The sequence below is a fragment of the Macaca nemestrina genome, chromosome 10 (assembly GCF_043159975.1).
Source record: "Macaca nemestrina isolate mMacNem1 chromosome 10, mMacNem.hap1, whole genome shotgun sequence".
NCBI classification, from domain to species: domain Eukaryota; kingdom Metazoa; phylum Chordata; class Mammalia; order Primates; family Cercopithecidae; genus Macaca; species Macaca nemestrina.
Window position 1 is genome coordinate 11,088,963 of NC_092134.1, and position 143,313 is coordinate 11,232,275.

A 143,313-nucleotide genomic window follows, 5' to 3' on the forward strand; every position below is an offset into this window, starting at 1 on the left:
TACCCTGTGCCAATAACGCTTTACTTGCACCATCTCTTCTCATCCACACTACCACCGCAGGAGTTGCTCTGGGAGGAAACTGAGGTCTAGGAGCTTAGCCACACCCAAGGCACACAGGTGGCTAGAAAGTTGCAGAAGCTGAACAGAAGCGTGGCAAGTCCATGTGCTCCCAGCGCAGACACTGTGCGGGCGAGGCCCTCACCTGCAGGTGGGACCGGGGCTCTGGAGCAGAGAGCTGGCACTGGGGAGGCTCTTGGCGGTTCCAGATTCAGAACTCACAAACCGCGATGTGAGAGTCAGCCGGCCACGGGCCCCACGTGAAACACACGGGAATCTTTCTGCAAAGGAGCATCACAGTGTTTTTGTGTTCAGCGTTTAGTCCCTAAGTGTGAAGCACGGGCGAGCTCCATGATGCTCTCTTCTTTGCTCTCCCTGTTGTCGCTGCCTTGCCACCCCTACTGCCGGGAGCCTGAGTTCTCTGCACTGCGCCCTCTTTCCTACTGATGGAACCGGGCCGCTGGGGCCTCCCTTTTCTCATCTGTGCGGCCACCAGGCTGGGCCTGCCCTGATGGGAGGTGAAGAGGCCCTCCTGGAGCTGAAAAGGGCACTTGACTGTGCCCTGCCTTTGTCAGGGAAGTCAGGAGACAACAAAATGCAAGCACCTTCGCCACAGTGGTGGAATCACGCCTGTAATCCCAGCACTTTGGGAGGCTGAGGCAGGTGGATCACCTGAGGTCAGGAGTTCGAGACCAGCTTGGCCAACATGGTGAAATCCCATCTCTACTAAAAATACAAAAATTAGCCGGGATGGTGGTGCATGCCTGTAATACCAGCTGTATCCTGAGAGGCTGAGGCAGGAGAATCACTTGAATCCAGGAGATGGAGATTGCAGTGGAGCCGAGATTGCACCACTGCACTCCAGCCTGGGCGACAGAGCGAGACTTGGTCTCAAAAAAAAAAAAAAAGAAAAAGAAAAAAAATAGCCGGGTGTGGTGGCTGGTGGCACATGCCTGTAATCCCAACTACTCGGGAGGCTGAGGCACAAGAATCACTTGAGCCCAGGAGGCGGAGGTTGCAGTGAGCCAAGATCGCACCACTGCACTCCAGCCTGGGTGACAGAGTAAGACTCCATCTCAAAAACAAAAAACCAAAAAACCCACAAACACCTGCAGAAAGAGGTCCCCAGGTAAGAAGGGTCCCCCGGCCAGGCTGGGCTGGGTGTGGGGTGGGAATGCCATTCATGCCAATCCTGCTGTCCATGGTGATCTTGGTCTCCTCAGTGAACACAACCCTAACCACAATCCATAACCAGGACCTCCACCTCCCCGCTCTCTGACTCCAAAGGAGATGCTGAGGCTGGATGGACAGAGAAAGAGAGCATCTGGCTGCGCTAGGCAGTGTCCCAGCTTAATGAACCCGCCATAGTGGGTCCAACTAACCACAGGTCGGTTCTGCTCAAGACAATTCCAATACAAGCCATCAATCAGAACCAAATCAGAGGGCGCCAGACTCAATGAACGAAGCCCCTGGTTGGTGTGAGACAGTATCCAATTCTGAGTTATTTTTTGAAGAGAACAAGTCATTTCAGAGTTTCTTGTTCCCTCAAATGTCCCCAGGAACTTTTTAACTGGCTTGATACTAGATCTCCTAAGCCCTCAGCAGCTGCAAAATTGATTCATAAAGCTTGTTTTTCTTTTCATGTTTTTTAAAAAGAACAAAATGTAAATTAGGTTGCAAAGCCCTGGTGACATGATCTGACAAGCTGGCGCCAGCAGAACCTTGGCCCGTGCTGTCTGCCCCAAGGTCACAGTGACACAGCCTGGTTTGGGGTAGACAGTTCCCTTCCATGTTCCAAGGCGTTCCAAAGACCATGCCAGATTTCCAGCTGGACCCCATGTAGTGGAGGGGGCTTCGTGCATGAGTAAGGATGTGGTTGTTATTCTGTTTCTCTGCCACAGAATGTTCCTTCAGAGAAAGGCACTTTAAGTGGATCAGAAATGTTATCTCAGATGCTAGTTTCTCTGGGGAAGAAGCTGCTCTGGGGGGTGTGTTGGACGGAGTGTGTTGGAGAATGACATCTGGCACCTTTGCCTGAATGAGGCCTCAGAACGGATGACAAAACTCTAAAGTCATACCAACTCTCATCTGTTCGCACTACAATGCTATGCGATTTTCAAGGCCAAAATACTGCTATAATACTTAGTAACGTCCCCTAAATGTCCCAGAACTGGGGAACCGGCCCCTATTTTTGCCTACTACATGTTTTGCGGCCCAGCGGAGTGTGAGGCAGCCAAGCCACCACGCTGGTGAGTGTGGGTGCGAGGGAGGCCCCGGCCTCTGCTGGGCGGGGCTGCTCTGTGGTTTCTGGCCCAGGTGCAGTGTGAACGGGCTCGGGGGGGCGGGGGGGCCTCAGAGGGGCTGCTGCATTCTCCCGGCAGCTGGCAGCAGGGTTAAGCATGGTCAGTGATGCTCTTTGTAACGGCCACACACCACCACTTGGGTGTGCTGCTGATAAGAAGCCACAATCTGGGACTCTCAGAAGCCCGGTGCACCCGGCACCCCAACCCCAGCCCCACAACAGGCAGAGGTGATCCACACTGGGCCACACCGGGCGGAGGGTCCAGGCGGCCCTGCAGGGAAAGGGGATGAGGCCATGGACCATTATTTCCCTGGACCATACGTGTCTCGAGGAAGGCCTGCTGCTGGCTGAGGACCTCTCTGCTCCCCAAGACCACGCCCCCTCTGCATCTCGTGCAAACTCCATCCAGGCAGCATCGCCAGAGACCCAGAGATCCAGCCACCGCGTACATCCAGCTGCCAGGGTTTTTCTCGCCTCCGCCTACTTTTCTATTTCAGAAACAGTGGAATGTCCAACTTTGTGAATTCCATTGCTCACCAGAAATTTGCTTTAATGTCTAAATGTTCTAAAGATGAGAGGGGGGAGGGAAATGCATAAAAAGCAGTGCCTCATGGAAAACACACGCACGTGCATGCACACACACCCAAAGTCCTTTGTGATTTAAACACTCCTGGTAATTTCACTGACCATCCTGGCCAGAATCTTCTGAAATGGTTAAGCCAAGAATTTCAGTCGCGAATATTTCTGCAGTGATTTCGTCTGGAAGTTCTTCTTCAAGGCAAATTTCTGAGCCTAGCCAAAACAAGAACAGAACACCAAATGCCTTCACGATGATTATGTTTCTTTCTTTTTTGGGTGGGGGGAGGGTTTGAGACAGGGCCTTGCTGTGTTGCCCAGGCTGGAGAGCAGTGACATGATCATAGCTCACTGCAGCCTTGAACTCCTGGGGTCAAGCAATCCTCCCACCTCAGCCTCCCGAGTAGCTGGGACCACAGGCACACGCCACCATGCCCAGTTCATTAAAAAAAATTTTTCCTAGAGATGGGGTCTCACTGTATTGCCCAGGCTGGTCTCAAACTGCTGGCTTCAAGTGATCCTCCCACCTCAGACTCCCAAAGCGCTGGGATTACAGCAACTGCACCCCGCCTCAATGATTATGTTTCTAACTCAGAAGGATTTTCCAAAAACACAAGGAAATGCTACTAAACAAAAACAAGAGGGGCTTTGTGCTGTGATTTGGCTTTGATTCCTTGAAAAACTCTGGGTGGAAATTGCTTAAAAATCTCTCCTTTACAGAACAGAACACTGTTAACCAAATCTCTGCAAACCTTACTGGAAAGCCTTAACCACATGGTATGATTGATTAAACACAGCAGAAATATGTAACAATCGGGAAAGGTACATTGAGATCCGAAGTACATAAAGGAATGGGGTAGGGAGAACTTGCAGGTTGGGAATAACCTGTTAGCTACTAGATTCTGGAATGAGTTCAGGGACTTTAATTTGACGTGGGGAATGGACAATAAAAGGAGAGGGAAAAGGGGAATGGGTGAGGGGTCTTTGTACCCTCCTCAGTCTTGGTAATGGTGGTGGGATCTGACCACCCCCGGGCTTGTCAGCAGAGTTGCTCCTGCACCAGCGAGCCTAGAAGAGCCGTTTAGATTGGTTCCTCCTGAGCTGAAGGTCACAGCCCTAACTTCAGGTCCAGTGCACGAAAAGAAGGTGAAAACTACTTAGGCTATAGCAGGAAGGGACATGATGATGATCTTTAAAAACTTGAAAGTTTTGGCAGCTTGCAGCTAGGCTTGTGCTGCCCAAGTTGATGCTCTCTCCTTCTCCAAATCTTTCTCTCTCTCTCTCTCTCTTTTTTAATTGAGACAAGCTGTCACTCTGTTGCCCAGGCTGGAGTACAGTGGCACGATCCTAACTTACCACAGCCGTGAACACCTGGGCCCGTCATCCTCCCACTTAAGCCTCCTGAGTAGCTGGGACAAAAAGCACGCACCACTATGGCCAGCTAATTGTTTTGTTTTGCTTTAATTAATTAATTTATTTATTTAGAGACAGAGTTTTGCTCCTGTCACCCAGGCTAGAGTGCAGTGGTGTGGTCTCGGCTCACTGCAACCTCTACCTCCTGGATTCAAGTGATTCTCCTGCCTCAGCCTCCCAAGTAGCTGGGATTACAGGTGTGTGCCACCACACCTGGCTAATTTTTGTATTTTTAGAAGAGACGGGGTTTCACCATGTTCGTCAGGCTGGTCTCAAACTCCTGACCTCAAGTGATCCACCCTCCTCAGCCTCCCAAAGTGTTGGGATTACAGGTGTGAGCCACTACACCCAGCCTGTTTTATTTTTTATAGACATGGGATCTCGCTATGTTGCCCAGGCCGGTCTCAAATTCTGGACCTCAAGCGATTCTCCTGCCTTGGCCTCCCAAAGTACTGGGATAACAGGCATGAGCCATGGTGCCTGGCCCCCAAGTCTCTCTTGACATACCTCTTCTTCTGAAACAGCTGTCAAACTGGATCCTCTACTGGTGGCCAATATTCACCCACCCAAGCTGGCAAGATGACAGGTCAGTGGAACAAAGGGAAAATAAGCCCAGAAGAAACAAAAGGACGGACAGAGTGTGGGAACAAAAGCCATCACTCACTGTTCTTTTCATAACTTATTCATGTGGGATTCCCAACAGACTTACTTTGTTATGTGCAGTCTTAGGGAGAGTGGCTTGCACCAATCAGGAGAAATAAATGTACTTAAGTCTACAACAAATTAGTGAACCATGCCCAGACAAAGCCAGCCAGGGTACCTTTGACAGAGGAGGTTGCAGGCTCGGATTTCCATCCCTCGGGATTCAGGCCAAACAGTGAAGCAAAGCAATCCAACATCTCCTCCTCTGTCATGTGTTCACCTGTATATCAAAGAGTAAGAAGGTGGTTGTTTAGCTCTTGAGGCTAAGCATACTGTCAGGGCTTAGGGTGATTATTCAGAGGTCTTAAAGAGAATTATCTCACTATTTTTTTTTCTTTTACTCAATTAAAAAAAAAAGTTTAGGCTGGGTGTGGTGGCTGATGCCTGTAATCCCAGCACTTGCAGAGGCCAAGGTGGGCGTATCACTTGAGGTCAGGAGTTTGAGACCAACCTGGCCAACATGGTGAAACCCCATCTCTACTAAAGATACAAAAATTAGCCGGGTGTGGTAGCGCATGCCTGTAATCCCAGCTACTTGGGAGGTTGATACAGGAGAATTGCTTGAACCCTGGAGGCAGAGGTCACAGTGAGCTGAGATCACACCACTGCAGTTCAGCCTGGGCGACAAAGCGAGACTCCGTCTCAAAAAAAAAAACAAAAAAAAAAACCAACAAAAACAACAAGAACTTTTCTGGTGGAGATGAAGTCTTGCTACATTGGGCCAGGCTGGTCTCGAAGTCCTGGGCTCAAGTGATCTTCCTGCCTCAGCCTCTGAAACTGCTGGGATTACAGGTGTGAGCCACTGCGCCCAGCCCCTTTTCTTTAGACACAGAAATGATCTAGAGTCCCATGATACTGTCACATATGTTTCCTAATGGTGTTAAACAGGGTCCTCCAGGCAGGGAACATACGTGGGGCGGGCGTAGAGAAACAGGGCAGCATGCTGCAGGGACCAGGCTCTGCTTCATTTCAAATTCCCTCTTTTCAGAACCACCCACTTGGACTAAGATGAAACTGTCATCCTGAGAGTTTACTTGACATCCTCATGTACAATAATGATAAACATAGTAAGTAAAAATTAAAAAGTTTACTTTGGTGTGGTTGTGTTTCACAAATGCAATCCAAATTATTTTTTTTCTTTTTTTTTTTTTTTGACAGTCTCCCTCTGTCACCCAGGCTGAACTGCAGTAGCACAATCTTGGCTCACTGCAACCTCCACCTCCCAGGTTCAAGCAATTCTCCTGCCTCAGCCTCCCAAATAGCTGGGATTACAGGCACATGCCACCATACCCGGCTAATTTTTGTATTTTTAGTAGAGACGGGGTTTCACCACATTGGCCAGACTGGTCTTGAACTTCTGACCTCAAGCGATCCGCCCTCCTCGGCCTCCCGAAGTGCTGGGATTATAGGCATTAGCCACTGCACCCGGCCCCAACACAAATCTTATGACAGCCCAGGGAGATGGATCAGCTGGCGTTTTTATTCCCATTTTACAAGTGAGGATGACAAGTTTTGCTGAGGCTCAGGTAGCTGCATCACAAATCACATTCTTCTGCTTTCTAGCTCCAGGTCCCTCCCATTACCTCGTACTTGCCAGGGATGCAGGTGGGTCAGCCAGACCCCTCATGGCTCCAATCCGGTCAAATCACCTCTTTCATGAAAGTTGGAGCTTTCACAAGGGCTGGCTCCCCAAACACAGTTCTCCACACTGGGAATGGCCCCAGCATGTTACCAGACATCCTGATGTATGTGCTTACCTTTAGTAACGAGCAGTCTCAGGAAGTCCTCTCTTCGAATGGCCTTTTTCCCTTTGGAGTTGGTATAACCGAGCACCTCAAAACTTTTGTGGATGCCACTCATGGTGTTACCAAAAGGTGGCTTGTGGTTAAGGTACACTTTGAGGAAATCTGGCAAGTTGATCTTGTCAATTAGCTTTCCAGTGTCCACATATTCACCAAATTTGATTTCGTTAAATATATCATCAATCTAGGGGAAAGATGGTTAAAAAAAAAAAAAAAAAAAAAAAAAAAAAAAAAAAACAACCATGATAAATAGAAAAGGCACTGGGATAGATTTCTAAAAATTGGAAAGTAGGGCTGGTGCGGTGGCTCATGCCTATAATCCTAGCACTTTGGGAGGCCGTGGCTGAAGGATCACTTGAGGCCAGGAGTTTGAGACCAGCCTGGCCAACATGGTGAAACCCCATCTCTACTAAAAATACAAAAATTAGTTGGGTGTGGTGGATCACTTGTGGTCAGGAGTTCAAGACCAGCCTGGCCAACATGGTGAAACCCCATCTCTACTAAAAATACAAAAATTAGCCTGGCACGGTACGAGAATCACTTGAACCCTGGAGATTGAGGTTACAGTGAGCCAAGAACATGCCACTGCACTCCAGCCAGGGCAACAGAGTGAGACTCTGTCTCGGGGGGGAAAAAAAAAAGAAGAATACTAATTTTCCATAAACTGCACAAAAATAGAGGAAAAAGGAATACTTTCTAATTCATTCCACAAGGCCAGTATCATCCTGAGACCAAAATCAGACAAATATATCACAAGAAAAGGACACTACAGACCGAGATCTCTTATTATTTTAGATGTAAAAATCCTCCAGAAAATACAAGAAATTGAATCCAAGAGCATACAAAAGGATTGTGCACCATGATCAAGTGGGATTTATCCCAAAAATGCAAGGTTGGTTTAACATGTGAATCTCAATTAATATAATACAATATTATTAACAGAATAAAGGACAGAAACCACATGATCATCTAAACAGACACAGAACTAAAGCATTTAACAAAATCTAACAACTTTACATGATAAAAACACTCAACAAACTGGGAATAGAAGGAAGCTTCTTCGACCCAATAACGGCATGTGTGAAAAACCCACAGCTAACATCATACTTAATGATGAAGGACTAAATGCTTTCTCCTTCTAAGATCAGAAAAAAAGACAAGAATGTCTACTCTTACCACTTCCCCCCCCTCTTTTTTTTTTGATACAGGGTCTCACTCTATCACCCAGGCTGGAGTGCAGTGAGGCAATCTCAGCTCACTGTAGCCTTGACCTCTCAGGCTCAGGTGATCCTCTCACCTCAGCCTCCAGAGTACCTGGGACTACAGGCATGCTTGACCATGCCTGGCTAATTTTTGTTTTTTTTTTTGTTTTTTTAGAGATGGGGTTTCACCATGTTGCCCAGACTGGTCTCAAACTCCTGGGCTCAAGCAATCTGCCCATCTTGGTCTCTCAACGTGCTGGTATTACAGGCATAAGCCACCCGGCACCATTTCCATTCCACACTGTACTGGAGGTTCTAGCCAGGGAAACTAGGCAGGAAAAGAAGATAAAAGGCACCCAGAATTGAATGGGAGAAGCAAAACTATCTCTATTTGCAGATAACACAATCTTATAAAAAAAAAAAAAAAACACTAAAGAAAACATAAGTAAATGGAAAGACGTTCCATATTCAGGGGTTGGAAGACTTAAATTTTTTTTCTTTAAGAGACAGAATCTTGCTCTGTCACCCAGGCTGCAGCACAGCTGCCTCCCAAAGTGTAGGGATGCAGGAGGGAGCCATCATTTTTTTTTTTTTTTTTTTTTTTTTTGAGAGATGGTGGCCAGGAGCAATGGCTCACACCTTGACATCTCAGCACTTTGGGAGGCTGAGGCAGGATAATTGCTTGAACCTAGGAACTAGAGACCAGCCTGGGCAACCTGGTGAAACTCTGTCTCTACAAAAAATACGAAAATGAGCCGGGTGTTGTGGCGTGCGCCTTTGCATTCACGCATGTGCTGTAGCCTCGTGCCATCTCACTACCTCCTCACCCCATGTACCCGCTACTGATTTTTCCATTTGCACCACCTCACTGCTCTATGTGGTTCATCACATGCGCATGGATCCCTAACACACATGCTTCCTTTTACTTTAAAGATGCCTTTAAAAGGAGATCATCTTAAACCCAGTCACTTGTTGCTCTCAAGTTGTCACCCGCAGGTTACAGATACTGGCTCAGGGCATTTCATTCCCTTTCAGACTTTAGTTGCTTCGATTTGTGCATCTGGATGAATCAAAAAGAAAATGTGACAACTTGTCACTGCAAGAACTTAAAAACACTCTCCAGGGGGCTGCACCAGGCCACCTCACCTTAGAGCGTGCACAGCCTCTCATCAGAGATAAGAGCTATGACTCCAGGCTCCTAAACACCTTTTTGATAAGGGCTTTCCTTTTGGCCACCAGCAGATGATTGGGTGATTGTGTTATTACCGCCAACTCCTAGAGAACCCAGGCCCATGAGATCTTTCAGATGTTCATTCTTTGCAGCTTTAAAAAATAATAATTTAAAAAAATTTCCCCTTGTTATTTGGAAAGTCATTCTTTGTGTATTTTCTAATTTTTCTCGAATGAGAAAAGGGTGCTGACATGCCTAGGTTTAAGTGGAAACGCGGGGCCAGTTAACACAGGACTCCTCACAGGACACCTTATGTCACTGGCAAAACATGAGGAAGAGAGAAATGTAATAATTAAAGAAACAAACAAAACTGTTCTTCACTGCCATCAGCCTCTCCCTGTGCAGTATTTTTGTACCGTGAATGTAGCAGTCAGCTGAAATGCAAAAACCCCAATTATACCAGTGAAAGGGTTAGGAATTAGTAACTTATTTTAGCATTTACATTTTAAACTAAGACATTTCTCAATAAACTGTGGGGTTTGGAATTTTACAAAGAAAGAATAAGAGCAATAGAGAAGTGGGAAATAATTTGCTTCCTCTCCCCACTGCTCCTGCCAAAGAGCAGGTATTCTACTTTGGTCTGTAGGAATGAACCAGGAAGTTAATCTATATTTGTACACATTACTTATCAATCGGTAACCAGTTTCTCCCTGTCCCACTTAAAAATGTGGAACAAAAATTCAGAGGACACCAGTTTGCAGCACTGCCAAGCTACCAACCTGTCTCAAGTACCCTTCACCCTCACATCTTGGTCTGGCCTCAAGTATCAAGGAAAAAATAAAAATCTCTTGTAATCCAACCATCCAATCACAATTTCTGTGAAAGATTTGGGGCACTTCCTTCCTATTTTTTCTATGCATATAAAATACACGCACATATTTTTAACAAAACTGGTATCATATGTATAATTTTACATCCTGCTTTTTTCTTTTAACCCTGTATCTAAGTAATCACCTAGTATTTTCAGAGATGCCACATATTCTCAATGCAACATTCCAGGTCAGTTGTGATGGCTCATGCCTGTAATCCGAGCACTTTGGGAGGTCAGGGTGGGAGGATGGCTTGAGCTCAGGAGTTTGAGACCAGCCTGGGCAGCATGATGAGACCTCATCTCTACTAAAATCTAAAAAATTAAACAGGTGCGGTGGCAGTCCTAGCTACTACGGGCTCATGCAGGAGGATGGCTTGAGCCAGAAAGCCAAGGCTGCAGTGAGCCATGATTGTGCCACTGCACTCCAGCCTGGGCCACAGAGGGAGACCCTGTCTCAAAAAAAAGGCACCATTCCAGGAATGGCCTTTTGAGATAACATTATTGGTTACAGATACAAATTAACTATATTTGATATATAATTGATATTATAAAAGTAGCTGTAAATGGTAATACTGTTTCGTATACAGCATTTTACTGAGTTTATACTATGTACAATTGCCTGTTAAATCATGTATAATTTTATGTAGGAAGAAAACACTATCCAGTAGCAATTATTTGCATATTGTACTATATAACTTTGACAGTACTACTATATGCTAATACCATTATTTACCATGAGGCAGTGGAGGCAGGGGGCTAAAAGAGCAATCTTTGATGATAGACCTAGGTTCAAACTCTGGCTCTGCCATTTTCTGTCTATATGACCTTGAGTGAGTTACTCACATTCCTTCTCAGTTTCCTCATCTTGAGAAAACAGGGAATACAGTAATACGTATGCACTGGGCTTTTTTGAAGCTTATTGAGACTATGTATGTAAAGTGCTTAACATAATGCCTAACACATAGCAAGCATTCAACAGACAGTAATTATTCTTGTGATTATTATACTTTTCTATGCACTTGCTAATTAGAATATATGTAATCATAACATAAGACAAATTATAATTTGGCTGGGTGGGGTGGCTCACACCTGTAATCCCAGCACTTTAGGAGGCTGGGGTGGGTAGATCGCTTTAGGAGTTTCAGACAGCCTGGGCAACATGGTGAAACCCTGTCTCTACAAAAAAGACAACAAATTAGCTTGGCATGGTGGCACATGTGCTTGTAGTCCCAGCTACTTGGGAGGCTGAAATGGGAGGATCACTTGAGCCTGAGAGGTGGAGGCTGCAGTGAGCCATGATTGTGCCACTGCACTCCAGCCTGGGCAACAGGAGTGAGGAGTAAGACCCTGTCTCAAAAAGAAAAAAAAAATAATAATAAAATAAATAATATATATAAATTACTGATGTAATATATGATTTAACTCAGTTCAGAAACAGGAGACTAAGATGACAAAAGGAATTCGTAAGTAAGTTACTCATACCCAGAGAGTTCCAAAGAGCTCCGCAAACATTCACAGCACAAGCCACTCAGCATGTGATTCACCTCTTTCTCTTCCCGTGTGACGGATCAAGAATCACTACTCAACAAGCACAGAGTTGGCCGCTTCGGTATCACTGACATTTCCTTCCTGAGCCGACTTCGCTAGTGTTCGTTGAAAAGGCAGGTTCTGCTACATGTCTGAACGAAGTTCATGCTTGGGAGAGGAACCTCGGAGCCGGAAATAGAACGCGGAGCTCGTTCTGAACACCCCCGTGTGAAGATGACTCGAGAGAAGCAGGAGTCCTGGCTGAGCGGCCCAGACACTCTGGTGGTTGTCAGTCAGCCTGGCCTTTGATAGGCATTCTCACGCCTGCTAAGGCGCGGCTTCATGCCATTCACCTGGAGCGCTTCAACAGTTCTGAGGCCCAGATCCTATTCCCTGAGAACCTGATTTTTTTTTTTTTTTTTTTTTTTAAGATGGGAGTCTCACTGTCGCCCAGGCTAGAGTGCAGTGGCGAGATCTCGGATCACTGCAACCTCCACCCCCTAAGTCCAACTAATTCTCCTGCCTCAGCCTCCCAAGTAACTGGGACTACAGGCACGCGCCACCACACCTGGCTAATTTTTGTATTTTTAGTAGCAACAGGATTGCTACTGTTGGCCAGGCTGGTCTCAAACTCCTAACTTCAAGTGATCTGCCTGCCTCGGCCTCCCAAAGTACTGGGATTACAGGAATGAGCCACCACAACTAGCTGAGAGCCTGATTTAATTGGTCTGGGGACCAAATTTTTGGAAGTTCCTCATTTGAATGATTTGAATGTGTAGCCAAGCTTGAGAAAAATGGCTGGAAGGCAAAGGCTGGCAAACATCATCAGGCATCACAATGATCAGGAGGTCTTGTTCCAACAGACTGCTGGTCCCACCTGCGGGGTTTCTGAGTCTGGGGTAGGGTCTGACCGTTTGCATTTCTTGTAAGTCTCTAGGTCACGTGACGTCAATCCTGTTGGTCTGGGGGCCTCACTTTGAGTACTGCTGCTCTTAGACCACAGGGGTTCATGAGGTGATACTGGTGCCAAAATGAATCAGCCCCAGGCTTGGGACTTTCAGTAGAGAGTAATAATGGGTGGCAGCTGCGGTGCACGCTCTAATTCTTTGGGCTCACATCTGTTTTCCCCATTAAGCTGTAGCCAGAGCTTTCATCTCTATTTCCCCGGCAGCTTAGTTCAGAGCCTGGCACATTATGGAGGCTCAGAGAAATGTTTACTGAATGGATAGATAGATGGATGAATGAATGAATGAATGATGAAGTAAATAACGTGGACACAAGTGAGGCCACAAAAAGAATTCTCTTGAAACTCACAAGAGGCTTAGAATAATCATTTAGTGCCCTAGTTAATTTCACTCGATTTACTAGTAGTTACTGAGCATTTGGTTTAGTGCAAAGCCAGTGAAATGCAAGTCACTCAATTATTACTAGAACAGTTCTGCATTCTGGTTTTTGATCTCAGTTGTTGGGGTCAGCAAATATTTATTCAGCGTCTATTGAGGTCTGGGCCATGAGAAGAGACGCTCAAGAGACAATATACACAAGGAAAGCGAACTAACCAAACAGGCTCCATTGCCGAGGTCCTCAGCCCTGGCTGCCTGGGGCTTTAAAAACTGTCCATGCTTAGGCTCCACTCCTAGGTTCTGTTGCACAAGACTGGGCTCCAGTTGTAAAAATCAGGTGTAAAAATACTGATGTATTTTTTTTAAGTGCCCTCAAGTGATTTTAAAAGATTGGCTACGGTGGCTGTAAAAGATTCTGTGCCAAGATGCAGGAGAACATCATCAAAGGCTGCAGGAGCTCTCAGCCAGGTGGGCCTGGGAAGGCTTCCTGGAAGAGGTGAGCCTACTGCAGAGCCACGAAGGGTTTGGCCAGGAGGAGGTCAGAGGAAGGCACTCTGTGCTGGGAAACAAGCGTGAGGAGGAGGGTGCAGAGGAGGTGCCCACCCCGAGCCCATGCATCCAATTCTAGACCACACTCTGGGTACCTGTACCCGAGGCTTCTCTCCCCCACATAACCTAAGCCCACTTCTGGGGCCCATGGGGATCTCACCCTCCTGAGGGCAACCTGTGCCCCTGGTATTGCTCACCCATAGGTCTGAAGGGTGACCCGGGGCTGCTGTTTGGAGGGTATAGAGAAAGGTCCACCTCCTGAATGCCATGCACACAGTGGCCAGCGATGGAGCCAGGGCTGGGGGGACACGTGGGGCAGGCCCAGCCTGGCCCTGCATGCTGCCCATTCGTGTATGAACTTTGAATCAGCTCATGTTGAAGGTTGAACTGTCAAGGGGGGACATTTATTTAGCAGCTTGTTGCTTGATTGGTAACTTTTAAACATTTAGACATACAGCATCTGGGCCTCTGTTGCCCCGACTGCTCCAGGCCCCAAGACATGAGGGTGGCCTCTTGGTGGTGGGCTGGAGTCCCCTCACCCGAGAGCATCTTATTTCTGCCTCTGTCATTGATGACGCATGTCTTTGGGTCTGTGATCCCTAATGTCAGCCTCAGGAAGCCATTGATGTCCTTAGAATTATGTTCTATAATTAAGTTTTATAACCTCCCTATTAAGCGGAGAGGAATACGATACATTTGAACTGGGGCCATTCCTTGTTTTTATATGCAGGCTCCTGGTGGGGGCAGGTTTGTTTCTTTAATGGTTTCATGGACCAGTATAGGGCTGGGGGCACTCACCCTCTTCCCCACACCCTCCTCCCAACACACAATACCCTCTAGAAGATCCTCAACTGATGGGGCACAGTGTCTTGTCCCCGCTCATCATCCTTACTCACACCCTGTCCTGGTCACCCCCTGCATCTCCCCGCTAACCCGGGGCAGGGAGTAGTGGGCTGAGGAGGGGGCATCAGGGCTGGGCAGCGTCACTGCATGGCCACATCTGGAGACCCCTGTGAGCCCCCTCTGCGATTCATGCAACACTGTGACCCCAACTGCTCCATACCTCCCTCCAGGAACTAGATCTGGATGGCAACTCCCTCTTTTTCCAGGAGTGGGGCACGCACGCAGTTCTGCCCTCTGGATGCAGTCTCAGGTCACAGCAGTCAAGGCCTGGCCTGGTGCTCTTGCCCACTGTCTTCTACTCCATGTGAACAACACCCATCCACAGGGCCCTTAGAGCGACTGTCACCCTGCCCCGCATCAGAGCCCAGGCCTCAAACACCCCCAGGGACTCTTCCCTTCCCAGTTAATGTTTTTAAAGGTCTGAAAGAGACAGTCCTAGCTGAATGACAAGTCTTGCACCTTGTACCAAACCCACAATCAAGGATTTGCTAGTTCTGTGTCCACAGCTTTCCAAAATCCTGATCCTGCCTCATGCACCCTAAAGCCCCAGATGGATCCTAGCTCAAGTGAAGAAGTGATGTGGGCCAGGCACTGTGGCTCACACCTGGGATCCCAGCACTTTGGGAGGCCAAGGCAGGTGGATCATTTGAAGTCAGGAGTTCAAGACCATCTTGGCCAACATGGTGAAACCCCATCTCCACTAAAAATACAAAAATTAGCCAGGCATGGGGGCGGGCACCTATAGTCCCAGGTACTCGGGAGGCTGAGACAGGAGAATTGCTTGAATCCAGGAGGTGAAGGTTGCAGTGAGCCGAGATCGTGCCATTGCCCAGCAGCCTGGGCAACACAGAAATACTCTGTCTCAAAAAAAAAAAAACTTGTAGAGACAGGGTCTCACTATGTTGCTCAGGCTCGTCTTGAACTCCCAAGGACAAGCAATCCTCCCACTTTGGCCCCCCAAAGTGCTGGGAATACAGGTGAAGAGCCACAGCACCAGGCCAATCTCACTTCTTAATGGCTACTTAGTGTAAGGTATGCCTTATTTTATCAGTCTCATCTTCTATCAATGGATATCAGTGTTGTTTTGGTTTTCAACACAATAGACTATGTGGCAACAATTGTCCCTTCAGGTCAGGTACGGGTGTGGAGGGCCTGTGGTCCCAGCAACTAGGAAGGCTAATGCAGGAGGCTTGCCTAAGCCCAGGAGTTTGAGACCAGCCTGGGCAACGTAGTGAGACCCCATCTCAATATTTATATATATTATATATTTAAAATTATCCCTTCCATACATACATCATTATAAACTTGGGTGAGTTTTTCTGTAGGATACACTCCCTTTTTTTTTTGAGACGGAGTCTTGCTCTGTCACCCAGACTGGAGAGTATGGTGGCACCATTTCAGCTCACTGCAACCTCCGCCTCCTGGGTTCAAACAATTCTCCTGCCTCAGCCTCTGGAGTTGCTGGGATTACAGGCTCGCGCCACCACGCCCAGCTAATTTTTGTATTTTTAGTAGAGATGGGGTTTGGCCATGTTGGCCAGGCTGGTCTCAAACTCCTGACCTCAGGTGATCCTCCCACCTCGGTCTCCCAAAGTGCTGGGATTACAGGCTTGAGTCTCCACACCCAGCCAGAATACACTCTTAAAAGTACATTTGTTGAGCCAAAAGATACATACATTTTTAAAGTTAAGCAAAAAATAAATAGCAAATAAAATAAAAAGTTAAGTGACTGTTTAATTCCTTTCTAAATGCTCCTAAGCTATGCCAAAGCTCCTTAATATATCAAACACATTAGGGTTACTGAGAATTACGCTGAGATCAAATAATAATGTCAAGGGTTCTGTCGTCCTCACCGACTCTGCTGTCGAATACGACCAATGAGCATTATTGATTCTTTCACTCATTCCATCAACATTTGCCAAGCATCTACCATGCAGGCACTTGCTGGGCACATATGTCTCTAGAGGATTAGCCTTAAGTTTACAGAACTAGGTGTTTGCACCAATGTTTATTCCGTGCCCAAACCTGTCAAGATTATACAACACTCTGCAAGCTAAAGAGAAGTGAAGTTGCAAGTAAGCAGGAAATGAATGATATGCTGGGCCCTATTCCAACGTGACAGTCCAACATCCTGGAAGAAAAGACACATGTATAAAGATAGAGGGTGGAACTGCCTTGCACGTGAACTCATCTGTAAAAACGATGACACCTAAGCTATGGTTCCTTTGATAACATTATGCATGCTGCAGATCTTTCATTTAAAAATGATTTCTAGGCTGGGCACGGCGGCTCACACCTTGTAATCCCAGCACTTTGGGAGGCTGAGGCAGGCAGATCAAGAGGTCAGGAGATCGAGACCATCCTGGCTAACACGGTGAAACCCCGTTTCTACTGAAAAATATAAAAAATTAGATGGGCATGTGGCATGCACTTGTAGTCTCAGCTACTCGAGAGGCTGAGGCAGGAGAATCGCTTGAACCCGGGAGGCAGAGGTTGCAGTGAGTGCAGTGAGCTGAGATTGAGCCACTGCACTTCAACCTGGGTGACAGACTTGGTCTCAAAAACAAAAATAACTAAATAAAATAAAATAAATAAATACATAATGATTTCTAGGAGTAGCCCACCCTGACCACTTCGGCTGTGTTTTGCTCCCGAGCACAGCTTTCTGTGAAAGAAGGGAATGGCCAGGAATTATTTGGGGAGGGTTGTATTCTTGTATCATTTGGCTTCAGTGTACCACACTGACTAGCTTCAAATCCCCAAGACAGTTGTAATGACGTAAGCAAAATATCAACAATGATATTTTGATACTTTGGGGTGCTGGTTTAAACCCTGCATCTGGGTCTTTTCTGTAACCAAGTATGAACACACTCCAATAGCGAGGCGTAAACTCCATGCAACTTTCTGAAGGAGGGGGAGCAGCTACATCTCAATAGGAAATGTTTCATTAACCACCGTAAAGCCTGGGTTAGTTTCAAAGCCCTGAAAATATTTCTTTTAATCACTATAAATCTGACTTGAAAACAAAAGATCAGCAACTTCTCCCGGTGCACCTTCAGATATAAACTAACTCATCAGCCAATCAAGTCTGCACACTGATGTGGGGCACATCTGGGGCCTTCAGAAAACATCTCCAAAGAGGAAACTTTTTTTTTTTTAAAGTAGACTAAAAACCCTGGAGTCCAAGGGTGAGTGGGGCCCTCACTGAGTGCGGCACCAAAACTCTCCTTTTGGGAAGTGGTGGCATCAGGCAGGAGAACATATACAACATCCAATGCAAACCTTACAACCGCCATTTTTATTTCTGTCTTTAAGTGATTGTCAATGTTTGTTACTTTATAACATTTGTTACCAACTAACATTTTTTCCGGATACCTTTTCTTCATCAGCAAGATTTTGATAAGTTGTTTAAGCTTTATTATTTTTTGCCAATGATAGAATAAATGAGTACATCTTTAATAATTAGACTTCCTTACCTTTTTTTGTTGTTTTTTTTTTTTTTGAGACGGAGTCTCGCTCTGTCACCCAGGCTGGAGTGCAGTGGCTGGATCTCAGCTCACTGCAAGCTCCGCCTCCCGGGTTTATGCCATTCTCCTGCCTCAGCCTCCCAAATAGCTGGGGCTACAGGCGTCCGCCACCTCTCGCCCGGCTAGTTTTTTGTATTTTTTAGTAGAGACGGGGTTTCACCGTGTTAGCCAGGATGGTCTCGATCTCCTGACCTCGTGATCTGCCTGTCTCGGCCTCCCAAAGTGCTGGGATTACAGGCTTGAGCCACCGCGCCCGGCCTTTTTTTTTTTTTGGAGAGCTATGGTGCCCAGGCTGGAGGACAGTCGCTATTCACAGGCATGATCATAGCATGCTGCAGCCTCCAGCTCCTGGGATCAAGCAATCCTCCTGCCTCAGCCTCTACGGTAGCTGCGACTCCAGTTGCCCACCACCATCCCCGACTAATTTTCTTTTTTTTCTTTTTGAGACAGGGCCTCACTCTGCTGTCCTGTCTGGAGTGCATGGCACAATCACGGCTCACTACAGCCTTGACCTCCTGTGCTCAAGCGATCCTTCGATCCTTCCCACCTCAGTCCTCCAAGTAGCTGGGACTACAGGTGCACGCCACCACACCCAGCTAATTGTTTATTAGCAGAGACGGGTCTCCTTATGTTGCCCAGGCTGGTCTTGAACTCCTAGGCTCAAGCGATCCTTCTGCCTTGGCCTCCCAAAATGCTGGGATTGTGAGCCACCATGCCTGGCCCACTTTTTTTAGGTTTTTAAGAGACAGAGGTCTCGCTATGTTGCCTAGGTTGGTCTGGAACTCTTGGCCTCAAGTGATCCTCCTGCCTCAGCCTCTCAAGCAGCTGGGACTCCAGGCATATGCAGGACTTCCTGATTTCTACAGGAAGCAGAGACAAGTGGGTTGCTCTCTGCCTACCCCCTTTCTCAAGCACTTTGTGCGACAGGTGGGCACTGGTCGCCAGGGCTAAACACCTCACCAACAAAGCAGGACAGCCCAAGGATTAAAATCAAGAATCCTGGCGGGGCACAGTGGCTCACACCTATAATCCCAGCACTTTGGGAGGCCAGGGCGGGTGGATCACCTGAAGTCGAGAGTTCGAGACCAGCCTGACCAACATGGAGAAACCCCATCTCTACTGAAAATGCAAAATTAGCCAGGCGTGATGGCGTGTGCCTGTCATCCTAGCTACTGAGGAGGCTGAGGCAGGAGAATTGCTTGAACCTGAGAGGCGGAGGTGCGGTGAGCTGAGATGGCGCCATTGCACTCCAGCCTGGGCAACAAGAGTGAAACTCCGTCTCAAAAAAGAAAAAAAAAAAAATCAAGAATCCTGAATGATGTGGTGATGTGCGCCTATAGTATGTGCTACTAGAGAGGCTGGGGCAGAGGAATCACTTGAGCCCAGGAAGTTGAGGCTGCAGGGAGCTGTGATCGCACCACTGCACTCCAGCCTGGGCGACAGAGTGAGACCCTGCCTCTAAAAAAAAAAATCCCGAACAAGCGAGAAGACTGCCATCAATCTGATGACGTTTGGACATTTATGTAAAGTATCTTTACCAGAAAATCAAGAAAATATAAACTTTTAGATTTTGGAAAGTGTCTTGTGCACAAAGCAGCACGAGGTCAGAGAAACATTCCCATAAAGGGCTTCTGGAATCATGGATCCAGAGACGGGGATGCCATGACAAAGACAAAAACATTGGATGACATTTTATTTTATTTATTTTTATTTTTTTTTATTTTTTGAGATGGAGTCTTGCTCTGTCGCCCAGGCTGGAGTGCAGTGGCGCGATCTCGGCTCACTGCAAGCTCTGCCTCCTGGGTTCACACCATTCTCCTGCCTCAGCCTCCCCAGTAGCTGGGACTACAGGCGCCCGCTGCCATGCCCGGCTATTTTTTTTGCATTTTTAGTAGAGACGGGGTTTCACCGTGTTAGCCAGGATGGTCTCGACCTCCTGACCTCATAATCCGCCCGCCTCGGCCTCCCAAAGTGCTGGGATTACAGGCGTGAGCCACCGCGCCCGGCCCTGGATGACATTTTAAAACACTTAACATGTGCCATGTACTGTACGAAATGGATACTCAGTTAATCTTCACAGTAATTCTGGAGGTGGGTACTACTATTATTTTGTAGATGAGGAAACTGAGGCATGGAGAGGTTCCGAAACTCAACCAAATCGTAACTGGCACGTGGCCACAGTCAGGATTCAAACCCAGAGCTGCCTGACCTGGGAGCCTCCACAGGGTGGCCTCCATGGTTATCACTGACCTGCAGGCATCAGAGAGCCACCAGAATACTCCTCACCCACAGGAACAGCCAGAGGCATGGCCCACGATGGCGTTTTGGTGAATTTCATAGAAGTGTGAACCTCAGGCGCCCGCAGGCCTTGTGAGGGAGGCCCTCTCCCTGGCTGAGGAAGGGGCGCCTGGGTTTGAAAGGCCTCCTTGTGAGGTGAGGGTGCCTGGAACTTGCTTCAGAATAACCCATGGGGCGGGAGCAGGTCAGTGGGTCTGAACCAAACAGGAGCTGAGAACTGCTGAAGCTGAAGTTGACTGATGGGTATGCAGGAGTGGTGTGTGGTGTGTGTGTGTGTGTGTGTGTGTGTGTGTGTGTGTGTGTGTGTGTGTGTGTGTGGTGTGTGTGGTGTGTGTGTGTGTGTGTGTGGTGTGTGTGTGTGGTGTGTGTGTGTGTGTGTGTGTGTGTGTGGTGTGTGTGTGTGGTGTGTGTGTGTGTGGTGTGTGTGTGTGTGTGGTGTGTGTGTGTGTGGTGTGTGTGGTGTGTGTGTGTGTGTGGTGTGTGTGTGTGTGTGTGGTGTGTGTGTGTGTGGTGTGTGTGTGTGTGGTGTGTGTGTGGTGTGTGTGTGTGGTGTGTGTGTGTGGTGTGTGTGGTGTGTGTGTGTGTGGTGTGTGTGTGGTGTGTGTGTGTGGTGTGTGTGTGGTGTGTGTGTGTGTGGTGTGTGTGTGTGGTGTGTGTGTGTGGTGTGTGTGTGTGGTGTGTGTGTGTGGTGTGTGTGTGTGTGGTGTGTGTGTGTGTGTGTGGTGTGTGTGGTGTGTGTGTGTGTGTGGTGTGTGTGTGTGTATGTGTGGTGTGTGTGTGTGGTGTGTGTGTGTGTGGTGTGTGTGTGTGGTGTGTGTGTGGTGTGTGTGTGTGTGGGGTGTGTGTGTGGTGTGTGTGTATGTGTGTGTGGTGTGTGTGGTGTGTGTGTGTGTGTGGTGTGTGTGTGTGTGTGTGGTGTGTGTGTGTGGTGTGTGTGTGTGGTGTGTGTGTGTGTGTGGTGTGTGTGGTGTGTGTGTGTGTGTGGTGTGTGTGTGTGTGTGTGGTGTGTGTGTGGTGTGTGTGTGTGGTGTGTGTGTGTGGTGTGTGTGTGTGTGTGGTGTGTGTGTGTGGTGTGTGTGTGGTGTGTGTGTGGTGTGTGTGTGTGGGGGGTGTGTGTGTGGTGTGTGTGTGTGGTGTGTGTGTGTGGGGTGTGTGTGTGTGGTGTGTGTGTGGTGTGTGTGTGTGTGTGGTGTGTGTGTGTGTGGGGTGTGTGTGTGGGGTGTGTGTGTGGGGTGTGTGTGTGTGTGTGTGTGTGGTGTGTGTGTGGTGTGTGTGGGGTGTGTGTGTGTGGGGTGTGTGTGTGTGTGGTGTGTGTGTGTGTGTGGTGTGTGTGTGGTGTGTGTGTGGTGTGTGTGTGTGTGTGGTGTGTGTGTGGTGTGTGTGTGGTGTGTGTGTGTGTGGGGTGTGTGTGGGGTGTGTGTGGGGTGTGTGTGTGTGTGGTGTGTGTGTGTGTGTGGTGTGTGTGTGGTGTGTGTGTGTGTGTGTGGTGTGTGTGTGGTGTGTGTGTGGTGTGTGTGTGTGTGTGTGTGTGAGAGAGAGAGACAGGGTTTCACTCTGTTGCCCAGGCTGGAGCGCAGTGGCATGATCACAGCTCACTGCATCCTTGACCTCACAGGCCCAAGCAATCCTCCCACCTCAGTCTCCCGAGTGGCTGGGACCATAGGCACACGCCACTACATGTGGTTATTTTTTTTTTTTATTTTTTTGTAGAGACAGGGTCTCCCTATATTGCCTAGGTTGGTCTCGAACTCCTGGGCTTACTAAAGCAATCCTCCCGCCTCAGTCTCCCAAAGGGCTAGGATGACAGGTGTGAGCCGCCATGACTGGCCAAGAGTTCATTTTATTCTTTTCTGTGTTTTTGTGTTTGCTTGGAATTTTACAAATTAAAATTTAAAATAAGAAAATGAGGGGTGATCCCATCAGCCTCTTAAGAGGAACACACTGATTTAACAGGAAATACTGAGGGAAGAGCACCCCACAGAGTAAGCACCTCTGTGTGCTGGGCACTGCATAGACCCTCGCTTGTTAGTCCTCACGACACCCCTATGAGAGAGCAGCCCGCTCCAGCCTCATCTACAGAGAGGACTCTGGCATTCAGACCACTGCTGGGATGGCTCGCCAAGGAGGCTGGGCACTGCAGCCAGGCCGGCTGGTTTTCACCAACATGTGCTTCTTCCCTTTCTTCATCTTGAAGTACCAGGTGTTAGGCCAACCAATCAGCCAGAGGAGGTGGGTATTTGGTTAAATGCTGGGCTAAAAACAGAAGAAGCAAAACCACAGAGCCATGCAGATGAAGTGCAGTGGCCGTGGGAACAGGGAGACATCTGAGGCAACATTTCTAATGTAAAATGAGAAGGAAAGGAGGTCCGGGAGCGGTGGCTTACGCCTAGAATCCCGCACTATGGGAGGCTAAGGAGGGTGGATGGCTTGAGCTCAGGAGTTTGAGACCAGCCTGGCCAACATGGAGAAACCCAATCTCTACCAAAATTTAAAAATTAGCCGAGCATGGTGGCACATCCTGTAGTCTCAGTTACTTGGAGGGCTGAGGCTGGAGGACCAGGTGACACAGTGAGACCCTGTCTCCAAAAAAAAAAAGAAGAAAGTGAGAATGAAGAGGGGCCCGCTTTTTGCCCTGCTCAGAATTCCGTGGAAGCCATGCCACCTGCCCAGAGTGGTCCTGGGTGCGACTGTTGCACTCATTTTGTAGATGAGGAAGCTGAAGCATGAAGAGGCTGAGACACCTGCCCATGTCTTAGCTGTCACTTGGTCATAGTCCTCATGGTTAAAGGAGACTGAGCCCACTCCACACTCCAGGAACAGAGTGCCCAGGCCTAGCCAACCTGAGTGGCACATGCTCCGATGGCAGTGATGACAGTAACAATGTCTGCAGCTCTGGGAAGGAGACAGGCTCCTGCCTGTGGTGTTGAACCCCACTAGATGTGGGCTGGGGGCTGGACCCAGAGGAAGACAGTACAGCAGAAAGCCAGGCTTAAAGAGAGAGACCCTTCCCAGCGACATGGATGAGGGCCTGGCTTAGGTTACACTGCACATCACCACTCCCTTTGGACCTGGAATTCTGTGAACCAGAAAATGGGTCAACTTAGGTTTCTGTAACTTGTAACCAAAGAACAAGGCTGAGGCTGGGCATGGTGGCTCACGCCTGTATCCCAGCACTTTGAGAGGCTGAGGCAGGTGGATCACTTGAGGTCAGGAGTTCGAGACCAGCCTGGCCAACATGGTGAAATCCTGTCTCTACTAAAAAATACAAAAATTAGCCAGGCGTGGTGGTGCATGCTTGTAATCCCAGCTACTCAGGAGGCTGAGGCAGGAGAATCGCTTGAACCTGGGAGGCTGAGGTTGCAGTAAACTGAGATCACACCACTGCACTCCAGCCTAGGTGACAGACCAAGATGCTGCCTCAGAAAAAAAAAAAAGAGAGAAAAAAAGAAGAAAGCTGACTAATGATCCCGCTCAGTGTGTTGAGCCCCTATCTTCAAATATGGGCAGCTCCGCAGTGAGCACCCTCAGGAGATGTACAGACTCCGAGGCCTGTGCTTGGAGATTCCAGTTGGCTGAACCTGGGCAGGGCCCAGGAGCTGAATGTTCTTTTTTTTTTTTTTTTTTTTTTTTTTTTTGTTGAGATGGAGTCTCGCTCTGTCACCCAGGCTGGAGTGCAGTGGCGCATCTCAGCTCACTGCAAGCTCCGCCTCCCGGGTTTACGCCATTCTCCTGCCTCAGCCTCCCAAGTAGCTGGGACTACAGGCACCCGCTACCTCGCCCGGCTAGATTTTTGTATTTTTTTAGTAGAGACGGGGTTTCACTGTGTTAGCCAGGATGGTCTCGATCTCCTGACCTCGTGATCCACCCGTCTCGGCCTCCCAAAGTGCTGGGATTACAGGCTTGAGCCACTGCGCCCGGCCGAGCTGAATGTTCAGTAAATGCTCTGATGCAGCTTCCCACTTTGGGAAGCCACGTTCTAGGGAATACTCTTTGGAAAATGCCACTGTCAGGAACACTTTTATGTGGGCTGTACGAACTTTCTCAGAGTTGCTTATGTTTCTAGCAATGTGCTATTACAAAAGGCACATCAGCCAAAGACCTTTAGAGGAGCTAACAACAGTACCTGGTGATTTTACCATCCTCATTCATTCAAGACTCAGCAGGGGTTAAGGGGCATAACTAATTTCTCCAGAAATGAGTTTTGTGTACCTGGAGCACACAAAACAGGTGATTCTAAGTAGGCCACCGAAGCCGAGAGAAGGGACTGGGACCACAGCTTATATTGCTCAAGTGTTCTCAGCCAACATGAACATCGAGGCTTAGCTGGGTTTCAGGACTTGTGGATTCCTGAAGATGGGCACGTAAAATGCTACATTTATGGAAAGTAGGTTAGCAGTAGGTGCAATTTCATATTCTCTGACCCAGTAATTCTACTTCTTGCACTATGACCCAGGAAAATAATTAGAGAAGTGTGCAAAAACCATGCACAGAGATGCTCAACACAGCTGTGTCTCTGACACCAACTACTTCGACAACTTACATGCCTGTCAGCTGGGGAATGGTCCAATTAAGTTTGCAGCCTTTAAAAGCATGTTGCCAAGGAATTTTTACCATCTTGCTCACAAAACAAGTTACTGAGAATGTTGATACATATCTATATGCACACACATCCTCTGTATAATGTTGATATATATAGGTATATACATATATATACCATATAATCTCAATTCCTTGTTAAAAAATATAGATATATCTATGTCCATATATAAAATGATAGGATATCTACCAAAATAATAACAGTGATGATCTCTGAGTAATTTCTATTTTCTTCTTTATAATTCTATTTTCTAAATTAGAAATAGTTAAAAAATTAAAATATATCCTTTAAAAAGCAAGTTTTTGGACAATTTTTAATATAATGGAAAAAGCTTATGATATAAAATTAAGGGAAAATATAGGATACAAACACATATTCAGTGTGGTATCAATTAGTTTTTTGTTTGCTTGTTTGTTTTTTATTTTTTGAGAAAGAGTATTGCTCTGTTGCCGAGGCTAGAGTGCTATGGTGCGGTCAGCTCACTGCAACCTCCGTCTCTTGGGTTCAAGTGATTATCTTGCCTCAGCCCCCCAAGTGCTAGGACTACAGGTGTGTGCCACCATGCCCAGCTAAGTTTCGTATTTTTTAGTAGAGACAGGGCTTCACCATGTTAGTTTTTTGCACCAAGCCCAGTTAGTTTTTTAAAACTATATACATCTGGCTGCGTATGGTGGCTCACGCCTGTAATCCCAGCACTTTGGGAGGCCAAGGCAGGCGGGTCACGAGGTCAGGAGATCAAGACCATCCTGGCTAACACGGTGAAACCCTGTCTCTACTAAAAATACAAAAAAAATTAGCCCGGTGTGGCGGTGGGCGCCTGTATTCCCAGCTGCTGGGGAGGTTAAGGCAGGAGAATGGTGTGAACCCAGGACAAACAAAAAAAACTATATACATCTATACAGTCACACTGCACTTAACAGCGTTTCAATGACAGATCACATATAGGATGGTGGTTCCATAAGGTCATAATACTATATTTTTACTATACCTTTTCTTCGTTTACATAGGCTTAGATACACAAATACACACCACTGTGTTACAGCTGCCTACAGTATTCAGTACAGTCGCATGCTGTTCAGGTCTGGAGCCTGGGAGCCACAGGCTCTACCATACCGCCCAGGCGTGTAGTAGGCTCTGCCATCTGTGTTTGTGTAAGGACACTCTATGATGTTCACACAATAACGATGTCACTTAACGACACAGTTCTTAGAACATCTCCCAACATTAAGTGATGCATGATTGTATATATGATTATATAAATATATATACAAAACACCCAGGAAAATCTTAATAACTGTTCCATCTGCATAGTGGAATTGTAAGTCAGTATTTTCTTCATTCCACTTGCATATCCTTCCCAAACTTTATATAATGGGAACGCATTATATTTCTTTTTTTTTTTTTGAGACAGAGTCTCGCTCTGTTGCCCAGGCTGGAGTACAGTGGCGCGATCTCGGCTCACTGCAAGCTCTGCCTCCCGGGTTCATGCCATTCTCCTGCCTCGCCCCCCAAGCAGCTGGGACTACAGGCACCCGCCGCCACGCCCGGCTAATTTTTTGCATTTTTAGTAGAGACGGGGTTTCACCATGTTAGGCAGGATGGTCTCGATCTACTGACCTTGTGATCCACCCGCCTCAGCCTCCCAAAGTGCTGGGATTACAGGCGTGAGCCACTGCACTCGGCCTACATTTCAAGTCAGAAAAAACACAATCAATTGTACTTTATTTATTTGTTAATTTTTTTGAGACAGGGTCTCACTCTGCCTCCCAGGCTGGAGTGCAGTGGCACAATCATGGGCACTGAAGCCTCCACCTCCGGGGCTCAAGTGATCCTCCTGCCATGGCCTCCTGAGTAGCTGGAACCACAAGCACGGGCCACCACACCGAGCAATTGTTTTGGGGGGGATGGGGATAGAGATGGGATCTCCCTATGTTACCCTGGCTGCTCTCAAACTCCTGGGCTCAAGTGATCCTCCCGCCTTGGTATCCCAAAGTGTTTGGATTACAGGCGTGAGCTGCCACACCTGGCTTAACTGCACTTTAAACAATAGTTTACATGAGGAACATTTCCCTGAGATGCTTCTTGACGCTGCTTGGGGCTCCTTGCATCTGGGGGTGCTTTTGCGGCACGGTCATGAGGGATGACTGCACCCTTTGTGCTCCACAGCCCAGACAAGCACCCACCTCCCAAAGGTGCCCCATTAACACCTGCTAGGTTAAGAGCAACTAAACAGTGAGAACAACAATGATGATAATAACTCCCTCCCTTCCCTGAGCTCTTCCTGTGCACCCAGCACCATGCCCAGGGCTGCGTAGGCATCAATCCCCTCCTCAAATCCTATGAGGCTGGCGGGGCGCGGTCGCTCATGCCTGTAATCCCAGCACTTTGGGAGGTTGAGGCGGGGGGATCACTTGAGGTCAGGAGTTTGAGACCAGTCTAACCAATATGGTGAAACCCCGTCTCTACCAAAAATACAAAAATTAGCCGGGCATGGTGGTGAGTGCCTGTAATCCCAGCTACTCAGAAGTCTGAGCCAGGAGAATCACTTGAACCTAGGAGGTGGAGGTTGCAGTGAGCCAAGATTGTGTCACTGCAGTCCAACCTGGGCGACAAAGGAAGACTCCACCTCAAAAAAAGAGAAAAAAATCCTATGAGGCTGGTCCTCACTCAGCAAGGGGCAGGGCTGAGACGGCAGCCCTAGTCCGTCCAATTCAACACCATGGTTACAAGACCCATGCTCTAACCAACATTGAATTTCCATGAGGAGCGTGCTTTTTAGAAACAGCATATCTTGGCTGGGCACAGTGGCTCACACCTGTAATCCCAGCACTTTGGGGGGCCAAGGGGGGGATCATGAGGTCAGGAGATCGAGACCATCCTGGTTAACACAGTGAAACTCCATCTCTAATAAAAATACAAAAAAATTAGCTGGGCGTGGTGGCGGGTGCCTGTAGTCCCAGCTACTCAGGAGTTGAGGCAGGAGAATGGCATGAACCCGGGAGGCGGAGCTTGCAGTGAGCCAAGATCGCATCACTGCACCCCAGCCTGGGCGACAGAGCAAGACTCTGTCTTAAAAAAAAAAAAAAAAAAAAAAAAAACATATCTCTACCATAAGGCAGTTACTCAGGAGTGCATCTGAAATGCCCAGAACCGTCTTTCTGATCCATTTATGCAAGAAAAATGTGCAATTTTTGCTTTGACCTATAATGTTTGTTCCCAGAGGTTGTTTTTTATAAATAGCACATCCCGTTGCTGCTCTTGTTTTCATTCTCCCTACCTTCTCTTCAGATGGGTAAAAGCCAATTGCTCTCATGACAAAAGGAAGCTCCGACAGGCAAATGTATTCTGACACCTTTCTGGTCTCCATCGTGTCGATGCCTTGACTGCGGAGCTGAGAATAGTAGAAGTAGTCTTCTAGCTCCTACGTAGGAATAGAACGGAAACACAACACACGTTTAGGCTTAAGTCTGAAGGCATCCGTGAACACTTCAAATACATTTTCCAGAAAGTACATTTTAAGGCCGGGCGCGGTGGCTCAAGCCTGTAATCCCAGCACTTTGGGAGGCCGAGACGGGCGGATCACGAGGTCAGGAGATCGAGACCATCCTGGCTAACCTGGTGAAACCCCGTCTCTACTTAAAAAAAATACAAAAAAACTAGCTGGGCGAGGTGGCAGGCACCTGTAGTCCCAGCTACTCGGGAGGCTGAGGCAGGAGAATGGCGTAAACCCGGGAGGCGGAGCTTGCAGTGAGCTGAGATCCGGCCACTGCACTCCAGCCTGGGCGACAGAGCGAGACTCCGTCTCAAAAAAAAAAAAAAAAAAAAAAAAAAGAAAGTACATTTTAAGCTCAATGGGGGAACAAAGCATCGGAATAAAGCAAGAAGGTTAACCCCGGGCACATTTGCTTTACAAACTTAACTCGATGTTACCAGGAAGTGTTTACTCTAGGGACAATTACCCTGTAGAATTTTCCTTCCCGGCCACCAGACAGCAGACCATAGAATGGGGTCAAGTCTTCACCCCCAAGAGAAACCGCTGCCTCCAGGACACTGGAACAACAACAGAAATGTCCCTATTAGAAAGCGCTCAAGCGTGAGCATGGCTCAGAAGGTGGTCCGCACAGCACTGCGGCCCTCTGAAGGGTAACACGGCACAGATACAGTGAGGGTCTCTACACACTTGTTAAGAAAAAGTCCTTTAAAATGAAACCAAAACCAGAAAATTCCATTTCAAGCGTGGAACTCAGAGGTAGAGGGCACCCGCCTTAATTATGGTGATATTCTCTCGGTGATGACAGGGCAGGTGCTTGGCAATTTGTCTGTAATCTTTGGGGAACACGTGTCTCCTGGGGGTGGGGGAGGCATCTGTGTTCTGAAACCACAATCCTCCCAGACAGAGGAGCCTTACCCAGAACTTTAGATCCACAAACGATCAGAGTCAAAAGAATGGGATATTGTACAAGTGGACTGCCAACACTCATTGCTTCCATAAAAACTCAGGAGACCACAGGGACCCATGCCAGTCAGATAAAAATAACCCTCTGCTCTCTAACACAAGGTCAGATTTTCCAAAAATAGGCCCTTTCAATGGTAAGAAAACCTACTTTTGTATGAGACCAACTTTGCCTCCTACAAAAGGCTAATCATCAGAAATCATTCTAATAATCCACTAACTGGATTATTGCTAATCGGGCGATTAGCCTCTTTGCTGTGACATCAAACACACCTCATTTAGACCACAGTGGGGAAGTGGGGAAGTGTCCAGAGTGTGGAGTCACACGGACATGTGTGCAAGTCCCGGCTCTGCCCCTGGCAAGCTGTGTGACTCTGGGGAGGTGACTTAACCTCCCTGGCATCAGTGTCCTCCATTATAAAATGAGAAGATTCTGCCTCGCAGCACTGTTGTAAGAATTAATAAATGCATACCCGGTATACTAGTCTGTTATCATGCTGCTAATAAAAACATAACTGAGACTGGGCAATTTACAAAAGAAAGAGGTTTATTGGACTTACAGTTTCATATGGCCGGGGACGCCTCACAATTATGGCAAAAGGTGAAAGGCATGTCTCACATGGCGGTGGCAAGAGAGAGAATGAGAGCCCAAGTGAATCGGGTTTCCCCTTATCAAACCATCAGATCTCATGAGACTTATTCACTACCATGAGAACAGCATAGGGGAAACTGCCCCCATGATCCAACCATTTCCCACCAGGCCCCTCCCACAACATGCGGGAATTATAGTAGTGCAATTCAAGATGAGATTTGGGTGGAGGCACAGAGCCAAACCATATCATTCCACCCCGACCCCTCCCAAATCTCATGTCCTCATATTTCAAAACCAATCATGACTTCCCAACAGTCCCCCAAAGTCTTAACTCAATTCACATTCACTTAAAAGACCACAGTCCAAAGTCTCATCTGAGACAGGCAAGTCCCTTTCACCTGTAAAATCAAAAGCAAGTTAATTACTTCCTAGATAGAATGGAGATACAGGAATTGGGTAAATACAGCCATTCCAAATGGGAGGAATTGGCCAAAACAAAGGGGCTAGAGGCCCCATGCAAGTCCGAAATCCAGCAGGGCAGTCAAATCTTAAAGCTCCAAAATGATCTCCTTTGACTCCATGTCTTATATCCAGATCACGCTGAGGCAAGAGGTGGGTTCCCATGGTGTTGGGCAGTTCCATCCCTGTGGCTTTGCAGGGTACAGCCTCCCTCCTGGCTACTTTCATGGGCTGGCATTGGGTGTCTATGACTTTTCCAGGCAAACGGTGCAAGCTATCAGTGGATCTACCATTCTGAGGTCTGGAGGATGGTGGCCCTGTTCTCACAGCTCCACTAGGCAGTGCCCCAGTAGAGACTCTGTGTGGGGCCTCTGACCCCACATTTCCCTTCCGCACTGCCCTAGCAGAGGTTCTCCGTGAGGGCCCCAACAAACTTCTGCCTGGGCATCAAGGTGTTTCCATACATCTTCTGAAATCTAGGCAGAGGTTCCCAAACCCCAATTCTTGACTTCTGTGGACTTGCAGGCTCAGCACCACATGAAAGCTGCCAAGGCTTGGAGCTTGCACTCTCTGAAGCCACAGCCCGAGCTCTACATTGGCCCCTTTCAGCCATGACTGGAATAGCTGGGATGCAGGGCACCAAGTCCCTAAGCAGCACACAGCATGGGGACCCTGGGCTTGTCCCAATAAATCTGGTCAAAACAAAGGCCTCCAGGACTGTGATAGGAGGGGCTGCCATGAAGATGTCTGACATGCCCTGGAGACATTTTCCCCATTGTCTTGGGTATTAACATTTGGCTAGTGGTTACATATGCAAATTTCTGCAGCCGGCTTGGATTTCTCCTCAGAAAATGGGTTTTTCTTTTCTGTCATAGTCAAGCTGCAAATTTTCCTAATTTTTATGCTCTGCTTTCTTTATAAAACTGAATGCCTTTAACAGCACCCAAGTTACCTCCCGAATGCTTTGCTGCTTAGAAATTTCTTCCGCCAGAGGCCGAGAGTGGTGGCTCATGCCTGTAATCCCAGCACTTTGGGAGGCCAAGGCAGGTGGATCATGAGGTCGGTAGATTGAGACCACCCTGGCTAACACGGTGAAACCCTTTCTCTACTAAAAATACAAAAAATTAGCCAAGTGTGGTGGCACACACCTGTGGTCCCAGCTACTCAGGAGGCTGAGGCAGGAGAATCGCTTGAACCCAGGAGGCAGAGGTTGCAGTGAGTCAAAATTGTGCCATTGCACTCCAGCCTGGGTGACAGAGCGAGACTCCATCTCAAAAAAAAAAAAAAAAAAAAATTTCATCCACCAGATACCTTAAATCATCTCTCTCAAGTTCAAAGTTCCACAAATCTCTAGGGAAGGGGCAAAATGCCACCAGTCTCTCTGCTAAAACATAACAGAGTCACTTTTGCTCCAGTTCCCAACAAGTTCCTCATCTCCATCTGAGACCACCTCAACCTGGACCTTAGTCCATATCACTATCAGGCTTTTGGCTAACGCCATTCAACAACTCTAGGAAGTTCCAAACTTTCCCACATCTTCCTGTCTTCTTCTGAGCCCTCCAAACTGTTCCAACCTCTGCGTGTTACCCAGTTCCAAAGTCACTTCCACGTTTTCAGGTATCTTTTCAGCAGTGCCCCATTCTACTGGTACCAATGTGCTGTATTAGTCCATTTTCACGCTGCTGATAAAGACATACCTGAGACTGCACAGTTTACAAAAGAAAGAGGTTTATTTGACTCACAGTTTCACATAGCTGAGGAGGCCTCACAATCATGGTGGAAGGTGAAAGGCATGTCTCACATGGTGGTGGCAAGAGAGAATGAGAGCCAAGTGAAACAGGTTTCCCCTTATCGAACCATCAGATCTCATGAGACTTATTCACTACCACGAGAACAGCATGGGGGAACCACCCCCTAACCAGTCCAACTATCTCCCACCAGGTCCCTCCCACAACACATGGGAATTATCAGAGTACAATTCAAGATGAGATTTGGGTAGGAACACAGAGCCAAACCATATCACAAGGATTGGAGACAAAGTCCTTTATTTTCCTCCTGTAATGAATGTCTGTTAAGGTGTGGGGTGGACTTAGAAAGCCCTGGCTGTGAATCCCAGCCCCACTGCCTCCTCCATTGTTTGGAGTTAGCTTCTTGATATGTTTGATGGGGATAATAGTGGTGCCCTTTCCCAAGATGGCTGAGGATGAAATCAGATGATGCATGGAACTCACTCAGTGTAGGCCCTGGCCCTGAGAAAACTCAGCACAAGTGGTTGGGATTATTGCAGCCGTGGAAAATGGGTATCGGCCGCACCTACACCTTTCTTAGGAAGAGTTTGCTACGCACTGTCCTGGGTCCTCTCACCGAGGCATGCATAAGCCCATGGGTTGGCTTAAGGTCTGAGGAACCTGGGTATTCTCCAGGGGTGCCTGAGGGCCCCTCCAGAAGGGCTGTGTCTTCCCCACTTCTCAGCTCGAATATTAGGCCATGGAGGCAAGTGTCCAGCCGAGAGGGCTCCCTCTCTGTGGCCTCTAGGCCAGGCCCAGGCCCAATCCCGACAAGCTCCGTGAGTGGCAAGGCCACTTTTGCCATGTGACTCTGGAGCAGGGCCAGGTAAAGACCGGAAGTGACAGAGAGGAGCCTGTCCCCACCAGGAGCCCCTGAGGGGAAAGGCTGGCAAGAGCACCTGGTCCTCTGGGAACAGCCTGCGGCTCCCGCCCCGGTGTTCAGAGTTCCACTACATCCCCTGCCTCCTGGCCACCATCAACTGACCCCAGAGGGGACCGGGGGCTGCACTGGGATTTCTCCAACCCACACTGGGAAAGAGACGCCCTCTGTCTGTGGTGAGAGTTCTAATTTGTGAAATCTGGGAACTGTGGGCGGCCATCTTCCTGCTGAGTAAGGAAACCCAGTTCTGCAGAGAATGAAGCCAACAGCAGGGCCGAGAGGACAGCAAGTGCTGCGGGCACAAGTGTGCCGCTGTCCATGACCTTCCTGCGGTGTAGCTACATGTGATCCCAATGACCTTCTCATATGTTCCCTTTTGCCTAAATTGTGTTTCTAACACTTGCAACAGAAAAGAGGTCATTAGGGCAGAAAAGGGAAATGACACTTACTGAAAACCTGCTCTGTGCCCAGCAATCCACACAGTACTTCTGGGAAGGAGCTAGAGTTCTCAGCCCTGTGGCAAGCACACAGTAGGTGCTCTGTCAACGCTCCCTGCAGGAGGCGGAGGAGGAATGGTCTCAACTTGGTGGGAGGAGTCCCATTTAACAGCTGGAGGAACTGAGGCTCCAAGAAGTGAAGGGACTTGGCTGGTGTCATCCAGCAAGCAGGTAGTGACTAGCTAGGATTCAAATCAGGGTCTCTCTGCTCTTGGCTGAGCAGGGCAGCAGGATGACAGGAGGCAGGGAGGCTGAGCACAAAGAAGTAATGAGGGATTTTGAAACAGATGCCAGACAAGGAGAGGAGAAAGGGTGGCACGCTAGCATGGAGGGGCAGAAGAAGAGGAGTGCGGAATGAACCCTGAGAGAGGGGATGGAAGGGGCTCTCCTGGGGCAGAAGTGCCATAGACTGTGATGGTAGCAGTTGGGGCCAAGGGGGGCACTGACTGAAATGATCGAACGTGAGGGGATTTATCATTTTTATCTCCCCTACAACTCATCGTCAGTAACTCTAGTAGGAAATTTTGTTGGTTACTTGTTTAGGTTTTTACATTTCTTTCCGTTAGTGAAGTGCTGATCATATTAAGTCACCAGAAGCAGCAATGAAGTGCTAATTAGTTTATAATAATCCTTTGTCCCCATCACAGATTAAATTGAAATTCTCAGAAGCCTGGACTCTGGCCAGGCGAAAGCTATTGGAAAGCAGAGACCTTTTTTTCTTTTTCTTAAATTTCTACCATTCCAGATTCCAAGACGACTGAGAAGAAAACAAACATTTTAGAATGTTCTAGCCGGGTGCAGTGGCTCACATCTGTAATCCCAACACTTTGGGTGGCCAAGGCTTGAGCCCATGAGTTCAAGACCAGCCTAGGCTTGGTGAGACTATCAACAAAAAAATAATTTTTTAAAAGTTAGCCAGGCACAGTGGCATGTGCCTGTGGTCCCAGCTACTTAGGAGGCTGAGGCAGGAGAATCGTTTGAGCCCAGGAGTTCGAGGCTGCAGTGAGCCACGATCACTCCTCTGTACTACAGCTCGAGTGACCGAGTCAGACCCTGTCTCAACAACAACAACAAATAGAAAGGAAGGTTCTGCTTGTCCCCACAAGGTGTGCCTTGTCCCCATGGTTCCAGGCAACAAGCCAGGGAGCAAGGAACCAGGCAGCCATTCTGAGGCCATGATCCCTTTTCAAAGGGAGAGTTCACCTCCAGCTCCTAAATCCCCAAGTTCCCATGACCTGCTCTCTCAGGTGAAGGCGGGGTGGAAGTCAGAGCTGCAAGTGCAATCTCAAACACCGTGGTTCCAAAGCAGATTTAACTGGCTATTTTTGCTCATATTCAGGTTAAGAGTAGAAGCTTCAATATCCGCCATAAAAAGAAAGATGCGGCCGGGCGCGGTGGCTCAAGCCTGTAATCCCAGCACTTTGGGAGGCCGAGGCAGGTGGATCACGAGGTCAGGAGATCGAGACTATCCTGGCTAACATGGTGAAACCCCGTCTCTACTAAAAATACAAAAAACTAGCCGGGCGTGGTGGCGGGCGCCTGTAGTCTCAGCTACTTGGGAGGCTGAGGCCGGAGAATGGCGTGAACCCGGGAGGCGGAGCTTGCAGTGAGCCGAGATCACGCCACTGCACTCCAGCCTGGGAGACACAGCGAGACTCCGTCTCAAAAAAAAAAAAGAAAAAAAAAAAAAAAAAAGAAAGATGCACACTTGGCAGATGGCAGGGGGTACACTGTGCTGGCAGCCAGGAATCAGGTTTGTTCTGTGAGGAAGGAAGGTGCCTCTGAGCTGTTTTGGTCCTCAACGTCACACTGCCAGGAGAGAGGCCCAGGCGAGCCACAGGCAGCGCAGGGGTTTGGAGAAGTGGTCAGGAACAGGAACCGGCTGCCACGTGGTTGACTCTGCCCTGCGGCAGCACGCTGAATTTGGGTAGATGAGAGGACAGTGTGGGTGCTTGTCCCCTCTTTATTAGGGAAGATCCTGAGCTCATAAGCAAATGCCCTTACAGGAAGAAGAGAAGAAAGGAAATCATTCACTTGCTGAGTACTGCGCTCTGTGCTAGGCGCTTTTCCCATATTAAACTACCTGATCTTTACAGGGATCCTACAGAAGTCCCTATTATCACCCCACTTCGCAGGCAAGGACTCTAAAGATCAGGGACATTAAGAAGCTTGCCCTAGGCCCCATAGCCAGTAGAGAGTGGCCCCATATTCAAACTCATATTACCCCTTTCACCTCAAAGTCCACATACTCTCCAATGTTCAACTCTAGAATTCTCCAGCCTCGCCTCAGGCAGAGGTTCTCCGTTCAGAGCAGGGAGGGTGAGAGGAGGAGCCGAAAATACCCACGTCAAATGATCCTCTTACTATTTCCATAGTGCATGCTTTGGAGGGTCAGCCTAGATCTTTCTAGCAGGTGTGGCTATGCAGAGCAGAGGGAGAAGCATTTGAGGGAGCAGGGGTGACCCCAAGGTGCTGTCACATTGCCTGAACTGCAAACACCATTGGTCCATGGAACAGGACAGTAACCCCCGTCTGCAGAGTAATGTGAGCCATGCCACCGGGGAGCAACCTGAGGGCCAGGCCCTGTGACATCCTAGCACAGTACCTGGCACACAGTAGGGTTCAGTGTCTATCACTGTCGCTGAGTGAAACAGAGTTTACACTTGGTACCTTCCTTCTCGCCCCGTCGTGTACCTTAAGGTGATTTTCCACTGCACCACAGAGCGATCGTGCCCTCCTGCGGTGAAGGCGTAGCGGCCATCATAGGAAATGGCCATGCCAGCCACCCCGTTTGGGTGACAAACAATAGCAGATGTCTTATGTGGATTGCCGTCAACTGGTAAGATCTGAAGTCCAACCTAGAAAGGAACACATAATTGGATATTCAGACTCAGGTAGCTGGGCCCGAGAGGCCTGGCACATTCACATGTCACCTCCAGATCTGTGTGCCAGAAGGACCTGTGTGTCTGGACCCATCTCTGAGGGTGAGAGCCACATATAATGTAGCTGGGCATCCACACACACCAGCCCTGGTAGGGGCCCCTCACACAGCTCTAACAGATACACAGAAGGGAAGCTTTCCTCCCTGCCTTCATGGTCAGTTGTCCCGGGTTTTCCAGAATAAATCTCACAACCTATGACTTTACACTTTTTTTTTGAGACAGAGTCTGGCTTTGTCGCCCAGGCTGGAGTGCAGTGGTGCAATCTCGGTTCACTGCAAGCTCCGCCTCCCGGTTCACGCCATTCTCCTGCCTCAGCCTCCCGAGTAGCTGGGACTACAGGCGCCCGCCAACACGCCCGGCTAATTTTTTGTATTTTTAGTAGAGATGGGGTTTCACCGTGTTAGCCAGGATGGCCTTGATCTCCTGACCTCATGATCCACCCGCCTTGGCCTCCCGAAGTGCTGGAATTACAGGATTACACCGCGCCCGGCCCCACTTTACACTTTTCAGTGTAGATTATTCATTAAACGTACAACGAAGTGTAACTAATTTGCTTTTTTTTTTTTTTTTAGACGGAGTCTTGCTCTGTATTTTTAGTAGAGACGGGGTTTCACCGTGTTAGCCAGGATGGTCTTGATCTCCTGACCTCGTGATCCGCCCACCTCAGCCTCCCAAAGCACTGGAAGTGCTGGGATTACAGGTGTGAGCCACTGCGCCCAGCCAATTTGCATATTTTTATAAGAGTTTTTCCACATAAATAAATAAGAAGGAAAATCCTTTGGTGGCCCATGTATCTTCACTGGGAATATAGAAAATGCAGTAACTCTGCTCAGAAATGTCTCCCAAGAGTCTTCCTAACTCATCAACGGCAATTTTCAGTATCACAGCTGACCGGGGTGGAAGCAGTTGGGCTTGGCTGTAAACCCAGAACTCTCTGAGTCTCGTGATCTTCGGTAATGACTGCTGCTCATGACACACAGAGTCAACTCCCAGAGCTGGAGAAGAGAGTGCTGTTACCTTGTCTCTGTTAATAAACACCAAGTAGCGTTTCTGTAGCTCTGCCATGCTTCTCACTGGGAGGACTTGTGTTTGCTCAATAGGGGAACCATAAGCTGGCCCCATAAGCGTCTTTCTGAAGGCAAAAAGAGAAAGAGTTTTTTAAATTCCACAAATCTCAACATAGGTTTTAAGATTCTTTGGTCAGGCTGGGCGCAGTGGCTCACGCCTGTAATCCCAGCACTTTGGGAGGCCGAGGCAGGCAGATCACAAGATCAGGAGTTTGAGACCAGCCTGGCCAATATGGTGAAACTCCGTCTCTACTAAAAATACAAAAATTAGCTAGACATGGTGGCGGGCGCCTGCAATCCCAGCTACTCGGGAGGTTGAGACAGGAAAATCACTTGAACTCAGGAGGTGGAGGTTGCAGTGAGCCAAGATTGCGCCACTGTACTCCAGCTTAGGTGACAAAGTGAGACTCCGTCTCAAAAAAAAAAAAAAAGACTCTTTGGTCATGGATGGGGCATGGTGGCTCACGCCTGTAATCCCAGTACTTTGGGAGGCCAAGGCAGGCGGATCAACTGAGGTCAGGAGTTCAAGACAAGCCTGGCCAACATGGTGAAACACCGTCTCTACTAAAAAAAAAAAATCAGCCAGGTGTAGTGGTGCGCACCTGTAGTCCCAGCTACTCAGGAGGCTGAGGCATGAGAATCGCTTGAATCTGGGAGGTGGAGGTTGTAGTGAGGTGAAATCATGCTACTGCACTTCATCTTGGGCGACAGAGCAAGACTCCATCGAAAGGAAGAAGGAAAAGAAAAGAGAAAAGAGAAGCGAAGCGAAGAGAATAGTTGAGTTTTTAAAATTCCATAAATCTCAACATAGGTTTTAAGACTCTGGTCCTGGGCAGAACACAGTGGCTGATGCCCATAATCCCAGCACTGTGGGAGGCTAAGGTGGGAGGATTGCTTGGGGTTAGGAGTTTGAGTCCAGCCTGGGCAATACAGTAGTTTCCTGTCTCTACGAAAAATTAGCCTGGCTTGGTGGCCTGAGGCTGAGGTGGGAGCATTGTTTGAGCCTGGGAGGTCGAGGTTGCAGTGAGCCAGTGAGCCGAGATCATGCCACTGCACTCCAGCCTGGGCAACAGAGTGAGACCCTGCCTCAAAAAAAAAAAAAAAGAAGAAGAAGAAGAAGGAGAAAATCTATATCTCCACATTGCTGCACCCTATCCCAAGATAATCATGAGTAATAGTTTGGTGTATATGACTCAAGAATTTCTTTTGTAATTATAATTTTATATAAAAATAGAATTATGCTATTCATGTTTCATTGATAATTTGCTTTATCTCATATTACATCTTTGAGATATTTCCATGTCATTACACAGAGAGCTGTCTTACTCTTTCTCTTTTTTTCTTTTCTAAAAGCAGCATCGTGTTCCAGTGTACTGACAAGCCATCGTTTAACTAATCCCCTATTAATGGGCATTTGGATTGTTTCCATTTTAAAAAATATTTTCAAACAAGACATCCTTTTACTTATGTCTTGGCATACTGTGTGAGTACTTCTGTGGGCTACATTCCTAGAAGTCAGAAGATATGATAAAATTTAATAGAGGGTGACAAATTGCTTTCCCAAAAGGTTACACTGATTCACACCCGCCCCCAGCAGCGGATGAGAGTGCCCGTTTCCCTAGCCTCTTGCCAACGCTAAGCACTATCAATCATTTTTATCTTTGCTAATCTGATTGGTGAAAAAATGATATCTTGTTTTCATTTGCATCTTTGACATGCTAGTGAGCATCTGCTCATAGGTTTATTGGCCTTTTCCTGTGAACTGCCTTTTCATGTTCTTTCAAATATTTTTTAAATGCATTTTTAAATTCTTTTGGATTTATCATGAAAAGACAATTCCTTCCCAATTAAGCCACGGTTATGAGGCTTCCTTATTCCTACAGCTTAAAAGATGCTTTATTCAAGGGCTTTTATTCTAGAATGATGGAAATGCTCTGAAGCTAGAGTGGGGGTTACACAGCACTGTGAGTACTAAATGCCATGGAACTGTTTCTTTTTTTTTTTTTTTTTTTTTTAAGACAGAGTCTTGCTCTGTCACCCAGGCTGGAGTAAAGTGGTTGGTGCAATCCCGCCTCACTGCAAACTCCACCTCCCGGGTTCAAGTGATTCTCCTGCTTCAGCCTCCAGAGTAGCTGGGATTACAGGCCGCCCGCCACCATGCCCGGCTAATTTTGTATTTTTAGTAGAGATGAGGTTTCACCATGTTGGCCAGGCTGGTCTCGAACTCCTGACCTCAGGTGATCCACCCACCTCAGTCCCTCCCAAAGTGCTGGGATTACAGGCGTTCGCCACCGTGCTCAGCTGAACTGTTCACTTTCAAATGGTTCATTTTATGTTACGTGAGTATCACCTTGATAAATTTTTTAAGCTGCTTTATGCTAATTTCAGATTGATCAATAGGCAGAAGCTCCCGACTCTGTGTCTAAAAGCCCCTCCTGCCTCTCTCCTCCAGTGAATGGCCATCAGCAGGAACTTCAGGCCCGAGGTCTGCCAGCCCTCATTCTCCAGCTCTGCCAGTTCAGTGTCTTAGGACTGCGCATATCCGAGAGATATTCTTTGTCCAAAAAGTATGTGTTCATTAAAAACTATGCGCAATGACTCTGAAGTCTTTCTAACGCTCCTCTTTACACATGCTTTCGAGTGTTTTAATCGCTTAAGAAAATTGTCCTGGATTTCTCTCTCTACCATAAAACATGGCATTTCTCAGTCATTTTTTCTTGTGCCTTCTGGGAAAGAACTGTTTAAAACAACAACGACGACAACAAAACATCCCAGGTAGTCCTGGCCTTTTGAGGACCTGTCTTATCTGAGATACATTTCAAAACCATGATAGTCCTCAAGCCTGAGCCAGCTGCGGTCAGTTCCCTGACTTCCTTCTTCCGGTGGTGGTGGCAGTGGCAGTGGCAGTGGCAGTGGCAGTGGTGGTGGCTGTGGTGGATCACTGAAACATTCTCCCTTCCAACTTCTTCAGTGGGAGAATACTTAGCAGGGCTGTGGACGAGGGAACGGGATGACGGTGTTTGTTGTGACGGCTCACAGGAGCCGAAGCACAGGGGCCCACGGGCATGCGCAGGATGGTGTCAGGAGGGAGGAGACGCCGCTCTAGGATGCTGGGCGGTGGATGCCCTGCTCCCCGGATGCGGACGCCCTGCTCCACCGCTAGTGTCTTCCCCGTTTCATGCCTTCAACCATCCTGTGCTCCTGACTCCAGCCCAGCCTCTCCCAGGACCTCCACACTCCAGAGCCTGATTCGTGGATTCCGACCCGAATGCCAAGCAGGCATTTGTGAAGCTTGCCTTGTGCAGTCTGAGCCCCGGTGTATCTCGAAGCTCTCCTTCTGTTGCCCTCCTCATCTCTTTAAAGGCCCAGTCCATTCTAATGGCTTCGAGAGGTGTCTTCCCTCACACCTCCTTTTCCCTCCATTTTGTTTTGCCAGCAGGACACATCCAGAATCTGACCCTCCCTTCTGCCCTCAGGGCCAAGCCACCATCAGCTGTCACATCAGTTTCCCCAATCTTGCTTCTACCTTTGCGCCCCAGAGTCTGCTCTCTATACAGAAACCAGACATCATTGTAAAGAATCAATCAGAACATGTCATTCCTCTGCTCAAAACCCTCCACTAGCTCTCGTCTTACCTGGGAAAGAGCCGGAGTCTCCAGGGTGCCGTGTGCCAGGCACCAGCCCGCACCTCTGGCTTGCTCTCCCACACCCCATCTTTGCCCATTCCACTCTGGCCTCGCCAGCCTTCGCAGCATTTCCCAAACCCTAGACGCCCCCCACCTTCACTCATCGGCCCTTGCTGATCCACTGTTTTTCTTCCAACCGGGCGGCAGCCCCTCACTTTCTTCAAGTCTCTGTTCAGATGCTCAGATGTCCCCTGCTCTCCAAGGCCTTCCCTGCCTCCCCATCTTTTCATCCTGCCTTTTCCTTTTTTTTTTCTTTGCACAGACCTGATTACCACCTACCTACTACCTGGCTACTTGTTCACACTATTGCATCACCTGCCCCCCACCAACATGTAAACTACACAGTGATGGAAACCGTTTTGTTTTCATCCTTGTCTTCAGCACCTAAAACAGTACCTGGCTCACACAGGGTGTAAACAAAGGAGTGCTAGCAATTAAAGTTACAACTCCTTTGAGACCCAAGAGTAAGAAAAAATCAAACGATTGTTAGTAGCTGGGTAAAACTATGTTTTTCCTAACGAGAGGAGAACAGGAGACAGCATCAGCAACCTTCCCAGGGCCCCAGGTCTGTGTCCTTCCTGGATTCTGCACATCTCACCTCCATGCAGGGCCACATGACCTTGGTGAGAATTACTTACGTTATCTGTGCCTCAGTTTCCTCCTCTGCAAAGCGAAGAGGATGATGATAGTAGCCAAGCTGCTTGCAGGTCCCTGCATAGAGACTTGAAACAGGCTGGGGGCAGAGAACTCGATCCACACCCCCTGCAGTGGGAAGCTGCGGGTGCTTACCTGCACATTTTGGTGGTAGAATTAAAAAGCTTCACTTTGTAGCCACTGTTGCAAATAAGCAGGAAGAGTTCCCTGGTGAGTGGTGGGTACCAGACCATGCAGGTGGGATAGCAGCCCTGGTCTGTGTGGTGAATGTCCAGGACTTCCAGGCAGTCTTTGTAGCTCCTGAGAAGATCATACTCTATCTGCAGAGGAGCCCAGATGGACACACATGAGGACCGAGCCAAATTAAAGGCTCAGCTAAAGAGCCCCTAGCTCTTGGGTGACAGCCTTTATAATTATCAGCAACAGTGCTGTTCTCCAGGATATGGTATCAGGTCTCCTAACAGAAGACTTGCCTAGAACCGACACTAAGTCATCAGTACTGAGAATTCACTATCCGGAAGACAATGAGCTGAGTGCTCCAAAAACATCTGTCATGGCATCCTCAGAACTTCCCTGCAAAGCAGTACTGTTGTGCCCATTTTACAGATGAGAAAACAGATGTTCAAGGATGGTCAGAGTGGCTTATCCAAGGTCACATAGCTAAAAAGTGGCAAAGAAAAAATTCAAAAATTCACATTTAGATCCAGCTGACTCCCACACCTAACATCTTACAGTTCTGTTATACTGTGTCACTTATTATCTTAGGAACTAATTCATCTAAATCTCAGCCCAGCACTTGGCAATCGCAAATCAGCAGCCGCTGAACTGGGTCCATACAGGTATGTTTTCGTGGGCAGGGCAGAATAGATGGATGGATGGATGGTTGGATGGTTGGATGGATGGATGGATGGGTGGGTGGGTGGGTGGATGGACGGATGGATGGATGGACAGATGGATGGATGGACAGACGGATGAATGAATGGATAAACTGAATAAAGGAAGGAAGGCAAGAGACAGAAGGGAGGGGTGGGGGAGGGAGGGAAGAAGAAAGGGAGGGAAGGAAGGGAGGGAGGGAGAGATGGGGAGAGGAAAGGAGGGAGGGAGGAAGGAAGGAAAAACAGACAGATACACTGACTGGTTGATTTTGAATCCATTTCACCTGACCCTGTAATATCGCATTTGCCACTGTCCCTACCTTTTCCTCTTATCTCACAACGTCTCCTAGTTTTCATATTTAGGTAGCAGCCTGGCCCCAACTGCTGGACACGAAGACAGTGTTAGTGAGTGTCGGCCCTCCCCATGCACACTGGGAGGCGAGGGCGGCTGCTTTCCACGCTGTGGGGAACTCCCCGCCTTCTGACTTGTTGCTGCCCGGAGGCCTCCTTGTCCAGAACAGGAATCCCCAGGTGGTGTCCCAGGCACGTTAAGGCAAAATGCCAACCTGGAGAGGTTTGTGATCCTTCACTGTGCACTCGTTTTTCCAACAAACACACATACTGTGCGCCTGGCTCTATGCAATATGCCAGGGATGTCACAAGAGTGAGACACAGTCCTGGTGACCAGGTCAACGAAAAGTAAATAGCTCACCAAGAGCCTGTCTGCCCCAAGGCTCAGCAGTCTAGGCTCATTGCTGTCCAGGTAAACCCCAAACAGGAGACTTCGAATGCTTTTGCGATGAGAACGAAGTCTTGCTAAGTACTCCCAGACCCTCTGTCCGTTTCTGACCACTAGCATGTAAACAGCCACAGTAAAACTTCTATCCTGAAGATGAGCAAAAGAGAAGGAGTTATCCCATTTTACATTTAGTAAATTAAGAATCATCATTATGGGCCGGGTGTGGTGGCTCATGCCTGTAATCCTAGCACTTTGGGAGCCGAGGCAGGTGGATCACCTGAGGTCAGGAGTTCAAGACCAGCCTGGCCAGTATGGCAAAACCCCATCTCTACTAAAAATACAAAAATTAGCTGGGCGTGGTGGCACACACCTGTAATTCTAGCTACTTGGGAGGCTGACACAAGAATTGCTTGAACCTGGGAGGAGAAGTTTGCAGCGAGCCAAGATCGTAACACTGCACTTCAGCCTGGGCAACAGAACAAGACCCTATCAAAAAAAAATACTAAGAATATTTTCTTCAAAAAAATCTTAGTCTATTCAAGCAAATAGTAAAAGAATTTCCATTTTAGTTTTGTTTTTTTTTTTTTTTTAGACAAGAGTCTTGATCTGTTGCCCAGGCTGGAGTGCAGTGGCCTGATCACGGCTCACTGCAGTCTCAGTCTTCTGGGCTCAAAAGATCCTCCAGCCTCAGCCTCCTAAGTAGCTAGGACTACAGGCACACACCACCATACCTGGCTAGTTTTTTTTTTTTTTTTTTTTCATTATTTTTTGTAGAGATGGGGTCTCACCATGTTGCCCAGGCTGGTCTCGAACTCCTGCCTCAAGCAATCTGACTGCCTCGACCTCCCAAAGTGCTGGGATTACAGGTGTGAGCTACACCTGGCCTAATGCCCATTTTACAGACAAGAAAATTAAAGTTAAAAGCAGAAAACTGAAAAGGTAGTCAGGGAAAAAGTATGAAGGTGACACTATGGTCTTACACTCTTCCCTCGCTATCTGTGGAAAGGCAAAAGCCTGATTCTTTGTGCCTTTGTCCTCCCGTTTCTTTGTCCAGCTACATACAATAAAAAAGCCATGTGTTTTTGAAAGGTATGAAGGCTGCGAGTGAACCAGGTCAGAGTGGGAGCCTGGCCTGAGGGGACAGAGAGGCTGGACTGTGTGTGCCCACAGTGTGCTGAGATGGCTTTGTCTTCAGAAGCATTGTGTACACAAACCAGAGGAGTGGCCGCACCAGCGTGGAGACGGAGAGCGCTGGAAGGGACAGGAGTTTAGTGAAGACCACTGCTTTTCCCCTCCCAACATAAAGACAGACCAACATAACTGCCTTATAGCTCACTGTAACCTCAAACTCCTGGTCCCCAGGGGTCCTCCCGCCTCAGCCTCCTGGATAACTGGGGCTACAGATGTGTGCCACAAGGCCTGGCTAATTTTTAAAAAATGTTTTTGTAGCAATGGGGTCCTGCTATGTTTCCTAGGCTGGTCATGAACTCCTGTCCTCCAATGATCCTCCCACCTCAGCCTCCCAAATCATTGGGATTACAGGTGTTAGCCACTATGTCTGGCCTCTTTTGGTTTCAAATAAAATTGCTAAGCCACTGGATGCGTGTCCGTGAAAATACTTACAGCAGTTGCCATATACTGGGAGTCATGGGAGAAGCTTATATGAGTCACACTGGTTCTGGAATATTTGAAAGGCTCTGGGCTTTCATTTTCTAAAGACATTGCATCAAGAATGTAAACTGTCCCCTCTGTAAAACCAGCTCCAAGAAGGGCTCCTGAAATGACAAGCCAGAGAACAACGATGGAAAAGGATTACATTCATTCAAGAGATGTTGAGTCTGTGCCAGGCTTTGTTCTGGGTGTGGAGAAGACAGCAACTAACACAACAAAGCTCCTGTGCAGAGAAATGAACCGAAACGCATGATCTCCTGGGGTTAGCGCACAGAGATGCACAGAGAGCACTAGGCCCAGAACACCATGGGAGCCCCAGAGAGAAGGCGCCTCATCCAGCCTGCTGGGGATTGGAGTCGGGGAGACTTTCTGGAGCTATGCCAGCCCAGGTGCATCCATCCCTTTCGGGGCTGTCCATGTGGAACCGATGGTAGGCTGATAAGATGAAAATACCTTCCGGGTTGTAGGTCAGACTCTGGACTCCAAGCCCCTTCTCAAAAACCCTGCTGAAAAGATATTGTTTGTTTTCATAATTCCACACTTTGATCATCCCACAGATGCTCCCGATGGCAATGAGGGGTTGATAGGGGTGGCAGGAGATGGCACAAATGGCATCCTTGGGCTCTACAAATAACTTCTCAAGTTTGGTCCCATCTGTTGTTAAGTGGTACACCGCGGCATCAGATGTTCCAATGATAAAATTCCTGTTTGCCAAGGAGAGACCAAACAATATCAGTGTTTGCAGGGAATGGGGCATGCCAGCTATTCTGCTTCTAATTGCACATAAAACGCCTCTGTCGTCTGTAATTTAGTGACATTATTAACCCAACATTTCCAAAAATATACCACCAATACCCAACAGCCTCCATTTGCAAGTGAAAAAGCCCACTTTTCTCCATGTAAATTGAGTCATTAAGTATGCAGATGGACAGTCAGTTGTACAATTAGCTAATCTGCACATGCAAATATTCATTTGTGTATGCAAATATGGAGTTTGGTGCACACATACAGATGTGCCTGTAAATACTGCAAGGGTAATTAAGCAGACTCACAGATAATTCGGTCTTGAAATGTTATGGCTATTAATTATCCAGTGCCTTTAACCGCAGTGGCTAGGACAAGCTCAGCTTAGAGAAAAGAGACCAACCTGCAGCCAAAGACTCCAGACTCAACAGAGGTGAGAGCTCAGGGATCAGGACCTTCCAGCTTCCAGTTACTAAAGAGTCTTAATATTAAAGTCATGTTTCATTAATTTTTTAAATGATCCAATAGTTATCACAATCAGCCAGGGAGATATCCCAGGAACAACACGAACCTCCCACTGCATGCAAACTAAAGAAGACAGTGATCATTTTTCAACCATTCTAATGACTAGATTCATTAACAACTTACCTTACGACAAAAAGGTCACCTTTTAAAGTGCAGTCAGGAGGATAGTTTGATTTTTCGGTAGGAGGGGTTGCTGGGGTCTTTGAAAAGGACAGAGTTCTTATGGCGCCCAGTTTCAAGTGACTGTACCAGTTAACAATAGACAGGGTGTGATCATAGAACTTAATGTTACCCTTAATGTCACCTGTGACAATGTAGCTGAAATGGAGAATAACATCAGTTTTGCAAATAGCAATAATAACAAGTAGCATCTATATAATACCTAATTATATGTCAGGCTTTGGATTCTGGGGCATTGCAAAAACTTAATTTAATACTGCCCGATGAGAATGATTTTACTGTTATCCCAATTTACATCTAGGAAACTAACGCTCAGAGAGTTAAGAAATTTGCTCAGGGCATTGTGTTGCCAGATTTAGCAGATAACAATACAGATACCCAGTTACGTTTGAATATTTGTATAAAAAAATTTAGTGTAGCTGGACATGGTGGCTCATGTCTGTAATCCCAGCACTTTGGGAGGCCGAATTGGGTGGATCACCTGAGGTCAGGACTTTGAGACCAGTCTGGCCAACATGGTGAAATCCCGCCTCTACTAAAAATACAGAAATTAGTCAGGTGTGGTGGTGCGCACCTATGATCCCAGCTACTCGGGAGGCTGAGGCAGGAGAATTGCTTGAACACGGAAGGCAGAGGTTGCAGTGAGCCAATATTGCATCACTGCACTCCAGCCTGGGTGACAAGAGCAAAACTGCATCACAAAAAACAAAATAGACAGACAAACAAAAAATTTAGCATAAGTATATCCCAAATATTGCATGGGGCATATTTATACCTGGCAATTTTACCAGGGCCATGTAGCTTGACTATGCAGGGAACCCAGGTATGTCTAAAGCAAAGTCCATGCTCTCTGCTAGGTTCTTCCCTGCCCGCCAAGATCAGCCATACACAATGGCGGTGGACAAGGATTTACACTCCCCATATAACTACAGATGACCATGGAGAGAATCGCTCCACCAGTCCTCCAAAATCATGCAAGCTGGCAATGGGACACTAGCACTTTACAGGAAGGCACTACTGTTAGTGTGATCATAAAACCCTATCCAGTCATCACGGCAGAAGGCAGTGCCACGTGACAAAATGGCTTTCATTTCCAGTCCTCAGATCCATCCCAAATGGGCTTTTTAAAAAAGACTTTGACATAATTCTAATCACGGGGGGCAGACGAGGAGGATTTTCTCTTACATATGCAGAGTGGTTAAATGAGGTTTCTGATTAATAAGCAAGGCAGGTGGGCCGAGTAATTGGCTTGAACGTCTGCCACTGCCCTCTGCTGGACAGAAGCAGCAATACTGACCAAGTATTTTCAGAGACCTTTTCCTTCTTGGACTCACAGATCCTGACTGGGTTTCATTAACTTGGAGAACTCAGGCCTGGTCTTCACTGGATCCTAACCCCCAACCGAGTAAAGGTTGATTGCATCATGGCCAACTGCAGTTCTACTATCTTCTCACCCCACTGAGTGAGGGTGACAATTTGCATTTCTCTTTGTAAAACCATGTCAAGACCTCACTGTTCCCCTGCATCAAAAGGCAAATGGAAGCAAATGGGCGTTTTGAAAGCGGATGGCCCAGTGACTCTAACCATATGGGCAGGGTCCCTGTCACTAGGCAATTTTCTCCACACCTTCGAGAACTTCTCTCACACACTGATGATGGCTGCCATTTACCTAGGGTTCCCCTGCACCAAGCATGTGCAAAGAGTTTTACATCCCTATCTCGTGAAATCCTCATAAAACCACTCTGAGAGAAACAGTACCATTATGCCCATTTTACAGATGAAGAAATAGAGGCTCAGCAAGATTAAGTTCCTTTCTCAAAGTCACTCAGTAAGGAAGGGACCCAGCTGAAATAAGAACCCTGTCCTAATTGAGGACTTAATGACCATCTGTGAGTCCCCACAGCCACTCAAAATCAGAGTTAGTGAATTTTATTACGTTCTGATGCATTTGATCTTCTCACAATGGGTAAATATTATTTTTGTTTTGTTTTGAGATTGAGTCTCGCTCTGTCACCCAGACTGGAGTGCAGTGGTGAAATCTTGGCTCACTGCGACCTCTGCCTTCTGGGTTCAAGTGATTCTCATGCCTCAGCTTCCTGAGAAGCTGGGACTACAGCCGCATGCCGCCACACCTGGTTAATTTTTATATTTTTAGTAGAGACAGGGTTTCACCATGTTGGCTAGGCTGGTCTCAAACTCCTGAGACCACCCGCCTCGGCCTCCCAAAGTGCTGGGATTACAGGTATGAGCCACCGCTCCGAACTGTAAATGTTATTTTGTAATCAGACAAAAACAATATAGTTATTCAAATTATTTTCTTACATTTAATGCATGTAAAATGTTGCATGCAAAATCTATCCAAATAGCACAGAAGAAAAAAATCTAGTTCCTTTTTGTTTCACCAACACAAAGGGATTTTTTTAACATAATGCATGCTCATGATTTTTTAAAAAATCCAATTAGTATAAATGGAACTATAAAAAGAAGTAAATCCACCCCCATCCCTGATCTTAGTTCTCAGTTCTTTTCCTCAGAGGCAACCAATCTTCCCAGTTCATTATGACTCTCCCCAGAATACTCTATGCATATACATCCAAAAGAGGTTTTGTTTTGTTTTGTTTTGTTTTTCAAGACAGGAGAGTCTCGCTCTGACAAACTCCTGGGCTCAAGCAATCCTCCTATCTCTCTTTCTTTTTTGTTTTTTGGTAGAGATAGGGTCTCACTGTGTTGCCCAGGCTAGTCTCGAACTTCTGGCCTCATGTGATCCTCCCACCTCAGCCTCTCAAAGAACTGAAATTAGAGGTGTAAGCCACTATGCCCAACCTCCCATAACAATTTTTAAATATTTTTATAATCATCCATAGCTACCTTTTAATTAAGTTAAAATTACCTATCAATTGTAGTAAGCACAGTGATGCCCTCTTTCTGCAAATGAACCAATTTACAAGGCTTGATATAGGGAAAGCCCAAAAAGGTGGAGGCAGATGAGGGTGGGCGGTGTATGTCCCAGACCACCAGCTTCCCTTCCATTGTTGCTGAGAGTATTTGTGTTAAATTCAAGTGAAAGATGGACTGGCTAAACTTTCCCACAAGCTTGTTGAAGGTCTGTGTTTCAAAAGAAAGGTTATAGTTACTGTTGGTAATAAATATAAAACAAAGCATTTATCAACACGATATTTTATAATGTTATGCTGAAATATAGTGAGAAAAAGAGAAAGAAAAAGAAAACAATCACTAAAACCATCTCCCGTGGATTGCCATGGTCCAGGCAGTTCTGAACCTCTGGAGGTTTGCTAAGAGCAAGTGAAGGGTTATGTACTCTGTTCAATTACATTGTTTGTTTAAAGCAAATGAGAGAGTGGTTATTCACTGTTTATACCTGTTAAATTTCTCTTATGGAGGTTTCAGAGACTGGTGAAGAAACTAATGCCTGTTGTGAGTCAAAGCATGCTCTGGTTATAAAATAGCATAAAATAATTCTCCCAGTCTCCTTTGATCATAAGGTATTTTCCCATCAGTAGAAAATATTTAAGCACTATACACAGAAATGCCCTATTCTCTATGCTGCCCTATTCTCTCTGCTGCCCAATTCTCTAATAATACAGAGAAGATCCGAAGGTTTACCTCTTCTGATTTGAACACAAGAGGAATAGTAAATAATAATTAGTCAAACAAGAGCACCAAGTTCTTTCTAAGAGCAGCACTGTTTCAACACATTTTTATCATTTCAAATGGCTCATTATTTGTGGATTCTGTATTTGCAAATACACCTACTTGTAAGAATTGATTTGTAATCCAAAAATCAATACTTGCAGCACTCTCACGGTCATTTGCTGAAGTGCATGTGCAGTGTGACAAATAATTTTACTCACTCAACATGCACATTTCCAGTTGAGGGCAAGCAGGGCAATGCTCTGCCTTCTTGTCTCAGCTCTGACTATAAACAAGTGTCCTTTTCATGGTCTATTTAGTGCCATGTTGTTTGCATTTTTGGGTGCTTTTTCTTGGTGATTTTCGTATTTAAACTGACCCCCAAACATAGTGCTGAAGTGCTATCTAGTGTTCCTAAGCAAAAGAATGCTATGATGTGCCTTATGGAGAAAATACGTGGGTTAGATGAGTTTCGTTCAAGTCATGAGTTACAGTGCTGTTGGCCATGAGCTCAATGTTAATGAATCAATGTTATATATTAAATAAAATGTCTTTAAACATGAATACACATAAAACAAGGTTATGTATTGATCAGTTAGTTGGTGAAAATGTGACCAGAGGCTCAAAGAAACCTACCCTATATTTCCCTTAAGAGCAATAATTTAGTATCTGCTAATTTGGTGTTTGCAGAGACTTTATAGAACATAACTACCAACAACAATGAGAACTGACAGTATTTTTTAGTACTTTCATTTATGAAAAACAAGTCTGCAGACAGAATAATCTCCTTGTGCCCATTCGTCTCAACTTTTTATTTTCTGTTTTTGTCTTTTGGCATGCCCTCTTAAGAAATAAATTTCTACAAATCATACCAAGAGAGAAGCAAGTATGCAGGAAACTCATCATCAGGTGCTCCCTGAGCGCAGGTTACATGGGCAGCAAATGCAGAATATGCTACAGGAGACGACTCAAGTTCCACCTCAGACACAAGAGCTTGCAGTAAGCAAGCAAGATAAAATGTTTTCTCAACATCTGGTTCATATCCCTCTTATTGGCTCTTAAACATCTAAATACCTAATATCATGTATTATTCTGAAACTGAGCAGCTTTATAAGGGATCCACTCACATTCAAAAACTCTGCTTATTCTTTTTTTTTTTTTTTTTTTAATACAGGGTCTCGCTCTGTTGCCCAGGCTGGAATGCGGTGGCACAAACACAGCTCACTGAAGCCTCGATCACCTGGGCTCAAGGGCTCAAGTGATCCTCCCACCTCAGTCTCCTGAGTAGCTGAGACTACAGGCTCATACCACCCTGGCTGGTAATTTTTTTTTTTTTTTTAATTTTTTTTTAGTAGAAACAAAGTCTAGCCTGTGTTGCCCAGGCTGGTCTCAAACTCCTGAGCTCAAGTGATCCTCCCACCTCGGTCTGCCAAAGTGCTGGGATTACAGATGAGAGCCACTGCACCCCGCAACTTTCCTTCCTTGTCAATATGCACATACACATTCTAAAAGCCATCACTTTTTTATATTTTCTCATGGCAGTAACTCTTTTTATAACATTTTATTTTTAACAATACTTCCATTATTTTGAACCGACAATTCAATATGTATACGGGACCCAAGTAAAATTTTTCCAATTATTTCCCAGTAGCTTAATGTCAGGATGTACAAAGAGTAGCCCGAAGCAGCTAAGTTTGCACATAAATATTTATTCTCCACAAAATCTGAAGGACAAAAATACAACAGGCATACTCACTTTTTCTGTTAAAAGTGGGGCGCTGTGAGCCAGTGTATCCCTCTCTTCATACTGATAACAGGAAAAAATAATCACTACTCAAAAAGACCCAGTTTCCAAAGGAAGAACTATATTAATAATAAAACCAAAACAAATACATCTAAACAAGGTCAGAAATGTGCATTTTCTACAGGTGAGAGAACTTGCTGCCTTGGGAAATATCTAAAAACATTCTGAAAGAAAAGCAAATACATAAAAAATATAAAAAATACCACAAATGATTATGACTTTTATTTTTTTTTGAGATGGAGTTATACACTAAATAAGGTGTCTTTAAACAGAAACACATCTATCGCCCAGCCTGGAGTGCGGTGGCACGATCTCAGCTCACTGCAAACTCCGCTTCCCAGGTTCAAGCAATTCTCCTGCCTCAGCCTCCTGAGTAGCTGGGATTACAGGAGTGCACTACCGTGCCCAGATAATTTTTTTTTTTTTTTTTTAGTAGAGATGGGGTTTTGCCATGTTGGCCAGGCTGGTCTCGAACTCCTGACCTCAGGTGATCCGCCCTCCTCAGCCTCCCAAAGTGTTGGGATTACAGGCGTGAGCCACTGCGGCCGACCTTAAGGTATTTATTAAAGTTTTAAAGCCTTATTAATAGATAATTCGAATTTGTATTAAGTACTAAGTAAAGTCACAATTGGCTGGGCATGGTAGCTCACGCCTATCATCTCAGGACTTTGGGAGGCCAAGGTGGGTGGATCACTTGAGGTCAGGAGTTTGAGACCAGCCTGGCCAACACGGAGAAACCCCATCTCTACTAAAAATACAAAAATTAGCCAGGCGTGGTGGCAGGTTCCTGTAATCCCAGCTACTCGGGAGGCTGAGACAGGAGAATTGCTTGAACCTGAGAGGCCGAGGTTGCAGTGAGCTGAGATTGCACCACTGCACTGCAGCCTGGGTGACAGAGTGAGACCCTATCTCAAAAATAAAATAAAATAAAGATATAATAAATATCTTAAATAATGACTGTCACTGACAATCAGTAATTCAATGTGTTTTGGTTTTGCTTTACAATTTTTTATTGAGGTAAAATTCACTTAACATAAAATTAATCATACCCACGTTAAAGTGTCACTTAACATAAAATTAATCATAACGTGTACAATTAATCATAAAGTGTACAATTCAGTAGTGTTTCATACATTCACAATGCTGAGCAACCATCTAGATCCAAGACATTTTCATAACCCCAAAAGGAAATCTCCTACCCATTAAGCAGCTACTCCGTCTCTCCCCAGGACTTGAAAACCACCAGTTTCCTCTGTATCTGTGGACTTGCCTATGCTGGACATTCCATAGAAATGGCATCATACAACATGTGACTTTCATGTCTGGGGTCTTTCATTTAGCATCATGCCTTCAAGGCTGCTCCATGTCACAGCATGTATCAGTACTTCATACAATAACATTCCATTGTATGGACAGGCCACATTTTGTTTACCTAATCATCAGTAGATGAACATTTGGCTTGTTTCTACCTTTTGGTTATTACAAATAACCATATAGCGCTGCTGCTGCTGTGAACATTTGTGTAGAAGTATTTGTTCAAATGCTTCTTTTCAATTCTTTTACATCTTACCTTGGAATTGCTGAGTCACATAGTTATTCCATGTTTAACTTGGAACGTTTTTTGTTTTGTTGTGTTTTGTTTTGTTGAGACAGAGTCTCACTCTGTTGCCCAGGCTGGAGTGCAGTGGCACCATCACCATCACAGCTCACTGCAGCCTCAAACTCCTGGGCTCAAGCAATCCTTCAGCCTCAACCTCCTGAGCAGTTGGGACTACAGGCGTGCATCACCATGTGCTGTTAATTTTTTTAAATAATTTTTTGTAGGGATGAGGTCTTGTTATGTCGCCCAGGCTAGTCTTAAATTCCTGGCCTCAAGTGATCCTCCTGCCTTGGCCCCCCATGGTGCTGGAAATACAGTCACAAGCCATTGTGCTCAGCCTCAATGTTTTTTATTCTCATGATTTGGCCCTGTGTCAGTATATGTATCACTAATCTGTTTGCTAATTCCTTTCTAAAAAGGAAAAAAGACCAAGGTCTCAAAAAAATCTGTATTTTAGAGCCACGTATGGCTGGCTCACCCCTCTAATCCCAGTTACTTGAGAGGATAAAGTGGGAAGATCACTTGAGCCCAGGAGTCTGAGGCAGCCTGGGCAACACAGCAAGACCTTGTCTCCAAGAAAACCACAAAACTTGTATTTTAGTCTTGTTAAATAAATTCAAATAAACATTTGCCTCATTGCTTTAATAAAATTTAATAAATAAAATTGAATTATTTGCTTCTGATTTAATACGCTAATTTCAAATGGGATTAAACACTATAATTAAATAAAAACATTTTAATATATATTCATTGCTTCTTAAGTAGAGATACTATATTGTTACATTACTGAAACATTCGTACTCAAAGAATGAACACATATTTCTACCCACATTTAAGACAAATCAAAATATTTCTACTTACCCATGCATAATATATTGTCTGTGTTTTACTATTGCTCACCAATTCTTTATTATTTGTTGGGTTAAAAGTAAGGTAGTTCTGAAATATAAAGTATGAAAATACATTAATGATAAACTTTCTGTTTCTGGTTAAGCTGAATGTTAAAATTAAATAATAATTTAATTTATTATTTAATTAAATTATTAAATAATAATTGGTATTACAGGAGTAGTAATACCAATTATTACTTAATTGGTGGCTCACTCCTGTAATCCCAACACTTTGGGAGGTCGAGGCGGGCAGATCACCTGAGGTCAGGAGTTTGTGACCAGCCTGACCAACATGGAGAAATCCCATCTCTACTGAGAATACAAAATTAGCCAGGCATGGTGGCGCATGCCTGTAATCCCAGCTACTCGGGAGGCTGAGGCAGGAGAACTGCTTGAACCCACGAGGCGGAGGTTGTGGTGAGCAGAGGTCGCGCCATTGCACTCTAGCCTGAGCAACAAGAGCAAAACTCCATCTCAAAACACACACACACACACACACACACACACACACACACAAATGAGTAGGAATATAAAACAGAAAAGATACAGCATTTGGTAAAAAATAGGAATATCATTTAAATACTGGTGAGTAAAATAAACAGTGTCAAATGTGTTCCCCTTCCAGTCTGATCTATTATATTTCATCATCCATAAATTGGAACAAGCTTTTCTTTTTTTTTTTTTTTGAGCCAGAGTCTTGCTCTGTCGCCTAGATTGGAGTGTAGTGGTGCCATCTCAGCTCAATGCAGCCTCCGCCTCCTGGGTTCAAGTAATTCTCCTGCCTCAGCCTCCCGAGTAGTTGAGACTACAGGCATGTGCCACCATGCCCAGCTAATTTTTATATTTTTAGTAGAGACAGGGTTTCACCATGTTGCCCAGGTTGGTCTCGAACCCTACCTCAAGAGATCCACCCGCCTAAGCCTTCCAAAGTGCTGGGATTACAGGTGTGGGCCACTGCACCTGGCTGTAACAAGCTTTTCTGACAGTGATCAATTTAAAATAATAACAATAATAATAATAAAATAAATTGGAACAAGCAAAAGTAAACCGGTATTCACCAATAACCTTTATTCTGTATCCTTTTAAAGACTGCTGCATATACATTTCTAAAGTTGACAGGGCCACACAGTATCTTGGAATGAATGCAAGATATTGGAAGGGGATTCTAATTCCTGCCAAGATGGTGAATAGCATGGGCTGCTGGCTCCCTTCCCAAAAATCAACCCTGCAGAAACTATGGAAGTGAGGGAAACTTTAAACACACAAACCAAACAGTCACAGCAAGAACAACAAAGCAAGCTCTTCCTGGGGAGCCACGGGGTATGTGTTTGAAATGTGCGTGGGAGGTGGGTGGCTACAGCCTGGGGTGAAGGGCTACAGGAGACAGCACTGAGGGACAGGCTGGAGAAAAGCTTTTTAAGTTCCATTTCTACCATTTCCACCCCGTCTCCACGCCTATTCCTTACCTATCATTTTCCAAACATTTTATGAATGTTACATACCACAGGAGTGTAAACTGCCAAAGCCAGTGTTTGAGAATTCATATCAGAACAGCACAAAAGCCCGGGCAGGGTAAGGAATTGGCAAAAGCAAGTGCATGAAGCAGACTTCACAAAGCCTGAAAATCAGCCTCAAACCACCTCAAGCTCTGATTAAGCTGAACCACTCTGCTAAGTGCCTTTAAGAAGCAAAAGTCAGTCTTCTTTGGAGGAAGTCATCTCGAGCCTCAAATTTATTGCTACACTTTAAAAAACACAACATCAGGCATTCAGTAAAAAATAGCAAGGCATATTAAAGAGATGCATCCAGGCCAGGCACTGTGGTATATGCCTGGAATCCCAGCACTTTGCAAGGCTGAGGCAGGAGGATTGCTTGAGGCCAGGAGTTCAAGACCAGCCTGGGCAACAGAGCAAGACCCTATCTCAAAAAAGAAAAGAAAAGAAAAGAAAAGGCCGGGCGCGGTGGCTCAAGCCTGTAATCCCAGCACTTTGGGAGGCCGAGACGGGCGGATCACGAGGTCAGGAGATCGAGACCATCCTGGCTAACACGGTGAAACCCCGTCTCTACTAAAAAATACAAAAAACTAGCCGGGCGAGGTGGCGGGCGCCTGTAGTCCCAGCTACTCAGGAGGCTGAGACAGGAGAATGGCCCAAACCCGGGAGGCGGAGCTTGCAGTGAGCTGAGATCCGGCCACTGCACTCCAGCCTGGGCGACAGAGCGAGACTCCGTCTCAAAAAAAAAAAAAAAAAAAAAAAGAAAAGAAAAAAGACCCATCCAAATGACTGAAAACCAAGGGGAAAAAGCAATCGGCAGAAAGAAGCCACAGGAGATCCGAGTATTGGGGTTGTTAGACACAGACGTGACAATCACTGGATTAACATGCAGGAAAGTAGAGGACAAGATGGGGAATCTCAGCAGATAGCTCTACTTAAAAAAGGAATCAAATGGAAACTCTAGACCTGAAAAAATGATTTAAAATGCTCAATAGACAGTTTAACAAAAATTTAGATATAGCCAAAGAAAGAACGAGTCAGCAGGAAAGGAAGACAAATTATAGTAGAAAACATCCAGACTGAAGCAGAAACAGATGAAAGGATAGAAAATACAGAAAAGAAAATAAAAGACCAGTGGGACAAGACCAGAAAAGGTCTAACATATATGTAATTGGAGCTCCAGAAGGAGAAGAAAGAAAGAATGTGGCAGAAGAAATGTGTAAAGAGGTACTGGCTGAGAATTTTCCAAAACTGAGAAGAGATATAACATCCCAGGTTCAAGAAATCCTAAAGGATAAACTTTACAAAAATCAACAACAGGCCAGGCGCGGTGGCTCAAGCCTGTAATCCCAGCACTTTGGGAGGCCGAGACGGGCAGATCACGAGGTCAGGAGATCGAGACCATCCTGGCTAACACGGTGAAAACCCGTCTCTACTAAAAAACACAAAAAACTAGCCGGGCGAGGTGGCGGGCGCCTGTAGTCCCAGCTACTCAGGAGGCTGAGGCAGGAGAATGGAGTAAACCTGGGAGGCGGAGCTTGCAGTGAGCTGAGATCCGGCCACTGCACTCCAGCCTGGGCAACAGAGCGAGATTCCGTCTCAAAAAAAAAAAAAAAAAAAATCAACAACATATCCACATCCACATAGACACATCACTGAAAAGCTGCTGGGGTTGGTGCAGCAGTGGCTCACGCCTATAATCCCCGCACCTTGGGAGACTGAGGTGGGAAGGTCACTTGAGCCCAGGAGTTTGGGCAGCCTGGGCAACACAGCGAGACCCCATCTCTACAAAAAAAGAAAAAAAATTAGCCAGGTGTAGTGGTGCTACCTGGGAGGCTGAGGTGGGAGAATCACTTGAGCCTAAGAGGTCAAGGCTGCAATGAGTGGTGACTGTGCCACTGCACTTCAGCCTAGGTGATGGAGTGAGACCCTGTCTCAAAAACAGAACATAACAACAACAACAACAAAATCCTGCTGAAAACCAAGGGAAAAATCTGTAAAAGCAGCTGGGGGCCAAAGAGAGAGACACACAACATTCAAAACAGGAATTGACAGCTGACTTTTCAACAGAAACAGTAGAAACCAGAAGACAACAGAATCACATCCTTGAAGATATGAAGTGCTAAAAGAAAACACTACCACTCTAGAATTCTATACCAAAGGAAAATCTCCTTCAAAAATAAAAACTTGTCCATGAACATTCACAGCACCTTTATTTTTAATAGCCACAACCAGGAAACAACCCAATGTCCATGAACAGTGAATTAATAAGGTTACATACCTATTCAATGTGCTACTATTCAACAATAAAAAGGAATACACTACTGGTACGTGCAACAAAAAAACTGAGTGAAAGAAACCAAAGCTCTCTGTAAATGGAGTCCATTTATTATACATGAAATTCTAGGAAAAGCAAACTGATGAACAGTAATCAGGATGGTAGACATTAGGAGATGGATGGAGGAATCAGATCATACCTTGAAGGCCACATGTCATGGAATTTTAATGTTATTCTGAGGACAATGAGAAGTTACTGAAGGATTTTAAGTACAGGAGTGATGCAATATTTTAATTATTTAAAATAACTCTCTGGCTGGGCACAGTGGCTCACACCCGTAATCCCAGCACTTTGGGAGGCCAAGGCAGGCGGATCACAAGGTCAAGAGATCGAGACCATCATGGCTAACATGGTGAAACCCTATCTCTACTAAAAATAAAAAAAATTAACCGGGCATGGTGGCACGTGCCTGTAGTCCCAGCTACCCGAGAGGCTGAGGCAGGAGAATCGCTTGAACCCAGCAGCAGCAGGTGGAGGTTGTAGGAACCGAGATTGCACCACTGCACTCTAGCCTGGGTGACAGAGTGAGACTCCATCTTAAAAAAAAAAAGAAAATAAAGAAAATAAAACAAAACAAAAAACAGTCTGACTGCTGTGGGAAGATTGTTAGAGAGTGAAGAGAGAGTGAAAGCAGAAAGACCAGCAGGCCAGATGGTGCAGGTAGAGGTGACTGTGGCCTGGACTAGGACGGTGGCAACAGAGGTGGAGAGATGAGGGAAGATTTTAGGGTATGTCTCGGAAGTAAATAGCCTTGGGAATAGATGACAATACCCAAGAAGAAAGCATAGCAAGAAGAGGGCAGGGTGTGGTGGCTCACGCCTGTAATCCCAACACTTTGGGAGGCTGAGGTAGGTGGATGGCTTGAGCGTAGGAGTTGGAGACCACACTGGCCAACATGGCAAAACTCTGTCTCTGTAAAAAATTTAAAAAATTAGCTGGGCATGATAGTGTGCACCTGTAGTTCCAGCTACTCAGGAGGCTGAGGTAGGAGGACTGCTTGAGCTCAGGAGGCAGAGGCTGCAGTGAGCTGGGATTGCGCCACTATACTCCAGCCTGGACAACAGGGAGACCCTGTCTCAAAAAAGATTTTTTACGTTTTAATAATTTTAAATTTAAATCACCATGTGTACTCAGCAAGGTTGCAAGGTACAAAATCAACACACAAAAATCAGCTGTCTTTTTATACACTAGCAATGAACAATCTAAAAAAGGAAATTAAGAAAACAAATCCATTTAAAATAGCATCAAAAAAACACAAAATCCTTAGGAATAAATTTAACCAGGAGGTGAAGACTTGAGCTCTGGAAATTACAAAACATTCCTGAAAGAAATTAAAGAAGACATAAATAAATGGCGAGGTGTCCCATGCTCATGGATTAGAAGACAATGCTGTGAAAACGATGACACCACCCAAAGTGATCTACAGATTCAATGCAAAATCGCTATCAAAACCCCAATGGCGGCCGGGCGCGGTGGCTCAAGACTGTAAACCCAGCACTTTGGGAGGCCGAGACGGGTGGATCACGAGGTCAGGAGATCGAGACCATCCTGGCTAACACGGTGAAACCCCGTCTCTACTAAAAAAAAAAAACACAAAAAAACTAGCCGGGCGAGGTGGCGGGCGCCTGTAGTGCCAGCTACTCGGGAGGCTGAGGCAGGAGAATGGCGTGAACCCGGGAGGCGGAGCTTGCAGTGAGCTGAGATCCCGCCACTGCACTCCAGCCTGGGCGACAGAGAAAGACTCCGTCTCAAAAATAAAAAACAAAACAAAACAAAACCAAAAAAAAAACCCCAATGGCGTTTTTTGCAGCAATAGAAAAACTCATCCTAAATAGCCACATATGGTTGGTGGCTACTGTGTTAGCACAACCTTAAGGAGGAAGAAACATTTTTTTAGGGGCAAGAGGAATATTGGGGGGAAAGGAAAGAAGATGGACATATGGCTGCATAACCATATTTCCCTGGCTGAGTCTAGTCACCCAAACCCTCTGGGATTTAGATCCTGCAAGTCAGGCATGTACTTATCACAGTGCCTGGCACAGAACAGGTACTCGATAAATGTATGACAAATGAAGCATGCAAGGATGAATGAGACAAGTCACAACAGCAGGGAGCAGCGACCCAGGAAATAAGGAGACCTGATGGAAACTTACTGGGTGTCCTTGGCAAGTCACCTCATGTAAGTTGGGAGCAATAATAATAACTTCGCTATACTCCTCAGAGTTAGTTTTACAAGGTTCGAAGCAGTTAAAAGCACACTTATAGAATAAGAAAGACTGCCAGGTGGGTGATTTTAGACAAAGTATTTAATAATTAATGGTAGTATTCCACAGATATTAATATCTATTTTGCTAGCATGTTTGCATGGATTATGTGAGATAATGTAAGTAAAGAATTTAGCAGACTCTGGAACATAAGTGCTTGAAAAATATTAGCTATTATAGTCAAGTAAAATGAATCAGGAAATGAAAGGGTTTTTAAAGCTCTACTGAGGCCGGGTGCGGTGGCTCACGCCTGTAATCCCAACACTTTGGGAGGCCGAGGTGGGCGGATCACCTGAGGTTGAGAGTTCGAGACCAGCCTGACCAACATGGAGAAAACCCATGTCTACTAAAAAATTACAAAATTAGCCAGGCGTGCTGGTGCACGCCTGTAATCCCAGCTACTCGGGAGGCAGGAGAATCACTTGAACCTGGGAGGCAGAGGTTGTGTTGAGCCGAGATCATGCCACTGCACTCCAGACTCCAGCCTGGGCACCAAGAGCGAAACTCTGTCTCAAAAAAAAAAAAAACACTGTTATGCAGCATAACGCAACTCCCCTGAAACAAAAAGTAGGTTTTGGCCCAGCATCAGTGGAACTTTGTTTTTGTTTTTTTGAGATGGAGTCTCACTTTGTCACCCAGGCTGGAGTGCAGTGGCATAATCTTGGCTCACTGCAACCTCTGCCTCCCAGGTTCAAGCAATTCTTATGCCTCAGCCTTCCAAGTAGCTGGGACTATAGGCATGTGCCACCACGCCCAGGGAATTTTTGTATTTTTAGTAGAGACGGGCTTCACCATGTTGGCCAGGCTGGCCTTGAACTCCTGACCTCAAGTGATAACCCACCTCAGCCTCCCAAAGTTCTGGGATTATAGGTGTGAGTCACCACGCCCAGCCTGGCCTGGCACCCATATAACTTTAGTTGATGTTTACAGGCTCCAGTGGAACTCACCTGAACACCGTACTCTTTGGGGAGTTCGAGAGTGCATGCTGGTGTTTCCACTGCCAAAGTCCACTTCCAGATGCACACCTTCTGTAGGTGACAGCAGAGAGAGGGGCATGAGAAGTTCTTTGAAGTCTGCTAAAGTAACTTACACCTCTTGTGGTGACCCCAAAACTTCAAGTAACTAAGGACAGAGGCCCGGACTCTGTGCTGTGGAGTCTGGTCTTTTGAGAACATCACAAACATCATGCAGCCTGAACAGAGCTGCCCATGGGGACACACTGGACAGGTCGGCCAGCTCGCTGAAGTTGACCCAAAGGGCCAGGGCCTTTACCTGGACTTCAGCATCTGAGATGGTTGCCAGATACTTGGCGTCATGGGTCATGGCCATGGCCCTGATGCCGTTCCCTTCGGGGCAGCTGTCAAATATTGTGTGCACAGGAATACTGCAAAACAGGACAAGGTGGGTGACACTTGCTGAGGTCTCCCTGGCTTCCCAGAGAGGCCCAGGGCAGGTCTGAGCTCAGCCCAAACCTCTCCAAAACAGAACAAAATGTGATCTATCCATACAGTGGAATCTTTTTGAGGCATAGAAGGGAATGAAGCACTGACACATGCTATGATATGACATGGATGAGCCTCGGAAACGATGCTAAGTGAAAGAAGCCAGATTCAAAAGGTGCAGAGTGTACGAGTCCACTCATATGAAATGGCCAGAATAGGCAAACCCATGGAGACAGATAATGGGGTGCAGGCTGTCCTTCTGGGGTGGTGAAAACGTTTTGGAACTAGATAGAGATAATGGTTGCATAACAGTGTAAATGTATTAAATGTCACCAAACTGCAAGCTTTAAAATGGTCAGTTTTATGCCATGTGAATTTAACCTCAACAACAATAGTAGTCAAGCCTAACTCAAGGCAATGGGCCTGCTGTTTGCCCTCTTCACAAGCTCTAGTTTCTCATTCACAAGGTACCAGGCACTGATTCTGTGCCAGGTTGTGCCTGGCAGGAAGGATGTAGTATGAAAAGATGACTAGGACAACATCCCAGCTCGCAGGGAATCAGGCACTCTCCTGCATAGGTGGGAATGCAAAGGAGCAGCACCTTTCTAGAAGCAGTTTGGCTGGATCTATCAAAACCTTCAATGCATACACCCTACCGCCCAGTCACTCCACTCTTATGACTTTTTCCTAGGGAAACCATGGAAAAAGTAAACAAAGGTCAATGAAAATTCATAGTCATCGTGGTACTACTCTAATAGCAAAAATCAAACAACACAAATGTCCCTTAATATACCACACATGAATTGTTTGAAAAGATATTATAGTATAACCACATGATAAGAAACTAGATTGGGCACGGTATTGCACACTGGTAATCCCAGCACTTTGAGAGGCTGAGGAGGGTGGATTGCTTGAGCTAAGGAGTTCGATATCAGCCTGGGCAACATGGCACAACCCTGTCTCTACCAAAAATAGAAAAATTAGCCAGGCATGCTGGCATGCACCCGTGGGCCCAACTACATGGGAGGCTGAGGTGAGAGGATCACTTGAGTCCAGGAGGTGCAGGCTGCAGTGAGCCAAGATCATGCCACTGCACTCCAGCCTGGGTGACAGAGCAAGACCTTGCCTCAAAAATAAATAAATAAATAAATAAATAAATAAAATAATAAGGCCAGCGTGGTGGCTCACACCTGTAATCCCAGCACTTTGGGAGGCCAAGGCAGGTGCATCACCTAAGGTGAGGAGTTTGAGACCAGCCTGGCCAACACGGTGAAACCCCGTCTCTACTAAAAATACAAAAAATTAGCCCGGTGTGGTGGCAGGAGTCTGTAATCCCAGCTACTCAGGAAGCTGAGGTAAGAGAATCACTTGAACCGGGGAGGTGGAAGTTGCAGTGAGCCGAGATTACATCATTGCACTCCAGCCTGGGCAACAAAAGCGAAACTCTGTCTCAAAAAAAAAAAAAAAAACATAAAAATTAAAAATAGAAATAAAAATAAAAACTTTGCTGCCTTCAAAAAGAATAAGGTAGATTGGGAAAGTGACCACAATTTGTGAAAAAAGCAAATTTGCAAAACAATTGCATCATCCTAATCGTGTGTGTGTGTGTGTGTGTGTGTGTGTGTGTGTATTGAAAAAACTCCAGAGGAACAGACTGCAAACTGTAAGCAATGGTTCCTCTGGAGATGGGGTTTGGGTGAGGAGGAACTTTTATTTTTTGCTCTTACACTTCCATACTGTGTTACTGACAAGACCTTAGAACTGTATGATTCCGACACAGCCTTGAAATACCCAGAATTAGATGACACGTAAGTATCTCAGACAACCAAAGCACAGAAGCAGTGGAAGCGAAGATGGAAGTTGTAATGCTTGGGTTGGGGGAGGTCCACTGATTCCCACTGGAATGAAGAGAGGGTGGTAGCAAGACTTAAACCAGGAATGCAGGCCGCATGGTTCTTTTCTTTTTGATTATGGAGTCCTAGATACAGTGAAGATAAACAGGCCTCAGTACGTCTGTACGTCACACCAGGGTCCCAACTGGCTGGCATCAAGTCTGCGTCCCAGCTGAGGACTTCTCTGGTTCTCTGTCACTTGAGAAACTTCATCCCACTGAGAAGTAGCCCCAAAAATTCACCTGGGAAGGCAATCCCAAAGTGACTGGAAATAACACAGTAAAGTCCTTAGTGAGAAAATGTATCTTATCCTTGGAGATACTTGGAATTGAATATAGAGAAGATGAAGTCAGTCAGACCTGCATTATTAACATAGTTGTGATAAGAGAATTTATTCATTTTTTAGGAATCTGTAATGTTTAAGTGAATTTGACATACCTCAGAGTTGCTAACAGATTAGATTTGTGATGCTAATTTAAAATATGTAGTTGATTTAGATTTGTGATTTTAAATTAAAATCGTAATAGGTTTATAGGCAATATTAGAACACTTAAGGAAACTTAAGATTTACCATATTTATGTCTAATTTACTAGATTTGCAGTAATTAAGTACTATGAAAGATTTGTTTGTTAATCAGACTACTAAAAAACTTAATGAAACTGAGTATCTTAAATATCGAAATGCAGTTTTAAATGTTTAAAAGGAGTTAATAACCAAATGTGTAAGTGGGGCCAAACATTAATCAAAGCCTCCTCAAAGGTGATTGCAAAAATATGCTAGATTTATAAACAGAGTAAGATTTTTAAGTTGAGCGAAAAACTGGAGGAAGAACTACGGTTTTTAATTTATCACTAATAAAATGAATACTAATCCTAAAACCAAAACAGCCTCTGAATAATCTTTTCTGGGTCCCAAAGTAATCACTTGGGATATCATAAAATTCATATTAACATAGCATTTGCATTATTAACCACAGATATGCTTTACTGTGCAATTTTTTTAAAAAATCACTGCCCTCAAGTGGCTTCGTGTCTAGTAGAGACACAGTTTCACAAATAAGGAAAAAACAGCAGCTCAGCATCATAACGGAGGAGCTCTGTGTGGTGAAGGTGTCGGTCAGCAAAGGCTTCAGAGACAAGACACACCTGAAGGACTCCGACTCTTCTGCTGGCCTACTTCAGGCTTCTACTGCATGAGATAATACCTTTTCCTTGTGGTTAAGTTGGATGTGCCATTACTTGCAGCTGAGAGCATGTTAGCAGCTGCAGACGGCTACGTGTGCAGGCAGCAGGCATTTCACTTTCTGGGGGAAGTGTCTGCACGGCCCTAATGCAGGGTGCGTGTTCCCTGTAGCATAAGCTGATCTGACAATGGGCAGTTTCTAAAGGGTTTTAATCAGGGTGGCAACACAATCAGATTTACGTTTGGGAAAAGATCACAGCAACCATGTTGTGGAGAAAAACAATATGAAGATATCCATATACATGTGTTTAAAACAAAAGCAAATGTTTTGGAAGGAAACACATCAAATTGATTACCTCTAGAAAGAAGACTAGGATCGGAGATGGCAGCCAGTGCTTTCCATGAAAATGTATTGGTTTTCATTAATTTTTTTTTTTTTTTTGAGATGAATTCTCGCTCTGTCGCCCAGGCTGGAGTGCAATGGCACGATCTTGGCTCACTGCAACCTCCGCCTCCTGGGTTCAAGCGATTCTGTCTCAGCCTCCCGAGTAGGTGGGATTACGGGCACCATTATGCCCGACTAATTTTTTTTTTGTATTTTGTATTCTGTATTTTTGTAGAGACGGGGTTTCCCCATGTTGGCCAGGCTGGTCTCGAACGCCTGACCTCAAGTGATCCACCCGCCTCGGCCTCCCAAAGTGCTGGGATTACAAGCGTGAGCCACCATTAAATTTAACAGTTTTCTATTAAAATGTCCTAAAATCATTTTTTAACAAATTAAGCAGATGAGCCGGGCATGGTGGCTCATGCCTGTAATCCCAGCACTTTGGGAGGCTGAGTCAGGCAGATCACTTGAGCCCAGGAATTCGAGACCAGCCTGAGTAACATGGTGAAACCCCATCTCTATTAAAAAAATACAAAAAAATTAGCTGGGTATGGTGGTGTGCACCTGTGGTCCCAGCTACTTGGGAGGCTGAGATGGGAAGATCATCTAAGCCCAGGAGGTAGAAGTTGCAGTGAGCTGAGATTGTGCCACTGCACTCCAGCCTGGATAACAGAGTGAGACCCTGTCTCAGTAATAATAATAATAATAACAATAACAACAACAGATGAGGCTGGGTACAGTGGCTCACAGTTGTAATCCCAGCATGTTGGGAGGCCAAGGCAGGGGATCACTTGTACCTAGGAGTTTGAGACCAGCTTGGGCAACATAGGAGGACCCTGTCTCTACCAGAAAAACAAAAAAAATTAGCCAGGCTCAGTGGCATGTACCCGTGGTCTCAACTACTCAGGAGGCTGAGGTGGGAGGATTGCTTGAGCCCTGGAGGCCAAGGCTGCAGTGAGCCACGATCACACCACTGCACTCCAGCCTGGGTGACAGAGTGAGATCCTGTCTCAAAAACACAAAAACAAAACAAAAAATCAGATGAAAGAGCATACATTGTTTGGTCTATCCATACAATGTAATGTGATTCCGCCATAGAAAGGACACGTGCCACACCACAGATGAACCTTCAAGCATGATGCTAAGTGAAAGAAGCCAGACACGAAGGCCATGTGTTGTAGGGATGTGAGATCAGAGAAGCCACAGGAAATGAAGTGTTAGATGACACAGAGAAGTCAAGTCACATGAGGATCAAGGTTGGGTAATGCGATCCCCTGGAGGTCACTGGTCACCTGCGGGAGAGCAGTTTCTGTGTCCCCCACTATAGAACATTAAACAGAACTTCTTCCTAACCTCCTCATGCATCTGGACTCACTTGTTGAACTCTTCCCTCCCACCCATCTACCCAACTAAGCCCTAACAGTCTTGTCAGTGAATCTGACTGCTCTCTGCCTCAGGCCAGGAGTTAAGAAAGAAAACCCATCTAGGATCCTCTATTATGGTCTGGTGCTGCGCTCCAGCGATCCTCACAACATCCTGTGCACTGGATTTCATGGGCTAAGTGGCCCCTCCAAACTCAGGCCCACCCAGAACCTCAGAATATGACCTTATTTGGACACAGGGCCTTTGCGGATGTAGTTAGTTAAGATGAGGTTGTACTGGACTACGGTGGGCCCCAAATCCAATGCCCAGGGTCCTCAAGAAGACACAGATGGATGCATGGTGGGAATGCCATGGGAAGATGGAGGCAGAGATCGAAGGGATGCGTCCACAAGCCAAGGATACCAAGGGTCACCCACAGCCAGCAGAAGCAAGGGGAGAGGCCTGGGACAGATTCTCCCTCACAGCCCCCAGAAGCAGCCAACCCTGCCGACACCTTGGTTTCAGACTTCTGGCCTCCAGAACTGCAAGAGAGTATATTGTTTGAGGTAATTTGTTACAGCAAGGAAAGTAAAAAACAGTAGACATCATTATTCTTTTTTCACAAATGGGAAAGTTACTTTCTTCTCTGGGCCTCCAAGTCACACAGCAGACCATGGCCGAGCAGGCATGGAAGCCCAGGTGGATGCCAGAGCCCACACTCACACCTGCCTCCTGCCACCTGCTCTTTCATGTCCCTCTGAAGTCCCCTGGGCCCCTTCCCTTCTTCCCTTCCAGTTCTCCTACCCAGGCAAGCCACCACCAGTCACATTCCCTGTTCTTTTTTTTTTTTTTTTTTTTTTTTTTTTTGAGACGGAGTCTCGCTCTGTCGCCCAGGCTGGAGTGCAGTGGCGCAATCTCGGCTCACTGCAAGCTCCGCCTCCCGGGTTCACGCCATTCTCCTGCCTCAGCCTCCCGAGTAGCTGGGACTACAGGCGCCCGCCCCTGCGCCCGGCTAATTTTTTCTATTTTTAGTAGAGACGGGGTTTCACCATGGTCTCGATCTCCTGACCTTGTGATCCGCCCACCTCGGCCTCCCAAAGTGCTGGGATTACAGGCTTGAGCCACCGCGCCCGGCCCCACATTCCCTGTTCTTATTCCCCCTCTGCCCAGCACGGCTAGACAAGCATCACCACGTTCCCCTACCCACCATCTACTTCAGGCTCATGCTTTTTGTCCCCAACCAGGCCCTCCCTGAAACCCTACAGCTCCTTCCCTTCATTTGGTGGACCTCTACTGCATTCTCATCGATTACACAATGTCATATCCCACAGCCCAAACTACCAGCCCCATTTCCAATGTCCTCGGCAGACAAGACGGCCTCCTGCTTGAGAGCTGTCACACAAGGTGGCGTGCTCAGTCCCGCAGGATCCCCCAACTGCCTCGACATCTTCTTGTCCAGCACTTTGCAAACTATCTGTGGTGAAAGGTATTTTTAAAAAACTTTTATTCCACTGCAGACCAATGCATAATTTTTTTCTTGAGACAGGGTTTTACTCTGTCACCCTGGCAGGAGTGTAATGGCATGATCATGAATCACTGCAGCCTCAAACACCTAAGCTCAAGCCATCTTCCCGCCTCAGCCTCCCGAGTAGCTGGGACTACAGGCATGCACCACCACATGTGGCTAACTTTTAATTTTTTGTAGAGACAGTCTCACTATGTTGCCCAGGCTGGTCTCAGACTCCTGGCCTCAAGTTATCCTCCTGCCTCAGCCTCCCAAAGTGCTGGGAAGCTCCCAAAGTGCATGAGTCACTGCACCCAGCCCAGATCAAATACTTTCACAAAATAAAAATATCATAGCAAGAACAAATTGCTATAAAAGTTCCCAAAGGCCCCCTCTCATTTTCTGTACTTTCTGTTCAACATAGCCCAGGACCGGCTGACAGATCAGCTCAGCCTGCAGACCACACTTTGAGCAGGACTGCTCAAGCCCACGGAAATTCCACCATTCCTTGTCTGATGCACTATCAGAAAAGGAACCAGAAAAGGTAGAATTTTATGAGTTAGGAAGAAAGGCAATACAGGATGACAACCTTGATACCAGAGAGGCTCTCCATTCAGTCTGCCTCCAGCCGGGGAAGGAGGAGAGTGAGTTACAGAAGCAGATACAAGGAGAGTACAGAACCCCAGCCTTCCAGATCTAGCTCCAGTAGAGAGTCTGGGGGCTGTCAACCTCCCCTCACCACCTGGACTGGTTTATCTGACGTTTGATCGAAGTGAGCATGCCTTTTACCCCCAGGTTAAGAAGGCCACTGTAACTCATTTCTTAGACACCAGAGTGTTTCAGAAGGCCGGTAGGCTTATCACGAGAAAACCATCCGAACAGTCCAGTAGATGGAGATCCTACCAAATCCCTGACCTGTACTCCTCAAAACTGTCAGTCATCAAAAATAAGGGAAGTCTAAGAAATTGCCATAGCCAAGCAGAGCCTAAGGAGCCATCACAGCTAAATCGAATGTGGTCTCCTGGGTGGGATCCTGGATGTTTGTTAATAATCATGTGTCAATCATGTTCATGAATTATAGCAAATTTATCCTACTAATGTAAGATGTAACTAATGTGGGAATCTGGGTGTGGGGTATATGGGAATCCTCAGTACTATCTTCCCAATTCTTCTGTAAATCTGAAACTGTTCTAAAAATAAAAGTCTGTTAATTTAAAAAAGAGAGAAAGAGAGGCCAGGTGTGGTGGCTCATGCCTATAATCCCAGCACTTTGGGAGGCCGAGGCAGGAGGATGGCTTGAGCCCAGGAGTTCAAGACCAGCATGGGAAACAAAGCAAGACCCCATCTCTATGAAAATATAATACAATAAAATAAAATATTTAAGAAGAGGCCAAGCATGGTGGCTTACACCTATAATCCCAGTGCTTTGAGAGGCCAAGATGGGAGGATCTCTTGAAGCCAGGAGTTCAAGACCAGCCGGGGCAACATAGCAAGACCTCGTCTCTACAAAAAAAAGTTAGCCAGGTATGGTTGCATGTGCCTGTGGTCCCAGCTACTCAGGAGGCCAAGGCAGGAGAATCACTTTATCCTGGGAGTTCATGGCTGCAATGAGCTATGACTGCACCACTGCACTCCAGCATGGGCAATGGAGCGAGAACCTGTCTGTATTATGAAAGAAAGGAGGCAATGGCGGGTTGTTAGAATTAGAGAGAGACTGCAGAGAAACAGCAGCTTTGGAAAGTCTCCCATCATTACTATACCTAAAACCATGGCAGGCAAACAGATCAAAATTGAACATATCCAATAAGAAATGTATGGAACGGGGAGCAGCGATAGACAGGAACACTTGGTAGTAACCATTAAGAAGTGCCCAGAAGAGGCAGCCTGACCAGCCACTAGAAAATCTGTCCTTGTAGAAGTAATATTTCTCGTTGTAAATGACAGATTTGCCATCTGGGTTATGCTTTGAGCTTGTGTGAGCTAGGTTAATGTGAGTCAGCATAAGCTAGTCTACTGTGGAACGCCAACAAATCAAATTTCTAGGCATTGGCATTACTCATTCTGTCATTGTCACACAGTGGCAGATACTCTACACAAATTTGGGGAAAAAAGAAGTGGCTACACAAAGCCTACCCTGTGAAGGAGTCCCATATAATCACCAGGCAGTCTGGCCCTTTGTCTGCTGTGGCGATCCACCGCCTGTCTTCACTGACACAGAGGCAGGAGATAATATTGGCATGGCCCTATAGAAATGGAGAGAAAATGCTTTGAAACATCCAAGATGTGGCCCAGCCTTGGCCACCATCAGCAAAGGCCAGGCCCCACAGAGAGATCTGAGCTCCTTTCAACGCTCATCTGGCTGGAAATTCTGTTCCTGCTGGCCTTCCTGGGGGTTTCTCCACTTCCTAGTGGGTGATTTTCAAACTTTCTCTCCCTCCAAACACCTGAAAGATAACTCCCCACATGAACAATGGCTCCTAGAGGTCAAGGCACGTGGCAACTCTCAACCTAAGTGGAGGATAAGTATCTGAGCCCTCCCCTCCCCCAGCCACTCTGAGTCACGCTGCCAGCCTCTTCTCTCTAGAACACTGCTCACTTCAGGGCTCTGAGCAGCTCTGGAGCAAAAAGTTCCCCATTGGTCTCTCTACTTCCACTCTTTTTGTTTGTTTGAGACAGGGTCTCACTCTGTCACCCAGACTAAAGTGCATCAACACAATCTTGGCTCACTGCAGCCTTGATCTCCTGGGCTCAAGCAATCCTCCCACCTCAGCCTCCCAAGTAGCTGGGACTACAGGCACATGCCACCGTGCCCAGCTAATTTTTAAATTTTTTGTAGAGACAAGGGTCTTGCTATGTTGCCCAGGCTGGCCTCAAACTCCTGGGCTCAAGTGATCCACCCACCTCAGCCTCCTCGGCCACGGCCTGTGCTGAAATTACAGGCATGAGCCACCATGCTCGGCCTCTGCTTCCATTCTTATCTTCTTATAATCCTTTTGTGCACACAAGAGAGGAATCTTCTGGAAACACAAATGGCAGCACTCCCTGCTGGGAAATGGCCCCTCTTCCCTCCTTCCTTCTCTCTCACCTCACGGTGCATCAGCCATGCCAGCCTTCTTTCCGGGCCCCACACATAGGCCTGAACACTTGTTGCTCCGTCTGGAATGTTCTCTCCCAGACTGTCTTTGACTGGGTCATTCTCATCCTCCAAGTTTTAGCAGAAACAGCACCTCTTCAATCTCTGCCCACTCAATCTAAAGTTAAGTCTTCTCTTACCCTAATTTGTCTCTCTCAGAGCATTTTCACATCTCCTTTTAATCACTGGTTACAATTTGTAATCATTTATGTGTTCACTTGTTTAACGTCTGTCTCTGTACTAGACTGTAAGCTCCATGAGAGCAGGGAATACATCTATTTTGTTCATTACTACAGACCTATACTCTGAAACATAGCAGCTATAAACTATTTGTGAAACAAATGGATGGTCAAGGCCACTCCCAGCCCTCTGGCCCTAGTGAGGCTGGACTCCTGCCTCCTTCCACTCCAGCACATCTGTGCATCCTGCTCGCCCTGACTATCTGAGCCTGCCCACAGCGATCTCTTCCTTCTCTCTCTGCCATCACCACTGTGCTCACTGCCATGCATTCAATGAAGCTCCAAGGGGAGCTGCCTGGTGATTTCTGCCTGCGTATTTCTGGACTTCTAGAGACTGAATTCCTTAAGTTGCACCCAGACATCTTGAATCCCTGGCACAACACTGAGTATTGACTGGGTCCTTGGTAAATACCTTGTGGTGTTTTTGATCTAGGCATCAGCTAAGGACACTCCTGTAACAACATACGTCAACTGAAAGGGTGATATGGAACAGTTTACCAGGTCAATAAGTAGAAAGTCAGACACCAAGGAATAGGACGCTTGGAAAGGTAAATGATGAAAATGAATTGGGTCCTAAATATCAGGAATGAAGGAAGCGGAGTGCTGTGAGGAGGGCAGGCACGAAGGACAAATCGGGGAGGCTCAGAGAGGGGTGAAAATGAGCAAAGCTGCTGAAAGGAGGGAGGGATAAAAGGACAACTGACCTACCTAACACTTTCAAGACAGGAGACATCATTTACTAATACGGTCTTGGGCAAGTCACTTAAATCACTCTGAGCCTCAGTTTCTTCTTCTGTAAAATGGGTATATGAATACCCACTTCTCGGTACAGTTATAAGATGAAAGCCCTTTGAAAACTAGAGAGGTATGTAAGTGTCCGTGAGGTCGGCACCCTGCTGAATAGCTGCCCTTTGTGTTATATCTGTGGAGACATGATCTACGCTGTCCACATTTTTGCAGAAGTGTAAAAAATACAGATGTTTTAAATTCTAACTATAAAATTAATGTCAACTGCTGTTTTGTAAGTTGATTCTGATTAGAAACAGAGAGACAATAAGCAATACCATGTATTTGTAAAGACAGGATTGCTTTTAGTTCCAAGGAGAGTGGGAAAATATGACAGTGATAGAATGAAGTTAGTCCTTGAGATATAAAACAAAATACCACACACACGTTAAAGACAACTCCCCTGCCTATAGGAAGGAAATCCCTACATACCTGAAGGTGGTGTTGATTATTCCTCAACACGTTGTAGATGATCGCAGTGTGAGCGCAAACATACAGAAGAACTCTCTGCTTTTCCTCTCGAATATAGTAAACAGGAAGAGAACTGTTCCATCCAAACGACCAGGTCATGGTCTGGAAGACAAGGGCAAAACCAGCAAGACATTACAGCATGTTCAGCCCAGAGCTACGACTCCAGGAACTCGCTGGAGGGGAAGGATTTCACATCAACAGTCCAGCAAAGAGGAACCACTTTAAGAAAGTCCTCAGCCAGGTGTGGTGGCTCATACCTGTAATCCCAGCACTTTGGGAGGCTGAGGTGGGAGGATCACCTGAAGTCAGGAGTTCGAGACCAGCCTGGCCAACATGGTGAAACCCCATCTCTACTAGAAATACACAAATTAGCTGGGCGTGGTGGCATGTGCCTGTAATCCCAGCTACTTGGAGGCTAAGGCAGGAGAATCGCTTGAAACCAGGAGACGGGGAGGTTGCAGTGAGCTGAGATCGTTCCATCACACTCCATCCTGGGCAACAGTGTGAGAAAAAAAGGTTAAGATGGCAACTTTAATGTTCTGTGTATTTTACCACAATTTAAAAAAATTTTGGTTAATTTTATGGCATGTTAATTATACCTCCATTAGAAAAGAAAGTCTTCAACAATACACAGAAATAACTTCCTTTTCTTCCACTCCTCAGGACCAAGACTTTGTTCAGTACCAGACACACAGTGAGAACCTAATGTTGTGAAATTCCATTTACTTTCTAAAAGCATGTAGGGTAGACAAGTTACAATGAAGTCATTATGTAACTTTATAAGAAAGGCAAATAAGCTGGGAGCCCTGTCTCATGCCTGTAATCCCAGCACTTTGGGAGGCTGAGGTGGGTGAATCACCTGAGGTCGAGGGTTCTTGACCAGGCTGGTCAAAATGGTGAAACCTCATCTCTACTAAAAATACAAAACTTAACCGGGCGTGGTGGCAGGCGCCTTTACTCCCAGCTACTGAGGAGGCTGAGGCTGGAGAATCACTTGAACCTGGGAGGCAGAGGTTGCAGTGAGCTGAGATCGCACCACTGCGCTCCAGCCTGGGTAACAGAGCGATACTCCATCTCAAAGAAAAAAAAAAGAAAAGAAAGGCAATTAATTATTCAGCTTGGGTATTTGTCCCTATGTACTATTTCTACCGGAAGGATAAAGGATGAAGAGACAAAATCTCTTTCGAAAAATTAAAAATTCTGTATTGCCTGGAATAAATCCCAAATTAAAATTTTATGAAATGAAAAATTATAAGTACAATAAATCTGACTACTGCTTTTACTTCAATACTAGTTTATTTATGTACTAGTTTTGTGTTCAAAGTTTTTTGGGTTTTTTTTTTTTTTTTTTGGCAGGGGACAGAGTCTCACTCTGTTGCCAGGCTGGAGTGCAGTGGCACGATCTCAGCTCACTGTTTACTCCACCTCCTGGGTTCAAGTGACTCTCCTGCCTCAGTCTCCTAAGTATCTTGGAGAACAGGCACGTGCCACCACACCCAGCTACTTTTTGTATATCTAGTAGAGATGTGATTTCACCATGTTGGCCAGGATGGTCTTGATCTCTTGACCTCGTGATCCACCTGCCTCAGCCTCCCAAAGTGCTGGGATTACAGGTGTGGGCAACGGCGCTCAGCTCAAAGTATTTTTTAAAAATTAAGAATAGGCTGGGCGCAGTGGCTCATGCCTGTAATCCCAGCACTTTGGGAGGCCGAGGCAGGCGGATCACAAGGTCGGGAAATCGAGACCATCCTGGCTAACACGGTGAAACCCTGTCTCTACTAAAAAATACAAAAAATTAGCCGGGCATGTTGGCAGGCGCCTGTAGTCCCAGCTACTCAGGAGGCTGAGGCAGGAGAATGGCGTGAACCCCGGAGGCGGAGCTTGCAGTGAGCCGAGATCGCACCACTGCACTTCAGCCTGGACGACACAGCAAGACTCCGTCTCAAAAAAAAAAAAAATTATTAAGAATAAACCCCTTTCAGCTCTCTGAGCAGCACCATGGCGGTTGGTAAGAACAAGCGCCTTACGAAAGGCGGCAAAAAGGGAGCCAAGAAGAAAGTGGTTGATCCATTTTCTAAGAAAGATTGGTATGATGTGAAAGCATCTGCTATGTTCAATGTAAGAAATATTGGAAAGACGCTCGTCACCAGGACCCAAGGAACCAAAATTGCATCTGATGGTCTCAAGGGTCGTGTGTTTGAAGTGAGTCTTGCTGATTTGCAGAATGATGAAGTTGCATTTAGAAAATTCAAGCTGATTACTGAAGATGTTCAGGGCAAAAACTGCCTGACTAACTTCCATGGCATGGATCTTACCCGTGACAAAATGTGTTCCATGGTCAAAAAGTGGCAGACAACGATTGAAGCTCATGTTGATGTCAAGACTACCGATGGTTACTTGCTTCGTCTGTTCTGTGTTGGTTTTACTAAAAAACACAACAATCAGATACGGAAGACTTCTTATGCTCAGCACCAACAGGTCCGCCAAATCCGGAAGAAGATGATGGAAATCATGACCCGAGAGGTGCAGACAAATGACTTGAAAGAAGTGGTCAATAAATTGATTCCAGACAGCATTGGAAAAGACACAGAAAAGGCTTGCCAATCTGTTTATCCTCTCCATGATGTCTTCGTTAGGAAAGTAAAAATGCTGAAGGCGGCCAAGTTTGAATTGGGAAAGCTCATGGAGCTTCATGGTGAAGGCAGTAGTTCTGGAAAAGCCACTGGGGATGAGACAGGTGCTAAAGTTGAACGAGCTGATAGATATGAACCACCAGTCCAAGAATCTGTTTAAAGTTCAGACTTCAATTAGTGTCAAATAAAAAGTGCTAATTGTGGGGGAAAAAAAAAAAAAAAAAGAATAAACCAACTGTGGCACATCCAGACAATGCAATATTATTCAACAAGAAAAAAAAAAAAAGGCTAACAAGCCACAAAGCGGTATGGAGGAAAGTTACAGGCATGTTGGTAAGTGAATGAAGCCAACTGAAAAGGCTGCATATTACATGATTCCAACTATATGACGTTCTAGAAAAGGCAAAACTATGGAGACAATAAAAAAATCAGTGCGGCCCGGCACAGTGGCTCACGCCTGTAACCCCAGCACTTTGGGAGGCCGAGGTGGTGGATCATCTGCGGTCAGGAGACCAGTCTGGCCAACATGGTGAAACCCCCCATCTCTACTAAAAATACAAAAAATTAGCCAGGTATGGTGGTGCGTGCCTGTAATCTCAGCTACTTGAGAGGCTAAGGCAGGAGAATTGCTTGAACCCAGGAAGCAGAGGTTATAGCGAGCTGAGATCACGCCACTGCACTCCAGCCTGGGCAACACAGCAAGACCCTGTCTCAAAAAAAATTAAAAGATCAGTGGTTGCCAGGGCTCAGGGGAGGAAGGGAAGGATGGATAGGTGGAGGACAGGGGTTTCAGGGCATAAATCGATTTGTATGATACTAGAATGGTGGGTATGGTGGGTACATGTCAGGATACATTTGTCCAGGCCCATAATAAGCATGACACACAGAGTGACCCCCAATGTACACTATGGACTTAGGTTAATAATAAGGTAGCAGTATTGGCTCATCAGTGCTAATGGACGAACTACATTCATGCAGGATGTGAATAAAAGGGAAAACTGGGAGAGGAAGGATATAAGAGGAATATGTGGGCGCCCTGTGTACATTCAGCTCAAGTTTTTTCTTTGTTCTTTTTTTTTTTTTTTTTTTTGAGATGGAGTCTCACTCTTTCACCAGGCTGGAGTACAGCAGCACGATCTCAGTTCACTGCAACCTCCACCTCCTGGGTTCAAGCGATTCTCCTGCCTCAGCCTCCTGAGTAGCTGGGACTACAGGCACACACCACCATGTCCAGCTAAATTTTGTATTTTTAGTGGAGACGGGGTTTCACCATGTTGGCCAGGATGGTCTCGATCTCTTGATCTCATGATCCGCCTGCCTTAGTCTCCCAAAGTGCTGGGATTACAGGCGTGAGCCACTGCTCCCGGCCTTCAATTTTTCTATAAACCCAAAACTGCTTAAAAATAAAATCCAGGCAGGGTGCAGTGGCTTGTGTCTGTAATCCCAGAACTTTGGGAGGTCGAGGTGAGTGGACTGCTTCATCCCAGGAGTTCAAGACCAGCCTGGGCAACATACTGAAACCCCATCTCTAAAAAAAATACAAAAATTAGCCAGGCATGGTGGTGTGCATCTTTAATCCCATCTACTCAGGAGGCTGAAGCAGGAGGACTGACTGAGCCTAGGAGGTGGAGGTTGCCGTGAGCTGAGATCATAATGCTGCCCTCCAGCCTGAGCAATAGAGCAAGACCCTGTCTCAAAAAAAAAAAAAAAAAAAAAAATCTATTTAAAAAAATTAACTAGGGCCAAATAATCAAATGCAGTAGAGTGCTGAAAGTGATGCGTTGCTAAGAATCAGTGAATTAAATTGGAATTTAGAAACAAAATCTGGTAAGTTTCCTTTCTTATCTTTGAACAATACTTATAAAATTAAATTGTTTCTCCCCAAGACAGACATAGCAGGTAATGTGACCAATTTCTCTCTCCTACATTCTTAATTCCCCATCCCCTTCTGTTTCCATCTGCTCATTCCCTATAATTTATATTTATATTTAGATCTCTTATTGTGTGGGTGTGAGTGGTAGAATTATGGAATCATAATTGTCTCAAGCTGCAACTTCTAGGAACAGAATTATTTAATATTTGGCTGTTTCTTAAAAGCTGATTTATTCAAATGAAATTGTTCTTTTGGAAACTTGCTAATCCTAAAAGGATCATCTTTCTGGAAATTTATTTTGCCACTTAACAAATTAGTTACAAAAAGAAAACATTCCTAAAAGGACTCCTGTCTTTAGCCACAACAGCCCTTCCCGGGTCACCACGAGGCTGACTTCACTTAGTGGTAACAGAACAACCCCACTCAAGCAGCATCCACAATTACAGAAATCAAATAGTATTAATCATCATGTTTTGCAGCAGTTTTAACATGCATGACAGACGATTATGGAGATAGCCACCACTTAGCCACCACTTACATCAATCTTTTTCTAAAACATATTAATCTGGAAAACAAAACTTTGCTATCAAAACCAGATTTCACTGTATTTGATACTCATAAGATTCCTGCTCACAAAAACATGATTGCCTTGTTTCCTGGCTGGAGGTGGGATCCACAGTCATGTCTATTTACCATGAACACTGGGAGCTAGTACAGGCCTTAGGACTAAGGAGGGGACCCCAAAGGAAAAGGAGAATGCTGCGGACACAGGAGAGATGGAGGAGCATGTTCACTAGAGGACCTTGTGTGACAGCAAGAAATTAGAAGCAATGTAAGTGGCCACAGAGAGGGGAACAGTTACATTTAAAAAGAGGAAGTGGGCTGGGCACGGTGGCTCATGCCTGTAATTCCAACACTTTGGGAGGCTGAGGTGGGTGGATCACCTGAGGTCAGGAGCTCGAGACTAGCCTGGCCTACATGGCGAAACCCCATGTCTACAAAAATACAAAAGTTAGCTGGACATGGTAATGTGTGCCTGTAATCCCAGCTACATGAGAGACTGAGGCAGGAGAATCACTTGAACCCAGGAGGCAGAGGTTACAGTGATCCAAGATAGCACCACTGCACTCCAGCCTGGGGGACAGAGTGAGACTCCATCTCAAAAAGAGAAAAACAAAAAGTGGAAGTAGAGATACATGCACTGATACAAGAAACCTTCCAAGACATATTAAGTGGAAAAACATTTTGTAGAAATGCAGGATTATCTCATTGGTAAAAAAAAAAAAAAAAAAAAAAAAAAAAAAAAACACACACACACACAAAAACTAAATGTGAGCCATGTGAGCATGCGCACAGGCATGGGCACACAGATAACACGTTGTACATGCCCAGAAAAAGGTCAGGAGAGGAGCAGTCACAGCCAACTGTGGCAGGAGTTACATAAGGAAATGAGATTGGGGTAGGGGTGTGTGTAGGAAGAAGAATCTTTGCCTTCAAACATGTATAAGTTGTCTGAATTTTTTATGAATAGTTTTTGTTTGTTTGTTTGAGACAGAGTCTCACTCTATTATTACCCAGGTTGGAGTGCAATGGAGCAATCTTGGCTCACTTCAACTTCTGCCTTCCTAGGTTCAAGCGATTCTCCTGGCTCAGCCTCCCAAGTAGCTGGGATTACAGGCATGTGCCACCACGACTGGCTAATTTTGTATTTTTAGTAGAGATGGGGTTTCACCATGTTGGTCAGGCTGGTCTTGAACTCCTGACCTCAGGTGATCCACCCACCTCAGCTTCCCAAAGTGCTGGATTACACGTGTGAGCCTCCACACCCAGCCAACACTGAATAGTTTTAACAAAAAGAAAAAATAGAGGCCAGGTATGGTAGCTCACCCCTATAATCTCAACACTTTGGGAGGCCGAGGCGGGAGGATTGCTTGAGCTTACGAGTTCAAGACCAGCCTGAGAGATATAGTGAGACTCCATCCCTAAAAAAGATTTCTAAAATTAGCTGGGTGTGGGCCGGGCGCAGTGGCTCATGCCTGTAATCCCAGCACTTTGGGAGGCCGAGGTGGGCGGATCACGAGGTCAGGAGATCAACACCATCTTGGCTAACACGGTAAAACCCCATCTCTACTAAAAATACAACAAAAACAAAATTAGCCAGGTGTGGTGGCAGGTGCCTGTAGTCCCAGCTACTCGGGAGGCTGAGGCAGGAGAATGGCATGAACCCAGGAGGTGGAGTTTGCAGTGAGCCGAGATCATGCCACTGCACTCCAGCCTGGGCGACAGAGCAAGACTCCGTCTCAAAAAAAAAAAAAAATTAGTTGGGTGTGGTAACACACGCCTGTAGTCCCAGATACTCGGGAGGCTGAGGTAGTAAGATCCATTGAACCCAGGAGATGGAGGTTGCAGTGAACCATGATCATACCACTGCATTCCAGTCTGGGTGACAGAGTGAGAGCCTGTCTCAAAATAAAGAAAAACAAAAATAATAAAGAAGAAAGAGAGAAAGAAAAGGAAAGTGAAGGAAAAAGAAAGAAGAAAGAAGATACTTGCAATAAGCTAAAGAAATTTCAGGAGGCTGAAGTGGGAGGATTGAGTTCTAGTCCAGCCTGGGCAACACAGCAGGGCTCTGTCTCTTAAAAAAGGCTGGGCGTGGTGGCTCATGCTTGTAATTTCAGCACTTTGGGAGGCCAAGGCGGGCGGATCACGTGGTCAGATCGAGACCATCCTGGCTAACGCAGTGAAACCCCCGTCTCTACTAAAAGAAAAAAAAAAAAATTAGCAGAGTGTGGTGGCACATGTTTGTAGTCCCAGCTACTCGAGAGGCTGAGGCAGGAGAATCACTTGAACCCGGGAGGCAGAGGTTGCAGTGATCCGAGATCATGCCACTGCACTCCAGCCTGGGTGACAGAGTGAGATTCCGTCTCCAAAAAAATAAATAAATAAAATAAATAAATAACTAAAAAGCTAAAGTAATTTGCAAAGGGAGACCATCTAGAAAAATTTTGGTTCTGCAGTGAGACCAAGGCTAAGCAAGACCCAAAACTTGGGGAGTGGCTCTTGCCAGGTCCAGATAGCTGGGCCCCTGACACGAAGAATACACCTTCTCCTTAGAGATATTACCTGGTTGATGCTTGCTGGCTAAACAAAACAAGAGTCTTTGTGGGCCCTAAAGCTCAATTATTCTTCCTCTCAGACTGAACAGTTGCAAGCTATGGGAGAGAGGCTGTCACACTAGGCTCAAATGAAGCCAATCTGCAGAAAGGAGGTTTTCAGTTGTCTGCATTTCCCTCCAGACATCTTGCCACCGTCATCGTCATTGCCACACAGTTGCGGACACTTACTGAGTACTCACTATGTCTTAGGAACTACATTAAGTATTTGATATCCATTCAATCACTTCCACATCTTCCAAAGGCATGAATCTACAGGAAGGATGAATCCTAGGAAACAATTTTCAGAAAGTAGCAGATGGAGGAAGAAGGAAAAAACTCCTCCTTTTCCTTCTCTTGGTAAATGATAATATTTTTACTCATCGCAGATGGTGCCTCCCTGGAATATCTTCAGCAGTGGCAAAGGCAGATTCCTCTGGACTGCCTGGGCCTTTTCACGCGGCTTTCACTCCTCCATTACCTTCCCCTCTGGGACCCTCTTGGAATGGATGGTTTGGGGGGCATGGAAAGATATCAAGGCAGAAGAGGTGAGGCAGAAAGGGGAAGGGGTGGAACTTGTGGCATGAAGGAGGAATTTTACAATGTGAGAGAGAAAAAGGAGAGGAGACAGGAGGGGAGGAGAGAAAAGCGAAAGGAGAGGGGAGGGGAAGAAGAGGGAGAGGAAGCGAGAAGGAAAGGGGGAGGAGGAAGCTGGGGAGAGGGCCGGAATGGAGTTTGAATCTCCCCCGTGAAATAGCACCCTATGCAACAGACAAACTATGTCTGGAATTTCCTGCCTGCTGAGCAACACCATTGAACCCAGATGCAGCTCTCAAGCTCATGTTCAGTCACACATGTTCCAGTCAGAGCTCTTAACGGAACTTTAAAAGATACAAGTCTAGGCCAGGCGCGGTGGCTCATGCCTGTAATCCCAGCACTTTGAGAGGCCGAAGCAGGTGGACCACCTGAGGTTAGGAGTTCAAGACCAGTCTGGCCAACATGACGAGACCCCATCTCTACTAAAAATACAAAAATTAGCCAGGCTTGGTGGCTCATGCCTGTAATCCCAGCTACTTGGGAGGCTGAGGTACAAGAATCACTTGAACCTGGGAGGCAGAGGCTGCAGTGAGCCAAGATGGCGCCACTGCATTCCAGCCTGGGTGACAGAGCAAGACTCTGTGTAAAAAAAAGAGACACAAGTCTGTTATTAGTTTAAAAAGTATCCTTCTGGTGGTATTCTTTTTCTCCCACATGCATAAAATTCCCCTATTGTGCAACACTCTCAAAGTGCTGGGGGAGATTCAAAAGCATTACACTTACCAAGGGATACACCGGGGCACTTTCATCCCTTTCGAACAGAATGTCCTCTGTGGTGCTGGACACCAGTGACTCCCTGGAGATCCCTGCTTCAGACTGGATGTTGGATACTCTACTTTCTTGTCCCTCCTCTCTGTTTTCTGGCTTCAAATCCCTTCTTTCTCGTCCCAGTTCGTCTTGGAGCATCCAGTCGGTTTTCTCCTCAAGCTCTCCTGAGGGCTGCCTTTCAGGGGAACTAATCTGTTGTTCCTCAGGACTGATTTGATCCAAATCAAGAAATTCAAGTTGTGTGCTTAGGCCTCTTAAAAGCTCATCTGTTTCTGCATCCTCCAATTGTAAGGAAGGCTTTGACTTGCTACCTCTTTGGGCTTTCTTTAAAAAGAAATACAAGATCATGATTCCACATGCAGTACGTGCTGCTACATTCACCATTTATTCTCCTTTTCTATTCCCAGTCAGCCAGTCTCAGTGTTAGCCTCAGCTAGGAATGATGAAATGTTTTTTAAAAGAGGCTGGAACATTTTGTACTTAAAAAACAAAACAAGATAGGGTGCAATGGCTCATGCCTGTAATCCCAACACTTTGGGAGGCCAAGAGGGGAGGATCACTTGAGCCCAGGAGTTCAAGACCAGCCTGGGCAACATAGTGAGTGACACCTTCTCTCTACCCAAAATGAACAAAATTAGCTGGATGTGGTGGTGCATGCCTGTAGTCCCAGCTACCCAGGAGGCTGAGGTAGGAGGATCGCTTGAGCCTGGGAGGTCAAGGCTGCTTGTGAAAGATCATGCCACTGTACTCTAGCCTAGGTGACAAAGTGAGACCCCAGGAAGGAAGGAGGGACAAGAGGAGAGAAGGGAGAGGAAGGGGAGGGGAGGGGAGAGAGAAAAGAAAAAGAGAAAAAATAAAAAGAAAAAAGAAAAGAACAGGACAAACACGGTGTGTTCCAGAGTATTCTTGGCCTACCAGCAGACCCACAATGGCAAAATCATTCTTCTAAGTGGCACTAGTGGTCTCCAAAAGGCTGACTAGTTACAGAGAGTGACCTATTCTTAGGCCACAGCTAAGTTCTCCTACTGGGAGCAGTCTGTGGGAAGCCTACACTCCTATTATCATACCGACTCCATTCTAAGGCGAGCACCTCAGCTGTGGCACCCACCTTCCCCAGGAAACTTTCCCTGGCCATCCTCCAAACTGGGTTAAGAGGCCCTGTTTCATCTCCTGTGCATCTTTCAGTCACTGCACTCATGGGTCTGCCTCCCTACACACCTTAGAGCTCCTTAAAAGAATGGATTGTGGCCGGGCACGGGGGCTCCTAGCACTTTGGGAGGCCGAAGCTGGTGGATCACCTGAGGTCAGGAGTTTGAGACCAGCCTGGTCGACATGAATGAAACTCTGTCTCTACTAAAAATACAAAAAATCTGCCAGGCGTGGTGGCGGACGCCTGTAATCTCAGCTACGCAGGAGGCTAAGGCAGGAGAATCACTTGAACCCAGGAGGCAGAGGTTGCAGTGAGCCGAGATCGCAACATTGCACTCCAGCCGGGGCAACAAGAGTGAAACTCTGTCTCGAAAAAAAAAAAAAAAAGGAATGGATTGTGGCCGGGCATGGTGGCGTGTGCCTGTAATCCTAGCACTTTGGGAGGCCAAGGTGGGCAGATCATTTGAGGTCACATGTTTGAGACCAGTCTGGCCAACATGGTAAGATCGAAATCCCATCTCTACTGAAAATACAAAAAATTAGCTGGGCGTGGTGGCGGATGCCTGTAATCTTAGCTACTCAGGAGACTGAGGCAGGAGAATAGCTTCAACCCAGGAGGCAGAGGTTGCAGTGAGCTGCGATTGTGCCACTGTACTCCAGCCTGGGCGACAGAGTGAGGCTCTGTCTCAAAAAAAAAAAAGGAATGGATTGTATCTTACTTGGTTTTGTGTTCCCATAGTGTGGCCTATACTAAGCATTCAATTAATTATTCTGAATGAATTGACGATTGAATGAAGATGACTACTTACTGGGAAAATTCCTGATGTGATTGACTGGGAATCGGTAATCTGTGTCTCCAAACGGATCATGGACTCTGTGACTTCTTGGGGCTCCACTGTGGTTTCTTCCTGTATTCCTGAAGCCTCCTTCTCCTGGGCTTCTCCAGCCACTTCCTCAGTTTCTTCCATGACAATCTTTTTGTCCTCCTTCCCCTCCTCCTCCTTCTCTTCCTCCTCCTCCTTCTCCTCCTCCTCCTCCTCCTCCCCTCCCTCCTCACCCATTTTCCTCTCCTCCTCCTGAGACTCTCTCCATGCTAATGTGTCATCTTTTGATTCCTGTTGTAGATTTTCTACTTCTTTATAATTAGGATTAGGTTCCTCCTCTGCTTTCATTTCTGTTTCTCCATTTTCTCCTGTTGCTTCTCCGGGAGCTTCTTCTGCATCTGACATTCTTCTCTGTAGAGTTTCCTCTAGAGAGATTTTGACCATAATAACCAGTCAGCCCTCGGCTTCCCATTTCCATCTCCTAGTGCACTAGCCTATTGATGAAATGTGAACAAATGGCTCTGGCCCCTTTCCACAGGATAAAAAGAATGTCATGTTTCTGAACAGGCACGGTGGCTCACGACTGTAATCCCAGCACTTTGGGAGGCCAAGGCAGATGGATCACCTGAGGTCATGAGTTTGAGACCAGCCTGGCCAACATGATGAAATGCTGTTTCTACTAAAAATACAAAAATTAGCTGGGTGTGGTGGTGAGTGTCTGTAATCCCAGCTACTCGGGAGGCTGAGACAGGAGAATTGCTTGAACCTAGGAGGTGGAGGTTGCAGTGAGCCAAGATCTGCCACTGCACTCCAGCCTGGGTGACAAAAGCAAACTTCTATCTCAAAAATAAAAATAAAAAAAGAATGTCATATTTCTGGCCAGGCGCAGTGGCTCACACCTGTAATCCCAACATTTTGGGAGGCTGAGGCAGGAGGATCACTTGAGGTCAAGAGATTGAGACCAGGCCGGGCGCGGTGGCTCACGCCTGTAATCCCAGCACTTTGGGAGGCCGAGGCGGGCGGATCACAAGGTCAGGAGATCGAGACCATGGTGAAACCCCGTCTCTACTAAAAATACAAAAAATTAGCCGGGCGCGGTGGTGGGCGCCTGTAGTCCCAGCTACTCGGGAGGCTGAGGCAGGAGAATGGCGTGAACCCGGGAGGCGGAGCTTGCAGTGAGCTGAGATCCGGCCACTGCACTCCAGCCTGGGCGGCAGAGCGAGACTCCGTCTCAAAAAAAAAAAAAAAAAAAAAGAGATTGAGACCAGCCTGGCCCACAACAGACCAGCCTTCCCACGCATGGCTGGGAAATCTTAAAGTATATGTATTTGTGGCCCAGATCTTAAAAATATTGATCCAGGGCCGGGCGCGGTGGCTCACACCTGTAATCCCAGCACTTTGGGAGGCCAAGACAGGTGCATCACGAGGTCAGGAGATCGAGACCATCCTGGCTAACGCGGTGAAACCCGGTCTCTACTAAAAAAATACAAAAATTAGCCCGGCGCGGTGGTGGGCGCCTGTAGTCCCAGCTATACGGGAGGCTGAGGCAGGAGAATGGCTTGAATCTGGGAGGCGGAGCTTGCAGTGAGTGGAGATGGCACCACTGCACTCCAGCCTGGGCGACAGAGCGAGACTCCGTCTCAAAAAAAAAAAAAAAATATTTTTCCAGGGCCTGTCAACTTTCTAGGAATAAACACCTTGTAGTCTTTTTATCCATTTAAAATATATTCATGGCCGGGCGCGGTGGCTCACGTCTGTAATCCCAGCACTTTGGGAGGCCGAGGCGGGTGGATCACGAGGTCAGGAGTTCGAGACCATCCTGGCTAACATGGTGAAACCCCGTCTCTACTAAAATTACAAAAAATTAGCCGGGCGTGGTGGCGTGCACCTGTAGTCCCAGCTACTCGGGAGGCTGAGGCAGGAGAATGGCGTAAACCCGGGAGGCGGAGCGGAGCTTGCAGTGAGCCGAGATTGTGCCACTGCACTCCAGCCTGGGCGACAGAGCGAGACTCCGTCTCAAAAAAAAAAATATATATATATATATATATATATCTCTATTCATATTCCCACAGGCAGCGAAATGCATAACCCACATATTAGCAATAATTCTAGAAACAGGAATACGAGAAGAAGCAGGGTAGCCTAGTGGTTAAAAGCAAGGGCCTTGCTGTCAGCTTGTCCTAGCATTGAATCCCATTTCCCCCATGTACTTGTTCTGTGACCTTGGGCAAGTCACTTTATCCCTCAGAGTCTACATTTTCTCATGGGCAAAATAAAAAGAATAATCCTAAATTCTAGGGTTGTTGTAGAGAACAGATAACATATAAAATGCTCAACACAATTCTGGCACATACAGCTTGAAAAAGTGGTAGCAATTGTTATTATTCGAGAGAAAAGCAACCCTAATGCAAAAAAATGAACAGTTTGAAAGCCTTCTGACATATTCTCTCATTTATTCCTTACAACAAACAAGAGTTTGAACTAGGAAAACAATAAGGATGGATACTTTATCCCTAAAGAGTTGGACCCAGAACAAAAAAAAATCCCCACATTTTCGGTGACATTAGAATAAGAGAACTCAACTCTTTGAAACTACAGTCCCAAAGAGTACAGGGTAGTAAAGGTATTTCTATTTCTTAATTTCTTTCTCGGCACTAAATGTATCAGCTCCTCAAATTCATCTCTGGTAAATAAAATAAAATAAAATAAATAATGAACGAATAAATGAGTTTGAGGCTCTGAGAGGTGAAGTGACTTATTCAAGATGACACCGCTAGTAAGAAAGAGATCTCTGTGGCACTTAGTTTCTCCAGCTGAAAAATTACTGCTGATTCCTGTCTAGGGCTCTGACCACCGAGCCTCTTCTGACTGAGCCCAACTTCGCCGGAGCATCTGGACAGCCGGGTTGGAGCCGCAGGGGTTTGGGGCAGAGGTGCCAGGTGCGTGGCTCTGCAGGGGAATTAAAGCCCAGGTGCGGCCTCTGCCCCCAACTCAGGTCTCCCTGGAGCCGCCCCAGGCCCCACAAGGGCAGGTCGGGTGAGCGCCCCACAAGGGGCGCCAGACCCCGCCAGGCCAGGGCCACCTCGCCAGGGCCGCGTGGCCTCCGTCCCGGACTTACAGAGAGCACCCACCCCGGTCTTCAAAAGGCCGGAGTCGTCCCACCGCCTGGACCCCTCAGCCACCTCCCGGGCGTCTTTCCAGCGGCAGCCACCTTCTCCACCAGCTCCCTAGTTCTGGTTACCACCCAAGCCCCGTCCCCATGGCAACCGCCGCCGCCGGAAGCGACAGGCCCTAAAGGACAGGCAGGGCGGTGGTCACGTGCCCAGGAAGCGGTGACGAGCGTGGCCGACGCGCCCCCTGCCGGTCGCTGACGGCATAGGCTTTCCTCGCTTTTCTCTCCTTCCTGCGCTCGCGCGATCCCCACCTTTTCACATGGTCCCGTCCCCTGAGAAGCTGCAGCAGCCAATACTGCCAATTTTTACTTTCCACAACCTTGGCAAGATGGGGTGGAGTAGTATGAACTCGGATACAATTCTCTTTTCCAAAAGCAAACTGAATTTCCAGGTCTCATGGATGCAGCACACAACTGTCCTGCCCGCCTCCTCACCGGGCACCGCGTGTAGGAGACAATTCCAGCTGGCTGAGGGCAGATACGACACAGGGTGCACCAGCTTGCAGTTCTCAGCACAAGGCGTTTCTGCAAAACCAGTCTGGCTAAACCTATTAGGATCATTCCACGTCAAAGTGGCTCTCCACTAACATCTCATGGAAGACGGCAACAGGTGGCCACATGGGTTTCCACTGGGAGCCCTGCGGGAAACCAGCCAGAGCCACTGAGGCAGAAGGCTGTCTGCTGCTGTCATTTGAGGAGAATGTGAATAATTCTCCCTGCCCACAATGCCACGCCCCAGTGATGGTAATTTGATTAATAGGCATACATCTCAAAATAAAAAAGGATAAACTGAGGCAAGCTGTTTTTATTATAGTCAGAAACTTTATAAAATAGAGACTGGAAAATACTTGGAATTAGAACATGCAATTTAAACAGCAAACACTGGTAAACACAGCATGTCTGTGGCTACCAGAGGGGAATACGTGTGGCTGCTGGGTCAAATAGAGTTTGAGGGAATTCGCCCAATAGGAGGGCTTTGGAATTGAGTGTGAGAATCTGTGGCTGGAAGCACACAGCAATACTGATCCCATCAAGGCGAGCTGGTATCTGTATCCAACCACAGCAAAACCAGTCCCAAGGAATACAGGGCTTGCTTGGCAGAACTGCCAAAACAGAAAGTGGTGTGCAAGAACTGGGGAAATGAACACTGATACCACGGAGAGGAGAAAATAATTTAAAGCATCGGCAGGAATCGCTGAGACCCATTTTACCATCTTAAAAGAGACAAAAAATAAAAGGGAGGAAGAATAAGCATTTTCAAGAGGTCTGATCTACTCATTCCTATCCACACCTCAGCGGTTTACAAAATAGCGCTGATCTCAAGGCATAGCCAGGAGGCTCAAGTATAAAAAGTCGAACTAGCAGTGGGCTGGGCGCAGTGGCTCATGCCTGTGATCCCAGCACTTTAGGAGGCCAAGGCAGGAGGACTGCTTGAGCCCAGGAATTCGAGACCAACCTAGTCAACACAGGGAGACCCTCTCTCTACAAAAAATAAATTAGCTATGCATGGTGGTGCACGCCTGTGGTCCCAGATACTTGGGTGGCCGAGGTAGTGCCCAGAGGGTCAAGGCTTCCGTGAACCTTTATCACAACACTGCACTCCAGTCTGGGTGACAAAGCAGGACCTTTTCTCCAAAAAACAAAATGGAGGGGTTCTTATTACTTAATTGAAAGGAGCTTCCTGCCCTCTGGAGAGCTTGCTTCCTCCTAAAGAGGAAGCTGACACGACACCACACTGGGCCACCTGGGGAACCTCCAGGCTTTCCCTGTTCTCCAAAGGGAGCTACTATGGCCCTAGCGGCCCAGCTGCTGAGGAAGCATGGAACTACTTAGCAATTTCCGTATCCACAGCAGCAAGGCCTCAGTGCAAAGAAATATGTTGGTCAAAGCCGGACTTCACAATTGCTAGCTTGTTTTGCCCAACTTTCTATGAAGCTCTTCTGACCCCTTCTGAGCTTTGGTTTGAGAGGGTCATAAGAAATTCAGTTGGGGTGACAACAGGGTCATATCAGCACTGTAAAACTCTTTATTAAAAATAATCATCATCATCACACCAGTACCTGCCGGAATAACTTCCGCCCACTTGCCCACAGTTCCTATTTAGGGAATTCCTATTCAGGGCCGTGGCCTAATTTGCGAAAGAGGCCAAGCATAAGTTTTTAAGAATGTCTTAATCCAGGGAGATTACACTAGTGGGCCACAGCACTGCCACCACCCAGAAGTTCAGGCTACAAGCCTCTTCCAGATCCTTATGCTTCAGGGAGAGAAGACAAGGAGGAAATCCCTAGACCCAAGTCCAGGGCAAGGGAAGATGCTTTCCTGTTACTGTTCCTCAGGGACAATCATCTTTGCAGAGGAATAATGTTGCACCTGGAAGAAAGAAGAAAAGGAATGGCGTAAGTTTGGAGGCTCCCTATAGGAAGGTCAGAGGCCGAGCCCTTCTGACCTTTTCACCAATGTTCTTTCATTCTTTTAAATCAAATGCCCAGTGCATGAATGAACCGGAGAGTCCCAGGAGAGACATTGGGGCTCCCTCTGCTTCTACAGCTGTAGTCTCGTTCCTACCACGAGGATTTATCTGCAGTTTCCAAACGAACTGGGGATTCCCATTATTCCCCAATGTCTCCCCAGCCTTCCCCTCCAGCTTCACGTTTAACAAACACTCAAATGATGCCCCAGTGAGAATGAACAGAAACAGACACTTTACCCCAGCAGTCCTTTTCCTGCCCAACGTGTTGGAACAAGTCTAAGCTGGTGTTTCTCCCCGCTGCGGATCACCGTCACATTCAGGGGCTTCTGAAAAGAAAATAAGCTCGTTTTGTGTTCAGCCTTGTTAGTACTCACAGTTACAGGCTAAAATGCTGAGATCCCATTTTTTGCCTATCAAATTGGTAAAGATTTTCATTTTCAGCATAATCCTGTGGTTGGCGAGAAGGTAGGGAACATGGCACTGCGCTCTCAGGGCAGCCAGGGTGCTGACCTTAGTACCATCTTCCTCAAAAACTACGTGTCCCCCCACCAACAATTTTTAAAAGGTATGTCCAAGGTACATAGTACACAATTACAAGATGACATACAAATGAAGTGTTCATTCCAGGGCTGTGTAGAAATCCAAAAACTGAGAACATCAGAAATGTCCATCAATAGGTATTGTTCAAATACAGTACAGAGAATGAAGGGTTTTAGTCAAAACAAAACAAAAACCCCACCAAAGTATGAACCTATTTGATAGCATTTTATTTTCTTTGTTTCTTTCCTTCTTTTTGAGACAGAGTCTCACTCTATCACCCAGGCTGGAGTGCAGTGGCGCAATCTTGGCTCACTGCAACCTCTGCTTCCCAGGTTCTAGCAATTCTCGTGCCTCAGCCTCCCAAGTAGCTGGGACTACAGGCGCCCACCACCACACCTGGCTAATTTTTATATTTTTAGTAAAGATGGGGTTTCACTATGTTTTGCCAGGATGGTCTCAGAACTCCTGATCTCAGGTCATCCACCCGCCTCGGCCTCCCAAAGTGCTGGGATTACAGGCGTGAGCCACCGCACCCGGCCAATAATATTTTCTAAAAGGACACCTGTGTTGCTCTAGCATGTGAAGTTTTCTGGAAGAACATGGAAAAACTTGTTACGAGTGGTTACATCCAGAGAGGATTAGTCCTTTGGAATAAGAAGATGTTTACTTTTATATATTTCCATATCATTAATTTTTTAACCATGAGTATGTATTGCTTTATTTTTCTGAGATAGAGTCTTGCTTTGTTGCTCAGGCTGGAGAGTAGTGGTGCAATCTCAGCTCACCACAACCTCAGTCTCCCAGGTTCAAGCGATTCTCATGCCTCAGCCTCCTGAGTAGCTGGGACTACAGGCATGCAGCATCATGCTCAGCTAATTTTTTATGTGTATTTAGTAGAGACAGGGTTTTGCCATATTGGCCAGCCTGGTCTCAAACTCCTGGGCTCAAGTGATCTGCCCACCTCAGCATCCCAAAGTGCTGGGATTTTGGGTGTGTGCCACCATACCTAGCATGTTTTTTTTTTTGAGATGGGTTCTCTGTCGCGTAGGCTGGAGTGCAGTGGCACAATCTTGGCTCACTGCAACCTCTGCCTCCCGGGTTCAAGCGATTCTCCTGCCTCAGCCTCCTGAGTAACTGGGATTACAGGCACACGCCACCACACCCGGATAATTTTTGTATTTTTAGTAGAGATGGGGTTTCACCATGTTGTCCAGGCTGGTCTTCAACTCCTGATCTCAGGTGATCCACCCACCTCGGCCTCCAAAGTGCTGGGATTACAGGCATGAGCCACCGCACCCAGCCTGTATATAGTACTTTAATTTAAAAAATTAAAATTAAAGCGGGGGGAGTACATACCAAAGAAAATTACAAATTAAAATACGATATCCAGGCATGGTGGCTCATGCCAGTAATCCTAGCACTTTGGGAGGCAGGAAGATCACTTGTGCCTAGGAGTTGAAGACCAGGCTGGGCATGGTGAAACCCTGACTCTACAAAAAGTATAAAGATTAGCGAGGCATGGTGATGTGCACCTATAGTCCCAGTTACTTGGGGGGCTGAGGCAGGAGGATTGCTCAAGTCTGGGAGGTCGAGGCTGCAGTGAGCTGTGACTGCACCACTGCACTCCAGCCTGGGCAATGTAGTAAGACCCCGTCTCAAAAAAATAAAAATAATCAAAACAAGATGCCACCAAAATCTAAAACTTCTATGTATCAAATGACACTAGAACAGAGTGAAAAGGCAACCCACATGACAGGAGAATATACATGCATGCTGGGTACGGTGGCTCACGCCTGTAATCCCAATACTTTCAGGGGCCCAGGCAGGAGGATTGCTTCAGCTCAAAAGTTCAAGACCAGCCAGGCAACAGAGGGAGATCTCGTCTTTACAAAAAGTATATATATTTTTTTAATCAGCCAGGTTTGATGGCGCACATCTGTAGTCCCAGCTACTTGGGAGGCTGAGGTGGGAGGATCACTTGAGCCCAGAAGCTCAAGGCTGCAGTGAGCCATGAATGTACCACTGCACTCCAGCCTGGGTGACAGAGCGAGAGTCTGTCTTAAAAAAAAAAAAAGAAAGAAAGAAAAAAGAAAATACATGCAAATCATATATCTAATAAGGATTTAATATCCAGAACATATGAAGAACTCCTATACCTCAACATCAACAAAAAATCTGATTAGAATATGAGTAGGCCTGGCACAGTGGCTCATGCCTGTAATCCCAGCACTTTTGGAGGCCGAGACGGGTGGATCACGAGGTCAGGAAATCGAGACCATCCTGGCTAACACAGTGAAACCCCATCTCTACCGAAAATACAAAAAATTAGCCAGGCGTGGTAGTGGGCGCCTGTAGTCCCAGCTACTCGGGAGGCTGAGGCAGGAGAATGGCGTGAACCCGGGAGGTGGAGCTTGCAGTGAGCTGAGATCGCACCACTGCACTCCAGCCTGGGCGACAGAGCGAGACTCCGTCTCGGAAAAAAAAAAAAAAAAAAGTTCATATATTAAAGTTAAAAAAAATTTTAGAAACCTTAAACATAGAATGACCACATGATGCAGCAATTAAATTTCTGGGCACATATACAATGAAATGAAAGCAGGGATTTGAACAGATATTGGTACAACCATGTTCACAGCAGCACTGTTCACAACAAAAAGGTGTAAGCAATCCCAGTGTCCACTGACTAATGAATGGATAAAAATAATGTGGTGCATACATACAGTAGAATATTATACAGCCTTTAAAAGGAAGGAAATTCTGACATATGCTGTAACACAGATGAACCTTGAAGACATTATGCTAAGTGAAATAAGCCAGAAAAAAACTATACAGTATCCTGTAATCCCAGCACTTTGGCAGGCAGAGTTTAAGTCCAGCCTGGCCAACATGGCAAAACCTCATCTCTACTAAAAATACAAAAATTAGCCGTGCCTGGTGGCAGGCGCCTGTAGTCCCAGCTACTCGGGAGGCTGAGGCAAGAGAATGGCATGAACCCAGGAGGCGGAGTTTGCAGTGAGCCAAGATGGTGCCGCTGCACTCCAGCCTGGGCGATAGAGCGAGACTCTATCTCAAAAAAAAAAAAAAAAAATTAGCTGTGCCTAGTGGCACACGCCTGTAGTCCCAGCTACTCAGGGAGGCTAAGACAGAAGAATGGCTCAAACCTGGGAGGTGGAGGGTGCAGTGAGTGGAGATTGCGCCACTGCACTCCAGCCTGGGCAACAGAGCGAGACACCATCTCAAAAACAAAACAACACAAAAAAAACTATACAGAATGTAAAGATTTCACCTAGATGAGGTCCCTGGAGTAGTCAAATTCATAGAGACAGAAAGTAGGATGGTGGGTGCCAGGGGCTGTGGAAAGTGGGAATGGAGAGTTAGTGTTTAATGGAGATTGGGTTTCAGTTTAGGAGGGTGAAAAAGTTCTGGAGATGGGAGATGGGTGGGGTGATGTTTGTAAAACAATGTGAACATACTTAATGCCACTAAAGCGTAGATTTTTTAATGGTTAAAATGGTAATTTTTTTTTTTTTTTTTTTTTTTGAGACAAAGTTTCGCTCTTGTCACCCAGGCTGGAGTGCAATGGCGCGATCTCGGCTCACTGCAACCTCTGCCTCCCGGGTTCAAGCAATTCTCCTGCCTCAGCCTTCAGAGTAACTGGGATTACAGGTGCCCGCTAGGACGCCCGGCTAATTTTGTATTTATAGTAGAGATGGGGTTTCACCATGCTGGTCAGGCTGGTCTCCAGCTCCTGACCTCAGGTGATCCGCCCACCTGGGCCTCCCAAACTGCTGGGATTATAGGCGTCAGCCACCGCTCCCAGCCTAAAATGGTAATTTTTTTTATTATATATATATTTACCACACACAAAAAAAAATATGTCAGGTTTATCAGTGGAATCTCTAAATCTAAGAAAATACAGCATAGGCCAGGCACAGTAGCTCATGCCTGTAATCCCAGCACTTTGGGAGGCCAAGGCAGGAGGATCATGAGGTCAAGAGATCGAGACTGTCCTGGCCAACATGGTGAAATTCCGTCTCTACTAAAAATACAAAAATTAGCTGGGCGTGGTGGCAGGCATCTGTAGTCCCAGCTACTCAGGAGGCTGAGGCAGGAGAATCGCTTGAACCCAGGAGGTGGAGGTTGCAGTGAGCTGAGATCACGCTACTGCACTCCAGCCTGGTGACAGAGCGAGACACCATCGCAAAAAAAAAAAAAAAGTCATTTCCTACCAGATTGTCAAAGAATACCTATGTCATTGCCGAAGACTATAATATAGTTGGGAGGGCTAGAAACAGATGCACTCATGGGTGCTACTTGAGAGAACGTGCACTGGCACAAGCTTCTTGGAGGACACCTTGACAAGATCTATGAAGGGTAAATGTGCACTGCCTTTAACTCGGTAATGACACGTCTAGCAACACGGCAGAAATTCTCCCACAGGCAAGGATACTCACTACACCACTGTTTGTTATGGCCAAACACTGGAAACAACCTAAATGTTGAATATGGGAGGCTGGCTAAGTAAAAGATGGTGAACCGACCAATGGGATATGGTGGGATCATTCAAAGGAATGAAGATACACATGTGCTGACACAGAATTCCCTTCAAAGTGGGCAGAAATGCAGAGCAACATGTACACTAGGCCTTTTCTGTGTCATCTTTGTCAAAAAGCAATCACAGCTAGGCGTGGCGGCTCATGCTTAATAATCCCAGTGTTTTGAGGGGCTGAGGCCGGAGGCTCATTTGAGCCCAGGAGTTTTAGACCGGCCTGGGCAACATAGCAAGACCCTGTCTCTATAAAATGAAAAAAAAATTAGCCGGGCATGGTGGTGCACACCTGTAGTCCCAGCTACCTGGGAGGCCAAGGCAGGAGGATTGCTCAAGCCCTGGAGTTTGAGGCTGCAGTGAGTTATGATTGCACCACTGCACTCCAGCATGGGCAGCAGAGAGAGAGATCCTGTCCTAAAAAAAAAAAAAAAAAAAAGCAGTGGCTGTAGACACATGCACCCACATGCGGAAACTGTGAGGGACATACTCATGTGCTTCCAGTTCTGTCAATGACACCCCTGGGCAGGCTGGAAACCTGGAGGCCTCCTTGACATACTCCATCAGGTTAAGGCTCATGGATTTTACATCCTAAATGTCTCTCTGATTGGCCCCTCCCTCCACCCCATTTGTCACAGCCACCATCCTCTCTTGACTGACTGCTACAACTCTATCACCCTCCAATCTGTTCTCTACTTAACATCCAGAGAAGGCTTCTTACCCCTGTCACCCCCCAACCTGGAACTATGCGGTGGCTCCCTTCTGCACCTCAGGAAAAATACAGCACAATCTTTACTAAGGACCACAGGCCTGACCTTAACACCTCCCCGCCTCGCCTCCTCCCCTTCTCTCCATTCTGCTCTGGGCTCCACCCTCCTCTGAGTTCTTTGATCCTCCCACCCCAGGGCCTAAGAAGGATTTTCTCCCTGCCAGCTTTCCCCAGACCAGAGAAACTTCTATACACATCTGAAGGTCACTTCCTGAGGAACACTCCTTCAATCCCAAACCAAATCAGGGTCCCATGATTGACTCTCTGAGCTTCTTAACACTCTTCCTTCCTAACACTTATCAGTGTTCATCATTATACAGCTGTGATTACTTGATTAAGGCCTGGCTCCCCCACCAAAGCACTCCCAAGGCAAGGACCCTATTTGTTTCATTCCCCATTACAGCTCCAGTACCTTGCCCAGGACCCAGCATGTGTAGTGGAAGGCACTAAGGAAGGGAGAGACACAGGACTTTTTAAAAAATTATTTTGGGGTCAGGCACGGTGGCTCATGCCTATAATCCCAGCACTTTGAGAGGCCGAAGCAGGTGGATCACCTGAGGTCAGGAGTTAGAGACCAGCCTGACCAACATGGAGAAACTCCATCTCTACTAAAAATACAAAATTAGCCAGGCTTGGAGGTGCATGCCTGTAATCCCAGCTACTCGAGAGGCTGAGGCAGGAGAACTGCTTGAACCCAGGAGGCAGAGGTTGCAGTGAGCCAAGATAGCGCCATTGCACTCCAGCCTGGGCAACAAGAGCGAAACTCTGTCTCAAAAAAAAAAAATAAATAATTCTTTTGGGAGGAGGGGGCATTTCCAGTGATGATCGGAAAACCTGGTAGACAAATTCTTAGAGCTGTAACACTAGGACTTTTATTTGTAAATACAATTGCACTATGTGATTTTAAGGATAAATGTATATTTTATTTATTTGAGACAGGGTCTCACTCTATCATCTAGGCTGGAGTGCAGTGGGGTGACCTTGGCTTACTGTACCCGTGAACTCCTGGGGTCAAGTGTTCCTCCTGTCTCAGCCTCCAGAGCAGCTGGGGCTACAGGCACATGCTACCATGATTGGCTAATTTTTTTTTTAATATTTTGGGGAGAGACAGTCTCGCAATATTGCCCAGGCTGGTCTAAAACTCCTGGCCTCAAGTGATCCTCCCGCCTTGGCCTCCCAAAGTGTTGGGAATACAGGCAGGAGCCACTGCAACCAGCCTATTTTTATCACTGAGACATAATTTGCATACAATAAAATTCACCATTTAAAAATATACAATTAAGTTAGTTTTAGTATATTCAGAGTTCACTATATTCAATGTAGTTAGTATAAACAACCACCACTATCTAATTCTGGATCATTTTCATCACCCAAAAAGAAATCTCTTATCCATCAACAGTCACTTACATTTTTTTTTTTTTTTTTTTTTTTGAGACGGAGTCTGGCTCTGTCGCCCTGGCTGGAGTGCAGTGGCCGGATCTCAGCTCACTGCAAGCTCCGCCTCCCGGGTTTACGCCATTCTCCTGCCTCAGCCTCCCGAATAGCTGGGACTACAGGCGCCCACCACCTCGCCCGGCTAGTTTTTTGTATTTTTTAGTAGAGACGGGGTTTCACCGTGTTAGCCAGGATGGTCTCAATCTCCTGACCTCGTGATCCACCCGTCTCGGCCTCCCAAAGTGCTGGGATTACAGGCTTGAGCCACCGCGCCCGGCCAGTCACTTACATTTTTTTAAAGATTTTTTTCCTCTTGAAACTGTATGCATTTGATCTAGAAATCCCACCTGCAAAAAGTTTGTTAAAGAAGGCTGGGTGTCGGGAGGCAGAGGTTGCAGTGAGCTGAGCAGAGGTTGAGCTGAGATAGCACCACTGTACTCCAGCCTGGGCAACAGAGCAAGACTCCATCTCCGAAAAAAAAAAAGGGCTGGGCACAGTGGCTCATGCCTGTAATCCCAGCACTTTGGGAGGTCGAGGCAGGTGGATCACCTGAGGTCAGGAGTTCAAGACCAGCCTGGCCAACATGGTGAAACCCCATCTCTACTAAAAATACAAAAAATTAGCTGGGTGTGGTGACGGGCGCCTATAATCCCAGTTACTCGGAGGCTGAGGCAGGAGAATCGCTTGAACCTGGGAGGCAGAGGTTGCAGTGAGCTGAGATCATGCCATTGCACTTCAGCGTAGGCAACAAGAGAAAAACTCTGTCTCAAAAAAAATTAAAAAAGAAATAGAAATGGATCTGCAAGAGTGCTAATCTTCACAAAACTGCAAACTATCTAAATGTCTCACAATAGAACACTGTGAGGTTGTTTTTTGTGTGTGTGTGTGTGTGTGTTTTTTTTTTTTACACAGAGCTTCACTCTGTCACCCAGGCTGGGGTGCAGTGGCGTGATCTCAGCACACTGCAACCTCTGCCTCCTGGGTTCAAGCGATTCTCCTGCCTCAGCCTCCCAAGTAGCTGAGGAGTGCCAACACACCCGGCTAATTTTTTTTTTTTTTCGAGATGGAGTCTCGTTCTGTGGCCCAGGCCAGAGTGCAGTGGCGCAATCTCAGCTCACTGCAACCTCCGCCTCCCAGGTTCAAGTGATTCTCCTGCCTCGGCAGCCCAAGTAGCTGGGACTACAGGCACGCACCACCACACCCGGCTAATTTTTTTTTTTTTTTTTTAGTAGAGATGGGGTTTTACCATGTTGGGCAGGATGGTCTCGATCTCATGACCTTGTGATCTGCCCACTTTGGCCTCTTAAAGTGCTGGGATTACAGGTGTGAGCCACCATGCCTGGCCTAATTTTGTATTTTTAGTAGAGATGGGGTTTCACCATGTTGGCCAGGCTGGTCTCAAACTCCTGACCTCAGGTGATCCACTCGCCTCAGCCTCCCAAAGTGCTGGGATTACAGGCATGAGCCACCATGCTAGGCAAGGTTTTTTTTTTTCTTGACTCACAAAACAGATTCTTGATTCTCCAGCTGAGCTCAGGTCCCCTGAGGGAATGAGGCTGAAGCCAGGGAGGCCCTACTCACAACACGCGACCTTCTCCATCCTCCAGCCCACCAAGACAGCTCAGCTTTTATCCAATGACATCTTGGAATTCCCCGAGAAATTTCACATGAAGAAAAAATTCGTTTTGCTTAAAATTGAATAACTTCTTTTATAAAGAAGGATTTATAGGCCTACAAGGAAGCTGAGAATACATTTAACTGGAAAAGACAGATTAAAACCCAGCAGCTCTTCTCAGTAAGGACAAAAAACTGGAAACAACCTAAACATCCCTCACTAGTAAGCGGAAAAATAATCTGTGGTCCAGCTACACCCTGCAGTACTACTTAGTAATCAAAAGGAACAAATTAGGCCAGGGATGGTGGCTCACACCTGTAATCCTAGCACTTTGGGAGGCCAAGGCAGGTGGATGACCTCAGGTCAGGAGTTCAAGACCAGACTGGCCAACATGGTGAAAGCCCCATCTCTACTAAAAATACAAAATTAGCCAGGTGTGGTGGCAGGCACCTGTAATCCCAGCTACTAGGGAGGCTGAGGCAGGAGAATTGCTTGAACCCGGGAGGCAGAGGATGCAGTAAGCCGAGATTGCGCCATTGCACTCCAGTCTGGGTAACAGAGTGAGACTCTGTCTCAAAAAAAAAAAAAAAGAGAGAAATGAATTACAGATCCACACAAGAGACAGAAGTCTCAGAATCCACTGTGCTGAGTGAAGAACATCAGACTCAAAAGGCAATATATTGTTTGGTTTTTCTCTCTATGACATTCTGGAAGTTGACGGGGAGGGATTAACTACAAAGAAACCTGAGGCAATTTTTACGGGGTGATGGAATGCTCTCCACCTTCATCGTGGTGGCAATGACATATTACATACATTTGTGAAAACTCACGGGAATGGCCAGGTACAGTGGCTCACTCCTGTAATCCCAGCACTCTGGGAGGGAGGTGGGTGAATCACCTGAGGTTAGGAGTTCGAGACCAGCCTGGCCAACATGGTGAAACCCTGTCTCTACTAAAAATAAAAAAAAATTAGCTGGGTGTGGTGGTGGGCGCCTATAATCCCCACTACTTAGGAGACTGAGGCTGGAAAATCACTTGAACCCGGGAGGCAGAGGTTGCAGTGAGCCGAGATCATGCCACTGCACTCCAGACTGCACAAAAGAGCAAAACTCAATCTCAAAAAAAAAAAAAAAAAGAAAAGAAAACTCAACTGGGTGCGGTGGCTCACACCTGTAATCCCAGCCAGCACTTTGGGAGGCTGAGGCGGGTGGATCACAAGGTCAGGACATTGAGACCATTCTGGCTAACATGGTGAAACCCCGTCTCTACTAAAAATACAAAAAAATTAGCTAGGCGTGGTGGCGGGCGCCTGTAATCCCAGAGCTTTGGGAGGCCGATGTGGACAGATCACGAGGTCAGGTGATTGAGACTATCCTGGCTAACATGGTGAAACCCCGTCTCTACTAAAAAAAACAAAAAATTAGCAGGGCGTGGTGGCACACGCCTGTAGTCCCAGCTACTCGGGAGGCAGAGGCAGGAGAATGGCGTGAACCCAGGAGGCAGAGCTTGCAGTGAGCCGAGATTGCGCCACTGCACTCCAGCCTGGGCCACAGAGCAAGACTCCATCTAAAAAAAAAAAGAAAAACTCACGGGACCGTACACTGAAAAAGGTGGATCTTGGTGCAGGTAAATTACACCTTAATAATATTAAAATCAACTGGCAGCTCTGCGTGCTTGTAGTCTTTCTGAAGGACACGTGGCTGGAAAGTGGCTGCCTCAGGAGGAGAGGTGATGAAAATGTACAATTGTGATGGTTTCTGTGACTACACTAAAAACCACTTTAAATGGGTGAACTGTGTAGTATGTGAATTAAATCTCAATAAAACTGTTGTAAAAATAATAAAAATAGGCAGGGCACAGTGGCTCACATCTGTAGTCCCAGCACTTTGGGAGGCCAGTTCGAGACCAGCCTGGCCAACATGGCGAAACCTCATCTCTACTAAAAATACAAAAATTAGCCAGGCATGGTGGAGTGTACCTGTAATCTCAGCTACCCAGGAGGCTGAGGCAGGAGAATCACTTGAACGTGGGAGGCGGAGGTTGCAGTGAGGCAAGATTGCACCACTGCACTCCAGCCTGGGTGACAGAGTGAGACTCCGTCTCAAATAAAAATTTAAAAAATAATAATAATAACAATAAATTCCAGATAGACTAAAGGAAAAACAAAAATGAAACAATAAAAGAATTAAAAGCTTTTTTTTTTTTTTTTGAGATGGAGTCTTGCTCTGTCACCCAGGCTGGAGTGCAATGGCGTGATTTCGGCTCACTGCAAGCTCCGCCTCCCGGGTTCAAGGGATTCTCCTTCCTCAGCCTCCCCAGTAGCTGGGACTATAGGCGTGTGCCACCATGCCCGGCTAATTTTTCGTTTTTTTAGTAGAGACGGGGTTTCACCATGTTAGCCAGGATGGTCTCAATCACCCTGACCTCATGATCTGCCCACCTCGGCCTCCCAAAGCTCTGGGATTACAGGTGTGAGCCACCGTGCCCGGCCAAGAATTTATTTAAAAAAAAAAAAAAATTTCTTTAAGCAGACACAAAATGCAAGAGCCATAAGCAAAACAACTGATAAATTTCACAAAATCATTTTAAACATCCATACAAGTTACAGATTTGATGACAGTATCAGTGCAGAAATGATGGCCTGACCACTAGCAGGGGCACAGGCAACTGTGAGCCATCTCCTGACCTGACCTGGCCTGGCCTGCACTGATGCGTTACAAGTAGATGAACCACGCAGCTGAGCAGGAGTCAAAAAATCCAGAACTGTTGGGTTAACTGGAGACTTCATTTGGGAACCAAAAACTTTAGTTAATAATTTTCCTGGGCTTTGCCACAGTGTCACTCCTGAAAAGTGTGGATCTTTGCTACAAACAACAACAAAAATTCTAGCCTGGACAACATAGCAAGACCCCACCTCTACAAAATATAACAAAATTAGCCAGTGACGTAGCTATGATGGCACCACCACACTCCAGCCTGGGTGACAGAGCATGACCCTGTCTTTTAAAAAAAAAAGAAAAAAAAAAGAAAAGAAAAGATCTCTAAGAAACCTAGTTAAATGAAAACAGAGGCAGGGTAGAGGAGAGGGGAATTTAGGTTAGGGTAGCCAGGAAAGGCCCCCTGAGAGCATGTCACCAGTGTAAAACAGAAAGAGGATGAAGAGGAAGAGCATTCTAGGCAGAAGGAATAGCAAGTGTAAAGGCCTTGAATGGGGCTGTGCTGAACAACACCATGAAGGCAGCAGTTCAGGGCCTCAGCAACACTTCCAGCAACTCCAGGACTATAGACCAGAGGCCGTGTGCTATGACCTGAATGTCTGTGGCCCCCTGAAATTCATATGTTGAAATCCTAACCACCAATGTGATGGTATTAGGGGTGGGGCCTCTGCGAGGTGATTAGGTCGTGAGAGGTGAAGCCCCAACTGGGATTAGTGCCCTTATACAAGAGCTCCCAGGGTTCCGATGAGGACATAGCAAGAAGGCACCACCTAGGAGCTAGGAAGCAAGCCCTCCCCAGACACAAAATTGGCTGGTGCCTTGATCTTGGACTTCCCTGCCTCCAGAGCTGTGAAAAATGAACTTCTGTAGTTTGTAAACCACCCAGCCTATGTCACGCTGTTAGAGAAGCCCAAACAGACCAAGACACCAGGTAGCCCCACTCACCCCCTCACTGTGCTGCACCACACTGCCAATGTTATGAAGTGACTGGAAATTCTGGGTGTTCACAGAGCCGAACTCCACAATCTCATCATCCACTTGCAGACCCTGGAAAGGGAAGGAAAAATGGAAAATCAGGCTAGAGGTTCAGTGTGCTCCTGGTGTTCTCTAACCTTCAATACCCAATTTAACGTCAAAGTCATGAGTTTGTTTTCTACAGGGTAGGCTCAGAACAAAGAGGTTAGGGATGTAGACATCTCATGCAGGAAGGGGCAGTGGCTAATGGGGCCACCTCCTCCTTGGGTTCCTTTGAGGGCAGCTCTAGTAAAGATGACCAGGTCTGCCCAATGTCTGAGAGCTGGCAATTACCAGACACTGTGAAGGCCTTGAGGAGCATGGGAAAGGCCAAATGCTGCTCTCTGGGGTCCTAACCCAGGTTCAAGGGTAAGAGAAGGCAAGCCACGCTGGGCCCATTTTATTCAGTGGTCAACATTTAGACAAGACATTTGCCCTAGAAGCCCTCAGACAAGCAGCCACAGGCACAGGGTGGACCCAAGACTAGAGTGACACTCTTGTTCTAGGTCCTAAGAACACAGACGACCACTCATTCACCCCTTTAACAAATATTTGTTGTGGGCCAACTGGCACTGGGGTAGATGCTGTAGATGGGGTAGTGAACGAGATGGAGCTTCTGTGCAACTTACAGACTTGTGATCATTAAAGAAGACTGGTGCCGGGCGCGGTGGCTCAAGCCTGTAATCCTAGCACTTTGGGAGGCCGAGACGGGCGGATCACGAGGTCAGGAGATCGAGACCATCCTGGCTAACATGGTGAAACCCCGTCTCTACTAAAAAATACAAAAAACTGCCGGGCGCGGTGGCTCAAGCCTGTAATCCCAGCACTTTGGGAGGCCGAGACGGGCGGATCACAAGGTCAGGAGATCGAGACCATCCTGGCTAACATGGTGAAACCCCGTCTCTACTAAAAAAATACAAAAAACTAGCCGGGCGAGGTGGCGGACGCCTGTAGTCCCAGCTACTCGGGAGGCTGAGGCAGGAGAATGGCGTGAACCCGGGAGGTGGAGCTTGCAGTGAGCTGAGATCCGGCCACTGCACTCCAGCTTGGGTGACAGAGCGAGACTCTGTCTCAAAAAAAAAAAAAAAAAATACAAAAAACTAGCCGGGCGAGGTGGCGGGCGCCTGTAGTCCCAGCTACTCGGGAGGCTGAGGCAGGAGAATGGCATAAACCCAGGAGGCGGAGCTTGCAGTGAGCTGAGATCCGGCCACTGCACTCCAGCCTGGGCCACAAAGCGAGACTCCGTCTCAAAAAAAAAAAAAAAGACTGGTAGGACCAGGGTTTAGGACCCCATTCCACCTGTCAGGAACTATGTATCCTGACACAAGTTACTTCAGGTCTGTGAGGCTTTTTCTCGAGGATGAAATGAGTAAAGATTAGGACCTACCCCAGAAGTGGCTGTGGAATTATATTTAACTACATCTCCACAAAAAAAAATGTATAAGAATGTTCACAGCTGGCTGGGCATGGTGGTTCACGCCTGTAATCCCAGCACTTTGGGAGGCCGAGGCGGGTGGATCACGAGGTCAGGAGATCGAGACCATCCTGGCTAACACGGTGAAACTCCGCCTCTACTAAAAATACAAAAAATTAGCCAGGCGTGGTGGTGGGCGCCTGTAGTCCCAGCTACTCGGGAGGCTGAGGCAGGAGAATGGCGTGAACCTGGGAGGTGGAGCTTGCAGTGAGCCGAGATTATGCGACTGCACTCCAGTCTGGGAGACACAGCGAGACTCCGTGTCAAAAAAAAAAAAAAAAAGAATGTTCATAGCAACACTCTTCATAATAGCAAAAAGTGGTAACAATCCAAATGCCCATTAACTGACAAATGGAAAAATAAAATATGACATATCCAGGTAGTGGACTATTATTTGGCCGTAAAAAGGAATGAAGGGGCCGGGCGCGGTGGCTCAAGCCTGTAATCCCAGCACTTTGGGAGGCCGAGACGGGCGGATCACGAGGTCAGGAGATCGAGACCATCCTGGCGAACACAGTGAAACCCCGTCTCTACTAAAAAAATACAAAAAACTAGCCGGGCGAGGTGGCGGGCGCCTGTAGTCCCAGCTACACAGGAGGCTGAGGCAGGAGAATGGCGTAAACCCGGGAGGCGGAGCTTGCAGTGAGCTGAGATCCGGCCACTGCGCTCCAGCCCCGGCGACAGAGCGAGACTCCGTCTCAAAAAAAAAAAAAAAAGGAATGAAGGGCCAGGCATGGCAGCTCATGCCTGTAATTCCAGCACTTTGGGAGGCCGAGGCAGGAGGATCGCTTGAAGCTGGGAGTTCAAGACCAGCCTGGGCAACATAGTGAGAACCCATCTCTAAAAAAAAAAATGGAAATAAAAAATTAACCAGGCATGGTGGCGTGTGCCTACAGTCCTAGCTGCTTGGGAGGCAGAGGTAGGAGGATCACTTGACTCTGTGAGTTTGAGGCTGCAGTGAGCTATGATGGCACCATGGCACTCAAGTCTGGGTGACAGAGTAAGACCCTGTCTGTAAACAAATGAAGCACTGATCCATGCTACAATATGGATGGCTTGAAAATATGCTAAGTGAAAGAAGCCAGTCATAAAAGGTCACATATTATATGATTCCACTTAGAGGAAATGCCCAGAATAGACAAATCCATAGAGACAGAAAGTAGGTAACTGCGTGCAGGGAGCTGGGGGATTGGGAAGTGATGGCAAATCACTATAGAGTTTCTTTACAGGAACAATGTTCTGAAATTGATTATGGCTGGGCATGGTGGCTCATGCCTATAATCCCAGCATTTTGGGAGGCCAAGGTGGTAGAATCACTTGAGCCCACAAGGTGGAGACCAACCTACGCAACATAGTGAAACCCCCTTTTTTTTTTTTAAGACAGAGTCTCACTCTCTCACCAGGCTGGAGTGTAGTGACACGATCTCCACTCACTGCAACCTCCACCTCCTGGGTTCATGAGATTCTCCTGCCTCAGCCTCCTGAGTAGCTGGGATTACAGGCACATGTCACCACACCTGGCTAACATTTGTATTTTTAGTAGAGATGGGGTTTCGCCATGTTGGCCAGGCTGGTCTTGAACTCCTGACGTCAGATGATCACCCACCTAAGCCTCCCAAAGTGCTGGGATTACAGGCGTGAGCCACCACACCTGGCTGAAAATTTTTTAAATAGAAATAAAATTGATTGTGGTGATGCATAGCTCTGTGATATACTAAAAAACACTAAGCACTTTAAATGGGTAATTTTTTTTTTTTTTTTTTTTTTTTGAGACGGAGTCTCGCTGTGTCACCCAGGCTGGAGTGCAGTGGCCGGATCTCAGCTCACTGCAAGCTCTGCCTCCCGGGTTTTTATGCCATTCTCCTGCCTCAGCCTCCCGAGTAGCCGGGACTACAGGCGCCCGCCACCTCACCCGGCTAGTTTTTTGTATTTTTTAGTAGAGACGGGGTTTCACCATGTTAGCCAGGATGGTCTCGAACTCCTGACCTCGTGATCCGCCCGTCTCGGCCTCCCAAAGTGCTGGGATTACAGGCTTGAGCCACCGTGCCCGGCCTATTTTTTTTTTTTTTTTTTTTTTTGAGACAGAGTCTCACTCTGTTGCGCAGGCTGGAGTGCAGTGGCATGATTTTCATATTTTTAGTGGAGGCGGGGTTTCACCATGTTGGCCAGGTTGGTCTCGAACTCCTGACCTCAAGTGATCCACCGGCCTTGGCCTCCCAATGTGCTGGGATTACAGGCGTGAGCCTGTAATTTTTTTTAAGACAAGGTCTCACTCTGTCACCCAGGCTGGAGTGCAGTGGCACAGTTACAGCTCACTGCAACCTCGACTTCCTGAGCCCAAGTGATCCTCCCACCTCAGCTTTCCAAGTAGCCTCAGCCTTCTCAAGTGTTGGGATTACAGGCATGAGCCACTGTGCCCAGCCTAAGGTTTTTTTTAACACACCACATAACATGCATAACTAATTCATTTGGCAGGATGCCATTCTCATTTTCATCATTCAGTGCCCAGCTAAAATAAGCCCCAAGAAGAGATCCTCTCCCTCTCTTGGGACATTTATCATCTTCTGTCACTGGGAACAGGTCACTCCCCCACCAATGTAGTGGGCAGCCGGGGCTGACCCCTCTCTAAAACTCTGCCCCCAGCACAGGGCTGGATACACAGCAGGCCTCACTCAGTGTTTATTAAATGAGTAACTGAACTCAGCACCGCAGCATGGAGACAACTAGTCTGAACTCAGCACCGCAGCATGGAGACAACTGGTCTGTCTTTCCACACCCCTGAAGGCTACCTGACCCACAGTGTCCCCTGGGCATGGACTTGAGTGGCCAACCCCTGGATTACCGCAATGCTGGCTGGGGAGCCAGGGCTGATGCTGTTCACTTTGGCGAAGGCCTGTGGAGGGCCCTGGCTCTCACTCTGGTCCAGTTTGCGGTTCATGGCCTCTTTGTGGGCCTCAGCCATGTCCCGGGCCTGCTTCTCCTTGTCACGAGCATGCAGCTGGTGCAGGGCCTCCTCCACCTGCTTCATCACCGCCTTGTGATCATTCTGCAGGCCTGGGATGAGAACCACACATCAAGGGCCAAGGAAGACAGCGGAGGACACAAGACTCCTACGTTCATTCACTGAAGAGTTAACAAGTGCTTACTACATGCCAGACATGCAGCTAGAGGCGAAGAGGAGTCTCTGACCAAGACAGAGGACATTCTCTCATGGAGTATTCAGTCCTGCAAGGAGCAGCTCCAGAATAAGTAATTACAGTAACATCCGATGACTGCAGGGAGGCCTGGCCAGCAGGAAAGTCTGCCCTTCCTACTCTAGGAGATGAAGGAAGACTTCCTGAAGGCAGTGCTGTCTCGGGTGAGCCCTGAGAGGTAAGCAGAAGGAAGGTAACGTCCAGCTGAATCCACAGGCATGAACTCAAAGGCATATGAGGGGCTGGCACTGTGGTCATGTGAATGAATGACTCAGGCTGGGGGTAATCAAGATTTCACTTTTCTCTGAAATCCTCTAGAAGGAAAAATGCTGCATAAGCCGGGCACAGTGGCTCACGCCTGTAATCTCAGCACTTTGGGAGGCCAAGGCAAGAGGATCACGAGGTTAAGAGATTGAGATCACCTAGCCAACATGGTGAAACCCCGTCTCTACTAAAAAATACAAAAATGAGCTGGGCGTGGTGGCATGTGCCTGTAATCCCAGCTACTTGGGAGGCTGAAGCAGGAGAACTGCTTGAACCCGGGAGGCGGAGGTTGCAACGAGCCGAGATAGTGCCACTGCCCTCCAGCCTGGCAACAAAGCGAGACTTAGTCTCAAAAAAAAAAAACAAAAACGGCCGGGCGCGGTGGCTCAAGCCTGTAATCCCAGCACTTTGGGAGGCCGAGACGGGCGGATCACGAGGTCAGGAGATCGAGACCATCCTGGCTAACATGGTGAAACCCCGTCTCTACTAAAAAATACAAAAAACTAGCCGGGCGAGGTGGCGGGCGCCTGTAGTCCCAGCTACTCGGGAGGCTGAGGCAGGAGAATGGCGTAAACCCGGGAGGCGGAGCTTGCAGTGAGCCGAGATCGCACCACTGCTCCAGCCTGGGTGACAGAGCGAGACTCCGTCTCAAAAAAACAAAAACAAAAACAAAAACAATGCTGCGTAAGCCTGGTAATCCTGGAGACACTCAGTCCAGGAGAGGGAGTCCACAGGGAGGTAGCCAAAGGGCACCCCTGCTACAGGGCTCCTGCCAATTGATGGGGTTTGGGAGGAAAAGCCCATGCCATGAAATCTTTGATTTTTCCAGAAAAGCTGAAAATGGGAATGTCTGAAGTGAAATTCTCTGATTTTTCAGTATAGACAGCTAATTCAAAATGTTGTGAACCACCATGGCAATCTGCAGGCCACGCCAGCACAGCAGCTGGTATTTTGATACCCTGTGCCTGTCAGTGGGCTTGCCATACTACCTGACCTGCCTCCTCTGCCACTGTCACTTTAGAGCAAAGGTGAGACCCTCAGTCGTTAAGGGATTCAAGTTCTCAACCCACAGGAGCAGATGTGGGAAAAGAACCCAGATCTGAACAAGTGGAGACATGTGCCTGGGAGGCAGACTTACATAACACATGGTCACTTTCACTAGAAAACCCCCCCCCCGATGAGAGGTCCACAGCATCCCTAGAATCTGCAATGCCTGGCACACAGGAAGTGCTCAATACACAGCTACTAGGGAATGGAGCGAATGACTATTTACAACATATTACAATTCTAATCAAAATGTTACTGAAAGGGTTTTTTTCAGTACAAAATGTTTCTGCAGTATATTTCAAAACACAAATTTGCAATTACAAACATACCATATTAATATAAGCTGTTGGCCAGGTGCAGTGGCTCACGCCTATAATCCCAGCATTTTTTTTTTTTTTTTTTTTGAGGCGGAGTCTCGCTCTGTCGCCCAGGCTGGAGTGCAGTGGCGCTATCTCGGCTCACTGCAAGCTCTGCCTCCCGGGTTCCCGCCATTCTCCTGCCTCAGCCTCCCGAGTAGCTGGGACTACAGGCGCCGCCACCACGCCCGGCTAATTTTTTTTGTATTTGTAGTGGAGACGGGGTTTCATTGTGTTAGCCAGGATGGTCTCGATCTCCTGACCTCGTGATCCGCCTGTCTCGGCCTCCCAAAGTGCTGAGATTACAGGCTTAAGCCACTGCGCCCGGCCAATCCCAGCATTTTGTGAGGCTGAGGCAGGCAGATCACCTGAGGTCAGGAGTTCAAGACCAGTCTGGCCAACATGGTGAAACCCCGTCTCTAATAAAATATAAAAATTAGCAGGGCTTGATGGTGGATGCTTGTAATCCCAGCTACTTAGGAGGCTGAGACGGGAGAATCATTTGAACCCGGGAGACGGTGGGTGCATTGAGTGAGCCGAGATCGTGCCACTGCACTCCAGCCTAGGCGGCTAAGTGAGATTCCATCTCAAAAAAAAAAAGAAAAATTAGTCAGGTGTGGTGGTAGGCACCTGAAATCCCAGCTACTCGGGAGGCTGAGGCCAGAGAATCACTTGAACCTGGGAGGTGGAGGTTGCAGTGAGCTGAGATCACACCACTGCACTCCAGCCTGGCAAAGAGGAAGACTCTGTCTCAAAATATATATATACACACACACGGATATGTATATTTTGCATATATACATATGTGTGTATATACATAAATATATACACATACGTGTATATATATACACACATACATATGTGTGTATAAAATATATATGTATATATTTATATAAGTATGTATAACACATGTATGTTATGTATTATATATGTATGTATAACATATATGTTAACATATGTGTATATTTTATATACACACATATATTATATATACATATATTACATATACACATATGTATATTATATATACACATATGTATATTATATATACATATATACACGTATGTTTTACATTTATACACATATATATTTATATATACACACACGTATATTTTATATATACATACATATATATATTATATATATGTATATATGCTGCTAACAACACAGGAGACTACATACAGAAGCCAAAGGACCTCTGCATTATTTTCCAATTTTTTTTTTTTGAGCAGAGTTTCGCTCTTGTTGCCCAGGCTGGAGTGCAATGGCACAATCTCAGCTCACTGCAACCTCCACCTCCTGGATTCAAGCGATTCTCCTGCCTCAGCCTCCCGAGTAACTGAGATTACAGGTTCGCACCACCATGCCCGGCTAATTTTGTATTTTCAGTAGAGATGGTGTTTTTCCATGTTGGCCAGGCTAGTCTCGAACTCCCGACCTCAGGTGATCCGCCCACCTCGGCCTCCCAAAGTGCTGGGATTACAGGCGTGAGCCACCGCGCCAGGCCATTATTTTCCAATTTGTATGTAAATCTATAACTGTTCTTTAAAAAAGTTATTTTGTACAATAAAATAAACTTGTGAGAATATTCTTTTTTTTTTTTTTTTTTTTTGAGACAGAGTTTTGTTTGCTGTGTCGCCCAGAGTGGAGTGCAGTGGCGCTATCTCGGCTCACTGCAACCTCCGCCTACTGGGTTCAAGCGATTCTCCTGTCTCAGCCTCCCGAGTAGCTGGAATTACAGGCATGTGCCACCACATCCAGCTAATTTTTGTATTTTTAGTAGAGACAGGATTTCACCATGTTGGTCAGGCTAGTCTCAAACTCCTGACCTCAGGTGATCTGCCCGCCTTGGCCTCCCAAAGTGCTGGGATTACAGGCATGAGCCACCACACCCGGCCAAGAACAGATTTTTCAAAAAAAGACCAATAAGGAATTGCTCAGATTTTTTTTTTTTTTTTTTTTTTGAGATGGTCTCTTGCTCTGTCACCCGGGAGGTGGAGGTTGCAGTGAGCCAAGATCGTGCCACTGCACTCCAACCTGGGTGACAGAGTGAGACGCTGTCTCAAAAAATAAATAAATAAATAAGATGTGATGCAGATGGAATCAAGATTCAAATAGATTAAAGAGGAGTTAGTAACTGAAAAATGTGGAGGATAAATGTTAATAGGACTCTGTGGTGGAGACGGTTGTCTACCTATGGCTGAGTGGATAACGGCCTCCAACACATCCACATCCTAGCCCCTAGAACCTGGGAATATGCCACCTTACATGGCAAAAGGGGCTCTGAAGATGTGATCAAGGACCTTAAGATGAGGACATGATCCTGGATTATCCAGGCAGGCCTGGTGTCATCACAGAGGTCTTTATAGGTGCAAGAGGGAGGCAGGAGAGTGAGAGACAGAGATGTGATGACAGAATCAGAGTGAGGGAAATGCAGTTGCCAGCTTTGTAGATGGACAAAGCCATGAGCCTAGGACAGTGGGCAGCCTTTGGAAACCAGAAAAGACCAGGAAACAGGTTCTCCCCTAGATCCTCCAGAAGGAGCCAGTCCTGCCAACACCTTGATTTTAGTCAGTGAGACCCATCTGGATTTCTTATCTCCAGTTACTAAGTCTGTGGTCATTTGTTACGGCAGAAACAGAAAACAAATATACTATCCAATCTGTACTCTCTCCTAGCTCTTTAATTAAAAACAAATCATGCCTGTAATCCCAGCACCTTGGAAGGCCGAGGCAGGAGGACCACTTGAGTCCAGGAGTTCAAGACTCACCTGGGCCACTTAGCATGACTTGTCTCTACTAAAAAAAAATTAGCCGGGCACAGTGACACACGCCTATAGTCCCAGCTACATGGGAGGCTGAGACAGGAGGATCACTTGGAGCCTGGGGAGTTGAGACTGTAGTGAGTCATGTTAGCGCCACTGCACTCCAGTGTGGAAGACAGAGCAAGACCCTGGCTCAAAAAAAAAAGGGAGAGAAAATGAAACCAGAAATATAGAAGCTTAGAGTCTAGCCCATTCCTTTAGTTCTCAGTCCTTGAAGGGGGATAAGATAATCCCATCAAGGCAGAAGAGAAGGCAGTGGATAACACAGATCCTTGGTTTTATTTGTATGCCTCTAACACTTCCCACCACAAGGCGGGGAAAGTCCTCTAAGAGGGCCACTCACATATGATGTTGTGCCGGGCGGTGCGGACTTGGTACAGGTCCACGTCTGACCGGGGGTAGCCCTCACAGTCCACCAGCGGCTCGTTCATCCCAATGCCTTTTTGCTGGAGGAAAGAAATGTGGTTAAAAGGTGCTCATGGGTGTAATGTCCCCAGGATGTCTTTCCCAAGACCCTTCTCCTCTGAAGTCATAATAAAGGTGACAGTATCAGTGTCACATACCGATCACTTAGACCAGGGGCTCTATTCATGTCCTCACAACTACCCTGGGGTGGGCACCGTGTCTTTCATTTTTTGTTTTTATTTATTATTTTTTATTTTTTATTTTTTTTTGAGACGGAGTCTCGCTCTGTCGCCCAGGCTAGAGTGCAGTGGCCGGATCTCGGCTCACTGCAAGCTCCGCCTCCCGGGTTTATGCCATTCTCCTGCCTCAGCCTCCTGAGTAGCTGGGACTACAGGCGCCCGCCACCTCGCCCGGCTAGTTTTTTGTATTTTTTAGTAGAGACGGGGTTTCATCATGTTAGCCAGGATGGTCTCGATCTCCTGACCTCGTGATCCGCCCGTCTCGGCCTCCCAAAGTGCTGGGATTACAGGCTTGAGCCACCAGGCCTGGCCTCGTTTTTTATTTTTAATGCAAGTAATGCATGATTGCATTCTTTTTTGAAGTTAACACAGTGCCGATAAAACCAAAGACTCCTTTGAGCATCATCCCCAAGGCCAGCCTCTTCCTCCCCTCCTTCAGACCCTCCTTCCCACAGGTGGCTGACACCTGGCTGCTGGCCCTGGAAGCTAGAGGGGAGTGAGAAGTCCAAACGGCATCCAGCTGTGGCAGGGCTTTGAGTCTTCTGAAAATAAAAAGATCTAAAAGGCCTTTCCAAGAAGGAAACAGCGATAGCACCAGCTGCCTCCAGGGAGAGGAACTGGGTGGCTGGGTGACAGGGCAGGGAGAGAGAAGCTCCACTTTACATCCCTCTGTAGGTTTTGAATTTTGCCTTTGGGAATGTATTCTCTATTCAAAACAACCCTTTCTTTTCTTCTTTTTTTTTTTTTTTTTTTTTTAACATTTTAAAGATATGAGTTGGAGGAGAGTACACAAAAGCAGTGAAACCAGTCGCATGGCTCAGGGGAGGGGCTCTGCAGTTGGTTAGACTTTAATTTGAATCTCAATTCTGCCGCGTACAAGCTGGACATCCTTAGCTGAGACCTTCTCCTCTCTAAGCCTCAGCTTCCTCAATTATAAAATGGGAGTAAGAGCACTCGCCTCCCTCCCTACCTGCTGCAAGACCTAATGAGCTGACCCACAGAGTACTCAGCACAGTGCCACGTGCATACACAACGCAGTGGGTTCAAGAGTGGCCCCCAAAAACAGATAACCACATGCTAACCCCTAGAACCTGTAAATATGACTTTATTTGAAAAAGAGTCTTTGTAGATGTAATTATGTTAAGGATCTCGAGATAAGCTCATCTGGTGGCTGGTGTCCTCAAAAAAGAAAGGCAGAGGTAGGTGTGGGACAGAGAAACAGGAGGAAGGCCATGTGAAGATGCAGGCAGAGCTGTAAGCCAAGGACCACCGGCAGCCACCAGAGGCTGGGAGAAAGGCCTGGAAGCTTCTCTCTCAGAGCCTGTAGGAGCCAACCCTGCTGACATCTTGATTTCAGACTTCTGGCCTCCAGAGCTGGCACAGAGTAAATTCCTGTTTTAAGTCCCCAACTCTGTGGTGTTATGGTGGCCCCAGAAAACGATTATGCACAGTCATAGTCATAAACAGTGGCTGTAAGGATTAGTCAGTCCAGGGACAAGTTGCCAGTGTACGCAGGCACTGAGAAGAGCCTTGCTCCCTTTCTCTCTGGAAGCCTCCGGGTTACACCCAAACCTACTGTCCACTGTGCAAGGAGATAGTTCTCCATACTCCCCTAACACAGGATTCACCATGACACTGCAGAAATGCCCCAGGGGCTAAAAACCTGTATCAGCTCCTGCCTTCCCACAGTGATTAAGAGTTAACCAGCCTTTGAGAATCAATATCACATTGGATAATGCTTCTCAAAGGGTGGGATCCATAACACTGGCAGCTCACACACAGGGCATTAAATAACCCTGAATCAAAAATACATATTCCTTTCCCAATTCTCTTCAATCCTTCAATTGTCAAGGCAAAAGTGTCCATTTGGTGCTGGTCTTTGCAACACCCCAGTTACTTGCTATCTCTAGGACCCTCCATTTTTATAAGTTTTATTGAGATATAATTCAGATACCATATAACTGACTCATGTAAAGTATAAAAGTTAACGGCTTTTGTGTTTGTTTGTTTTGAGACAAGATTTCTTTCTGTTGACCAGGCTGGGGTACAGTGGTGTGTTCATAGCTCACTGCAACCTTGAACTCCTGAGTTCAAGCAATCCGCCTCAGCCTCCTAAGTAGCTGGGACCACAGGTACATGTCACCACACCTGGCTAATTTTTAATTTTTTGTTTTAAGACAGAGCCTTGTTCTGTCGCCCAGGCTGGAGTGCAGCGGCGCGATCTCGACTCACTGCAAGCTCTGTCTCCCGGGTTCATGCCATTCTCCTGCCTCAGTCTCCCGGGAGTAGCTGGGACTACAGGCACCCGCCACCACGCCCGGCTAATTTTTTTGTATTTTTAGTAGAGACGGGGTTTCACCGTGTTAGCCAGGATGGTCTCGATCTCCTGACCTCATGATCCGCCCGCCTCGGCCTCCCAAAGTGCTGGGATTACAGGCGTGAGCCACCGCACCAAGCCTTTAATTTTTAATTTTTTGTAAAGATAGGTTCTCACTGTGTTGCCCAGGCTAGTCTCAAACCCCTGGCCTCAAGTGATCCTCCTGCCTCAGACTCCCAAAGTCCTGGGATTATAGGCATGAGCCACCACACCTGGCCACTGACCATTTTTATTGATCATATTTTCTTTGGAGAAATGTTTATTCAGATCCTTTCCCTGTCTTCTAATTGGTTCTCTTTTTATTATTGAGTTATAAGAGCTCTTACTATAGCCTAGATACTATCCTTTTATCAGAGAAATGATATGCAAATATTTTCTCCTATTCTGGAGCTTATCTTTTCACTTTCTTTACTAAGTCCTTTGAAACACAGTTTTAAATGTTGAAATCCAACTTATCATTTTTTCTTTTGTAGCTTGTGTTTTTGGTGCCATATCTAAAAAGGCTTTGCCCAATCCAAGGTCATGAAGATTTACTCCTATGTTTTATTATACGAGATTTATAGTTTACAGTTTTGGCTGCCCACTTTTTTTTTTTTTTTTCTGAGACGGAGTCTGTCACCCAGCCTGGAGTGTCATGGCGCAATCTTGATTCACTGTAACCTCCACCTCCCAGGTTTAAGCGATTCTCCTGCATCAGCCTCCCGAGTAGCTGGGATTACAGGTGTGTATCACCACGCCTGGCTCATTTTTGTATTTTAGTAGAGATGGGGTTTCACCACATTGGCCAGGCTGGTCTCGAACGCCTGACCTCAAATGACCCGCATGCCTCGGCCTTCCAAAGTGCTGGGATTAAAGTCGTGAGCCACTATGCCTGGCCTTTTTTTTTTTTATTATTATTAAAAAAAGAGACAGCATCTCACTCTGTCACCCAAAAGGGAATGCAGTGGTGCAATTATAGCTCACTGCAGCCTCAACATCCAGGGCTCAAGCAATCCTCCCGCCTCAGCCTCCCAAGTAGCTGGGACTACAGGCATGTACCACCATGCCCAACTAATTTAAAAACTTTTTTTTTTTTGTAGAGGCACAGTCTCGCTATGCTACCGAGGCTGGTATTGAACTTCTGGCCTCAAGTGATCCTCCCACCTTGGCCACTCAAATAATGAGCCACTGTACCCAAACCCTTTTCTTTTTTTGAGACAGAGTCTTGCTCTGTCGCCCAGGCTGGAGTGCAGTGGCAGGATCTCAGCTCACTGCAACCTCCACCTCCCGGGTTCGAGTGATTCTCCTGCCTCAGCCTCCCAAGTAGCTGGGACTACAGGCATGCGCCATCACGCCTGGCTAATTTTTGTTATTTTTAGTAGAGTCGGGATTTCACCATGTTGGCCAGGCTGGTCTCAAACTCCTGACCTCAGGTGATCCACCCGCCTCAGTCTCCCAAAGTGCTGGGATTACGGGTGTGAGCCACCACGCCCGGCCCAAACCCACTTTTTAAAAACAAACAGAGCAGGGTTTCAGGCTGAAAGCCTTCAGCAAGCAACAGCAGCCAGCCAGAAGCAACGAACGTGCCATATCAACCTGCAAAGCATCTGACCTTATATTTAAGAGAAAAGATTCTCATTTTCCATATGTAGCCGAGTTTTGAAATTTTCTTTCAAAATACATTTATGGGCAAGGCACTGTGGCTCATGCCTGTGACTCCAACACTTTGGGAGGCAGAGGCAGGAGGACTGCTTGAGCCCAGGAGTTTGAGACCAGTCTGAGCAACAGAGCAAGACCTCGTAGCTACAAAAAATATAAAAATTAGCTGGGCATGGTGGCACGTACCTGCAGTCTCAGCTACTTGGGAGGCTGAGGTAGGAGGATTGCTTGAGCCCAGGAGGTTGAGGCTGCAGTGAGCCAAGATGGTGCCACTGAACTCCAGCCTGGGCAACAGAGCGAGACCCTGTCTCAATAATAATAATAATAATACATTTATATAAGATTAAAAGTAGATCTATTTAAATAAAAATATAAAAGGAATAACAGTACAAGTGGTATATGCATATAGTATCCTGCATGTGGTAGAAAATAAACTAAAGTTTGAGAAATTGCTGGTAATTCGCTTGAAAGCACAGGTTCTGAATGGAACAGACCTGAGGTCTGAATGCCACTTTAAGCATACAGTCAGTACCCAGTAAAATGGTTCTCTGGCCCTCCATATGAAACTTCATCTTATGGCCAGACGCAGTGGCTCACACCTGTAATCCCAGCACTTGGGAAGGCCGAGGTGGGCGGATCACCTGAGGTCAGGAGTTCAACACCGCCATGACCAACATGGTGAAACCCTGTCTCTACTTAAAATACAAAATTAGCCTGGCATACCAGCCCGCGCCTGTAATCCCTACCACTCAGGAGGCTGAGGCAGGAGAATCATTTGAACCCGGGAGGCGGAGGCTGCAGTGAGCCGAGATTGAGCCACTGCACTCCAGCCTGGGTGACAAAGCGGGACTCTGTCTCAAACCAAAAAAAAAAAGAAACTTCATTTACATCACCTAAAATGCATTCCATCCCACCCTACTTGGGCGTAATTAATTGAATCTTCCTCTGCGAACTGATTTGTGATTTTATACTAGGTGGCATAAGAAAATCTGCATCAGCTTTTGAGCCAGACCCATCGCTGCCAATTCCAACCCGCATGACCTTAGATAGGCGTTTGCCCCACTCTGGGCCTCAGTTTCCTCCTTATGCAATAAGGATGAGCCTTATTTGTCACTCAAAGTCCGGTCCTTAGACCTCTAGCATCAGCATTGCTGGGAGTTGACTACAAATGCAGAATCTGATCCCTTGCCTCAAACAAAATCTTCATTTTAATAAGATCTCCAGGTAATTCACATACACACTGAAGTTTAAGAAGTTATGATGCAATCAGCAAATGCCAGGTGCAGTAGCTCACGCCTGTAATCCCAGCACTTTGAAAGGCCGAAACGGGAGGATCGCTTGAGGCCAACAGTTCGATACCAACCTGGGCAACAGAGCGAGACTCTGTCTTTACAAAAAATACAAAATTAAGAGAAGGCAGTCAGCGAAGCACATGACAGCTGTTCAATCACCAAGTAACACCTGTTTCCCCCTCCCTAAAATGGAGAAAGTAACAGCATCCATCTCAAAGGGTTGTTGTGAGGATTAAATGAACTCAACAATGCACAGCACTTAAACCAGCGCCTAGCACACAGTAGGGCTCCATAAACGCTTGCTGGATATCAATATAGCTAACTGTTAAGTTACTAAGGTTCTTTAACTGCCTTCTTGTGCCGACAGAGGCCGCACTTGCGGCGCCTTGGGCCTCCCAGGGAGAAGATCCATTGCGGAACGCCCAAGTTGAGGCGGCCCTGGCTTCCCAGTCCTCCAGAGACGGGGGGCCGGGTTAGGCGACCTGGGGCGCCCCGAACCCACACTCACGCTTTCTAGCACGTCATAGTTGGCCTTGATCTGCGCCTCTATCTCCTCCTTGCGCCGCATCAGCTCCTGGACGTCGCTGACAGTCACGGCGCCGGCCTGCGAGGAGCCTCCGCTCTGCCTCGCTTCCTCCTCAGACATAGCGAACCTCGGGCCGCGATTCCACACACCCGGCTCCCGGGCTACGGACGACGCCCCAGTAGACCGTAACTACGGCTCCGCCCATGGGCCAAAACACCACAGCCGTCCGCGAGCGCGACAACAGGCAAGGGGTGGGGCTTGGGGTGGGGCTTGGCGGCGGAGCTGGGTCGCCGGAAGCCGCGCCCTGACGGAACACGTGCGCCTGTGGTGACCCGGCAGGAGTAGCGTCGGCAGCGATGGATCCCCACGTAGGTGCATACAAACGCTAGGGGATGATCTCGCGTCAGCTGACTCATTTTCTTTCCTCATTCGTGCAACAGACATTTATTGAGCGCCTACTGTATGGATGGATACTGTACGGCAGAGAACCGCCGCGTGGCGCTCCAATTCAGTTCTTCACATCCACACAGCCGTGGAGGATTTACAAAATACATTAAGATTCCTTATCCCTCACTTTACAGATCCGATATGCCTGAGTACAAACCCCGTATCTTGCCACCAAACGGCAATCTGTGTGACCCTAAGTCACTACTTGCTTCTCTGAGCCTCAGTTTCCTCATCTGTAAAATGGGGCAGTAATTGATAGCAGCTCTCATAGAGCTGTCCTGCTAACAAATATTCATGGAATGCTTCCTATAAGCCACATACTGTTGAAGGTGCTGGATGTTCCTGTTAAGGCCTCTATAAATTGTAGTGATAATAATAACGGTAACAGTGTTTATTTATTGATACTTATAATGTGCCAGACGGTGTTCTAAGTGCCTGACATATATTAATTCAACAACATCATGAAGCTAGATTATTACCTCCCAGTTTGACAGCTGAGAAAACCGTCTCAATAACCGATTTACCCAACTAGCAAAATGTGAGGCCAAAATTCCAACCCAGCTTAACTAAATGATCAACTTTGATATCTGACCATGTGCCTCTAATATTCTGTCTGGAAAAGGGCTTAACGGTCATCTGTGTAGTATTCAAACATGTTTGCCCTGAATTTAATCATTGGAAAACAGACGTATCCAAAAGAAGGGACATACTTCAAAACAACTGGCCTGAAAACTTCAAAAAAAGTCAATGTTGTGAAATACACATGGGGAATGAGGGGTGGGGGAAGGGAAAGGAGGCGGATATGCAATTACCTAGATTTAAGAACACTGAAGATATGCATCAACTAAATGTAATGGGCTGGGTATGGTGGCTCATGCCTGTAATCCCAGCACTTTGGGAGGTGGGAGTTCAAGACCAGCCTCACCAACATGGTGAAACCCTGTCTCTACCAAAAATATAAAAAACTAGCCGGGTGTGGTGGCACACAGCTGTAATCCCAGGCATTCAGGAGACTGAGAAGGTCTTGAACCCCTGGCCTCAAGTGACCCAGCCCAGCTCGGCCTTCCAAAGTGCTGGGATTGCAGGAGTGAGCCACCACGCCCCTCAGAAATAAACTAACATTTCTAACATTGTCGAGAGAGAGAGATACAGGTGCAGTGGCTCATGCCTTGTAGTCCCATTACTCTGGGAGATCAAAGCAGGAGGATCCCTTAGGTCCAGGAGTTTGAGACCAGCCTGGGCAACATATCAAGATCTCCGTCTCTACAAAAAAAAAAAAAAATTATTCAGGAGATGATCAGGTGTGGTGGTTCACACCTGTAATCCCAGCACTTTGGGAGGCTGAGGTGGGCGGATCACTTGAGGTCAGGAGTTCAAGACCAGCCTGGCCAACATGGTGAAACACCGTCTCTACTAAAAATACAAAAATTACCAAGGCACAGTGCCACACACTTGTAATCCCAGCTACCTGGGAGGCTGACGCAGGATAATCGTTTGAACCTCAGAGGCGGAGGTTGTAGTGAACCAAGATCGTGCCACTGCACTCCAGCCTGGACCATATAGTGAGACTCCGTCTCAAAAAAAAGAAAGAGATAGATATATATTTGTAGACAAGAGATAAATAAGGTAAATATGGCAAAATGTAAATAATTGGTGACTCTGTAAATTACTTGTAAATTATTTACATGTACAAAATGTAAATAATTGGTGAAACATATATAAATGTTCTTTATAATGTTTTTGGAACTTTTCTGTGAGTTTAAAACCACTTCAAAATAAAATTTTAAGGCAACCTTTAAACAGAAAGAAAAAAAAAAGAGAAAAAGTAGAACTGATTACATTTGGCTTCATATAACTGTTTGATATTATCTCTTTTTTTTTTTTGAAACGGGGTTTCGCTCTTGTTGCCTGGGGCTGGAATGCAATGGCGTGATCTTGGGTCACTGCAACCTCCTCTTTCTAGGTTCAAGCAATTCTCCTGCCTCAGCCTCCCGAGTAGCTGGGATTACAGGAGCCTGCCACCACGCCCAGCTAATTTTTGTATTTTTAGTAGAGACGGGGTTTTACCATGTTAGCCAGGCTAGTCTCCAACTCCTGACCTCAGGTGATCCACCCCCCTCAGCCTCCCAAAGTGCTGGAATTACAGGAGTGAGCCACTGCGCCCGGCCAAAATAAACTAACATTTCTAACATTGTCAAAAGAGAGAGAGAGAGATACAGGTGCAGTGGATCACGCCTGCAGTCCCATATCTCTGGGAGATCAAGGCAGGAGGATCCCTTGAGTCCAGGAGTTTAAGACCAGCCTGGGCAATATAGCAAGACTTATGTCTCTACAATAAATAAATAAATAAATAAATATAAAATAAAATAAAAATTAATTAGCAGAGGACCAGGCATGATGGTTCACACCTGTAATCCCGGCATTTTGGGAGGCTGAAGTGGGTGGATCACTTGAGGTCAGGAGTTTGAGACCAGCCTGGCCAACATGGTAAAACCCCATCTCCAGTAAAACTACAAAAATTAGCCGGGCACAGCAGCACACACCTGTAATCCCAGCTACTTGGGAGTCTGAGGCTGGAGAATTGCTGGAACCCAGGAGGCAGAGGTTGCAGTGAACCACGATCATGCCACTGCACTCCAGCCTGGGCCACAGGGGGAAACTCCGTTTCAAAAAAAAAAGAGAGGGGAAGAGAGAAACGATGACTATATGCAATACATGGATCCTTACTTGAATTATTTAATGAGAAACAGCAGCTTTAAAAGACTTATTGGGCCAATTGGTGAAATCTAAATGTGAACTTTATATTAAATTGTAGTATATCAGTGTTAAATTTCCTCAGTCAGATAATGATGTTGCAATTATATGAGAATATCTTTTTATTGGAAGGAGATAAATGCTCAAATATTTAGATGTGTAGTGTCATGATTTCAGCTACTAACTTGCAAGTGGTTCAAAGAAAATGATACAAGGGGAGAAAGAGGCAAAATGTAACAATTAGCAAATCCACATGAAGAGTATATGCATGTTCAAGGAAACTGTTTTGTAGGCAGCTCATGCCTATAATCCTAGCACTTTGGGAGACAGAAGCGGGAGGATCCCCTGATCCTAGGAATTTGAGACCAGCCTGAGCAACATGGCAAGACCCAGTCTCTATCAAAAAAAAATAATAATAATAAAAGGAAAAGTTGGTGGTGTAGGGGAACTATCTTGCAGTTCTTCTGAGGTCTGAAATTTTTCCAAATAAAAAGGGTGAGAAGATTCTTACCCATGTGGCCTGAAAAGAGAGCTGTTGTTAGATTACTACATTATGAGCTTGTCAATATTGCTGTCATTATAATAAACCTCTATCTTTTGACTGCCTTCATAGCTCCGAAATCCACCCATCACCTCCACGTCTACTCCTGCCCCGCCACCTCTTTCTCCTGATTGTGGCAGTCTTTGAACTGTCTCAGGTTGTCCACTTTAACTCAGTCTCCAAAGCAGCCAGAATAACCTTCCAAAGGGTGACATTGGCACTCTACTGCTTAATGGCTTCAGTGCCCTTCTCTTGGCCTTTAAGACTCTTCTGATCTCTGCTTGCCTTTAGATCACCTCCCATCCGTGTACCCCACCACACACACACATACACACACACACACACACACAACTTATGCTCCAGCCATGCTGAACTTCTAGCAGTTTCTGGAACGTTTTTTGCTCAGTCTCTCTTAGCACTGGGTCTTAGCACCTGCTCTTCCCGTCCTGGAACACCATCTCAGGCCAGGCTGACTTGAACCTCTCCTTCAAGATCCAGCTCAAGGCTGGGTGAGGTGACTCCCACCTGTAATCCCAGAACTTTGGGAGGCCGAGGCGGGTGGATCGCTTGAAGTCAGGAGTTCGAGACCAGCTTGGCCAACATGGTGAAACCCCATCTCTACTAAAATAGATTAGTTGGGCTTGGTGGCTGGTGCCTGTAATCCCAGCTACTCAGGAGGCTGAGGCAGAAGAACCCAGGAGGCGGAGGTTGCAGTGAGCTGAGATTACACCACTGCACTCCAGCCTGGGCAACAGAGCAAGACTCCCTCTCAAAAACAAAAAGAAAAAGATCCCTCTCAAAAACAAAAAGAACAGCCGGGCGCGGTGGCTGAAGCCTGTAATCCCAGCACTTTGGGAGGCCAAGACGGGCGGATCACAAGGTCAGGAGATCGAGACCATCCTGGCTAACACAGTGAAACTCTGTCTCTACTAAAACATACAAAAAACTAGCCAGGCAAGGTGGCGGGCGCCTGTAGTTCCAGCTACTCGGGAGGCTGAGGCAGGAGAATGGCATAAACCCAGGAGGCGGAGCTTGCAGTGAGCTCAGATCGCGCCACTGCACTCCAGAGGGAAACTCCGTCTCAAATAAATAAATAAATAAATAAATAAACAAATAAACTGGGTATGGTGGTGGCACGGCTATAATCCCAGCTACTTGGGAGGCTGAGGTATGAGAATTGCTTGAACCTGGGAGGCAGAGGTTACAGTGAGCCAAGATCAGACCACTGCACTCCAGCCTGGGCAACAGGGCAAGACTCTGTCTCAAAAAAAAAAAAAAGAAAGAAAAGAAAAAAAAGAATTTTAAATTAGTTGCTGAATCAGTTGTCCAGGGGCCATCACAGAACAGCTGGTCCACTCAGAAGGATGTTTGAGGGGCGTTTACTAAAGGGGCTACTTACAAAGTCATGGGAGCAGATAAGGATAATGAAGCCACCTGGGACTGGCGAGCGTGGGGTCTCTTACCCCACCCCTTAAGCCTAAAGGGGCAAGAGAAGGGAGGGTTTGGAAACCTAGAGAGCGTTGTAGCCACCCAACAGGAGTGTGGCCTTCAGTACAGGGACACAGCTGCTGCTAAAACAGCTGCTAAAACAACGTCTGGCAGGGAGGAAGCCAAGAAACCCCCACTTGTCTCTCCTCTCCTCTCCTGCCAGAGTCTCAGGTTGGCTGAAGGTGATAAGGCTTGGGGCACCGAGAAGGGCAGGGAGGGAAGAGATTTGGAGGGGCTAAAGGAATGTCCACCGCAGTTGCCAGTAATTAAGCATTTGGAAAAGTAAGATGCAGAGACCCACATAGTAAATCATCCTATTTTTATTCAATAAAGTCAACTCCCCTATAGAAAGGAAAAAGGGAAGCAGTTATACCTCTGAGGCTGTTAATATTTAGTACCTGGGCAGAACGTGGGGCAGAGCAGAAAGTAGTTTTTTTTTTTTTTTTTTTTTTTTTTTTTTTTTTTTTTTTTTTTTTTGAGACGGAGTCTTGCTCTGTCACCCAGGCTGGAGTGCAGTGGCCGGATCTCAGCTCACTGCAAGCTCCTCCTCTCGGGTTCACGCCATTCTCCTGCCTCAGCCTCCCGAGTAGCTGGGACTACAGGCACCCGCCACTTCGCCCGGCTAGTTTTTTTTGTATTTTTTAGTAGAGATGGGGTTTCACCGTGTTAGCCAGGATGGTCTCGATCTCCTGACCTCGTGATCCACCCGTCTCGGCCTCCCAAAGTGCTGGGATTACAGGCTTGAGCCACCGCGCCCGGCCAGTAGTTTTTAAAAATAAGATACTGGGTTGTGCGCGGTGGCTCACACCTGTAATCCCAACACTGGGAGGCCAAGGTGGGCGGATCGTCTGAGGTCAGGAGTTCAAGACCAGCCTGGCCAACATGGTGAAATCCTGTCTCTATTAAAAATACAAAAAATTAGCCAGGCGTGGTGGCACACACTTGTAGTCCCAGCTACTTGGGAGGCTGAGGTGGGGCGATTGCTTGAGCCTGGGAGGCGGTGGTTGCAGTGAGTTGAGATCACACCACTGCACTCCAGCCTGGGTGACAGATTGAGACCCTGTCTTGAAAATAATAACAATAATAATTGTTGGCATGGTGGCTCATGTCTGTAATCCTAGCACATTGGGAGGCCAATGCAGGAGAATCGCTTGAGGCCAGAAGTTTGAGACCAGCCTGGGCAACATGACAAGACTCTATCTCTACAAAACATAAAATAGTAATAAGATACTTATTAATATCAATTCAGAGTAATTTAATAAAGCAATTGTTAAAGAGCATGAAAATCTACATTCAAATGAGCTAGATCACCATCCATGCTGTTTCTAATGGGAAGACCTTGGTAGTGCTTGATTCTAGGAGCTGGTTAAAGAAATCAGAGTACAGGCCGGGCACGGTGGCTCACGCCTATAATCCCAGCACTTTGGAAGGCCGAGGCGGGTGGATCAGCAGGTCAGGAGTTCAAGACCAGCCTGGCCAAGATGGTGAAACCTCATCTCTACTAAAAATACAAAAATTAGCCGGGTGTGGTAGCGGGCGCATGTAATCCCAGGGAAGCTGAGTCAGGAGAATCTCTTGAACCTGGGAGGCGGAGGTTGCAATGAGCCAAGATCATGCCACTGTACCCTAGTCTGGGCGACAGAGCAAGACTCCGTCTGAAAAAAAAAAAAGAAAGAAAAAAAAAAAAGAAAAGAAATCATAGTACAGACTTTCTTTTTTTTTTTTTTTCTTTTTTTCATTTTGATACAGGGTCTCGGTCTGTCACCCAGGCTCGAGTGTGGTGGTACAGTCATGGCTCACTGCAGCCTCAACCTCCCAGGCTCAAGCAATCCCCCCACCTCAGCCTCCCCAATAGCTGGGACCATAGATGCACACCACTACACCCAGCTAATTTTTAAATTTTTGGGGAGATCTGTTCTTGCCATATTGTCCAAGCTGGTCTCAAATTCCTGGGCTCAAGTGATCCACCCACCTCTGCCTTCCAAAGTGCTGGGATTACAGGTATGAGCCACTGCACCTGGCACCACCCAGATAGCCTTTCAATGAAACACACACATATACACACACAGGTGAACATGTGTATTTATTGCTATGACAAAAGTATTTACAGGCCGGGTGCAGTGGCTCATGCCTGTAATCCCAGCACTTTGGGAGGCCAAGGCGGGCGGATCATGAGGCCAGGCGATAGAAACCATCCTCGCTAACACGGTGAAACCCCATCTCTACTAAAAATACAAAAAAAAAAAATTAGCCGGGCATGGTGGGACACGCCTGTAACCCCAGCTACTTGGGAGGCTGAGGCAGGGGAATTGCTTGAACCCAGAAGGCAGAGGTTGCAGTGAGCCAAGATCGTACCACTTCACCCCAGCCTGAGCGACAGAGTGAGACTCTATCTCAATTAAAAAAAAAAAAAAAACCACAGAGCTGAGCTAGTAGAACAGGTGTGTTCTGTTTGTGACAATTCAGAGCTATACACTTATGCACTTCTCCATGTATATTCATCTTCAATAAAAATGCTATTTCCTAATATCTAAAAATGCACAAAATCATAAAGAAAAATTTAAAACCAATTCAATTTATTGAGATGGGAGTCACAAAACAGTGAAAAAATTCAGCAGCATTTAGTAATTCACAATGTTGTGCAACCACCACCTCTCTCTGGTTCCAGAGCACTTCTTTCCATCACCCCAAAAGAACACCCATTCTCCTTAAGCAGTCACTCTCCTTCCTCCCTCCCCGCAGAGCCCGGCAGCCACCAGTCTGCACTGTATGTCTATGGATTTACCTATTCTGGATATTTCATACAAATACAATTCAAAACAAGACAATCTTCAAATCAAAGGATTTCACATAAAAATTCACATTGCAAACTTCTTTTGAACAAAATCTGGCCACATCAGGTCCATGTCCCCACAGGCAACAACTGTCTGGAGCTAAGTTACTGCCCTCATTGGCAGAGTGTGGGGGTGGAATGCAGCTTCTCACAATCCCACACAGCTCTTCTTTTTATTATTATTATTATTATTATTTTGAGACACAGTTTCAATCCATCTCCCAGGCTGGAGTGCAGTGGCACGATCTCAGCTCACTGCAACCTCCACCTCCTGAGTTCAAGCAATTCTGGTGCCTCAGCCTCCTGAGTAGCTGGGCTTACAGGCATGCGCCACCATACCCGGCTCACTTTTGTATTTTTAGTAGAGATGGGAGTCTTACCATGTTGGCCAGGCTGTCTTGAACTCCTAGTCTCAAGTGATCCACCCGCCTCTGCCTCCCAAAGTGCTGGGATTACAGGCGTGAACCATCGTGCCTGGCCTCATCCAGCTCTTCTCTGTCACTCTCCTGGCTCCTGGCACATTTAGGTTTCAAGTCCCTGGCCAGCAGCCTCTCACACCCCTCTCATTTGTAAAAATATGGAGGGGCTCTAAAGGCAGTAAGGCACACGAGAAAAGATGAAAAACTAGGATTTGGGGTAAGAAGAGATGAATCCCAACTCTACCTACTAGTATGAGCCAGTTAGCTTCTCTGAGTCTCAGTTTCTTCAACTGTACAATGGGTAGAATAATACCTTTCTCACAGGGTGGTTGTGTTGCTTGCAAAGCGCTGGACACGTAGCCACTCACTTCTATCCCTGTAGGTAACAGAGACTCGTAACCCTTTTGTTTTTTTTTTTTTCTTTTTTTTGAAGATGGAGTCTTGCTCTGTCACCCAGGCTAGAGTGCAGTGGTGCAATCTTGGCTCACTGCAACCTCCATCTCCGTCTCCCAGGTTCAAGCAATTCTGCCTCAGCCTCCCTAGTAGCTGGGATTACAGGCATGCACCACCATGCCCAGCTAATTTTTTTTTTTTTTTTTTTTTTTTTTTTTGAGATGGAGTCTTGCTCTGTCACCCAGGCTGGAGTGCAGTGGCACAATCTCGGCTCACTGCAACCTCCGCCTCTCAGGTTCACGCCATTCTCCTGCCTCAGCCTCCCAAGTAGCTGGGAATACAGGCGCCCACCACCACGCCCGGCTATTTTTTTGTATTTTTTAGTAGAGACGGGGTTTCACCGTGTTAGCCAGGATGGTCTTGATCTCCTGACCTTGTGATCCACCCGCCTCGACCTCCCAAAGTGCTGGGATTACAGGCGTGAGCCACCGTGCCCGGCCAATTTTTGTATTTTTGTATTTTTATTTTTATTTTTTATTTTTTTGGAGACAGAGTCTCACTCTGTCGCCCAGGCTGGAGTGCAGTGGCCGGATCTCAGCTCACTGCAAGCTCCGCCTCCTGGGTCTACGCCATTCTCCTGCCTCAGCCTCCCTAGTAGCTGGGACTACAGGCGCCCGCCACCTCGCCCGGCTAGTTTTTTGTATTTTTTTAGTAGAGACGGGGTTTCACCATGTTAACTAGGCTGGTCTTGATCTCCTGACCTCGTGATCCGCCCGTCTCGGCCTCCCAAAGTGCTGGGATTACAGGCTTGAGCCACCGCGCCCGGCCAATTTTTATATTTTTAGTAGAGACAGGGTTTCACCATTTTGGCCAGGCTGGTCTCCAACTCCTGACCTCAAGTGATCCGCCCACTTCGGCCTCCCAAAGATCTGGGATTACAGGCCTGAGCCACTGCACCCGGCCACAGTTCTTCCTAATACTCAGAAATGGGGAAAGGGAGTTCAGAGAGGTTAAGCCATGCGTTGAAGGCAATTCAGCAAATCAGAGGCCAAAGTGAACTCCCCATTGCCCTTGCCAACAATGAAAGTCAGTGCTCCAAACCGAAGGGTGGGAGATGTTCGAAAGCATGGGGACTTCAGATGATGAGGACACAGGTTCAGCCCGAAAGGGATCGATGACTGGGCTTGAGTAACCTCACCCTCTGCTTATGCAAGAGATGGAGCTACTGACGTGATGGTAGTTTAGCCTGAGAGGAAAGAAAAGCCCTTTGATGCACCCCAGGCCTTGATCCTGTATCAGCTGTTCAGCCTCCCTGGCGGCTATTTTCCCTGATCATGGGGGACTCCCACCTCTAAAGCTCAGGCAACCAAAGCAGGGAAGCAACTCCTATTCACTCAGGAGAGCCCACAGTCAATTCTCCAGGAAGTTTGTGGGCCAGATTTTATTTTATTTTATTTTGTTTTCTTTTTTGAGACAGAGTCTTGCTGTTGCCCAGGCTGGAGTGTAGTGGTGCAATCTCGGCTTCTGCAGCTTCCACTTCCTGGGTTCCAGTGATTCTCCTGCCTCAGCTTCCCAAGTAGCTGGGATTACAGGCACCCACCACCATGCCCGGCTAATTTTTGTATATTAGTAGAGATAGGGTTTCGCCATTTTGACCAAGCTGGTCTCAAACTCCTGACCTCAGGTGATCCTCCCACCTCGGCCTTCCCAAGTGCTGGATTGCAGGCGTGAGCCACCATGCCTGGCCTCGACTTCCAAATCATTTTTACCAAGTTTTAGTATCACCAGTGCTGTCCTCTTCTCTTCTCTTCTCTTCTCTTCTCTTCCTCTTCTCTGTTCTGTTCTTTTTGGGATGGGGTTTTGCTTTGTTGCCCAGGCTGGTCTTGAACTCCAGGACTCAAATGATCCTCCAGCCTCAGCCTCGCAAAATGCTGGGATTATAGATGTGAGCCAATGCACCCAGCCTCACCTGTGCTTTTGGGGTTATTTACTTCTGTTTGTATCTGTTTGGTATGTACTACACTTAGCTCAATCCCAAGTTCAATGACTTCATGTTGATACTCAAAATTGACCATACTGGCCAGGTGCAGTGGCTCATGCCTGTAATCCCAACACTTTGGGACACCGAGGTGGGCAGTTCGCTTGAGCCCAAGAGTTTGCCACCAGCCTGGGCAACATGGTGAAACCCTGTCTATATAAAAAATTCAAAACATAGCTGGGCTTGGTGGCACATACCTATAGTTCCAGCTACTTGGGAAGCTGAGGTAGGAGGATTGCTTGAGCCTTGCAGGTGAAGGTTGCAGTGAGCCAAGACTGAGCCACTGCACTTCAGTCTAGGTGACACAGTGAGACCATGTCTCAAAAAAAAAAACAAAAAAGAAAGAAAGAAAAAGGGAGAAAAAAAAGAAAAGAAATTGACCATACAGAGTATCTACACCACAGAATTCAGGAAATGCTACAAACCAAGGTTCGACTTACTGTTTTGTTGATTGCCTAGGCAGGGGTGGGTAAACCATGACTCGTGGTCTAAATCTGAACACTGTCTGTTTTTTCCCTCATTGACTGTTTTTGTAAATTTTTATTGGCACAACAATTTGTTCACCTGTTGTCTGTGGCTGTTTGCAGGCTACAATAGTTTCAGCAGAGTCCTCAGAGCCCACAAAGCCATAAATATTTACCATATGGCTTTTTATGGAAAATGTTTGCCAGGCCTTGTTTTAGACTTAAAGTGACAAAGAAGGCCGGGCGTGGTGGCTCACGCCTATAATCCCAGCACTTTGGGAGGCCAAGGCAGACAGATCACCTGAGGTCGGGAGTTTGAGACCAGCCTGACCAGCATGGAGAAACCCCATCTGTACTAAAAATACAAAATTAGCAGGGCGTGGTGGCACATGCCTGTAATCCCAGCTACTCGGGAGGCTGAGGCAAGAGAATCGCTTGAACCTGGGAGGCAGAGGTTGTGGTGAGCAGAGATTGTGCCATTGCACTCCAGCCTGGGTAACAAGAGTGAAACTCCATCTCAAAAAAAAAAAAAGAAAGTGACAAAGAAAGTTCAGATGTTTCAGGCGTCTCCCAAATGGATGTTTCACACACATACATCTCCCAAATGGATGTTAAGTGCCTTAAAATCTTGGAAGCAGGAACTGTTTTTGGTTTTGTTTGTTTGTTTGTTTGTTTGTTTTGAGACTGAGTTTTGCTCTTGTTGCCCAGGCTGGAGTGCAATGGCATGATCTCTGCTCACTGCAACCTCTGTCTCCCAGATTTAAGTGGTTCTCCTGCTTTAGCCTCCCAAGTATCTGGGATTACAGATGCCCACCACCACGCCCAGCTAATTTTTGTATTTTTAGTAGAGATGGGGGTTTCACCATGTTGGCCAGGCTGGTCTCGAACTCCTGATCTCAGGTGATCCACCGCCTCGGCCTCCCAAAATGCTGAGATTACAGGTGTGAGCCACTGAGCCCAGCCTAGGAACTGGTTTTATGTTTGGATGATCACAAACATAGTAATATGAATGTGGCCTGGACCTGAGTTTCATTTAAGCATTTTCTAGCCACAAAGAACAAGTTATTGGGGCAATTCTTCCTCTTCTTGAATCTCAAGTTCCTCATCTGCAAAATTAGAGGAGAAAAATAGAAAGCTGAGAAGATAAAACGGGCACAGTGCTTACCCGTGGCATACCAGGGGGTGTGCTGCCTCCATCACCTCTTTCCCACCCCATCAGGTACAAGTCATAAGGGAGCTGTCATGCATTGGGTTTTCTAGGAGCAAAGGCTGAGACAGAACTTAGGGTGCAAGATTTTTTGTTGTTGTTGTTGTTTTGTTTGAGACATGGTCTTGCTCTGTCACCTAGGCTGGAGTGCAGTGGCAAAATCATAGCTCACTGCAGCCTTGAACTCTTGGACAGAAGCGATCCTCTGCCTTGGCCTCCCAAAGCACTGGGATTACAGGAGTGAACCACCATGCCTGGCCATAAAATGATTTTAAGGAGGCCGGGCGTGGTGGCTCAAGCCTGTAATCCCAGCACTTCGGGAGGCCGAGATAGGTGGATCACGAGGTCAGGAGATTGAGACCATCCTGGCTAACACAGTGAAACCCCGTCTCTACTAAAAAATACAAAAAACTAGCCGGGCAAGGTGGCAGGCGCCTGTAGTCCCAGCTACTCGGGAGGCTGAGGCAGGAGAATGGTGTAGACCCGGGAGGCGGAGCTTGCAGTGAGCTGAGATCCGGCCACTGCATTCCAGCCTGGGCGACAGAGCGAGACTCCGTCTCAAAAAAAACAAAAACAAAAAAAGATTTTAAGGATCCACATCAGTGAAAGGAAGCAGGGGAGGCTGGACTGGGAAGAAGGATAACTCAGTAGTGGAGACTCCACAAGGCCTTGGCCAGCCCTACTGGGGCCCTGGAGACAGACTCACTGGTCAGAGTCACCCCCATTGGGCTGAAAGGGACCAGCCTCTCTACTCCTTTGCTCAATCACAAAATGTGGGCTGCTCTGGGAAGGCTGTGGCCAAGTCTCTACAGCTGAGGCAGATCCGATAGGAGGTGACAGCTGACCAGTCTCCCTACAGCTGGGCAGTGAGTCCTTCCTTGAAGGGTTGTGGACAGTAGAATCTACCACAGGGATGCCATGTCTGCAGAGAGTTCTAAAATAATAATAAAAACTGCTAAAATCTGTCAACTTTATTTTATGTGTGCCAGCAAATCTAAACGAAATGATCAAGTACTCCATCCCTGTGGAACAGACAACCCCCATGGTCCCTACCTCGGTGCCTGACAGTGAACACATGCTCATAGATGGTGGCGGTGTTACTGTTTTTCTGTTTGTGTTTGTCAGCACCAGTGGCTGTAAATGCCAGAAACCCTACTCGAACTAGCTTAAGCAAAAGGGAAAAGGTTTGGCTCATCCAGGAGCTTGTTCCTGCCGGGAACAAGTTGCTCGGACATCAGGAATCAGCCTATCTTCTCTCAGCTCTGGTTTCTCTGTTCTGGCTTTATATTTCCTTCAGCATGTTTTCCTTCAGTTGACTCAGGGCTGGCCCCCGCAGCACCATTGGATCAGTGCGGCAAACGCAGAGCTCAGAGCGAGCCTCTTTTCTCAAGCAGAAGTCCCGGAGCGAATCCTCATGGCCGGTTCTGGCCACGTGCCCAGCCCTGAACCAATCACAGGGATTCTCACTGCCCCGTCCTGGCTCACATTCCCCACCCAAACCACATGGACAGAGCAGGGAAAGGATGGAGAAGGGAGATGCTGTTATGAGAGCAGGAGTGGATGTTGGAGAGACAATAAATTTTAGGCCAGGCATGATGGCTCACGCCTGTAATCCCAATGCTTTGGGAGGCTGAGGCAGTTGGATCACTTGAGGTCAGTAGTTCAAGACAAGACTGGCTAATATGGTGAAACCCTGTCTCTACTAAAAATACAAAAGAAACCAGCTGGGCCTGGGGTGGGTTCCTGTTAGTCCCAGCTACTCAGGAGGCTGAGGCAGGAGAATCACTTGAACCTGGGAGGCGGAGATTGCAGTGGCCTGAGATTGCACCATTGCACTCCAGCCTGGGCGACAGAGCGAGACTCCATCTCAAAAACCAAAAAAGAGAGAAAAGAAAAGAAATCTCCAGGACACTCCTCAGTGCCCCTGGTGCCAGGCACAGAGGACATCCGACAGTCCACGCCAGACCCAGTGCTCCCTGGCTTGCACAGTTAGGACACTTAAGACTCAGGATGCCGGGAGTGGTCCAAGATTACACAGTCTTCAGAGCCCAGGGGTCCTATGTCCCGTGCCACCAACTCTCTGGTCCCTCCCAACCATCACTGGTGCCCAGTGATACAGCTTCCTGTCACCTCAAAGCTCAGACACATGGGCTCTGTACCTCAAGAGATAAAGACCAGCCCCACCTAAGTGGCCCTGTCCAGGAGCATCAGCCCTGATAACAAGACCAGCTGGGCACCCGGGCCAGCCTTCACCTGCTGTGGTCCCGGCTGCCCTTGCTTAGGAGAGCTGTGGAGCCTGGCAGGGGAGGGGTGAGGGTCTGTCCATGGACTTCTGCCTCTGAATCCTCACTGGTTCTGCCTGTTTGGGAGTCTCCAGTTGTAGATTCCAGGAAGCTGAGCACAAGGCCATTTTACTGCTTTTAGATGCATTTTTTTTTTTTTTTAATTGAGACAGGGTCTCACTCTGTCACCCAGGCTGGAGTGCAGTGGCATAATCACAGCTCACTGTAGCCTCAACCTCCTGGGCTCAATTGATTCACCCGCCTCAGCCTCCTGAACAGCTGGGACTACTGGTGTGTACCACCACACCTGGCTGATTTTTGGTTTTTTTTTGTAGAGATGGGTTTTGCCATGTTGCCCAGGGTCATGTCGAATTCCTAGGCTCAAGCGATCTGCCTGCCTTGGCGTCCCAAAGTGAGGTGATTACAGTGTAGATCGAATTTTTAAATGTAAAACTTCTTGGTTTATTTATCTTCCCCACACCTAATGGGGAATCACAAATAGGCCACTGGGCAATGGCACAGCAGCTCTGGGCAGCTGGGTTTCCAGCCCAGCTCTCTTCCCTATGCTCACCTAGAGCAGAGCAGGCTTTAATGTTCTGATCATGTTGCATCTCTGCTATAAAACCTTCAATAGGCCAGGCGTGGTGGCTCGCACCTGTAATCCCAGCACTTTGGGAGAATGAGGCGGGTGAATCACCTGAGTCAGGAGTTCATGACCAGCCTAACCAACCTGGAGAAACCCCATCTCTACTAAAAATACAAAATTAGCTGGGTGTGGTGGCACATGCCTGTAATCCCAGCTACTCAGGAGGCTGAGGCAGGAGAATCGCTTGAACCTGGGAGGCGGAGGTTGTGATGAGCTGAGATCGCGCCACTGCACTCCAGCCTGGGCAACAAGAGCGAAACTCTGTCTCAAAAAAAAAAAAAACCTTCAGTTGCTCCCTATTGTCTCAAAGATAAAATCTAAACCCCCTGACAATGAGACCACCCATCCTTGCCTTCTTTTTTTTTTTTTTTGAGACAGAGTCTCACTGTGTCACTCAGGCTGGAGTGCAGTGGCACGATCTCGGCTCACCGCAACCTCCACCTCCCGGTTTTTTGTAGACCCCATCTCTACAAAAAGGCAACAACAACAAAAATCAGTCCACTTCTTAGGACACTAAAGCACAAGTGACTAAAGAACAGGTAGATACGTTGGACTTCATCAAAATTAAAAGCTGTCGCACTACAAATAATACCATTAAGAAAGTGAAGGCCAGGCATGGTGGCTCACGCCGGTAATCCCAGCACTTTGGGAGGCGTAGGTGGGTGGATCACTTGAGGTCAGGAGTTTGAGACCAGCCTGGGCAATATGGTGAAACCCTGTCTCTACTAAAAACACAAAAATTAGCTGGGCGTATTGGCAGGTGCCTGTAATCCCAGCTACTCCGGAGGCTGAGGCAGGAGAATCGCTTGAACCCAGGAGATGGAGGTTGCAGTGAGCCAAGAGCCACTGTACTAAAAAAAAAAAAAAAAAAGTGAAAACCTACAAAATGGAAAAAAAAAAACTTCCAAATATGTATTTCATAAGGGATTTATATCTAGAATATATTAAGAACTCTTTCCACACCAGTGGCTCATGACTGTAATCCCAGCACTTTGGCGGGAGGATCCCCTGAGCCCAGGAGTTCAAGACAGGCCTGAGTAACATAGTGAGATCCCATGTCTACCAATAATTTTTGAGACGGAGCTTTACTCTTGTCACCCAGGCTGGAGTGCAATGGCACGATCTCGGCTCACTGCAACCTCTGCCTCCCAGGTTCAACCGATTCTCCTGCCTCAGTCTCCTGAGCAACTGGAATTATAGGCGTCTGCCACCATGTCCGGCTAATTTTTGTATTTTTAGTAGAGGCAGGGTTTCGCCATGTTGGCCAGGCTGGTCTCGAACTCCTGATCCCAAGTGATCCACCCGCCTCGGCCTCCCAAAGTGCTAGGATTACAGGCCTGAGCCACCACACCCACCAAAAAAATGTTCTTAATTGACTGGGCATAGTGGCACATGCCTGTAGTCCCAACTACTTGGGAGGCTGAGCTGGGAGGATTGCTGGAGCCAGGGAGGTTGAGGTTGCAGTGAAATATGATCATGCCACTGCACTCGCACCCCAGCCGGCATGATAGGGCGAGAGCCTGCCTCAAAAGGAAGAAAACAAACAGAACTCTCATAGCTCAATAATAAAAAGACTGTAATTCTATTAAGAAATAGGCAAAGGGGCTGGGCATAGTGACTCACGCCTGTAATCCCAGACTTCAGGAGGCTGAGGCGGGTGGATCACTTGAGGCCAGGAGTTTGAGACCAGCCTGGCTAACATGGTGAAACTCTATGTCTAATAAAAATATAAAAATTAGCTAGGCATGGGGGTGCACGCCTGTAATCCCAGCCTACTCAGGAGGTTGAGGCAGGAGAATCGCTTGAACCTGGGAGGCAGAGGCTGCAGTGAGCCAAGATTGTGCCACTGTACTCCAGCTTGGGGGACAGAGCAAGACTCCATCTCAAAAAAAAAAAAGAAAAAAAAGAAAAGACAAGAAAAAGAAATAGACTGGCAAAGGGCTGGGTGTGTTGACTCACACCTGTAACCCCAGCGCTTTGGGAGGCTGAGATGGGAGGATCACTCGAGGTCAGTGAGCTGAGATCGCACCACTACACTCTAACCTGGGTGACAGTGCAAGACTCCATCTCAAAAAACAAAACAAAACCAAAGAAAGAGGAGGAAGTGTATTGCCCAGCTTCTGTTTTCTAACTCTTCACATTTGTATCCGTCTTGTAACCAAGACTCATTCTCCCTTGATTTATTAATAGACTGATTACAGAAAACAAATAAGCAGTGTTGTTTGTTTGTTTGGGTTTTCATTTTTTTGGGAATAGGGTCTCGCTGTGTCATCCAGGCTGGAGTGCAGTGAAGTGATCATTGTAGCCTTGACCTCCTGAGCTCAAGTAATCCTCCTGCCTCAGCCTCTCGAAGTGCTGGAATTATACGCATGAGCCACCATGCCTGGCCAATGAGCAGTATTAAACTCTGGCACAAGCATACAATAAGACACTGCTCAGCAATAGAGAGAAACAAAGTTTGAGCGGGGCACTGTGGCTCACACCCATAATGCCAACATATTGGGAGGCCAAAGTGGGAGAATTTCTTGAGGCCAGGAGTTCAAGAGCAGCCTGACCAACATAGCAAAACCTTGACTCTACAAACAAACAAAAAACCAAAAATTCAGCCAGTGGGGTCGAGCGCCGTAGCTGACACCTGTAATCCCAGGGGTCCCTCCCTTTGGGAGGCTGAGGCAGGAGAACCACTTGAGGTCAGGGGTTCAAGACCAGCCCAGCCAACATGGCAAAACACTGTCTCTACTAAAAATACAAAAATTAGCCAGGCATGGTTGTGGGCACCTGTAATCCCAGTTACTCAGGAAGCTGAGGCAGGAGAATCACTTGAACATGGGAGGTGGAGGTTGCAGTGAGCCGAGATTGTGCTACTGCACTCTAGCCTGGGTGACAGAGTGAGACTCCGTCTAAAAAAACAAAATTTAGCCAGTCATGTTGGTGTGTGCCTGTAGTCCCACTGCACTCCAGCCTAGGTGACAGAATAAGTGAGACCTTGTCTAAAAATAGAGGAAAAGAAAAACAAGAAAATAGGCCGGGCGCGGTGGCTCAAGCCTGTAATCCCAGCACTTTGGGAGGCCGAGACGGGCGGATCACGAGGTGAGGAGATCGAGACCATCCTGGCTGACACGGTGAAACCCCGTCTCTACTAAAAAAATACAAAAAACTAGCCGGGCGAGGTGGCGGGCGCCTGTAATCCCAGCTACTCGGGAGGCTGAGGCAGGAGAATGGCGTGAACCTGGGAGGCGGAGCTTGCAGTGAGCTGAGATCCGGCCACTGCACTCTAGCCTGGGCGGCAGAGCGAGACTCCGTCTCAAAAAAAAAAAAAAAAAAAAAAAAAAAGAAAATAAAGTCTGGATGCAAGCACCAACGTGGATGAATCTCAAAAAAAAAATTTTTTTTTTTCTTGAGACAGGGTCTCGCTCTGTCTCCCAGGCTGGAGTGCAGTGGCACAATCTTGGCTCACTGCAGCCTCCACATCCCAGGTTACAGTGATTCTCATGCGTCAGCCTCACGAGTCACTGGGACTACAGATGGACTCCACCACGCCGAGCTAATTTTTGTATTTTTAGTAGAGACGGGGTTTTGCCATGTTGGCCAGGCTGGTTTTGAATTCCTGACCTCAGGTGATCCGCCCCCCTCAGCCTCCTAAAAGTGCTGGGATTATAGGCGTGAGCCACCGCACCCAGCCTCAAATGCATTTTGTTGGGTGAATGAAGCAAGACTGAAAAGGCTACATACTGCTTGCTTTATTTGTTTATTTATTTATTTATTTATTTTTTTTTTTTGAGGTGAAGTCTCGCACTGCTGCCCAGGCTGGAGTGCAGTGGCACGATCTCCGCTCACTGCAAGCTCCGCCTCCCGGGTTCACACCACTCTCCTGCCTCAGCCTCCTGAGTAACTGGGACTACAGGCGCCCGCCACAATGCCCGGCTAATTTTTTTTTTTTTTTTTTTTTTGTATTTTTAATAGAGATGGGGTTTCACTGTGTTAGCCAGGATGGTCTCCATCTCCTGACCTCGTGATCCACTCGCCTCGGCCTCCCAAAGTGCTGGGATTACAGGCGTAAACCACCGCACCCGGCCTGCTTGATTCATTTATATGATGTTCTAGAAAAGGCAAAGCTCTAGGGAAAGAAAATAGATCAGTGGTTGCCAGGGGCTGGGATGCAGGGGAATTGAGGACAAAGGTGCACAATGAGGGTGGATTCGTGGTGGTTACATTTTGGGGTAATGGAATTGTCCTGTATCTTGATTGAGGTCATAGTTATGCAACTGTATGTTTTCAAAATTCATAGAACGGTACACTAAAATACTCTTTTCAGTGTAGAGTTCTATGAATTTCACTCTGTGTAAGTTATAGCTCAACAAATAGAAGCCATATTTACAAAATTTTAAATCATTTAAATTATGGTGTAAAACATGTAAATAGACTTTGCTGCAGAACCAGAAAGGCCAACTAGATGTGCAGAGAAGCATGAAATAAACCCTGAAGTCACTAAACTTGGGGTGCTCCCAAAAGCAGAAGATTCCAAATGGCAAGGTTGCATTGGTTCTCTTTATTTAAACTCCATCAAATGGCTGAGAACCGTTGGCATGTTTTGTACTGTGGAAAATTCAAATAAACTGTAAGAACAAAATTAAAACCATCTGTAAACTGTGGGTTTTTTGTGTTTTTTTTTTTACACAAATGGTAACTTATATACACTGCTCCGTGCCTTTTTTTTTTTTTTTTTTTTTAATGTAACGTATCTTGGAGCTTTTTCCCATCACCATCTAGAACATCTAGAAAGTTTATTTATTCTTTTTATTCTTTTTTTTTTTTTTTTGAGACAGTCTTGCTCTGTTACCTAGGCTGGAGTGCAGTGCTGTGATCTCGGCTCACTGCAACCTCCGCCTCCCAGGTTCAAGCGATTCTCCTGCCTCAGCCTCCTGAGTAGCTGGGACTACAGGCATGCTACCATGGTGGTAGCAGCATGTGTGACTAATTTTGGTTTTGTATTTTTAATAGAGGCGGGGGTTCACCATGTTGGCCAGGCTGGTCTTGATCTCCTGACCTCGTGATCCGCCCGCCTCGGCCTCCCAAAGTGCTAGGATTACAGGTGTGAGCCACCGTGCCTGGCCTTTTTTTTAAAACAGAGTCTCGCTGTGTTGCCCAGGCTGGAATGCAGTGGCTCGATCTAGGCTCACTGCAACCTCCACTTCTGGGGTTCAAGCAATTCGTGCCTCAGCCTCTCGAGTAGCTGGGAATACAAGCACCTGACACCGCGCCCGTCATCACGCCTGGCTATTCATTTTTTTAGTAGAGACAGGGTTTCACCATGTTGCCCAGGCTGGCCTTGAACTCCTGACCTCAGGTGATCCTCCCGCTTTGGCCACCTAAAGTGCTGGGATTACAGGCATGAGCCATCACACCCAGCCTCTTTATTCTTTTTACTAGTTAATGTTTTATTGTATTAAGCCAATCTCCTGTTGATGGATACTTAGATTAGTTTGTTTATAGCAATTTATTTATTTATTTATTTATTTATTTATTTTTGAAAAAGATTGTCATGGCTGGGTACAGTGGCTCATGCTTGTAATCCCAGCAGTTTGGGAGGCCAAGGCGGACAGATCATGTGAGGTCAGGGTGTGAGACCAACCTGGCCAACATAACGAAACTCCATCTCTACTAAAAGTACAAATAGTCGGGTGTGGTGGCGGGCACCTGTAATACCAGTTACTTGGGAGGCTAAGGCAGGAGAATCAGTTGAACCCAGGAGGCGGAGGTTGCACAGTGAGCCAAGATCGCACCATTGCACTCCAGCCTGGGTGACAAAAGCGAAACTCCGGCTCAAAGAAAGAAAGAAAGAGAGTGTCGCTGTGTCGCCCAGGTTAGAGTGCACTGGCATGATCTCGGCTCACTGCAGCCTCCGCCTCCCATGTTCAAGCGATACTTGTGCCTCAGCCTCCCGAGTAGCTGAAACTATGGGTGCCCGTCATCATGCCCAGCTAATTTTTGTATTTTTAGTACAGACTGGGTTTCACCACGTTGACCAGGCTAGTCTCGAACTCCTGACCTCAAGTGATCCACCCGCCTCAGCCTCCCAAAGTGCTGGGATTACAGGCATGAGCCAATATGCCCGGACGTTTATAATATTTTCTACCCTAAGCCATAGTAGATGAACCAGTGGAAGTGATAATAGGCTTATAATTGAGGATAGGAATTCATGTGGGTTTTATCTATAACAGGAGTTCTTTTTTTTTTTTTTTTTTTTTTTTTTTTTTTAATAATCAGGGCCTCCCTCTGTTGCCCAGGCTGGAGTACAATGGTGCAATCATAGCTCACTTCAGTCTTAAGCTCCTGGGCTCAAGAGATCTTCCCGACTTAGCCTCCTGAGTACCTGGGACTGCAGGCATGCCCCACTATAGCCGGCTACTTTTTAAATTTTTTGTAGAGACAGGGTCTCACTAGGTTGCCCAGGTTGGTCTCAAACCCCTGGCCTCAAGTGATCCTCCTGCCTCCGCCTCCCAAAGTGCTGGGATTACAGGTATGAGCCAATGTATCTGGCTTTAATAAGATTTTCTTTTCTTTCTTTCTTTTCTTTCTTTCTTTCTTTCTTTTCTTTCTTTCTTTCTTTCTCTTTCTTTCTTTCTTTCTTTCTTTTTTTTTTTTTTTTTTGTATTTTTAGTAGAAACAGGGTTTCACTATGTTGGCCAGGCTGGTCTTGAACTCCTGATCTCAAATGATCTGCCTTGGTCTCCCAAAGTGCTGGGATTATAGGCATGAGCCACCACGCCCAGCCAAGGGACAAAAACCTTTTCGCAGAAAAACATTTTTATACAACTTAACCAGAAAGCTTCATTTCAGATTCAGGAAGTGGAAGGGGCAAAACCCTGGATTTTCACAAATTTCCAAAATGGGCTTATATAACTCTCCACCCTTTTCTTTTCTTTTTCTTTTAGAGACAGGGTCTCACTCTGTTGCTCAGGCTGAAGTGCAGTGGTGCGATTATAGCTCACTGTAACCTTGAACTCCTGGGCTCAAGGGACCCTCCCATCTCGGCCTCTTAAAGTGCTGGGATTACAGGTGTCTGCCATTGCTCTTGGTTCGCCACCAACCCTTTTCATTCTGATCATTTCTCTAGTGAGCTGCGTAGAAGAAATAATGCCTTTTGAGAGACAGTTGCATTTAACAGACAGCCTTACTAAGGCGAGTACATCAGGACAAAGATGCAGGAAGGACAATCAGGCTATTAGTCTGTTGTTGCAAATTGCAACAAATCGAGAAAGTCAGACACTGATCAACTGCAGTGAAACATTTGGTGGGTGATTTTGAGAGTCCCATCTGCAGGAGTGGGTGGAAGGATCACGGTCCCTGTTATGTATCCTCTCTCGGCTTGTTGCTTTGGGCAGGAATCACAAGTTAGGAAGGAATCAGCACTAGAAATGCAGAACTAGCCGGGCTCAGTAGCTCACGCCTGTAATCCCAACACTTTGGGAGGCCAAGGCAGGAGGATCACCTGAGGCCAAGAGTTCGAGACCAGCCTCGCCAACATGGCAAATCCCTGTCTCTGCTAAAAAATACAAAAATTAGCTTGATGTGGTGGTGCACGCCTGTAGTCTTAACTACTTGGGAAGCTGAGGTGGGAGAATCACTTGAACCTGGGAGGCAGAGGTTGCAGTGAGCCAAGATCACACCATTGCACTCCAGCCTGGGCAACATTGCAAGACTGTCTTAAAAAAAAAAAAAATCTGGGTCTGGTGGCTTATGCCTATAATCCCAGCACTTTGTGAGGCCAAGGCGGGCAGATCACCTGAGGTCGGGAATTCGAGACCAGCCTGACCAACGTGGTGAAACCCCATCTCTACTAAAAATACAAAATTAGCCAGGCGTGGTGGCGCATGCCTGTAATCCCTGCTACTTGGGAGGCTGAGATAGGAGAATCGATTGAACCTGGGAGGTGGAGGTTGTAGTGAGCCAAGATCGCACCATCGCACTCCAGCCTGGGCAACAAGAGCAAGACTCCGTCTCAAAAAAAAGAAAAAGAAAAAGAAATGCAGAGCTGAAGAGTAGTCCAATGTAAATGGTCCCATCAGAGAGGAACTCTCTCATCATGGACATCTGCAAGTGACCCAGACTGTCCAGCAGCATCCACGATGTTTGCACAGTGTATGTATGGCCCCAGGGAGGGATGTCTCTAATCTGCCAGGGTCCTAGAGTTAAAGTCCTGTCTTACCCAGTTTTTTAGTTCATGCTGAGACTGAAACAGCTCACAGCAGACAGCATCAGGTTTCAGCCTTTTTTTTTTTTTTTCCCCTCTTTTTTTAAGACCGGGTCTCGCTCTGTCATCCAAGCTGGAGTGCAGTGGTGCCATCATAACTCACTGCAGCCTCGACCTCTTGGACTCAAGCAACTGTCCCATTGCAGAGCTTTCAGTTTGGGGTCAGGTTTGGGCAACTAGAATTTGTGAATTCAGGATTTTCTTCTGCGGTAGCTAAGAAGCCAAGAGGCTGTGTGTCTCGAGGCTAAGAGCGAAGCGAGGCTTTCTTAAGCCCTTTAAGTCTGTCAGTTTCAGAGCCCAGGTGGACTTCCGTAAAAAGATCCCCATCAGCTAGAAAATCATGACTCTAAGGGTCAGCTGTGTGGTTTCACAAGCGCTCATTAGCAACTAAAAACTGCTTTTTAAAACCCTGAAAGTGTGTCTCCATTTAGAGATTGCCTCTTTTTCATGTTTTTTTTTTTCCCAGAAGTTCTAATATTAGCAAACACTATAGTAAGAACCATCAGTTACTGAGACTTGTTCCATTTTACTTATTTATTTATTTATTTATTTAGCGACGGGGTCTCACTCTGTTGCCCAGCCTGGAGTGCAGTGGCACAATCTCGCATTGCAACCTCCATCTCCCAAGTTCAAGCAATTCTCCTGCCTCAGCCTCCCAAGTAGCTGGGACTACAGGTGCCTGCCACCATGCCCAGCTCATTTTTGTATTTTTAGTAGAGATGGGGTTTCACCATAATGGTCAGGCTGGTCTCGAACTCCTGACCTCAGGTGATCTGCCCGCCTCAGCCTCCTAAAGTGCTAGGATTACAGGCGTGAACCACTGCACCCAGCCTAATTTTTGTATCTTTAGTAGAGACGGGGTTTCACCATATTGGCCGGGCTGGTCTTTTTTTTTTTTTTTTTTGAGACGGAGTCTCGCTCTGTCGCCCAGGCTGGAGTGCAGTGGCGCGATCTCGGCTCACTGCAAGCTCCGCCTCCCGGGTTCACACCATTCTCCTGCCTCAGCCTCCCGAGTAGCTGGGACTACAGGCGCCCACAACCACGCCCGGCTAATTTTTTGTATTTTTAGTAGAGACGGGGTTTCACCATGGTCTCGATCTCCTGACCTTGTGATCCGCCCTCCTCGGCCTCCCAAAGTGCTGGGATTACAGGCGTGAGCCACCGCGCCCGGCCCAAGGCTGGTCTTGGACACCTAATCTCAAGTGATCCTACCGCCTTGGCCTCCCAAAGTGCTGGGATTACAGGTGTGAGCCACTGGGCCCTGCCTTATTTATTTTTGATACGAGTTCTCACCCTGTTCCCCAGGCTGGAGTGCAGTGGCATGATCATAGCTCACTGCAGCCTTGAACTCCTGGACTCAAGTGATCCTCCCACCTCAGCCTCCTGAGTGGCTGGGGGCTACAGGTGCTCACCACCAGGCCCGGCTCGGTGAATGCTTTTCTGCACACTAGGATATTGTCAGGGACGGGTCCTATGAACCCATCTGATCAGTGAGCTTCTTGAGCAAGGCCTCTGGAATCCACCTCTGCATGGTTGGGCATAAAGAACAGAGACAGTCACACCTTGTCACCGAGCCCAGCTCGAACAGGGAGCATCGGGGAGGGGACTCC

General features: G+C 46.9%; 3 protein-coding genes and 1 non-coding gene across 12 annotated transcripts; 1 reads left to right on the top strand and 3 right to left on the bottom strand.

Annotated features, from left to right (window-relative positions):
* Window positions 1-2,883: 2,883 nt before the first annotated feature.
* On the bottom strand, window positions 2,884-87,301 carry CFAP251 (cilia and flagella associated protein 251). 9 transcript variants are annotated; one of them, XM_071070934.1, is made up of 23 exons: window positions 87,143-87,296; window positions 84,010-84,449; window positions 82,007-82,375; window positions 72,990-73,130; window positions 70,533-70,642; window positions 67,333-67,437; window positions 61,904-62,015; window positions 61,579-61,659; window positions 54,508-54,585; window positions 51,999-52,049; window positions 49,482-49,696; window positions 46,535-46,729; window positions 45,596-45,846; window positions 45,095-45,246; window positions 43,445-43,618; window positions 41,993-42,177; window positions 37,468-37,582; window positions 36,203-36,366; window positions 28,800-28,890; window positions 28,118-28,261; window positions 6,808-7,036; window positions 5,169-5,270; window positions 2,884-3,151 (listed from the first exon to the last, which is right to left on the bottom strand). In XM_071070934.1, exons 2-23 carry the CDS (start codon window positions 84,427-84,429, stop codon window positions 3,039-3,041), a joined length of 3,597 nt encoding a protein of 1,198 aa, XP_070927035.1. In that variant the 5' UTR covers window positions 84,430-84,449; window positions 87,143-87,296; the 3' UTR covers window positions 2,884-3,038. The 9 variants fall into 9 exon arrangements, with proteins under 9 accessions (XP_070927035.1, XP_070927037.1, XP_070927039.1 ...); XM_071070933.1 differs by lacking the exon at window positions 2,884-3,151 and adding an exon at window positions 3,342-4,055 and having other exon boundaries at window positions 87,156-87,301; XM_071070932.1 differs by lacking the exon at window positions 2,884-3,151 and adding an exon at window positions 3,342-4,055 and having other exon boundaries at window positions 87,143-87,297.
* On the top strand, window positions 75,019-75,836 carry LOC105494456 (small ribosomal subunit protein eS1-like). Its single transcript, XM_071070930.1, has one exon. The coding sequence runs from the start codon at window positions 75,027-75,029 to the stop codon at window positions 75,819-75,821; it is 795 nt and encodes a 264-aa protein (XP_070927031.1). The 5' UTR covers window positions 75,019-75,026; the 3' UTR covers window positions 75,822-75,836.
* Window positions 87,302-89,199: 1,898 nt separating the features above from the next.
* Window positions 89,200-118,183, bottom strand: LOC105494463 (proteasome 26S subunit, non-ATPase 9). The gene is made up of 6 exons (XM_011762890.3): window positions 117,920-118,183; window positions 111,804-111,906; window positions 106,618-106,829; window positions 102,233-102,334; window positions 89,904-89,992; window positions 89,200-89,566 (listed from the first exon to the last, which is right to left on the bottom strand). Exons 1-6 carry the CDS (start codon window positions 118,055-118,057, stop codon window positions 89,539-89,541), a joined length of 672 nt encoding a protein of 223 aa, XP_011761192.1. The 5' UTR covers window positions 118,058-118,183; the 3' UTR covers window positions 89,200-89,538.
* On the bottom strand, window positions 96,327-96,387 carry LOC112429135 (U7 small nuclear RNA). Its single transcript, XR_003021272.1, has one exon. It is a non-coding gene; the product is annotated as a U7 small nuclear RNA (small nuclear RNA).
* Window positions 118,184-143,313: the final 25,130 nt, after the last annotated feature.

Coding starts and splice junctions, on each gene's coding strand:
- LOC105494456 (XM_071070930.1), top strand. CDS start 75,027: ATGGCGGTTGGTAAGAACAAGCGCCTTACGAAAGGCGGCAAAAAGGGA.
- CFAP251 (XM_071070933.1), bottom strand. CDS start 84,429: ATGTCAGATGCAGAAGAAGCTCCCGGAGAAGCAACAGGAGAAAATGGA. Junction 52,050..54,507: donor AGACAATATATTATGCATGG/GTAAGTAGAAAT, acceptor TCCTGTTATCAG/TATGAAGAGAGGGATACACT. Junction 49,697..51,998: donor CCCCACTTTTAACAGAAAAA/GTGAGTATGCCT, acceptor TTTGAAACACAG/ACCTTCAACAAGCTTGTGGG.
- LOC105494463 (XM_011762890.3), bottom strand. CDS start 118,057: ATGTCTGAGGAGGAAGCGAGGCAGAGCGGAGGCTCCTCGCAGGCCGGC. Junction 106,830..111,803: donor CGCCCGGCACAACATCATAT/GTGAGTGGCCCT, acceptor TTCTCATCCCAG/GCCTGCAGAATGATCACAAG. Junction 89,567..89,903: donor GCAGGAAAAGGACTGCTGGG/GTAAAGTGTCTG, acceptor TCTTTCTTCCAG/GTGCAACATTATTCCTCTGC.